General features: G+C 40.1%; 9 protein-coding genes across 16 annotated transcripts; 3 read left to right on the plus strand and 6 right to left on the minus strand.

Annotated features, from left to right (window-relative positions):
* The first annotated feature begins 933 nt into the window (after positions 1 to 933).
* On the plus strand, positions 934 to 2,412 carry LOC307019009 (uncharacterized protein). Of its 2 annotated transcripts, none has more exons than XM_079649608.1 (5): positions 934 to 1,091; positions 1,238 to 1,333; positions 1,599 to 1,620; positions 1,704 to 1,791; positions 1,962 to 2,412. In XM_079649608.1, the coding sequence occupies exons 1-4, from the start codon at positions 972 to 974 to the stop codon at positions 1,769 to 1,771; spliced, it is 306 nt and encodes a 101-aa protein (XP_079505734.1). In that variant the 5' UTR covers positions 934 to 971; the 3' UTR covers positions 1,772 to 1,791; positions 1,962 to 2,412. The 2 variants fall into 2 exon arrangements, with proteins under 2 accessions (XP_079505734.1, XP_079505735.1); XM_079649609.1 differs by having other exon boundaries at positions 1,968 to 2,412.
* Positions 2,413 to 5,035: 2,623 nt separating this feature from the next.
* LOC307019007 (uncharacterized protein) lies at positions 5,036 to 6,543 on the plus strand. 2 transcript variants are annotated; one of them, XM_079649604.1, is made up of 5 exons: positions 5,036 to 5,221; positions 5,365 to 5,460; positions 5,726 to 5,750; positions 5,835 to 5,922; positions 6,099 to 6,543. In XM_079649604.1, the coding sequence occupies exons 1-4, from the start codon at positions 5,102 to 5,104 to the stop codon at positions 5,900 to 5,902; spliced, it is 309 nt and encodes a 102-aa protein (XP_079505730.1). In that variant the 5' UTR covers positions 5,036 to 5,101; the 3' UTR covers positions 5,903 to 5,922; positions 6,099 to 6,543. The 2 variants fall into 2 exon arrangements, with proteins under 2 accessions (XP_079505730.1, XP_079505729.1); XM_079649603.1 differs by having other exon boundaries at positions 5,038 to 5,221; positions 6,093 to 6,543.
* A 3,150-nt stretch (positions 6,544 to 9,693) lies between these two features.
* Positions 9,694 to 14,023, plus strand: ackr4a (atypical chemokine receptor 4a). The gene is made up of 2 exons (XM_079650534.1): positions 9,694 to 9,857; positions 10,884 to 14,023. Exon 2 carries the CDS (start codon positions 10,901 to 10,903, stop codon positions 12,011 to 12,013), a length of 1,113 nt encoding a protein of 370 aa, XP_079506660.1. The 5' UTR covers positions 9,694 to 9,857; positions 10,884 to 10,900; the 3' UTR covers positions 12,014 to 14,023.
* A 350-nt stretch (positions 14,024 to 14,373) lies between these two features.
* Positions 14,374 to 23,268, minus strand: e2f5 (E2F transcription factor 5). 2 transcript variants are annotated; one of them, XM_079650536.1, is made up of 9 exons: positions 23,140 to 23,268; positions 22,887 to 23,022; positions 20,822 to 20,931; positions 20,044 to 20,205; positions 19,517 to 19,625; positions 18,560 to 18,890; positions 17,043 to 17,177; positions 16,875 to 16,913; positions 14,374 to 15,443 (listed from the first exon to the last, which is right to left on the minus strand). In XM_079650536.1, the coding sequence occupies exons 2-9, from the start codon at positions 23,013 to 23,015 to the stop codon at positions 15,367 to 15,369; spliced, it is 1,092 nt and encodes a 363-aa protein (XP_079506662.1). In that variant the 5' UTR covers positions 23,016 to 23,022; positions 23,140 to 23,268; the 3' UTR covers positions 14,374 to 15,366. The 2 variants fall into 2 exon arrangements, with proteins under 2 accessions (XP_079506662.1, XP_079506661.1); XM_079650535.1 differs by lacking the exon at positions 23,140 to 23,268 and having other exon boundaries at positions 22,887 to 23,133.
* Positions 23,269 to 23,680: 412 nt separating this feature from the next.
* lrrcc1 (leucine rich repeat and coiled-coil centrosomal protein 1) lies at positions 23,681 to 42,266 on the minus strand. The gene is made up of 19 exons (XM_079652138.1): positions 41,886 to 42,266; positions 41,207 to 41,412; positions 41,005 to 41,070; positions 40,736 to 40,903; positions 37,691 to 37,857; positions 36,404 to 36,595; positions 35,390 to 35,583; positions 34,281 to 34,455; positions 32,265 to 32,413; positions 29,829 to 30,033; positions 29,154 to 29,293; positions 28,282 to 28,483; positions 27,622 to 27,807; positions 26,600 to 26,774; positions 25,988 to 26,151; positions 25,596 to 25,804; positions 25,375 to 25,512; positions 24,059 to 24,194; positions 23,681 to 23,974 (listed from the first exon to the last, which is right to left on the minus strand). The coding sequence occupies exons 1-19, from the start codon at positions 41,927 to 41,929 to the stop codon at positions 23,864 to 23,866; spliced, it is 3,027 nt and encodes a 1,008-aa protein (XP_079508264.1). The 5' UTR covers positions 41,930 to 42,266; the 3' UTR covers positions 23,681 to 23,863.
* A 1,689-nt stretch (positions 42,267 to 43,955) lies between these two features.
* Positions 43,956 to 89,831, minus strand: LOC307018784 (RNA-binding Raly-like protein). 3 transcript variants are annotated; one of them, XM_079649210.1, is made up of 9 exons: positions 89,709 to 89,831; positions 73,942 to 74,216; positions 51,346 to 51,421; positions 49,759 to 49,806; positions 48,827 to 49,017; positions 47,717 to 47,830; positions 47,386 to 47,525; positions 46,009 to 46,046; positions 43,956 to 45,279 (listed from the first exon to the last, which is right to left on the minus strand). In XM_079649210.1, the coding sequence occupies exons 2-8, from the start codon at positions 74,195 to 74,197 to the stop codon at positions 46,014 to 46,016; spliced, it is 858 nt and encodes a 285-aa protein (XP_079505336.1). In that variant the 5' UTR covers positions 74,198 to 74,216; positions 89,709 to 89,831; the 3' UTR covers positions 43,956 to 45,279; positions 46,009 to 46,013. The 3 variants fall into 3 exon arrangements, with proteins under 3 accessions (XP_079505336.1, XP_079505337.1, XP_079505338.1); XM_079649211.1 differs by having other exon boundaries at positions 73,942 to 74,219; positions 89,709 to 89,824; XM_079649212.1 differs by lacking the exon at positions 46,009 to 46,046.
* A 24,160-nt stretch (positions 89,832 to 113,991) lies between these two features.
* Positions 113,992 to 131,073, minus strand: and2 (actinodin2). 3 transcript variants are annotated; one of them, XM_079649203.1, is made up of 8 exons: positions 130,934 to 131,073; positions 129,745 to 130,534; positions 119,499 to 119,605; positions 118,892 to 118,983; positions 117,411 to 117,455; positions 116,682 to 116,860; positions 115,081 to 115,965; positions 113,992 to 114,859 (listed from the first exon to the last, which is right to left on the minus strand). In XM_079649203.1, the coding sequence occupies exons 4-8, from the start codon at positions 118,962 to 118,964 to the stop codon at positions 114,467 to 114,469; spliced, it is 1,575 nt and encodes a 524-aa protein (XP_079505329.1). In that variant the 5' UTR covers positions 118,965 to 118,983; positions 119,499 to 119,605; positions 129,745 to 130,534; positions 130,934 to 131,073; the 3' UTR covers positions 113,992 to 114,466. The 3 variants fall into 3 exon arrangements, with proteins under 3 accessions (XP_079505329.1, XP_079505330.1, XP_079505331.1); XM_079649204.1 differs by lacking the exons at positions 129,745 to 130,534; positions 130,934 to 131,073 and adding an exon at positions 124,319 to 124,437; XM_079649205.1 differs by lacking the exons at positions 129,745 to 130,534; positions 130,934 to 131,073 and adding an exon at positions 122,691 to 122,760.
* On the minus strand, positions 130,560 to 135,753 carry cops9 (COP9 signalosome subunit 9). Its single transcript, XM_079649216.1, has 3 exons — positions 135,550 to 135,753; positions 134,476 to 134,548; positions 130,560 to 131,193 (listed from the first exon to the last, which is right to left on the minus strand). The coding sequence occupies exons 1-3, from the start codon at positions 135,646 to 135,648 to the stop codon at positions 131,156 to 131,158; spliced, it is 210 nt and encodes a 69-aa protein (XP_079505342.1). The 5' UTR covers positions 135,649 to 135,753; the 3' UTR covers positions 130,560 to 131,155.
* Positions 135,754 to 136,366: 613 nt separating this feature from the next.
* LOC307018786 (apolipoprotein D-like) lies at positions 136,367 to 139,110 on the minus strand. Its single transcript, XM_079649215.1, has 5 exons — positions 138,955 to 139,110; positions 138,304 to 138,436; positions 137,649 to 137,770; positions 137,450 to 137,535; positions 136,367 to 137,049 (listed from the first exon to the last, which is right to left on the minus strand). Exons 2-5 carry the CDS (start codon positions 138,418 to 138,420, stop codon positions 136,814 to 136,816), a joined length of 561 nt encoding a protein of 186 aa, XP_079505341.1. The 5' UTR covers positions 138,421 to 138,436; positions 138,955 to 139,110; the 3' UTR covers positions 136,367 to 136,813.
* Between the last annotated feature and the right edge of the window lie 3,415 nt (positions 139,111 to 142,525).

Consider the following 142,525-nt stretch of genomic DNA (forward strand, 5'->3'; position numbering starts at 1 on the left):
CCAAGTAATTTCCCCCTTTGACGTCTCTTTACATGTGTATGTGATTTAATGTGGCCATACTGTAGGAAACAAGTATCTCATGCTGAAGAGTGTAATCCGGTGTTTATGTTTTCTGAAATAAGTTCATATATACATGTTAAACTTTGTCCAAAAAGTTGTAGAATTGTGAAGTGTATTTCGTTGTAATCTTATAACGTCCTCTTCTACCCCAAACCACTTCAGAAAGCAAAGATGACTAACCCATTCAATTGTGTAGCAGACCTTTTTTATAAAAACAATTCAAATGATCTACTGGAGCCAAACGGACTAAACTAACTCACAATGATTATCTGGATTCGTTTTGTTCAATATTCTCTGTCCAAATTTTTTTCAGTTTAATCATTAAAGTTCTCTTCTTCTACTTCTACTCCACTACACTTCAGAGGGAAAATATTCGAAATACATCTAAAGAAACGTTTCCCTTCTGAACTTCTCAGAGGTAAATATATTCATTATTTTTGTGGGAAAAGAGCAATTATAAGTCCAAACATGTACTCTTCTTTCCTGCCCTCTTAACCATCTCCCAACAGGGAACAAACTTGGAAATAATGTCCTGGAAAATTACAGACTCTTTGCAACCTTTGTCATCATCGACACCTAATCCATCATGAGTACCTTTACATGCAATCATCTCATGTCTAATCTTAATTTATATCATAATGATGCAGTAGGGAATTTGTTCAATACATTTATTTTATCTAAGCATGTAAATGTGTTTCCTGGTATGGGCAGGGATGTCTAGAGATTATAACAACAACGCAGAGATTATTAGAGTCAATACTGTGATGAAACTGGATTTGTGAAATCATTTCAAAACACAGCATGCAACCTCTAAGTTCCCTCTTCATTGTTCACATGGGTGTGATTGGTCAGCAGTGACTATATAAACCCTGTTTGTTTCACAGCATAATCAAACTCTTCATTTCATCATCATGGACAAAGGTGCACTGCTGATGCTCCTGTGTCTGCAGGCTTTCCTGCTCATCACCACCGTACCTTCCTCTGAAGCAGCCGCTCTGCTGAGAGAGGATCTGACTCCACCTGATCGTCGGGTAAGAGCATCCAGGAGCTGCGATATCTCTGTGTTTCTGACAGGACTCTTCTGCTCTAAATGACACTGCACAGATTTATAGCAGGGACTTTTTTTAACTATACAATAAATGATTTCTCACTTGATGACTTCATGATTTTCACGCAGGTGGATTTGACTGCACTTGACAGATTGAAGGTAAGACCACTGAGAAGACGATGGTCCGGCTGCTGGCGGAGGCCAGGTTCATGTTCAGGCTTGAAGGTAAACCAAAATATGCTTTATTTTGTATATATACAGTATATATATTAACACTATCATCTGTGATGTATTTAAAAATGTTTTATGTATTCCAAACTTGATTGTGTTTATTCCCCCCTTCCTTAAATAAGCTCTAACTTGTTGTCCTCTTGTTCTGCTTTAAATGTTCACACTTTAGCAGTTTATTGAAAATCTTAATCAAAAAGGATTTTCCATAAATCGCAGTGATGATATAACTTAATTATTATTTGTGTTTGTCCCGTTACAGCCTGCCCCGGACAAACCTGAAGGTATTTACTTTTTTTTAGTAAAAAAAAATGATAAAAGCAAATAAGTAATTAGATTTAACAGCCAATATTTTAAACCCCTGCAGACGGAAAGAAGAAGATGCGTACAGACGCCATCCCTCCACTGCTGTTCCCTTTGGGCCAACAGATGTAAATGTGCTTCATATTTTGAGGGTAAATACAAAGGATTTATTTATTTGTATTTCCAATAATTTGCAATAAAGTCAAATAAAAAAAGAGATTGTGTAGGTAAACGATTGATTTCAAATTCTGGTGATGTAATATTTCTACAATGATCATACTGATGTGTTTTCTTGCTCTATACTTTTCTCCTTTTATCTCAACATCAGTCATAAGAAGAAAGTGGACCTGGCCAGTCTCCAGCAATGCAGACGGACATGAACTCCTGCAGCTTCTCTACAGCTGTTCTGTTTTTGCTTAACTATTAGCATTTTTGGACACAATAATCAATCATTGTATTAGCTTAGCATGTGAATACCAAATCTTTATTCTCAATGCTAATGCTGTAGCTGCCAAGGCTAAATAGGGTCAATCGTAAATGCTACAAATAACGCTACATTTCATTTAATATTCAGTTTATTTATTTACGAAAACTGTTACATTTCATTTTCATTATTTTGTGCCTGGCCTCTAGACATATTATTATTTTCATTATATTTGTAATCATATTTAAGGATCATTGTTGGAGGGAGCCTATAACTTAAAATGTTCATTGCCAATGACCTTTGCTATGTAACTGTTGCTAATATGATTATTAAAGAACCTTAAGATGAACTTTATGTGTTTGTTTTTGTATCAGTGTGGCGTTCAGCTGGCTCAGTAAATACTGAACATTTCTATATTCTAATTATAAAATCAAAGCATCTGATCTGTGTTGAAGGGTCACACACTACACATATTGTAAACTGTATTACAACATCATCGATACAAAACTGTTCAACTAGGACTTTGTAAAGTTCAGCAAAGTTTAGCCGCCATAACTTCATGCTCTCACTAAACGTTTTCAGATGTGATGGAAAGAAATGTTTTAGGATGGACTTCAGGGAGAGGAAGCGGATTATAATGTCAAATACACATGAGAGCCTAATGGAAATTAGTTAAATTAAACTTGTGGTAAAACAAACCATTTCAGGAAAGGGTATGCATGTAGAGTGGATGTTTTGATATCTGCATACACCTTCTCAATTGAACCCTCTTGTTTTTCCACATCAAACTAACTGTTGTGTACAAAGATGTTTGGTAATCAACCTCTAGTCTCGTGGTCTGGTAAAAAGGATTAGTTTCTGGTCACTGACTGCAAAAGCTTTTTATATCCATGATTAAAAAAGGATGTGTCTTAATAAATCATGTTTTCACTGACAGACTCATGACACCATAATTGTGTTTTGTTTGAATTTGTAGTATTGGGTCACGTTTTGGGGACTTTTAGTAACACTTAACTTTAAGTGAACCTATTAAGAAAGAGTTAATATATTCATATTTACTTTAATGTATCGCACAGTTTCTATTTCGTAGTGTAAATTCCACCATGTACTACTTAACCAACATTGCACTGTTTGGGTCAATTTGTCTTGTTTCTTCTATTGGAATAAAGCTAAATCATTTGTATTTGACAGCTGTTATTACCACGATGACAATTAAAAATAAATCACATCTGTTGTGTGGACAAACATAAGGACTCTCACCTGTGCGCTCAGGATCGATGATGCCGCCCTCCTCCTCAGTGACGTTTGACCGGAGAATTCATTATAAAATATGACTTTCTCCGTACCATTTGGTATTTTGTTGACGAAAGCAATTAATTGAAAATATAATTTGAGGAACATGCTCGTAAAACATACATTCTTCGCTATTTGTTTATTATCTGGACCTCTACTTTCAACGTATCATTACGTCCCATATCTCCATTATATTGTATTTAGACTGTTTCTGAATACATTGAATTGAATTTGATGGAAATGAGTGTCTGGATACTGAGTGTGTACTTTTAACCACATGCAGTGCCCTCAAACTTTTCCACAATGAGACAAAAAAGGGTAGTGTCTTTCAGCAACAACCCACAATGCAGTCTGTTGCAATGTGAAAATAGCGGTTGTACGTCGAAACACCTGTCAGTGATGACGCCCATGTTATGAGGATATTAGAATAATGGGGAAAGGGAGTGACTTCGGGGCACTTTGGTGACACTGGCATGTTTAACAGCTACAGTGTGCATCAGCTGTTAGCGTGTCAGATCCAAAAGCAGTCCTGCAGTCCCTGGGTCACAACGTTTATAGATTTCCTTGTATTTTAGTAAAACTCTAATTTCTAAAACACAGAGCTTCCTTTCATGGTGTCTGTTATAATAACAGGGTGTAAACCACCTAACCGCAGAACAAGTTATTTCTCTAACAAAACAATCATATAAACCTTACATTTTACCAGCTGTCTGAATTTAAACTATAATATGTTTGTGATCACTCATTGACAACAGAAGAATAATACAAGACAAAATACTTCCAAGTAATTTCCCCCTTTGACGTCTCTTTACATGTGTATGTGATTTAATGTGGCCATAGGAAACAAGTATCTCATGCTGAAGAGTGTAATCCGGTGTTTCTGTTTTCTGAAATAAGTTCATATATACGTGTTAAACTTTGTCCAAAAAGTTGTAGAATTGTGAAGTGTATTTCATTGTAATCTTATAACGTCCTCTTCTACCCCAAACCACTTCAGAAAGCAAAGATGACTAACCCATTCAATTGTGTAGCAGAACTTTTTTATAAAAACAATTCAAATGATCTACTGGAGCCAAATGGACTAAACTAACTCACAATGATTATCTGGATTCGTTTTGTTCAATATTCTCTGTCCAAAGTGTTTTCAGTTTAATCATTAAAGTTCTCTTCTTCTACTTCTACTCCACTACACTTCAGAAGGAAAATATTCGAAATACATCTAAAGAAATGTTTCCCTCTGAACTTCTCAGAGGTAAATATATTCATTATTTTTGTGGAAAAAGAGCAATTATAAGTCCAAATATGTACTCTTCTTTCCTGCCCTCTTAACCATCTCCCAACAGGGAACAAACTTGGAAATAACGTCCTGGAAAATTACAGACTCTTTGCAACCCTTGTCATCATCGACACCTAATCCATCATGAGTACCTTTACATGCAATCATCTCATGTCTAATCTTAATTTATATCATATTCAGATGCAGTAGGGAATTTGTTCAATACATTTATTTTATCTAAGCATGTAAATGTGTTTCCTGGTATGGGCAGGGATGTCTAGAGATTATAACAACAACGCAGAGATTATTAGAGTCAATGCTGTGATGAAACTGGATTTGTGAAATCATTTCAAAACACAGCATGCAACCTCTAAGTTCCCTCTTCATTGTTCTCGTGGGCGTGATTGGTCAGCAGTGACTATAAACCCTGTTTGTTTCAAAGCATAATCAAACTCTTCATTTCATCATCATGGACAAAGGTGCACTGCTGATGCTCCTGTGTCTGCAGGCTTTCCTGCTCATCACCACCGTACCTTCCTCTGAAGCAGCCGCTCTGCTGAGAGAGGATCTGACTCCACCTGATCGTCGGGTAAGAGCATCCAGGAGCTGCGATATCTCTGTGTTTCTGACAGGACTCTTCTGCTCTAAATGACACTGCACAGATTTATAGCAGGGATTTTTAACTATACAACAAATGATTTCTCACTTGATGACTTCATGATTTTCACGCAGGTGGATTTGACTGCACTTCAGAGATTGAAGGTTAGACCACTGAGAAGACGATGGTCCGGCTGCTGGCAGAGGCCAGGTTCATGTTCAGGCTTGAAGGTAAACCAAAATGTGCTTTATTTTGTATATATACAGTATATATATTAACACTATCATCTGTGATGTATTTAAAAATGTTGTATGTATTCCAAACTTGATTGTGTTTATTCCCCCCTTCCTTAAATAAGCTCTAACTTGTTGTTCTCTTGTTCTGCTTTAAATGTTCACACTTTAGAAGTTTATTGAAAATCTTAATCAAAAAGGATTTTCCATAAATCGCAGCGATGATATAACTTAATTATTATTTGTGTTTGTCCCGTTACAGCCTCCTCCCCCGAACAAACCTGAAGGTATTTACTTTTCTTTAGTGAAAAGAAATGATAAAAGCAAATAAGTATTTAGATTTAACAGCCAATATTTTAAAACCCCTGCAGACGGAAAGAAGAAGATGCGTACAGATGCCATCCCTCCACTGCTGTTCCCTTTGGGCCAACAGATGTAAATTTGCTTCATATTTTGAGGGTAAATACAAAGGATTTATTTATTTGTATTTCCAATAATTTGCAATAAAGTCAAATAAAAAAAGAGATTGTGTAGGTAAACGATTGATTTCAAATTCTGGTGATGTAATATTTCTACAATGATCATACTGATGTGTTTTCTTGCTCTAAACTTTTCTCCTTTTATCTCAGCATCAGTCATAAGAAGAAAGTGGACCTGGCCAGTCTCCAGCAATGAAGACGGACATGAACTCATGCAGCTTCTCTACAGCTGTTCTGTTTTTGCTTAACTATTAGCATTTTTGGACCCAATAATCAATCATTGTATTAGCTTAGCATGTGAATACCAAATCTTTATTCTCAATGCTAATGCTGTAGCTGCCAAGGCTAAATAGGGTCAATCCTAAATGCTACAAATAATGCTACATTTAATTTAATATTCAGTTTATTCATTTACGAAAACTGTTACATTTCATTTTCATTATTTTGTGCCTGGCCTCTAGACATATTATTAATTTCATTATATTTGTAATCGTATTTAAGGATCATTGTTGGAGGGAGCCTATAAATTAAAATGTTCATTGCCAATGACCTTTGCTATGTAACTGTTGCTAATATGATTATTAAAGAACCTTAAGATGAACTTTATGTGTTTGTTTTTGTATCAGTGTGGCGTTCAGCTGGCTCAGTAAATACTGAACATTTCTGTATATTCTAATTATAAAATCAAAGCATCTGATCTGTGTTGAAGGGTCACACACTACACATATTGTAAACTGTATTACAACATCATCGATACAAAACTGTTCAACTAGGACTTTGTAAAGTTCAGCAAAGTTTAGCCGCCATAACTTCATGCTCTCACTAAACGTTTTCAGATGTGATGGAAAGAAATGTTTTAGGATGGACTTCAGGGAGAGGAAGCGGATTATAATGTCAAATACACATGAGAGCCTAATGGAAATTATTTAAATTAAACTTGTGGTAAAACAAACCATTTCAGGAAAGGGTATGCATGTAGAGTGGATGTTTTGATATCTGCATACACCTTCTCAATTGCACCCTCTTGTTTGTCCACATCAAACTAACTGTTGTGTACAAAGATGTTTGGTAATCAACCTCTAGTCTCGTGGTCTGGTAAAAAGGATTAGTTTCTGGTCACTGACTGCAAAAGCTTTCTATATCCATGATTAAAAAAGGATGTGTCTTAATAAATCATGTTTTCACTGACAGACTCATGACACCATAATTGTGTTTTGTTTGAATTTGTAGTATTGGGTCACGTTTTGGGGACTTTTAGTCACATTTAACTTTAAGTGAACCTATTAAGAAAGAGTTAATATATTTATATTTACTTTAATGTATCGCACAGTTTCTATTTCGTAGTGTAAATTCCACCATGTACTACTTAACCAACATTGCACTGTTTGGGTCAATTTGTCTTGTTTCTTCTATTGGAATAAAGCTAAATCATTTGTATTTGACAGCTGTTATTACCACAATGACAATTAAAAATAAATCACATCTGTTGTGTGGACAAACATAAGGACTCTCACCTGTGCGCTCAGGATCGATGATGCCGCCCTCCTCCTCAGTGACGTTTGACCGGAGAATTCATTATAAAATATGACTTTCTCCGTACCATTTGGTATTTTGTTGACGAAAGCAATTAATTGAAAATATAATTTGAGGAACATGCTCGTAAAACATACATTCTTCGCTATTTGTTTATTATCTGGACCTCTACTTTCAACGTATCATTACGTCCCATATCTCCATTATATTGTATTTAGACTGTTTCTGAATACATTGAATTGAATTTGATGGAAATGAGTGTCTGGATTCTGAGTGTGTACTTTTAGCCACATGCAGTGCCCTCAAACTCTTCCACAATGAGACAAAAAAGGGTAGTGTCTTTCAGCAACAACCCACAATGCAGTCTGTTGCAATGTGAAAATAGCGGTTGTACGTCGAAACACCTGTCAGTGATGACGCCCATGTTATGAGGATATTAGAATAATGGGGAAAGGGAGTGACTTCGGGGCACTTTGGTGACACTGGCATGTTTAACAGCTACAGTGTGCATCAGCTGTTAGCGTGTCAGATCCAAAAGCAGTCCTGCAGTCCCTGGGTCACAACGTTTATAGATTTCCTTGTATTTTAGTAAAACTCTAATTTCTAAAACACAGAGCTTCCTTTCATGGTGTCTGTTATGATAACAGGGTGTAAACCACCTAACCGCAGAACAAGTTATTTCTCTAACAAAACAATCATATAAACCTTACATTTTACCAGCTGTCTGAATTTAAACTATAATATGTTTGTGATCACTCATTGACAACAGCAGAATAATACAAGACAAAATACTTCCAAGTAATTTCCCCCTTTGACGTCTCTTTACATGTGTATGTGATTTAATGTGGCCATACTGTAGGAAACAAGTATCTCATGCTGAAGAGCGTAATCCGGTGTTTCTGTTTTCTGTAACTGGGCGGTGAAGCTGATTGAACACAAAAAAGGAGAAGGAAGCATTGATTTAAAAAAAGAAAATAGGCTAGCGTGCCAAATCTTGATGGATTCAAACGGAAAGTTAATCTTGCACATTCCTGATCGTTGTGTGTGTAAAATGAGATACAGCCAAATGACACCCTCAGTATGCTTTTTCAGTAGCAGTTTTCACATTTTGCAAGTCTGCACATCATTGTATTTCTACACTTTATTCTTTACTTTATTTAACTATCTTATTATATTTTAGCGTGTGCTTGTTGTGCTACAGTTATCCTGTTTTCCAGTGACCATTTTTATATTGTATCTAACTGCCTCTTATGTGCTTCTTTTGCACTTTGTCCTAATGTTTTATGAAAAATTGAATTGCCATGGAAATGTGCTATAAACCTTGTTTGCCTTTACTGCTGGAATAAACCTCTTCAATGTCGTTAAAGCTGACCAAACTGTAATTATCTTCAAAATATATCTTTCAAAATCTGTCTCATTTCTTTGCCTTTATGTTTGTGTTGTTCCTTTTTTGTTTAGATGTTGTTAACACATCTGCTTTTGTCTCAGTTTTAACATGTTTATAACACAGAAATGGTTTCCTCATAAACAGTCAAATGATTTGGTTTCTGTCTCCTGTCACTTGACCTGTTTCCCTCCCTCTCTGACTCATCTTTCTCAGAAGTGTGTTTGTGTTTCTACAAGACTCGGCTGGATTTGATGCTGAACTGTTTCCCGGCTCTTTGGCAGTAATTGGTGGAAAGACTGGATCTGCACTGATTTCTGGGCGTGTCAAATCCTGCGTGTACTGTAATAATGTCATTGGTGACATTAATAGTTTTGGATACGCTTGCCAAGCTATTTGTAGATTAAAATGTCAATGACAGATTGTGATTTCTAGTGTGCTGTAAATTGCTTTATATTGTAGCATAAAATACAACTAACAGGACATTGTGTAAAGAGGTTGGCATCATTTGATCTGTTTTTAAATCCATTTCTGTTGTTTTGGGGTTTATTATTTTACTGATATCTTCTATTGTTAGCCTGCCACTATTAGTCCAGATGATGTTTAATATTACAAATATGTGTATACACATGTCAACACCAGTTATACATGCAGCTCAAATAAATAATCTTAAATTAATGAGGAATAGTATTAACTATGCCATCAATCATCTCATCCCCCCTTGTATTTATCCTGTGACCACTTGACAAAACAAACTGTATAAAGCCTTAAGATTAGACTTTTACACATTAATGCATTAATACAACCAAATAAAGTAATGCAGAGGTTGCAGCTCACAGTTTGTTTTTTACATCGCTGTGCTTTGTGACTTGTCGCCTCCCACCCTCATGTGCTGCGCTGGTGGAAAATCAAACAACCCTAGTTTTCTGCAGAAGAGCTCATAGTCTGAGATCTTCCATGGCGAACACAGACGGGACAGATAGGTGAATAAAGACACCGTGAGTATCTATCTATCATTTCTTACATGTTTAACTTTGATCTGTATCGTTACATCCTTCTCTATCACGGTTTAAAGCTTCACCCGAGCTTACACTAACATTTCGGTTTACAATATGCAGCTGAAGTGTCATTGTCTCTTTAATCACGGCTTTATCATGCTGTATGCACATGCTTTCTTTCAGTAATTGATAGCCAACATGTAAATAGATGTGAAAACTATTTATTCAAACATTCCTAAAAGTATCCTTAAAGTATCAAAAGTGCTCATTATGCAGTATCCCTTTGAGATTTCTATAAATAACATCATTCATATTATTACTGATGCATTAGGCAGCATTTAATGTTGGCGGAGCCAATTTAAGTGTCTATAACATTTTTATAATACAGTCAAAAGTACTGAAGGCCTACTTTAGTATATGTTTTAGTTACTTTCACTTTGTACAAAACTCTTTGGATCCGATAAGCTGAAAGTACAACAAGTTAAACTACTCATAATGCAGAATAATGTATATTAAAGTATGAATTTACTATTGATGCAATAATAATACTACTAATAATAATATTGCAGTAAATATCACTTTAATGTTCCACCTGGTTCATGCAAAGTGTATTTTAACTAGCATATGTATTTATCTGATGGTACATTGTAAAAATGTTCTCCCTTGCGATCAATGAAATTGTATATTATTCTTTAATGTCACACTATTATGCATGTGTTGATTGTTTTGTAATAATCTGAATCTGCAAATAATCTAAAGTTATCTCAAATAAAACTCTTCATCCCAGCAGTGGTATAACTGGGGGATTTGATCGTTTATACAACCAGCACTTGTAAAATGGATATCATTTATATTCCTCTGCTCTTTGCTCTTTGCTCTCTGCCAGAGGCTGGATAACTCACAGTGTTTATATCTGTAAAGGTACAACAGGGAGGAACCGTTTACATTTCTCACATTTCAAAGTCTAACTGAGATCTAATTTCCCCTTTGATTGATTCGAAACGTTTCTATTTCCCTCCCTCACAGCTCTTTATCTGACTATCATGGGTGTCTCCGAGGAAGGCGACTACTTCTACCATGAAAACATCAGCTTCAACTTCAGCTACGACGACTACCCGGCCCTCTGTGAGAAGGCTGACGTCCGCTCCTTCGCCGCCCTCTTCCTCCCCGTCGTGTACGCAGTGTGCCTGGTGTTGGGGCTGGCAGGAAACGGCTTAGTCGTGGCGGTCTACGCCTACCACAAACGCCTAAAGACCATGACAGATGCCTTCCTGACCCACCTGGCCGTCGCTGACCTGCTGCTGCTCTTCACGCTGCCTTTCTGGGCTGCTGATGCGGCGAGGGGCTGGGAGCTGGGCGAGTTCTTCTGTAAGATGGTGTCGGCCTGCTACACGGTCAACTTCACCTGCTGCATGATGCTGCTTGCCTGCATCAGCCTGGACCGATACTTGTCGTTGGCCAGGGCGCAGGGCAGAGGGCAGAGTGGGCGTCTGCAGAGGACATTCTCCAGGAGACACAGCTGGAAGATTTGTTTTGTGGTTTGGATGACAGCTTTTTTACTCGGACTTCCTGATTTGATCCTCTCCGAAGTGAGATGGTCGTCCGACAGGAGCGTCTGTCTGGCCATCTACCCTGCCTCCATGGCTCGAGAGGGGAAGGCGGCTCTGGAGATGGCCGAGGTGCTGCTGGGTTTCCTGCTTCCTCTCCTGGTGATGGTGGTGTGTTACTGCAGTGTGGGCCGGGCACTGAAAGACCTTCCCACGGAGAGCAGAGGCAAGAAGTGGAAAGCTCTGCGCGTCCTCCTCACAGTGGTGGGGGTCTTCGTGGTCACTCAGCTGCCTTACAACGTGTTGAAGGTCTACCGAGCGATGGACTCCGTCTACGTCCTGGTGACCCACTGCGGGACCAGTAAAGTGCTGGATCAGGCGGCTCAGCTGACGGAGAGCTTGGCCCTCACTCACTGCTGCCTCAACCCCCTCCTCTACGCCTTCGTGGGCTCGTCCTTCAGGCAGCACATGGGGAAAGTGGTCAAAAAGTTTGGCGAGAAGAGAAGACAGAGGAGGAAGAGGAGAGAAAACCCTGTAGAGGAAGTAGAGATGGAGATGTCATTTAACTCCCACAATGCATCTCAAGAGACAAACACATTCTCAATATGATTCAACGTGGGGTAACAATCACTCTTTATCACTCATTTAGTAAAGTAGAAGAAAGGTATGTGTTCAAATCGTTGAGATGATTCCCTCAACAACAACAAAAGGAAGCTGTTATGTTAATATTTTAGCTTTAGGCAAAGTAACCAAATAATTGTATGTTTTTTCTGATGCGAGTGATGTTTTGAGTATTTTAAATGTACCATTTGAACTTTGATTTAAATGTTTTAGAGAATTTTAAAAAAGCACTCATTGCAGGATTACTTACAAGCTTAAATTTGATTGTTTCCTTCTTTCTCCAGAACGATGAGATAACACGCATTCCTCCTGGATTTCACAAGACACATTTACTGTTTTTCTAGCTGCGCTCACAGTAAAAAAGCAGAACAAAGATAAACACTGACTTACTTCTCTTCATCACACACTTAACAAATGAACTGGAACTCGGCTGTTTCAGAGAACTACTTTGTAACTGCAACTTGTTTGAAATCATGATTGTTTTAATTGTTATCAACTTAAGTAAACATGCCTTCTACACTCGATGTTAAACATCTGCACAGCCTGAACCAGATGTACTGGCATGACTTAGAAACTCTAATAATGTCCTTTCTGATCATGAGTTGTACTTCTTAGCTGTAGTTCCTGAAATCACATATCAGCTTTGTGTCACTCAGGGTGCTGCTTGCAGAGCCTTGTCCCAAATCTACGTCCAGTGGGATTTAACTTCCCTTCATGCGGGACAACCACAGATTAGTTTCCTGAATTCCTCAGAACATCTGAAGCACATTTACTGCACACGTACGTCTTAGTTTCGCAGCACGACACACTGAAAAACAACTCCTAGTAACTTCTTTACGAGGAGATGGGCGTCCTTCGAAATCGCTGCAAGCTGCTATTACTTCATTACAGATGTTTCTCTTCTGGACTGATCAACCTTGCAAGATGACTTGAAGAGGCATAGAGAAGGAGGGTTGCACAGATTTAAGCATTGAGTAATGGACTTGTTAAGCGTCCGGTAGTAAAAGCACACTGTGTACCTCTTTAGATACAGTCTGTGGTAATTACCAGGAGGTCCAACTCTTAAATGTGCCGGTAACGTTCATTTGTTATTGATCAGGATTATCTTTCCCTTATGTTGTGTTCGGGTCTCCCGTGACCCGTTTCTAGTTCAAATGATATAATAACTACGCTTTAGTTTGTTTTATTGGAACAAGGCTTCATGATGTCCTCCACAGCAGCTACTGTATATAAACACTACAAAACAGATTTTGACCATTTTTGCCAAGTCTGAAGGTCTCTAAAAAAAAAAAGTGTATCATTTGGTGTTCAGGTCTGGGGAGACCCGGCAGAATTGTTTCGGGTGACTCGAGGTCAAATTTGGCCCAATCAAGATTCATCTTTGACTTTAGGACACCCCCCCTCTCCCACCCCCTTCATCAACTGTAACAATAATTTTTCGCAACATGCACCTGGTCTCCCCTCCTTCTGCCCCCCCTCCCCCCACGGGAACTCGACCTTTCTCAAAGAATATGCACACTAACACTTGAATCTGAACACACATATGCACGTGTGCAATATGTTGTGTAATGTGTTTTGGGCCATAACATTAAATTACAACAGGATTGTACGGTTATGAATGCATAAGAAGTTAGTTATGATGTAGTTCAAACAATATTGTATGATAGTCATTTTGTTGTGTGTTTTGGACTGAGATAAATCATGGGTCAAAATTGACCCGCGATCACCATGAACAGTAACAGCTTTTGAACACAACAAGGGTTAAGAGAAAAGCCGCAGCTGAAGGATGTCAGATATTACAAAATGTTCCAATCTGTTTATAGCTGATGGGATCACATGTTGTTGTGCTAACAGATTTTTTTTAAAGCGGATAATATAAACTTTGTGTCAATAAAAATGAAGCAAATAAATTGCACGTCTAAGTGTATAAAAGTGCAGGGCTTATTGTTTGTGAGCAAATTAAAACTGTGAATCAGACATAAACACAGCACTTGGAAATGTCCCCTGTGGTTTGTCATTAATCCGTCAGACAAAATGTCAACATATTGAGTGTTAGAGTTTCACAAGTTCTCCAAAAATGAGATTAGAAAAAAACATTTCCATTTAATCTTTTTTTCTTCCCGTTGTCCAGCTGGTATAAATCAAGTGATGCTGCAGGTCAGGCTCTGGCACACATGCTTTCCATCAGGTTTGCCGTCTGCAAGTGCTAAACATTTCACTCAGCCAAACAACAAAGTGTTGCAGGAAGCGTTCAGATAGCATGAAACCTTGAATACTCCCAGACAAACCAGTCTCACATAACGAAGGTGCAGTAAGTTCAAATCAAATTATAATAACTAGTTGTCAGCAACTTTGTAAATGGAGATTTATTGAAAAAACGTCATAAATGTGCAAATAAAAAACAATACGTCACAAAAACATGACTTCTGTAATCAAAGAAAACGATAAATATACAAAATATTTAACATCTCAACAATTAGACCTTTCAGATCAGATATCTGGCTAATTCACGAATCACAATTAAGGCAGTCAAACAGCTTCATTTTCAACAAACTAGAACCAAGAATATATTCTTTTAATTAAATAATAAAAAAAACATTAGTTATTTAAATATATAACTAATTACGCAAAATGTAAAAAACAAAACTTTAGAGGCCTAAAATGGCAGTCTCAATAATTTAGAAAATAAATCTTTCTGGCATTTTCACGTGAGAACAAGGTTACAAAATGTAACCACAACATTCACTCATTAAATACAAAATGCCCTTTTATCAAAAATAACTAACTTTTACAAATGATGCTTTTCATTTATAGTTACTTACATGCCCTGAACTCGATCATAAACCCTGTATCAAATGTAAGAAAGAAGCCAATACTGAATTTACAAGTTACTGTGAGTATCAACTAAAGAGAACGCTCACAGTCTGAACGGTCCATGAACAGAGAGAGGGTGAAGAAGCAAAGAGGGTTTTCACATTTCTGGATGTAGAAAAGTACAAAAATAGAAAAATACATAGACGCAAAAGTGCAGTAAGGCTGAAGATTGTCCTGGCTCACTTCCACCAACTCTGAATGATCTTTAACTAGGAAACGATTAAATTGGACACATAATGACTCATTGGTGAGTATTTCAGGCACTTCCGTGTTGCGTGGCAAACTCAAGTTGCCTGGCAGACAAACAGTAACACGTCTGATGTGTATGTTTTTTTTCAGATGACAGCGGTATGTTTAAGTATCAGCTGTGCAATTATAACAAAAATGGGGAAAGGCATCTTTAGAGCGTCTTTAGAGAGAGGCGAAACGTGCCTGCTGAGATTATACAAGTGTCCAGATGAGAGCCATCAGTAATTTAGGATCTGCACGTCAAAAAGGTCACACACTCCCTCGTTGTCGTCCAGGTTAAAGCTGTAGTCTATTACTGTGTGAGAAGAGAGGAGCGTTAACAACCAAACATCCTGTAAACATGAACAGAGAAGAGAATAAACACTACTTATGGACATTAAGTTATGCTAGCAGAATAGCTCAGGGTTTCCCCACACACAGACTTTACTTGAGCGGGCCGCCCAGGTATATTAACGGCCGCCTAAGTATATTTCGCGACCTATTTAGTTTTTTTTTTAATAATGATTTTTCCCCTCGCTCTACGCCTCCTGTACCCAGTCCCGGACTGGCCATCAGGAGGACCGGGGGGTTTCCCGATGGCCTGGCCTGTTAAGTGGCCTGCCTCACACAGGGTGACTGGCTGTCTACATGATGTGGCTTGCCGACATGGCCACTGTCATACAGATCATAAATCAAAGCCCTTGATTGGTCAGAGTGTGTCAGTCAAGCTCAGGATAACCTCAGCTCAGGCGAGGTAAAGGACTCTCTGAGTGTTTAGATAGTTAACTTAGTCTAAGTTCTCAGTGGGTCTCAAACGGTTTGGTCACCATTTATGTAAACAAATATTTCCATTTGAGAGGGGAGTGATTAGTCAAATATGCATGAATAAAAGAAAAATATGTTAACTAGGTGAAAAAAGGTAAGATACACTTTTAAAACTGGTTGAGAGCTAAAACTAGTCTTTGCTGCTGCCTCAAAGAGGAGCAGGGGGGAGAGGAGGGAGAGGAGGGAGAGGAGGGAGAGGAGAGAGAGGAGAGAGAGGAGAGAGAGGAGGGAGAGGAGGGAGAGGAGGGAGAGGAGGGAGACAGGAGAGGCTGATTCAGGAGCCCAGAAACACTCACAACTATAAATGAACCAAAAATAAATAAACAAGTTTCAGTGTTTTTTCATATTGGAAATGGGATGTTATTGGTTATGGCCATAATTGTATGATTATTGAAATGTATACAGTTCTGTTTCATATAGGTGTTTCCATAGATCTAGTCTCTTTATTTGCCCCTCAAAATGCACCAGATTGCTGCATTTAACTAAAAAAAATAAAATAAAAATCTTACCGGGGGAGCATGCCCGTGGACCCCCCTAGAGGATTTGAGGTCCACCCCCACTCAAAATCAAATGGATAGGTTCCTAAATACACTTATATTTTTTTTAAAATAGTAACCCATGTCCATATGTTTATTTGTGGGTAGTAGATTTTAACTATAGGGCTGTCACTATGGGCCCTGCCTGTACCTGTTCGCTCTGCCATGGCGTGAAGGGTCTGCTAACAAGCGACCAACAGAAAGGTTCATGTTAATGTTGTTGCACGTCACAAAGGCACGTCACCTCATCTGCGATCTGAAATAGCTGCTAGCATAGCTGTAGACTCTTGGTTGAGTTAATTACATGTGTCTATATACTGTAAATGCAGACATGTTGTTGACACAGTTTTTCATTTATAACATTAGTTAAGGTTTTGAGTACTTACCCTCTGCAGACATTAGCTCATCAATAAGGTCCACAGCATCTACAAGAGAATGAAAAACTCTGAGTAAAAGCAAATTTGAATCTAAAAGCCTTGATTGAAACAAATGTGTAGCAAACATTAAATGCCCCTGAGTTTCATGCCTGTATGTAAATATGGAGCGTCACATACCATCTCTGTCGTCCTTCAGGTGGTCTCCGGCTGGGCTGAGCTTCAGCAGGCTGCCCACGTCCAGCACCGACTGAAACTCTGAGCCCAGGTCCATCTGCTGCTGCCCCAACATCACCGCTGACTGAACGTGACACTCTGCAGGGAGCAGCGGGGGGGCAAAACTTAGCTATACTTTACAGCCTATTTTGGACAATTAAACTTTACAGGGCTCAATTATCTGGACCTAGAATTATTAAAGAGTACACGACACACTGGGACAGAGACCCTTCTACAGTCAGCTGTGGTGGGAGTCATTTCAAGTCCATGTTGGTTGGGGGCAGCATTATGTAACATTTGATCCTCATATCAAAGTGTTTCTCTTTAACGGTATCTGAGGACTCTCACTGAAGAAAACAAGCTTAACCTCTATAGTTTTACTAAACATAATGTTCATACACCTTTGGCTGCTGCATTTGTATCCATATAGAATTTAGTATTGGGATGTTTTGTAATGCAAGTACTATAGCAACTAGAATGATCTTGTTCTCGCATCTTGGCTCCAACATCAAATATCAGCAGACTTTTAAAGCTGTAATGAACCAAATGCACACATGACGCGTTTCATTCATCAAAGTGTTTTCTTACTGCTCAATCGTTCAGTCATTGGATTTGGGGAACGTCTCTGAATGCAAAACGGAGAATGTGTGTCCGCCAATATTTAGTGCTCCATAATTGTAGTCAAAACATATTACTCTCAGTGCAAGCCACCATAGTTAAACAACAAGGAGATGATTACTAATTGAGTAACAGAGTTGCACTAAAAAAAGGATGGCAGCACATGATGCTGAAAGAACTGGGTGTTGAAAGTTCACTTTTACAGTAAAAATGAGTAATCACTTCCTATTTCACACACACACACACACACACACACACACACACACACACACACACACACACACACACACACACACACACACACACACACACACACACACACACACACACACACACACACACACACACACACACACACACACACACACACACACACACACACACACACACACACACACACACACACACACACACACACACACACACACACACACACACACACACACACACACACACACACACACACACACAGGGGATGAAACCCTCTTTAATGGTCACACATGCAGAGCACACAGTGACATTTGTTCTCTGCTTTTAACCCATCCTAGTACCAGGAGTCTAGTACTAGGAGCAGTGGGCAGCTATTGTACAGCGCCCGGGGAGCAATGGGAGTGGGGGGGGGGGGGTGTCCGGTGCCTTGCTCAAGGGCATCACGGCAGGGCAGGAGGTGTCCACACTCCATATTTAGGTCTGGTCGGGGACTTGAACCGGCGACCCTATGGCTCACAGTCCAAGCCCCTACTGACTGAGCCACTGTCGGACTGATGCGACTGTTTGTATAAACTGTGTCCCTGAACACATCAAATAAATCCTTTCATGTGGTGTTTTCTTTTTTTATAGAAGAACTTAATAAGCTTGCTTACCCATCTGCATGTCAGGAGGGGTGGAGGTGGGCGTCAGCGCCTCGTCGTAGTCGGGCAGCACCATCTGGTGGTCTGAGCAGAAGGAGCCCTGGCTGCAGTAGGAGGAGGAGGAGGTGGTGTTGGAGGAGGAGAAGCTGGACGTGGTGAGAGGAAACCTCTGCAGGGTGGCGGGGGTGCTGGGGGGAGTTGGCATTGGACAGATGTCGTCAATGGGCGGCACGGAGAAGACCACCGGTATTGAGGAGTCTGAATCCCTGTTGATGAGCATCACCTGGATGGGAGCCGAGTGGCTGCGCAGGTTCACCTGATACCTCTTCTGACCACTCTGACCCTGCGTGGAGAGGGAGAGCTTTATCCTTACAGCAGATATAATCAACCTTCAAACATATTACTTATATACTGCAAGGGATCGCACGACTACTTGGATGTGAAAGGGGTCTCTTTCATTGTCAAACCAACAGACAAATACATCATGTTGGAGTTTGACTCAACGGGCATTTCAGGATCCTTCAACTCACTTTTTGGCAGCATCTCCAAATGAATGCCAATGTACCAACTGGATGTTTAAATGGGCTATCGTTTTCTAACAAATGCGCCAAAACAACTGAAGTGTAGTGTTCACTGTGCGTTTCAGTTTCCCCCAAGTAGCCACAGAAATAATTTATTTACAAATAAGGAGAGTTATTTAAACTAGGGTGTTTGTTAATCTGAGCTAAACGTTTAGATTCCCAATATGTGCTCAGCTTAGTCTTTGGAGCTGGTCGGACTGGCTGTGTGAAGTCACGGGACTCTCTTGCTTGAGAGGACTTCAGTGGGAACGTCTGTTGGTAACGCGATGCTTAATCGTTCATTTAGCAGGCAGTAAATACTTAGCATTTGGGTATGTAGGAGGCAGCACTTTTCAAACACAGCCCATCTATTCTAATCAATAAAAACAGATTTTAGGAAGTCACCAACCGTTTCTGGCAGAGGTACCTCCAGCTGCGTCCCAGCAGGAGCCATTACAGCAAGAAGAGTGTCTCGACTGAAGGCATTGCAGATGTCTTCATGCGTGACAAATTTATAAGTGGAGAGGTGTTAAGTAAACAGAAGCAGGATTACTTACGGGAGGAAAATAGAGACAATAAAGTAGAAAAACCAGACTGTGAGCATTGTGCACGTCAGGATTAGCCTAACTCTGAATTCACAAGAGACTGACAATAGCAAATATCTTGACAGTCCTCCGTTTATAAAATGTTCTTAACAAGCAAACTATGGTAAAACAGATCAAGTAAAAGTGTGTTTTCCTCTCAAATAAATAAATGTGGCCTCAGGAGGGCTAGCTTTGGGAACTACAGAGAGACACACATATTCAAGATCACAAAGAAAAAGTCTCATTTACACTTAATATGTTCAGTCCAATCGTAAGGTGCATTTTAAAGTAACTGATGTAAATACATGTACAAGTACAAGCAAAGAAACTTCCAGATGGCATAAAAGGATATGTGCTGGTGATGGGATCGTGGTTGAGATGTGTCATGTTCTCCTCGAGCCATGCCTTCTGGAGGTCCAGCTCTTTCTCTTGGGCCTCCAGCTCAGAGATTTGGGCCTTCAAAACCTTCAGCTGCTCTAACACCTCCTGAGTTTGGCTGCCTGAGTTCTCTCCCCTGGATGTAGAGAAGAAATCATGTGGTAGCAAAGCACAAGCAGAGCAACGAGTCATATGTTAGTGATGGTTTTCTCCATATATTAAGGCTTAAGTGGCTTGGAGTGTGAGCCGTAGGGTCGCTGGTTCAAGTCCCCGAACAGACCTAAATATGGAGTGTGGACTGCTACTTGGAGAGGTCCCAGTTCACCTCCTGCCCTGCCGTGGTGCCCTTGAGCAAGGCACCGGACACCCCACCTCACTCTCATTGCTCCCCGGGCGCTATGCAATAGCTGCCCACTGCTCCTAGTACTAGACTCCTGGTACTAGGATGGGTTGAATGCAGAGAACACATTTCACCGTGTGCTGTGTGCTCTCTGCATGTGTGACCATTAAAGAGGGTTTCATCCCTCCCATTCCATTCTAATTTTATAATTAGATTTGCTTTCTAAAAACACAGATGTCAATGTAATGCCTAAAGGTGGAAGATGATACTTTTCATGCACAGTAGCATAGAAGTGCAATAAAATGTTTCACTTTGACAACATTCATTTATGAAAACATATCGAAGGCAATTGCTTATCAGTAAGAAAGTGAATATTTGACAGATTTGAACATAAAAAATAGTTTTCTCAAACCTCCACTGGATTATGTTCTTGTTTTTCTTCTCAATCAACCCGACTCCTTCCAGTACGTTGGTAATGTCGTATATCCTCCTCTTCTGTTTCACTGCCAAGCTGTCTGCAGCCTGTCAATTCAGACATTTCAATAAAGAGTCTTACAGAGTGGCAGCTTAATATTGTTGACAAGATACATCACAGATACATTTACCAGGCTTTAACAGGACACCCACAATCTGGGTGGTAAACATGTATTGATTTGAAAAGAGAGAGACTCAAACAACGGCGGCAAATGAATGATTTGGCAAATTAAGCTGCACAAACAGAAATAAAACCACTTGGCAGAAGAGGACAGTTATACAATAGCAGAGGAGGAAGGAGGAGGGAAAGGGTCTGAGGAGCCCGCTGTGTAAACATTACACAGCTTTGGCGCGCAAGAAGGAGGGAAAACTACCTATTTGTGTGATGGTAAGAAAGTAGATATGTGGAAGATACTTCAGTGGGGTCTCGCAAAGATTCATCCACAAGGCCTATCACAAACTTTATGTTTTAGTGGAAGGGTTTTCTAGCTGATAGCAGACTGCCATGAGAAAACCGAACATTTTAAGAGATGTTAGGAAGGATACTTTCAGAACAATATGTAACTGCAACTACTGTATCAACTTTTCTCCACCTCAATTAATCTTCTGATCATCTTTCCAATGACTGTTTAGTGTATAAACTGGTTTCTTTGAGTGCAAGGCGACAAACATACATTTACTAATGTCACATGCTGTATCAGATTTGTACATTCAAAGAGAAGAAAAAAGGTTGAGTTTTAAGGTGTTCCAAAAACTTTGGGAACCAGTTCAGACTTGTGTCCAACTGTTGTCTGTGACACCAAAGATGGTGTAATCTAACATTAGAGTCACAGTCAAAAGCTGTTATTTTCAGTAGAGTCGGATTAAAAATAAGCAAAAAGACATTTCACACTGATTAGATTAGACTTATTCCATTCAGGTTATACTAAAAGAGGATCCATATTAAATGTAGTTAAATGGATATGCCTACTTCAGAGTGGAGATTTAAGCAGTGGTGGAAGAAGTACTCAGATCTTATACTTAGGTAGAAGTACTAATACTGCAGTGTATACATACTCAGTTGCAAGTAAAAGTCCTGCATTCAAAATGTTACTTCAGTAAATGTACAAAAGTTATGCAGCCAAAAATACTTAAGTGCCAAAAGTAAAAGTACTCATTATCCAAAGTGGGCTTTTTCCGAATAATACATATATTATCACGGGTTTATAATAAGTGATGCATTAATGACTTTCTGTACTGCCAGGTATATCCATCCATAATAGTACATCAAAGTGTATCAGGTCATTTAACTTTTGTATTAATATCATAAACTTGCTAAAGTAACTCGTAACTAATGTTGTGAAAAATGTGTAGTTATTAAACATTACAAGATTTATTTCCAAAATGTAGTGGAGTATTAGTATAAAGTAGCATAAAATGAAAATACTCAAGTAAAGTAGTACAAGTACCTCAAACATGTACCTAAGTACTTGAATAAATGTACTTAGTTACTTTACACCACTGAATGACACATTAAAGTATTACAAAAAATGAATTAAAATTAGCACAAAATACACCTTTAAGACTCAATTCAAAAGAGGATCTATATTTAAATATAGTTTAATGAGACTGCCTCCCGATTTAAAGTTTGTTTTCTTTGAAGTTAGATAGGCCTATAAGTCATCCGAGAAATAAATAATATTCAGACCCCTAGCCCTACTTTAACTTAAAAAGTGACAGTATTAAGATGGTTTATCTTAATAAACGTTAATAATGTAACTCTAAACTAGCTTCACAGAAACCCTATGTAAACAATTGTTCCTGCGTGTGAGTTTGTGTTACTGAACCCACCAACAAGGAGCTAATGGCGGCTAGCCAGACCACCTGTTAAGTAAATCAATGCACCTGACCAGCCCCGTTTGTGACTGACAGCCCTTTGTTCCCAGGTGGCACACGGGTTAGTCCCCCCGAAAACCACAGAGAAACAGCCACCTTGAGCCTGCTCTCCTCTCCGTTTCACTGACCACTTTCAAATCCAGCACGCCATCCTTCGCTTCTTGAAGCAGACTGACAAACTTCATCGTGAGGAGCCCCAAACTTTTCTCGTGGCGACTCGGTGTCGAGCGAACAGTCTCCGTCACCTCTAACTCCATCTTCCTTCTGTAAAATATTTCGTTTTAAAGTCAAGCGTCTGTTTTTTAACTACCAATAACAACCATTTCTGTCCAAAAAAGCGTCTGTTAAAATAAACTCGACTGGTCGACGGCTGGCCAGTACCTGTTGGATTTATAAATCAACGGACGTTACGTTAGGCTACTGTTGCCATGGCAACCGCTGTCCTGCTCGCGACTCGAAACACCCCTCCTCGACCAGAATTTTGGCCCCACCCCCTCCGACCAATCAATCCTCATCAATGCGTATGGACGCCGAAAAGAGTCAAAAATAAATAATAAAGTAAAGCCAGACATACTAACGCATGGTTAAGTATCTCGTACTTCTTACACTGCAACTTCCATTAAATTTGACACAAGCTGACTTTCAGAACACAAAAGCTATCATTCACAGCATATATTTTGAGTACATTTTAACCTAAAGTTTAGTGTGTTCTCCTGTATGCTTACTGGACTGTTAAAGGGTTTTGCTTTTTATAGATTTATTGTATACACATCTGTCACTTCAACAAAGTAAACCCAGATAAATATGTCCATTCTTAATACTCACACTTTAATTACACACCCTTACCATGATTACAATTCAGGGTTTCTCTAGGTTTGCAATTAGCTGTATATCTATTTAGTTTAATGTAAGTGCACAAAGATTACGTAGTACTAGCGGAAATGTTCTTTAATAAAAAGAAAGAATATACTCAAGAGAGAATTTATTAGATAAATCATGATATACTAAAACACATAAATAACTTAACATAAAAAACACTTGTTTAATAAAAAAATTGTTTAAATTCAAAAGCTGCCATGGCGGTAAAGAGGTCACATGTCATGTGTTAAAAGTCTTTAAGTACACTTGTGAGACGTTTCATTTTCTCTTCCATAATTCTTTTGGTGGTTTCCGTCTCTTCCAGGAGCTGACGCATCTCCTCCTCTACATCATATACCTGAGGAGGACACAGATATACAACTTTTCTTAAATTGTTCAACATGAGGTTCTCATACAAACTATCCTACTGTCTATATTTTACCTTCTGATTGGCTTGTTCAATCTTCTTCTGCTTATCATTTGCAAGTCGTAGCAGCTCAGCTTGATGAGAGGCTTGACCAGACTCTAGCTGTCGACGAAATGCATCATCCACACAGTGTAATTTATCTACTGCAGCTCTGCAAGACAGACATCAGATAAAACATGTTACAAAAGGAACTAAGAGGACTTTGTCCTAACTGCCTTGTCAGGATATTTTAGGATGGACGGTACCAGAAAAGAAACACTGACAAACAAACATATGTTTTATTTTAAATGACATAAGTTACATGCTCTTTATCAAAGGCACTAAGACACCCTGATCATAATGTCCCTTTATGCCTAACATGTGAATACAATGAATAGTCTTCAGAGTTCTCTATCTTTGGGTTTTAGGAGAATGATGGAAGAGCCATGTATTTAAGAAATACTGCTAACTGGCCCAGAAATGTCCAAGTGAGATAAAGTATGGTCCTTTAAGGCAGGGGTATCAAGCTAAATTTCATCGCGGGCCACATCAGTATTATGGTTGCACTCAAAGGGCCGGTTGTAACTATATAAATATACATATATCAATATATAATATACATAAAATAATGTATTATATTACATTATTGACTCTGCATGGGATCACTATCGGATAGGGTAATAACTTCATGATTAATTACGTCTGAAAGTTTTATTTATTTTTATTTAACCTTTATTTAACCAGATAAAACGCATTGAGATAAAATCTAATTTACAATGCTGACCTGGCCAAGAAGGCAGCAACGTTGAAAGCAGAAGTCCAAGTCTCTTCAGTGTGCATGTCACAAAATGAGATGCATTGTGGGACATGTAGTTTATGGGCAACCTGCTTCTGTAAAGTGGCATGTGACCATATAATAAACATATTATATTCTTTGCAAGCTCTTGCGGGGGCCACATAAAAGGAAGTTGCGGGCCGGATTTGGCCCCCGGGCCTTGAGTTTGACACCCCTGCTTTAAGGCTTTAGATGAAAGCAATTAAACTGCTTTCTTGACAGTGTGAATGACTTCCCTCTCCTCCAGGATTAAAGAAAGCAGAATGGCTGTCCTTACTTGTCCACAGCAGGTGGATTGGACCAACATGTGCACATCGTACATATGGAAATACAGAGTCAAAACTGTATTATAAGTTTTGACTGCTTTTAAAATTATTCTTGTGACTGATTTCATGCAGACTAATGGTATTTCTACAAAAGAGATGCAAATACAGCTAAAATAAGCTCATTTGATCAAATATAATGAACTTTTACTTGATAAATACACGTCATATTTCTCTCATGTAATCGATCATACTTTTGTGCTTCGATTGCTCTATCTCTTTCTTCCAGCAGCAAGCGTTCCTTGGAATCAAAGCTCTCCTTCATGCTCTTCACCTGGCTCTCCAACCGAGTCAGCAGGTCGGCCTTCGCCTGCCACTTCTTACTGGAATCACTAATGAAAGAATAGATACACATATATCCATGTCAGTATATTGTACATAAAGTGTCTTAATATGTGCGTGATGGGATGCTTGCCTGTAAACTCTTTTGATCTCCTCAAGCTTTGCGTCCTTGTCCTCCAGCTGCTGTTTGAGCTCCTCCTTGCGCAGGCTCAAATGCTCGATCCGCTCCTTCAGCTCCGCCTGCTCAGATGTCTCCTCCTCCAGCTGCTTCTGGAACCTCTTCTGGGCCTGGATCGCCTCATCGCGCAGCCTGCGGGTCTGATCATCGCGCTCCTGCAGAGACTAGATAGCAGGAAGGCAGAGGAGGAAGAGAAAGGGCTTAAGCGTGTCTCAAGAAAACTAATACGGCAGATAAGTATACACAAATGCACACACGAGCTCACGTCTATGGATGTTCCAGGTTCTCATGTGATTGACCAAGGTTTTGGTTTTAGAACAACTCAGTGATTTCAATATTAAAAGTACCTCTTTGAGTCTGCGGATGGTCTCTGTCTGGTCATCAATGATTTTGGTTTTGATTTTTAGGGCATCAGTGTCTCTCTCGTTCACTTTCTTCTGACTCTCCAGCTCAGCGCCCAGCACCTCTAACCTGGCCTCCAGGCGTCCACGATCCTGAGACAAGGATGCTCCTAGTATAGAGAAACACATACAATTGTAAATCAGATCTCATCTATAAAACTTTACTTTAACATCTATTATCATTATGTATCTTTTAGATCCCTTTTCTTTTCCTTATTTGAGTGCATTTTATTGCCTATTTGAAGAATTATTTTCTGTCGTAGCATTTTCTACAGTGTACATTTACCATGCCCTGCCTGAGTGTGTTTCTCCCACATAACCACTAGATGACAGACTTTACTTGATACAGATGAAATAAAACATCAGCACATGTAGTATTTAACCAAACAGCTCAAATGTCCTTCATACTGACTCTTAAGTTAACATTTAGGAGTGACTCACTCTGCCTATGACCAATTGGAGAGAGTTGGACTCAAGTGACCTGTACTCATGTTTGAATGTGTGCCATGCACTATAAGGCTCATTTAGAGTCACCATCATGTGCTGGACGTCTCCCACCTTGCTGAGCGAGCTCCTGGCCCCAGATCCTCCTCTCGGCCCTGAGGCCGTCGATCACAGACTCCTGAGCTGTGAGCTGAGACAACAGTCGTCCCTTGTCTTTCTTAAGCAGCTCGAGCTGCAGGCTGAGACGCCGGTCCTGCTCTGCCTCTGCTTCTAAGGAATGCAGACGGCTCTGGCAGAGGGACGGACAGAGACGGACAGTATTAATGATCAACGGCCATCTGTCATGGCTGACAGATGGAAAGGCAGCTGGACGCTCCAGTATTCATGCTGAAGGCTCCTGAGGGCTCAGGCTGGACAATCTGTGGCCAGGCAATGACTGATGACCATAACAGGACATCTCTATTTTAAATGATTCATTTCTGAAAAACCTGATCAGATAATGAATTCCTTTTTTAACATTAATATACTTTCTTACAGTCAGAAATATAACAAACAACAAATTCAAATATTAACAAAAAACAGAAACAAAAAAGGTCATGGTTATATGTGTTCATTATTGAAGAAGGGTATAATATCTTGAGATGTATATATCAGTTAGTCCACTAGCATGTGCACTGTGTCATAAATCATCCATTTGTTCAATTTCACTAAAACAACTGTCTCTCTCACTAAATGCTTTTTTCCATTGTATAAATCTCTCTATATCATTTATTTGCTATATATTGGCTCATTCAGTCTTATATTAATGTATTCTCATTGTGTTCTTACTTGTAAACATTACTATGTTGATCAAATATCGATCATTATAAGTGACATTTATAACTTCAAGGTACCTGATGTTGCATTCCATAGGTAATGCATATCCCAGAATACCTTGTGAAATGTGCATTTTACCCATAATGAGTATAATTGATGTTATTTTTACTTTACTTCTCTATTACTACATATCACATCAACATGATTGTTGTTGACCAGTGTTTTTAACGATGTATATAAGGTGTAATGAAGTAGTAGGTTAAATGATCCTTTTCTTATCCCCGGATGTATCTGTCTGTATCTTTACTTCAGCGCAGTACCTTCAGAGCAGTGACAGCTTCTCTCTTGGCTTTGATGAGATCAGTGATGCGGTTCTTCTGTTCTTTGACCATGGCTGTGAGCTCCTGCACCAGAGAGGCTGATTTCTTCTCCCTCTGCTGGGACTGGGCCAGGGTCGCCTTGAGCCCCAGCAGCTCTGCAGTCATCTGATCACAAGCGTCCTTTACCTGCAGAAGCAGAGCGAGGAAGGGGGACAGAATGTGAGTGAGAAGTCTAGGAGTTCAACAGATTGAAGCATTATCTGACTCTACATTTGTTTCAATCAATACCACATTCGGACAGAAAAGGTTCTTTAAAGAAAGCTATTTCGTTTTTAAAGTAGGAGTTTCAATTTAGCTGGCAATCTGTATCTCATTCAGACTTTTCTAAAGGTCAAATATAGTACACTTTAAGATCAGATTTTCTGCAGAATGTATGAATGAGACCTGTAACCATAACGAGAACATTGATTAATATCCAATCCTTTTGTACAGCTTTCTTCCTTTGGCAATCATAGTCTACTTGTCCAGATTCACATGACCCTAATTCAATCTCAGCTTTCATCATTGGGCTGAAATTCCAGGGGGTAAATTCCAGTTCAGTCGTTTTACTTTTACTAGACCCAGTAATCATTGATCAGCTAAGTCTGTATTTTGGCAGACCTCAGAGAAGCGAGCAGCCTCGATGGTCAGCGCCATGCGAAACTCGTCCTCCAGAGCTGCGTACAGTTTCCTCCCCTCTTCTAGTTTCCCCTGCAGCTCCAGCACCCTGTGGCCATGCCTCTCTTCCACTGGTGCAACCTCTTTAGCCACCGCCTCTCGGAAATCTCCCCCGCCGGGCTGCAACCGTAAATCCAGTTGTTTTCTGTGAGAAAAACGTGAAAAAGGATTGTACAGTTGATAAGACCTCTTTTTATAAAGGTTAGGAGGGCCTTAAGACAAACAGGAAAGCCTGCACTTTGAAATGTGTGTAATTTAAATTGTGTACGTAAAATAAATGTAATAATATTCTGAAATACAGAAGGTTGAGCACTCAACAATTTGGAAAGAGAAAAGTTTCAATGATCAATGTAACTGACATGTGCCGACACTCTTGGCGTTAGGTGTATATCCACTGGTTAATATTTAAATGTGTTGTTATTAAAAATCTTTAATTTAGGTTTAACACATTTCTTTAGTACCGTTATTAAAACAAATCCCCTCTTTAATACCCCAACAACTTGATTCTTAAAGAATAAATTCACTGTTTCCAAGTCTATCGTACAAAACACTGTTCTTTTATGGTAAAACTATTTGTACTCAAAAGGCTGTAAATTTGAAAGATGTCCTTTTGATTTGTCTCGTTAAATATTCATGTTAAAATTGAAAAGGCATTTTATTGAAACACAGATTTGTATATTGGCAGGAAATGTGGTATTCATACACTTACAGGAAGAAGTTGATTAAGAATATTGATTTTCATCCCATAACACTGTTGATATTAAGCAACACATGACCCCGTCCATGTGTTTCAGAGTAAGGTCCTCCAGGTGTACCTGTGCTCCTGCTCCCTGGCCGCCAGCAGCTCATGCAGCTGCTGCAGTTTGTCTTTGTGCTGACGCACTGCCGCTCTCAGAATGTCCGACTCTCTCTTCAGAGCTCCTGCCTTGTTCTCCAGCTCCTGGTGCCGCTTCATCTGAGGAGGGTCAGCAAGTTTTAAATCAATGCTGTCAGAGCTCTACTGAAGCCTTACTCTTACTATTGAGTGATCACAGATCAGAGGGAGTTACCGTAGTAACCATGTTCAGGGATAGGGAACAGAAATAGCATGATATCACAAACCTGCCAGCTCAAAGCACAATTTGACAATCAGGTACTATTTAAAACTTAGCCAAGACTGTAACCGCAACAACAGATATAATTAGTATTTTGAATGCTTCAGAGAACTAAAACAAGGGTTTTGTGTGCTGTTTTGTTTGTTTCATGTATCTATGACATTTTGGGGTGTTGTCATGGCGATTTTTTTTATATAAAAAATTGTTATTTTTAAGTGAGTAAAGTATTATTGTACGTCGAGGTACTGCTGTTTGAAATGTAGCCATAAACAATGTACAGTATATTGGACTCTCCACCTGCAACAGCCAATGCTCCACTCTGCTTGCTCCAGAGTGAATTTGCACTATACTGTAAGTTTCAAAAGTTTGGGGGTTTCTTCGACCCACTTCCTGTACCTCCTCAGCCTGCTGGCGAGCCCTGAGAGCGTCTCCCTGGGAGATGCTCTCCTCCAGTCTGCGCAGTGCAGTCTTGTGCTGCTCTTCACTGCTGCGGGCCTGCTCCAGCTGCCGGCTCTGGGACTGACTCCTCCCCTCCAGCTCCTCCACACGAGCCTGCAGTTCAGATCGCCCCGATCGCTCCTTCAGCAACAATTCTTTCAGTCTATTCGGGGAGAAAACAAGACAAGAGTGTACAAAAGCAGCAGGTGAACTATGTTTTTACTGCATATAGAGACTGATATAGGCAACCGCAAAATGTTGTGATGCGCTTGATTGTCCCTAGTGTTTTATCGCCTGCTGTTAAAATGTGATAGCCTTTGAAATTGAAGAAATCTGCCAGAACAGCATAGTCAAAAATGTTAGGGAGAGAAAACTGAAAAATAGTGTAAATGAGAAAAGAAAGAAATATAAATACAAAAGGGCAGTCTGTTGAAAAGGAAAAAGAATGGAGAGAACTAGCTTGGCTTAGTATTCAGGACACCTATGAAGACTGCACAAGCACCTACAGTTGCTCCGTCTTTAAATTAGCCTTGATGAGTCATTTCACTGTAATCTGTCTCCTGATGAGAAAGGGAGTAAACAGTATCAGGCGTGTTCACTGTCATTACAAAGTGACAGTGAAGATTGATTCATGTAATAGAGCTGACATACGCTTGTCAACAGGCCTCTAATTACAACCATAAAGCAGATTTATCTAGGCAGGGTGGGACGCAAGCAAGAACAGTGCATAGACTAGTTACACCAGGCTCTCACATGTAGGAGTTTTCATTATAGATACAGGGTTCATACACTTTATCACCGATGATTTTCAATGACCTTTACCTAATTTTCCAAGACCAAAATAATTACTCTTTCTCAGCGGTACCACTGAAAATTGTTTATTTAAACATGGAACAGGAAAAGCTTCAGGCTAAAGCAACTGTAGACTAGAGGGCATGATTGTAAAAATCTCTCACCAGCAAAATACCTCGAGAGTTGAATGCCATTTTACGTTTCATTACTATACGATACAGTATGTATTATCATTATAGTATTACTATTTTGGAGATTAGCTAAAATATAAATGATATTTGATGCAACTTTAGTTACATTTCCATGACTTTTCCAAAACATTGGGAAAAATATTGTTTTCCATAACTTTTCCAGGGCCTGGAATTTGCATTTTGATTTTCCATGACTTTTCCAGGTTTTTAATAACCGTAAGAACCCTGTAGACAACTGTACCTTCTGGAATGTAAGTATATCTAGGTGGGGAAAGGATCTTTATTCTCAATAGCTTCATTGTTGCAGACACCTGCAGGCATACTAAGGAATAGCAGGGAGTACCAAAGCATTGTACTGCTGCAGTGCTGTTTAAGCAACCTAAAGTCCAACCTTAAAAAAAATCTATATCCGTTGCAGTTTATGCTAAATGTAGAATATTTTGACCACAGTTCTTTCTGATGCGTACTGAAGCTGTTATCTATGCTCTCTGAAAAACAGTCATTACTACTAGCACAAAACGAGTTGGCTTGTCTATCACTCAATCAGTTATTCTGGTACGCCCAGGAGGTCATGTTTTTGTCTTAGTTTGTCTTCATCAGTAAAACCTTTAACCTGATTTTCCTGAAACTTGGAAGAAGGGTATAGACTGGGCCACGGAAGATCCTATTTCATTTTAAGAGCAGGGCTTATTCAAGGGGCGAATACAGAAAATTCCCTTTTGTTAACATTGGAAAATAGGGCAAAGGTTTTAAAAAGGGTGAGGCGGGCCTCCAGGGGGCTTCATACAGCTTCAAGTGGGGCCTATTAAATGGATTCGAAGTTCTAACATTGATTTTCAAAAGAAAGATCACATAAAATAGCTTAAACGCGTTTGGTCTGACAAAAAGGTGAAAAGGGTCCATTTTCTATAAATAATGAACCCTCAAACTGATCGTGAACTGAGATGTCTCTTTAGGTGGCTAACATAGATTTTGCTGCAGTGCTTAGTTCCTGTGCTGGTACGGTCTGGTTCTCCGAATGATTGCCGTGATGATTACCTTCTACCTTAGGAAATATGGTTAAGTACCTCATTCAACTTCAAAACATCTAAACTATCCCTTTAAGATTTTTGGAATAATGGAGTGCAAATTGTGTGCTTGATTTCGTAAGAGGCTACGGGACAATGAGAGAGAGGATATTAAGTGGTGGGATGGATACTCATTGTTCAAGAATGAGACAGGCAGCGGGCATTGGTCTCAGGAGAGACAATAGAAAAGATGAAGAGGGCGGAAATAGATGAGAATCCATTATGCGTGACAACTCAAATCCACAGAGACACGTTTAATTATCCCTTTCATCATGATATCTGCTTTAGAGCTGCTGCACCGTTTGTTTGCAAACATCTGTGCGCCCATCCAGTTTCCCTCTTACCTGTCGGTGGTGTGCAGGGCCATGCTCTGCAGGTCTTTTTCCTCGCTGACTTTTGTCTGCAGGCACTTTAGATCCTCGGTGAGTTTCCTCGCAGCCTGCTCAGCCTTCCAACGCCTCTCCCTTTCCTGGTCACGCTCTTCCACAATAGTCTGACCAATGGACATAAACAAAAACACACATAGGTTAAATTCAGAGGTCAAATTTCATGCATTTGTGCGGTTTGCATGTATGTGTGATAGGGCTGCACGATTTGGGGAAATATTCGAATTGCGATTTTTCTGACAGATATTGCGATTCGATTTGCGATATTTGTTTTTAAGCGACCCAATGGAAGTTTATTGTAAAATGCGACCATATCTCCGGCTAGGAAGGTTGTATCAGCGTGCTCCCGTCTCTAGCACCCCCGCAGCCTGAGCTACGAGTGAAAGAACTAAACTTACATGAAACTTCCTTTGGGTTGCTTTAAAGTCAAGCTTTAGTTTAAGATTCACCCTGTAACATTACTAACCTGACTCAGATGCTTTGTTTCACCAAATCATCAAGGAAAGCTTAATTGGAAGCCATTTGGAAAAGGGCAGGCACTTTCAAAAATACTTTGCAGGTGATTGGATCAATCTGTCTATCACCTTCTATCATGAGCCACTTCTGATTGGTTAACAATGGCTGGTAAATGTGGAGCACAGCACTTCTGATTGGTTAACAATGGCTGGGACATGTGGAGCACAGCACTTCTGATTGGTTAACAATGGCTGGTACATGTGGAGCACAGCACTTCTGATTGGTTAACAATGGCTGGTACATGTGGAGCACAGCACTTCTGATTGGTGTGGATGACTGACACACAAGAAGAAAATAATAATTGATAATGATTTCATAATCGATTAATCGTTCAGCCCTAATGTGTGACAATTAAAGAGGGTTTCATCCCTTCGATTCTATATCAAGGGTATGAGCAATAAATGTCAATGTTATCAGTACGTTGCTATGGACAATACTGATAAGAAGAAAGAAGAACTCCACTCCAAGTCTGTTTACAGGTGTACTCAAATTGATTTCAGTGATCTAGTTTTTATTTCACGCTGTTTTACTACTACGTTTTTTATAGCTTCGAAAGCTTTCTAATTTATCTTTAATTTCTTGCATGAATTGGTCTCAGTGTGTTAAATAGTTTTAGTCTTTTTGGATGTTTTCATGGTCTGTACTTTTTCTGTCTTATTTTCACTCGTCAGTCTTCTGTCGAGCACTTTGAACTGCACTTACCAGTAAGAGCGGTGCCATAAAGTGAGTTTGATTGATTGAAACTACATATGTGTTTTATTAAACATCTGTAGATCGACGAGCCACAGCGGGAAATCTGATAAATTGCCTCAATAGATGTAACTTGGAGTTAAAGCATTTTTTTTTGATCAGATCTCTGTAGCCCACTCCTCATCTCTGCTTGAGGCTAGCATTAGCGGCTACTAGCATAACACACTAAAAAATCTGACATAACAGTTGGCGGTCAAGCTGCATTGTGGGTAATGTAGTCCTCAGGTTTTAACATAAAAGAAGAATGTGTGGAAAACTGAATATGTTTGCTTACTATCTATCCTATCTATTGCATAAATGGTTTGATTTTCATCCAGACAGTTGTTGGACTCCGGGAGTGATAAGTATGCGTTAAATAATATATCATGGACGTATCCTTGGAAACACTGGGATGTAGTTTTCTAAAATGAATAAATAGAATTACCTTTGAAAGGGCAAAAAGTTGAAGAAAGATGTTAATGTTATTTTGTTATGTCTTTGTTTCGTTTTTTGAATTCTTTTATTATGTTCCTGAATGTGCATGTTATTGTGTAATAACTTTCTGTCAAGAAAAAAGAAACCGAAAACAAGTATTCTTTCACAGCGGTGCGGGTACAAACACCCAGAGGATGTTTACATCCCTATTCTGCGAAGTCATAACCTTTTCCACATTACATTCATCCAATAAGAAATAAACTGCCTTCAGACGGCAGCATCTCCGTGCCGTACCCTGTAGGTTTCCTCCTCTTCAGTGGACTTGGTCTTCACATCGCCTGAGGCCTTCGCAGCTCTCACAGCTCCCTTCCTTATCGGCCCTGCTGCGTCTTTCCCTCCTGTGCCACCAGTCTTCCTTCTGAGACCCTCTGCAGACTTTGAACTCCTCTGTTTATGATTCTCCTGATCGCTACACATAAAACAAATCACAGATATTGTAAAATGGATTATAAAAAGCCCTCAAGCTAATGTCTGGCTCAATAAAGGTCAAAGCAGACAACCTTCTCACTTTTATAGGAAGGTAAAGTTTGAACAACTTTGAATTTAATCTGGTGATAACATTTTAAAATCACCTTGCCCTTAAGGACAGTTGGGCACTTACTTAAGTGAAATAACTGAATACTGAGCACGTGTCAGCAGCGGCTGATGAAGCAAGATGAGGGGGTAGACCATAAAAGCATGGCCGTTAATCATGGTAGTGAGATGACAGTTGTAATTTCTACCAGAGAGGAAGAAGTTTACCACAGCGCTTAGAGAAGAAAAGGTATCAGCACCATCCAGCTTAAAAAGGAAATTCTAAATCCTAAGATACCTGGTGATATGTGATACAAGAATTTAATTGATTATCTTTAATCAAAGGTTATTGTCCAATAGAGCTTAAAATTAAGTTTTGATGATAAATGTAGTTAACTGAAGCAATTCATTACTTGCTATACTGAGCGAGAAAGCTGAGTTCTTGTGTTTTTGAGCACTACCTCCAGTCTACTGAGAGTAAAACCTAAGGTCTTCCTTGCATCCAACTACGTCAAACGATTCTGCTGGAAGTATAAAGAACACTTTGCAGCAGGAGAACTCAGCTTTCTCACACAATACATGTATGCCCCGCACTGATATAAGTATTGTTCAATGGACTACCATAACCATGCACTGATTGGACATCAACATAAAAGTGTTCCTTTTAACAAAGAGATCTTAGTAATTCTGGGCTTTGTGTGGATGACAGTAAACCACTATTAAAGAATCAGGGAGTACATGTCAACCAGGCCACAAAACAAATGATTTTCATTACAGAGTAATGAAGCTGAAAGCTGAAACATCTGTTTTGTAAGCAGCTGCAGAATCACCTGTCTGATCTTCGGCCCTTGTTTTCTTTGGAGGTCGTTCTTGATGTAATGCTGCTTCGATGTTTGGGGATCCTGGTGCGCCTCCTGTTTTCCTTCCCGCTGTCACACTCACTCTCTGAAGTGCGATCTGTGTCCCTCTTGGCTTTTCGTGCTGTCGCCACAGTACAGCTACTAGATTTGCCACCTGTAGGGACCTGAGTAAACATCACACAAATACTCATTATATGTGTCTGGATGAAAACAAACATCGTCTACATCAGGGGTGTCAAACTCAATTCCATCGCGGGCCACATTAGCATTATAGTTGCACTCAACGGGCCGGTTGTAACTTTAAGACTATATAAAAATACATATATACATATTTAATATATTTAAAATAATGTATTCTATTACATTATTGCCTCTGCATTGGATTATTATCAGATAGGGTAATAACTACATAATTAACTACGTCTGAAAGCAGAAGTCTAGGGCAAATAATTGCAAATCTCTTCACTGCACATGTCACAAAATGATTTAAAAAGAAAAGCCAAATTATGGAAAAAAAGTCAAACTCCAAAAAAGGAAGTGACATTTTGAAAAAAATCAAATTCTAAGAAAAAAGTCTAATTTGAGATGCATTGTGGGACATGTAGTTTATGGGCAACGTGCTTCTGTAAATCGGCATGTAACCATATCATAAATATATTATATTCTTTGCAAGCTCTTGTGGGACCACAGAAAATGAAGTCACGGGCCGGATTTGGCCCCCGGGCCTTGAGTTTGACACCCCTGGTCTACATGCTAATAAACATTGATTCAATCATTATTCAAATTCAAGAACTCCTCACTAAAGATATAATAAATGTGGTGACAACACAAATACTTAACCGTTCATGTCATTTATATCCTGTTTGGAAAAAAAGCCCTATAAGATTTTCAGAAATACTTCTTTGACTTGTCTCACCTCGCTGTATGCCTCACACAAATGCTTCTTAATCATTGACTTATATTTCAGCAGTGTTAAATGAGCACCTTCTGGATGAGCTGGGACACCTGGTGCTCCAGTGTCCTGATGCGTTGTTCATTAGCTGGGTCTACTGGATCGGCCACAGACGAGGGAACCTGTGCAACTGGATCTGTGATTACTTCGGAGGCAATCCGTTGACGAAACTGGTTCAGCACCTCATCGATACGGGGCGTGGTGAGATGGACGTCCTCTCTAACCTGCAACGGGAACTTAAATGAGCTTTTTTTTTTTCCTTTAGAGGTTATGCACTGTGGCTTTCTTCTAGGAGACTGATTTCCATAATGTTCACTACCCTGGATTTAAGACACTAAATCACACATTATTCCAGCAATTCATTGACCATTGGGAAGCTGCTATTAACAACAACTACCTGGGCTGCAGAGTGATACTGCACACTATGACCAGCACTATCACTTCACAGCACGATGGTCCTATGTAATCAAGTCACCCAAACACCTTGAATAATACAACAATCTTTTTCTGTTAGCACAACTTCTTATTCGCAAAAATACAGATGTGGAATAAAACTCAGTCAAATTTGAATTGTGGATCTTTGTTTGATACAAATGCCACATCGATTCATTTTTCTGATGTCTTCACAATGTAAAGGGTTGAATTATTTTTAACAGGTAGCTTCTTTAGTATTAAGAAGTAAATGTATATGTACAGTAGACACGGAGTTTGTTCTAAATGTGGCAAATTTCATTTTGTACTCTGCACTTGGTGCTTTTGTCCATTTGTATTGTAAAATATAAAAAAACGTTGGTTGGAAGGATCATAAATACAGAACTCACAGATAAATTGTTCTCTGCTTTTCATTAGGCAAAACCAATGCATTTCAGTTTTGCCCACAATAAATAAGAAGACTGTTTATCTGTCAGAGTGGGTGCTCTCTCTCTTTGATCCTTGACACTACCAGACAATTCATAATTTTAAGCTTTTTCACAAAACTTAATTTAAAAAGTGACCTTCATATCTACTATTCAAAAGCCACATTCAAAATCCAAATTGAGGAATTTATCCGTTTTGAGGTTCTCTCTCTCTCTCTCTCTCTCTCTCTCTCTCTCTCTCTCTCTCTCTCTCTCTCTCTCTCTCTCTCTCTCTCTCTCTCTCTCTCTCTCTCTCTCTCTCTCTCTCTCTCTCTCTCTCTCTCTCTCTCTCAATTGCGGGTGAGTTCTGCTGCGACTGTGTGTTGATACTAGTATATTACCATGTTGGCCTATGGTCATTATAATAACATACAAAGTTGTTAATATAACGGCTAATAACGGTAGTATGGCATCATAAATTACCGCTTCGTTGTGACTGGTATCTGAGGACATTAAGAGGTCCACATAGTCTTCCAGACCGGGGATATCAAAGGGACTTCCGAGACCTCCAGCTGATGCGTTTCCAAACCTGTCCAGACCATCCAGAGAAGAGATCTGTGGCAAGGACTGAATAACAATCTCCCTGTAACCTGCAGACAGACACACAGACACTATACATTAAACAAACCTGACCAGACTAGAGCAGCAAGGCTGTCCAAAAATACACCATTATTAAGTATTGTAACACCAGGCTTGGTTAAAACATCAGGTGTTATGCTGCACACAATCAAATAATCTATATCCAACAAATAACCTGTGCTATCCTCACATGCACTATTGATGCGCCTCACTAAATGAGAACTGAGCACCTCTAATATGAGTGAACCATCGCTGTCAATATGACAGCAAGGGTTGTAAAAATGCTTTAAGTGTGCCCTCATGGATTTAAACACGTACTTCCAAACGCTGCTGCCATGCATTACTTATGAGCAGGAAGACAAGAATAATGGGTGCACAGCATAACTTATAGGAAAACACTGGAACGATTTTTGAATTGATATATCTTCAGTCAAGATGAAATGAAAAGACACAGGCATAAGAGGCATGGGGAGATAAATACGTCTCAGTCATTATTAGCAGGAGCTGTCAATGTGTCTACCACTGATTTTCATTGTGCTTTCATTACTGGCAATACAAGGGGAGATTTATGCGTTGTTAATAAAAACAATTATCCTGTACGACTCGTCGGAGACGCATCAAAAACAACAGAGAGAGATGTAAAAGGGTTGTTTATAGCAAAAACTGTGAAGATGTCCGTTATTACATTTATTCATTGTCTTAGGCGTAACATGTCATTTTAAATATTATAATTAATTTAATAGCATAAATAAACAAATCTACCGTCACAATGGTGTTCAAACTGATCTGGAGTTTGTAATGGAGGTGGTTGTTTTTCATGCTGATCGATTGAGAGGTGTTTCTAGTCTTAATCTGCCATGATTGATAAGTGGCAAACAGAATAGCAAAACACAAAGCTACAAAAGGACCATAGAGTTCAATCTGCACGTCGTTAACAGGAAACTCAGCTTTATTGCCTTTAGAAAGGTCATATTTTATGCAGGGTTGTTAATCTTTTGACATGATATTACATTATTTGGCTCATGCAGTTCTCCTAAGCAATTTATAACAAGAGTATTCAGAATTAGATGCCTTTAAACAACAACAAAACAACCTGCAAGCTTGTTCAGTGCTGTTTTTTTCAAAATGGGAATGAATATATGCGATATGGGCTGCTGAAGAGCAATCTACAAAGGAGGGTTATTAGCCTGCAGCAGAAATCTAGACTCCATTTTTTGTTTTAACTAGGTAAACAAAATGACTGGAGAGTAATATATATAATCATGTATAATATATAAACACATGTCATTTTGCTTGGATGACCATGAGAGTCTTAGCATATCAATTAACAATTACTTATACAGTTTATCTGTAAAAGGCCAATCATCATTAAAAGTTAAGTAAAATAACAGTCCCAAGTAGGGTTGGGATCCGAAACTTGGTTCCAGATGAGAACCGATAAGAAAATGCCGAGTACCGGGGCTCAACGATATACCGTGTCATGGCGATAACCGCGATATGCACATGCGCGATATTCACATCGCAGGGGCATGCGATTTTTTTACATTTATTTTTTACATTTTTTTAATTTATTTTTTAGGGTGTTCGATATTAAGTAGGTAAATTAACTCAAACACGTCATGTTACAATTATTTTGCTGCTTTCTACAAAAGGAAAGCTTGCGCGGCTCTCATGTCAGGGGTACTTGAGTGGAGTGACATGCAGGCTCTGAGTCTGCATGCGCAGCAAACAACTATTTCAGGTTCCTTTGCCGGTGTTACACCATATCAGAAAGGTTCAAAACGGCATAAAGGAGCTGGTGTATAGCTGTTCTTAATTTTATTTTTATAATGTTGTATAAAAGATTTCCACTACTTTGCTGCTATTTGCACAAAAAAGGTTTTAATTGTGGAATAAAAAGTTAAATGACCTATTTGGTCACGCATGTTAATTCCCTAATGTGATAATGAAGCTTCCTATAGTTTAATGTAATACGTTGAATCTCTTGGATCCCTTCTAGACACCACTCTTCTTCATTCACATATGAACCCCCTTATTTGAGGGTAATCAACATGCATTATCATGACATGTTAGATCATGACTTAAGGTATGATGAGTCAACCAGTTAAGATCCATACGTCCGTGACTAAAATCCTTCATCCGGTTAAATATAGTTTAAAAAAACGTAATATATATCGCAGGGGAAAAGAATATTGCAATGTCCGTTTTTTTTCAATATCGTGCAGCCCTACCGGGTACCCATACAAAATAAACAATTTTGGTTCTGCTTAACGCTTCCTAAACGCGGTAGACCCTGTATTCCACCGGGTCCGTCTGCACCGCGGTGACCCGGTGGAATACAGGGTAAGGGCGGACTGGCCATCTGTGTGTTCTGGAGAATCACAGAACGGCCGGTCGTCAGCACCGCCCTTAATTGTTTTAAACAGCACCATGTAAGTTGCGCTGACAGGCGACAGAGGTCCACAGTTGCCCCGCAGCGAAGCTCCCCCCGACCTTCCTCTAGACAGTTCACGAGCTCAGTCACTTCATAACACCAAAGATGGGTTGCGGTAATCGCTCTAAAGTGAGGCTCCACTACACTAAAGAAGAAAAAGACAAGGCACAGTCTAATGCCTCTTAATAGCTTGCCATGAGCATAGCTCAGTTAAAATAAAGCACACAACCATATTTTTTATTTGTAAAAATGTCAGTTAAAGCTTAAAAGAATAAAGATATTTTTGTTATCTAAACGTTTGACCTCTTTCTTTTACAATTTTGGAATCGAAACGGGGAATCGATAAGAACCGGAATCGATAAGCAGGACCGGAATCGAAATCTATACATTTCAAACGATACCCATCCCTAGTCCCCAAGTACTAATTACTCCAAAATAAGCTCCTCATATCTTACCTGGCAACCTACACACAGCGTTGTCTCTGCCATCCTGGCTCAAAGTGACCTCTCTTAAACTTTGCGATCCCAGCAGGCACTGCAGGACGTGATCGATGTTGTCCAGGTTGTTGCTATGGAGACTGAGGTGTTTCAGCTTGTATCCCGTTCCATGAAGATAGAGTAACCCTAATGAAGACATCAACAGCATTGACATGTCACTTACAGGTAAGTGTGTTTTTATTTGAGGGTAGAAAAAGAAAAGTCTGTTCAGCTCTTTTTAAACTCACCAGTGAGGTTGTTTATCTGATTGTAGGACACGTTTAATCTTGTTAGGTTCACGAGGCCATTCAGTCCTGAGATAAAAGGGAGGGGATATTAATAACTGAGTGATTATACACCTCATACAGTTTATAATTAAGAGTTATTACTTGGAGAAGAACATCCATAAAACATTAATCGTCAGAGAAAAATGTGTGACTAAAGACTCACCTTCAACCTTCGTGATTAAGTTACAGGATAAATTTAAAGTCCTCAGGGAAGTAAGGGAGTTTAGACCCTCAATCTTAGAAATGCAATTGGAGGAAAGGTCTAAGTGGCGCAGGTGCCATGCTGAGGTCAGGCCCTCGATCCCTGGGATGTGATTACAGTGCAGATTCAGCGAAGTTACAGTGGGACTCAGGGGGACATCCAGCAAGCTACAAAGTAAGAAACAAGAGGAAACAACAGATTTACCATAAAAGAAAAACACTTTTGCTTTGTGACCTGACCTCATGCTCTTCAGAAAAGGTTTTCCAATATTTGCAGCAAAATGATGACAATCATTCCAATTGTTGTCCCATAAAGTGTAAAAAAAATACCTTCCACACACTTTGAAAGCTCAAGGGGAGATATTCAAATGTCTTGACACAAAAGGCATCCAGTTCACTTATATAGACACAGAAAAAACGGCCTTTCCACACATTTAACAAGAACATTGCAAGTAGTTGGCATTTCTGTTTGCTTCAGTGATTATGATTTTTGCAGATTAGCTTCCCGTCTTCTCATCTATTGCTACTTTTACTGATTATTATGGACTTTTATTTGGCTAACTTATGATGAATAAAGGGAGCACGTTTTCATTAAAACGAGTTTTAAAAGAATAGCAGTGATGAGACGTCAATAACGTTACCTTATTATATTTTTGTCAATAAGACTCAGCTCCTTGTCTCCCATGACGACGACATGCAGCGTTAACCGTTATTATGCCGTTTGTACTGAAGATAGCATAACCGTCAAATGTGACGTATGGAAGCTAGAACAATTATCATCATGTTATCAAATCTAGAGCTAATTTTTCCTAGCAGCCTAGCACAAGTTTACAGCGATAGAGCTAAGTAGACAACCTGTTTACAAAGCACAGTTGTACAAGCTGGGACAATCAGCAGGTGTTGTCTTTTTAACTATATCTATAATTATTATATTGTATCAAATAAGCACTTGTGAGCTCGTTAAAACATGTGTTGTTGTTGTTAGCCTCTCTTCTGTCGAGTTGAACTAGCCGCTTCTGGTGTCGTACTTCCGGTGACATAGTCAACGGACACATCCGGGTTTTTTACTCTTTTACTTTAGTTTTAGTTTCGTTTTTTTTTCGTTTTTTCTTTCTTTTTTCTAACACTTTCTCGAATACAAAGACGAAAATAATTATAATACAATTAGGATCATGTTTATTAAAAAAGTATATATTATATATTTTATTTTATGTCAAACCTTTATTTAAACAGGTTCCAATTTATCTATTTTTCAAGGGAGACCTGCAGCAAGTAGGCTACACATGAAACATAAAACAACATAAAACAATAAAGGACATCATGCATCATATTTACAGGGCTACATTTACATACCTATCAACATTTACAAGTAGGCTACCAACAGTATCAAAGAGCATTTCAACTATCCGAGCTTTAAAAACATGCAGTGGAACCAAATTGCTCAGTTTCAATTATTTTTGGAGAGCAAGAGGAGCTGCGCACATAAAAGCTTGTGTACCTAAGTCAGTTCTTGCACTTGGCACATGTAACAAGACCACATCATGTGATCTCAGGCAATGGCTACCTGCAACTCGGTGTGATCAGAGAGCAGATAAGATGGGAGTTTACCCAACATGGCTTTATATATGAACATGTAAATGACTGAGCCTTATTATTATAATACATTTTTAAAAAGCACTATGTACTAAAAGTAGCATTACCACAGTGTATAAATTATGTGACTTATTCTGTTCAGTAAATATTGGGAATGGAAAAAAGTCAAATAAAATTTGACCGCCAAATAGCTGATGACCGAAGATTTAGCCATTTTGGAATTATTCATAAAGGAATAAATTAAATATAAATGGCTCCTTTTATGTCTGCTTTCTCTAAGATATAATTCACCAAACCTCCCACATTAGCTTTATCTTTGACTTATAGGCCTGTGAAACAAAGCTTGCTGCAAGTTGTGCATCCTTGCTCAAGTAATCACAGATATATTATAAAGATCCCGCCCCCTATTATACTCATAATTCCTGCAGCAGCTACAAGCCGGTGAATGATTCACTTCATCACACACTGAACATTGTCCATATTTGAGGAGCTGCATGACTGATCATTGCACTCACTGGCTTCTAGCCAGCAATGATAGAACCAATTATACCTGCAGCCCAGCCAATGGGCCTCCTTAACCTGTGAAAATGATGATCTGGTGCTAATGAAGTGAGTGAAATAGAAATGCCATCTGCCGCTTCCTCATCACCACTTACCACTCATTAAATCTAGTTTTCAAGGGCACTGGATAAAAAGAGACAAACTAAGACGAACATTCTTGTAGCCAATTACAGAACAAAGCTAATGTAAAGGAAGGATTCAATTAGACTAGAGTGGGGAATTTGTAAGTTTAGCATCACTATGTGCCTTTATTTTCACCCCACTACTCCCATTCGTTTTACAAAAAAAGAGTTTGAATGTGGAGAGAAAAGTTAATGTAATAAAGCCTCCATCTAGTAGCACTGTGATATTACTGCAACAATGACAATGTAACATACATCATTTGCTGGAACTACACACAAAGCAGCTAAATGTGTAAAAGTGTACTCTTTATATTAATATGGAGGCAGCATTTAAATGTTGTTGCAACTTGTTTATTTTAACTATAGATTATTATACTTATCATTGGCTTGGCGACTCGATAAATTGTTTAATTGGAGAAAAAAGCAAGAAAGGCACACTGTTCACAATGCTTGTTTAATCAAATTGTGAAAATAATGACATGGTAAAAGCGTCAAAGCATCACATATAAAAACCAGTTGCCATGAAATGACTGATAAAAAGAATAGTTGCCAATTAAATTCCTTCAATCTACAAGCTATATTTATATCACCCAACAGAATTTCATAGCAATCAAATCAGATTTCCTAAAACATTTTCATCAAATACAGAAGTCAAATTCATGATTTTGCTGAGGTGGATCGACAAAGTCAGCAGGATTCATCTTTTCGGGAACATAAATATCTAAACAAATGTTCATGACAAACCTCAAACCATCATATTTTAATTTAAACTAAAGTGGTGACACTTTACGGACAAACAGATGGACCAACAGCCATGTTGCTAATGAGGATAAATATGTTTGGAGGCTGGTTTAAACTTGTGAGTGCTTCTCATGTCATACACTGTTAATAAAAGATTCTTGAAGTTGTTCTGCAAGCCATGAAGTGAAAATAACTTTTTTGTACCGAGCATAAAACCCTCACAGTGCACGTTTTCTCCTTCACGATTGAAGCCACAACACTCAGGCCGGCTGTTTTTTTTCTTTTTGTTGAGAGGAACGGGTTTACTTCAAAAACGTCTTTAATCCATAGCTGCACAACAGATACAATGAATACAAATAATCCATAATAGCCACATTTAAAACATGCAGACAGTAAACAATACAGAATGCAAAATTAATTTAAAATGCATTTCATCATGTGTAACAAATGGCAAAAATGATATGCATACACAACACTGTGTGGAGACATTGTGAATAAATTACATACTGTCTACATTTCAGCAAAATGTACAAATTAAGCAAAATCACATAATTATCAAGTGTTTTTCCTGCATTCAATTTAGCTTCCTGCCTGCGCCGAGGCTAGCAAGTTTTGAAAGCACAAAAACAGGAAAAAAGTAACAAAAGAGGGCATGTCATGGTTCATCTCATTGAACACTGTGTTTTATGCACAATACAGACCAAAATATAGTAAGCACACAATATATTGTCCTTAATTTTTTCAGATATGCAATCAGCTTGAAGGTAAATTATTGATTGCTCTTTGCGGTTGATCTCGCAGTATTCTGGAGGATATTCACTACCAGCATTTTCATGAAGTACACATCAGGAGTGTCATGTTATAATGAGGCAAAGAAGCAAAAAAAACGAGTTCCTCTGCTGTCAGTCACTCCCGTCATTGCTTTCCTTTAATTTCAAATGCACCTTCTTGATCAAGAAGGTTTTGCTGGTATCTCTTCTCCCAGCTTCTTCAACTATACGCTTCCTTTTTCCCCTGGCTTGAAGAAAAGATGAAAAACAAGACGGAAAGAGGGAACATTTATCATTATCTGCAGTTTTTCACAGGAAATCGAGAAAATAGTTACATTTCAAGGGTGCTTTGATTGCAAGGTTTCCCTGTGAGGTGAAAAACAGAGGAGATGTATGGGGCTGCGAGTATATTAAAAATAAACGAGTGCTTCTGATTTTACCTGCAACCACTAAGATAACCACCTGAGGAAAGAGTTCATTGTACCATCATCTTAATGACCCATCATGTTCAGAGCTCCGAAAGAGATTTCTGTTATCGGGCACTCGAGGACAGCAGGGAGGAAATGTCAGCCCAGAGGCAAATTAAATCTGAAAGCTATTTGTTCATACAAAGAAAATCAGGGGATTTAAATGTCGTCTGATGGAAAGTAGGGATGAAATGGAGTTGTATGTCAGCGGCCGTTCAGACATCATCAGCGATAACTGCAGAGAAGCTGTCCCTTCCGCTCGTAGACGGAGAGAACGACAGGCCATTAAGAAGAAGAGATGAGCAGCGTTTCTCATTCTGCCTAAAAGTGGAATATAAACTGAGCTTTTGAGTTGCTGTTGATGATTAACTACCAAGTTGATGGGCGCTGAAAAGGGGTTTGGGTCATTTTTTATCCCTTCACTGCTAAAAGTCCATTCACAAAAGGAAATGACAGTTGCTTTCATGTCAATAAGAATGATTCCCTTTTAAGAAGGGATTAAATACTGACCTTTCTCAGTTGTCAATGTCTGATATGTGGTTCTCAATCTGCAAATTAAACACAAAGACATCAGTGAGATTGACAGCTGCTGTTATAAACGCTCCTTCTTTAATCCTTAATGAATTTGGGTTTGTATATTCTTTAAAACATTTTTTTTTTTAAATAGACATGGATGGGTTTTCATGACATACCAACGGCAAAATATATCAGAATATACAAAATCTGCTTCTAAAGCTATTCAGTATTGTTATATATTGGTCAGTTTTCATATTTTCCACAATAAATAACAACACAAAAACCATTAACCGGCTAAGCCTCTCCATTCAGATATTTCATTGAAATACCTTTTTTTCTTAAAAAACCTTGAACTCACTTATTTAAAGATGTTGCAGAGATTTGAGTGTGCAGAGGATTTCTCATTAAGTTTCATAGTCTCTAGCTTCAGCACCCCCAGCTAAATCTGATACCAGGTAATCTCAAAATCTTTTATAATAAATATTGTAATCCAATATTAAAAGAACTGAAGTATTTTGACTGTAGGACATAAAGGTAGTTTGACCTCAGATGTATTTGTTCTTATCATCAGGAAAGGAGTCCCAAGATGCAAAGACATAGTGGTAATTTTGCAGAAATAATATCAGATACAGTCTGTATATAATTGCCCAGAAAATGTGCATCTACTGGCACTTATTTTACTTTGAAGTGGTGTAAGAATAGAAGTTGTTTGTTCAGCTTATACAAAATTATATTTATTGGTAGGAGCAGAATATGGTAATGATGATCAGTGGTTTTGTTTTCCTGTATTTTTTGGGTACATTTCCTTGAGCCCAGAATTTCGATAACTATAAGGAAGTCTTATTAGTCTCTATATTAATATTATATTCTCTTTAACACAAATGTTAACATATTTATTTGGAGGCTTCAAATTGGCCCAATGGCTTTTCTGCCTCTTTCTGCACTGTAATTGTTTATCTTCGTGTTTTTTAAAATGTGCAAGTAAACTTAAAATCAATGCACAATCAACCCAATAGTGTCTAGCTGTTTCTGCTTATTCCATTATTTATGCTAAGTGTCTGCTGGTTGTAGCTTCTTATTCCAGTTACAGACATGAGTAGTATCAATCATTTTGTCTAACTCTCAGCCAAAAAGAGAATGAATGTGTTCCCAAAAATCTCAATCTACTACTTTAACAATAAGACTTCAATCCTTCAAATCGAACATGTTCAGTAGAGCAAGCACACATCAGGTGACTTTTATTTTATAGAGAAACCCACACACAGAGATCCTGTCGAACACGCCTCCTATACATCACAGCATTTCCTTCAGACAGGAGGAACTCGCTCGCTCTTTTTACTGAGACTGTAAATGTCTACTTGACCTACTCACCATATCCCCGGTTCCTTCATCTTCAAAGTCGTCTTCACCGCCGTCCGTCATTTCCCCCGCCTCCACCTCGGCCGCCTCCTCCGCACTCGAGTGGTCACCATGGAGACGCTCACAAACCTCCTCCTGGTTTCTCTGCATGTCTGGGGAAAGAGAGAGCGGCAATTAACACCTGAGCGGTTCAGATTTATTTAACATCTTATTTTTTACCAGTAGTATAGTCTCCAGCGTTAATATTTTCTGTATCACTCCGCCCCGTGTTTGTCTTTCATCTCCACATGTATAAATTAATGCTTCTCACGCAGACACGTCCTCCCCCTCTGTCAAATCTCACCGCCGTCAGAGCGATGTTGCCTCTCAATCTTCTCCAGCCGGCCCAGCAGAGAGTCGATCTTGTTCTTGATCTGTGACAGCTCCTTCTTGATTATTAGGAGCTGGTCTGTCTTCACTGTGTGCATACATGAATGGAGTTAAAAATCATAATTAATGTGAAGTTTGACAAGGAGGCCCATGGTTATAACACTTAGACAAGGTTATTGTGAGAAATGTTGCTGAGGTACAATTACTAAAGTGTGTATGAAGGCGTATGAAGACAGACTTTATGATAAAAATGGACTGATAAATAACAAATCTAACTGCACAATATTTTTGACTGAATAATTCAATATCAATTGTGTGACCTTATTGTAGGGTTGACTATTGGCGCTTTTACAAAATATTACCACAGTGAAATCTTTGTTAAATAATCATCAGTAATGTGGATCTGATGAAAAAATAATGCAAAGTATTAAAGTAAATGCAAATACCAGTAAAGCTAGAATGGTGTGGCACATTGGAGAAAATCCCATCACTTTACTGTAATGTTTCTTTTACCAGGAGAAGACAAAACTCTTGCCATATTCTGATATCCAAAACTATGATCAAAATGATTTAATATCAACATATCGCCCAGTCCTATGATATATTTGACTGAATCGCATGATGTGGACAATACGTGAAGGAGCAGTACAAAGGCATTTTTTAACAATTAGAAAACTTTAAGGTTTCATAAAATCTAGATATTAATTTAGCAGTCTTGGTCATCATTCTTGTCAGTGTCAATACGCTCATCTCAACTTAAAAGGATTATTTTGACTTTTTTCAAATGTACTATTTTTTCACTTAATGGTTGAAAGCGTTGTAGGTAATTTGGATCCGACAGACCCAAGATAGCTGTTTCTAGTATTAGTCCTTGACTAGTTTGATATTGATGTCTAAATGCTCATGTTATTAAGCCTGACACTGAAGAGATTTATTTATTTCCACATCTAATCAATCACTTAGTTGAGTACAATCTAATCACAACCAATACAAATGATCCAAAGTAGTAATAAACAAAAACGTTCTTTATAACAGAGCGGGGAAAAGTGAATTAGAGGAACAAATGGGGAAAAAGAGAACATACGCTTAGGGACTGTGATGGAAGAGCCGGCATTGAGTGCTCGGGAGGAGGAAGAGGAGGAGGAGGAGGGAGAACAGGCCCTGACTGGAAAAGAGGATTTGGCTCTGCGTTTGGACTGGACGACTAGCCGCGAACGTTTGATGGGGATCACTGCACGGGTCGGGGGCACGACACGACCGTGGTACTCAAAGAGTCTGAAGAAGACACATTAAACATAAAGTAAACATGCAGCAAACTTAGCAAGAAGAGAATTCTTAGAAAACAGTAATACAGTGCCGCAAAAGTATTTCTGGATATATTACTGGAATTGATCAGTAAAGTGGTGTTTTTCAAGCTGTCACTCCCAAGATCCCTACATTTTGTTTTTCAACCAACAAGCAACGCTTACAAAAGACTGAATAGACATTTTGCACAAGTTGTTTGAATGATAGAGCTACATATTGAACAACACGGGGGCCAATCCAATACAAATCTTGTTCCCGGTTGCTTATGACATATCAAATTGCCCAAATAGCAATAATGACTCAAAGCGGAAGGATTCCACTCCCAGGGATATTGCAAAGTACAGGAAATAAATAACAAACCAATGAAAATGTCAGAAGCAAGAAACATTTGCTGCCTTGCCAGCGCAAATGACCAGCCGGGGGACTATCTGACATTCAGTCCTTGCATTATGTGGATAAAAGCATCATTAGTGAGACCAACGGAGAGGAAATAAAACCTCCCCAATATGACATCCATTATGCCTATGATAATGTGGTTACTTTGCCTCAGATTGAAATGGGGCTATTTTGCCCCAAACTCATCTGTATCTAAGAAGCTGACTCGGGAAATGGGGAGGAAGAAGGGTGAAAGCTGAAGGGCAAAATATCAGGAGGAAAGTTACTTGAAAATACTATATTGAGAGTTAAAAAGGAAGAAGTGCTTCTGCATACCTGCTGTAGAAATCGTCTCTGTAGTAGTCATAGTCAAACTCGTAGCCGCTGTGAAGATAATACGGACTGTTTCATTCTTCTGTATACTGTTTAATGCATACATTTTGCAAGAAAAATAACTAAATCCTAACACAAGACTGAAGACACTACTCTCATAGCTGTAGTGTAAGCATAAGACTACATCCAGTTGCCAGTTAGCTTAGCTAAGCATAACAACTGAAATATTTCCCTACCAGCAGATTTAGTTTAGTTTATTCAGTTTTTGTAAAGATGTCATGGACATAGCCGTAAAGTGTTCATTAGTGATCTGTAAAGAGGCTATTGTAGAGCTGATTTTTGTCCAGATAGCTGTTCCCCCCCCCCCTGTTTCAAGGTCTTTGGGCTAAGCTAACTAGCTGCTAAATGTTGCTTCAGCTTCATATTTGCAGACATGAGAGCAGTATCATTTCATTTAAGTATAATAAGCTTATTTCCTTTAAAAAACAAAACAATTGACAGCCACTAGGGGTGTAACGGTTCACAAACATTTCGGTTTGGCACGTACCTCGGTTTTTAGGTCACGGTTCGGTACGTTTCCGGTACAGCGGAAAAACTATCACAAAACATAACATATTTTTTGTTTTTTTGTAATTATTATTAAACTGTGAATAACGTATTCACTCAAATCAATACAAAATATAATAAAATAAATATTAAGGTGCAGCATTTCGATGAACTGAAGTAATCTGTATTTGAACTGTACTGTACTCGTACCTAAGCAGCCAGTTTGAAATATGACTCGCTTGTCATTGTATTTTTTTTGTATGATTTTTTAAAGAAAAATTAACTTGTCCACATTGCTTGCCGAAAGGGAAGATCTGCTGGCACTAATAATGTCTCCTGCTGTGGAGAACACCCTCTCTCTAGGGACAGAGGTAGCAGATACAGCCAGGTAGCGCTTTGCTAACATGGCAGCATAAGGATATTTGGCGTTTGTAATAGCTTTGGCTCGGTCTGAACTTTTTGCGAGTGGTGGAGGCTTAACTGCTAGTGGGAGTTGGGTTTGCACTTCAGTGTTTTTTCTTTTAGTACCGGTGATATTCACGTTCGGGTGATGCCTTTTCAAATGAATGTGCAAGTTTGATGTATTGCCAGCCGCGTAACCAATTTTAGTTGAACAATGCCGACAAACAGCTTGAACCCGTTGAACCCACGCAACGTGAGCAAATTAGTCTGAATGCTGCGACGCAGCACCTGAGATTACTTCCAAAAAGTTGTTCACGTTCTCAATTTTTTACGTTCAACGTTATATTTGTTCGGTACACTTCGGCACACACGTGTCGTGCACCGAACCGAAGGGCCTGTATACCGTTACACCCCTAACAGCCACCTGTTTTGTGTTTTCTTTTTTTACGTCTGCCATTTCACTTCTTGTGCACAGTTCAAGAAGGAGTGAATGTGTGATAACAACAATCATTGATATCACAGTTAGGAAATTGACTGTTCCTCCAGAACTACCCAAGATGACAGCAGAATATGAGAACGGTTGGAAAACTAGGTCACAAAAGCAATAACCGACAGACATAAAAAAAAGTTTTTTACACAGACCTGTAGAGGGACGAGAGAGGCCTCTTGGAGGCCATCTTAGGCCTGTACGGTTTGGGCTCTCCTGCCATGTTGATATCTGAAAGCAAAATGAAAAATCGACAAAGGAATCACAGTTACACATTTTATAATAACGATCAACAGAAAAGTATACCATGGAATAACCAGCTATGGTCAATAAAATCTACAACCCTTACAACAATCAGGATGATAACTCTCCATTTCGAAGTTGCATTACTTTTTAACTGAGAAATACATCTGCACAGAGCTTTCAGGATCTCAACTTTCCGAGACAAGAGACATGGTTAATTAGCGGATTGACTTTTGATAAGAGAAAGAGTTAAGGGGTAAGATAAGAGCGCCAATGATTCCCGCTAAAATTCTTTCTCAGACGCGGACACATCAGACTATTTTCTTACTGGCCTCTGAATTTTGTGTATTGGATAAACTCGCCATATCTCTACCCGTCTCAGAGAGAAGGCTAAATCTTTGCAGTTAACAACGCAAGCAGAGGCATAATTAGATTTTAACTGCATATAACACGTTCATTGCAACTACTGTAACATAATAAAAAGCATATTATACAAATGGCACCCACAACAGTTCTCCAACCACTTGAACGACTCCCTAATGAGAAAATTATACAACACAAAGTGGAAGAGGATTATAATACAACAAGGTCAATATCAAATCAAAGCACCAAACAATCTTGATCAAAAAAGGGTTGAAAAGGTTATAGGCGTTTTAATGCCTTAGAAATGATGTACAGTTGCCATTGGTTGTGATAAGAAAACATCTTATGGTCCTTAGACATGAACACAATGGCATTCATTGGATGAAGCACATAAACATTGTAGAGTCTAAACTGCCTTGACATCTATACTTGAAGTATCTGTTTTTTTTTCAATATGTACTTTGTTAATAGAGTTTTAATGTAGTTCAGTCTGGTCCCTTGAAGGTAGGGTAGGTAAGAATGGAGAAACCAGCTTGAGTGCGCTAGAATTTGAAAGTACACAACCAAAAAAGATCTGCCACTTCCTTCAGACTTCCTCACAGAGCCCCTCCTCCCACACACACGAACGCGCACATGACCAATGAGGGCACAAGATAAGTTTGTGCACAGATGGAAGGCTGACAGGCAGGTAGGCCATCCAGTTATTTTAGCCGGGCCGGCTCAGATGATTGGTCGTGCTTTTTACAGCGCCACGGCTTCCACAGATGACATTTTTTGATGTATTTATTGTCAAAGCATTTAATGTATTCATTGCTATCGGAATGTTAAGAGAGCATTCCATGGAATATAACAAAAAGTGTTTCTGAGGTGAATTACATTACCCACCTTTAAGTTGAACAAATGCAAAGACACTATTACACAGAGCTTTTGAAAGAGTTGAAAGACACTGTGTGAAGTAAAAGAGTACGTACTGGTGCTTGAGAACAGAAAGTTGGAGGCAAGTAAGGCACCAAGCTGCTCTTTCTCTCAGTCAAATGTGAACTTACATACATGATACATGTCATTTAGATTCCACATGTCCGAGATTTGATTACATCTGATATGATGTCCATAATTAATAAAGGCCAATCATTTATTTGGAAATCATAGAAAAAACTCCTTACATCTCTTTAAGTTTCTTTTAGTACAAAAATAATCCATTGTAATGAAACAAGAAACCCACCATAATTTCCTTTTTTGATGTCGGAACTTTTTATAATCTTTTCTCAAATGTATAATTAATCAATAAAGTTCGATTTACTCAGATGTTGATCAAAGTATACATGTCTGATATAACTGTAGTAATAAAGTTTGATTATGGCAACTTTTTAGACAAATCTATACATTTTCCAAACTGCAGATTTACATGTATAAAAAGAAAACGGAAAGTTGTATACAGTAACTATTAAGTAATAACTATTTGTTATCAGAGTTGTGTGCTCCCTGAGCTCCCGTCTGGCTTTGTGTGATGAGACTATCCAGGCAAACTTAGGTAGAACGCATTGATTAATTTAGTGATTTAACTTCAGTCCGCTGTAGCTTACACATAGACCATCAAAGAGGCTGTACACCTTTCAAAAAAGTTTTCGGGGACATTGACTGTGCAAAAACACAATAAAATCCCCTTAAAATGTATTAGCAGACTACTATGACTCATCCACTCTCTTGTTTGGATTGACAGCCCCTTCTAGCTGCCAAGAGCTCTACTGCGCTAAAGCAGGCTGGTATCACTTCGTTTAGTCTGTCAGCTTGATGTCCCTGTGTCTGCTCAATCAGCCTCGAGTGCTGCTCAAGGTCATACACAAAAAAACACAAACAAATATCAAACATCGCCTTCCCACATACGAACAGAGGCTCCCACCGACAAGAGTCTGACGGATGAGTCAGCCGGGAGAGGTTAAAAAAAGTTGCTCAGATAAAACATCAGCTCTGGATCTACTGCCTCTGGGATCATGCACCAAAACATGTCATGACAGGAGCTGAAGTCAAACAACAGGGGGAGAAGATTACAATATCCCGGGCTGGATGAATTCAATAATGCAAGATACATCAAGACAAGAGTATATACTGTAAGACCTCACACACACACACACACACACACACACACACACACACACACACACACACACACACACACACACACACACACACACACACACACACACACACACACACACACACACACACACACACACACACACACACACACACACACACACACACACACACACACACACACACACACACACACACACACACACACACACACACACACACACACACACACACACACACACACACACACACACACACACACACACCTTTCAATACATTGTCTGCAGATTAACTATGGTGCTGTTTGGCGTCCATACTTCCCACTCCCTCTTTCTTTCTCTTTATTCCCTCCTCACTCTCACTAATGGACTAATGGATCCGGGATGTATCGGTGGGTCTCAGGTACACGGGGACGGCTGTATCATTATCATTAGGGCTACATGAAGACGTGAGGAATGGTTCTCATTGTAAAGTCTGCTCTCTGGTCCCCTGCTGGGGTCATTATGAGAGAGCGAAGCACTAAAAAGCACTCTTAAACGAACACCATCCCCCCTCCACACGCCCGCAGTCAGCGCCTGATTAATAAGAGTCATTTTATTAATCATATACAAAAGATAGAACAAGTGTGTGTGCGTGCGTGTGTGTGTGGCTTGTTTGGTGTATCCATAAAAAGGTTGAGGCTTGAGAGGGAAGAGATAGAGACTGTGTTGCTAAGCAATAGCCAGTTAGTATTTGATTGATACTGTAAACTGTATGCAGAATCAGATTGAGGGGGAATATGAAAAGTTAGTTTGATGCTTTATGCTGTCGCCATTATGAGTGTGCTCACTGCAGTAGAATAACAAATAAAAGGTCAGAGACAGAAACTGAAGCCCTCTGGTCATCCTCTCAACTCATGAGAGGCTTTTCTGTAAAAAGTACTGCTTTTTGATAATGTTGTGAACGTGGCTTAAATAAAACATTGTTATTGGGGCTGATACTCAGAGTGTGTTTACTATACTGTATGTGAATAAGGCGGAATATAATAATGCAGTATTAAAATAATCAGTGCTAATGATTTTTTTTTATTATTGTTCTACACATTTTGTGTGGTATAATTAAAAGCTCAATTCAAGCTATAATCATTGAGGCATGATTTTTAAGGGACCCCTGTGGTTACTGGTCATCATGTCAAGTGCATTTGTTGTTACAGATCTGTTAGGAAAATATCACTCGTCGTCACCGGCTTGATTTTCAATAATCAGGATACATGTATTTATTATCCTTTCAAGAATGGAAGTAGTCATCACATACAGAGCATTTGGGACAACTCGTTCCCAGAACAGTGTCCTTCACATGCTTATAAACAAGAGAGGGTGTTACACAGTCACAAGATGGAGGAATTCCGGTTCAAAGCAGTATTCAATGTTTAGTTTAGCTACACGTCAGAAATTATCATGCTTGTCATATGTCTATCTCCATAGAGGCTGAATCATCATGTTAATCACATAGCTATCATATGCCTAAAACAGTCCTGATGCTCCTCTAGTTATCACACATCCTGTTACGTACACAGCTACGTAGGGTCTTTGTTATCATGTGCTACTCTGATATTGGAAGAGTACATTCAGTATTTTCCCAACAACATGCAATGCACAGTTCTGTGTTAAAGTACATTTTTATGGGTGACTGGGGGAAACATGGCTGCTCCTCAGTCTTTTTAAGCAGCTGTGGGCAGAGGGGAATCAGTGCGTCACACTGATTTAATAAAAAATATGACAAAAAATAAAAACACAACAACAAGCTCTTCTCTGCCTTTAACTCTGCTACAGACAGACTTAATACACAGATGCAAATGCATTACTGTAAATATATTCTGATGAAAACGCAGTAGGAAATAATTGGCAATGGTAGACATGGTATCAACTTATAAACATTGCAAGACAGTTGCCTATTTGCATTGAGCAGACATGTGAAACTCATGTTTAAGATTTCCTTACAAATGTAGGTCCAGTGTTTGATTTCCTTTCTTCCACTCTGTTCAGCTGGTTGATAACTTTGGTACTTTAGGGATTATTATCCATTAGTTCAACCTCTTTTGCATCACACCAAGATATCTGATCAATGGTTAATGTTAAAACATTTATAATTTCAGCGTTAAGGATGATGCCTATTGTAATTTTAAGTTTAAAAAAAGTTACAAAGTACTTCAAACTAATAGAAAATATGATGAAAAGCATTAAAAAACATAATTACATCAAAGACAATGAATAAATTATAAATAAATTATAACTAATTGTTGCAAAGTAGCTAATTTGACACTAAATAAAGCCCTAGCATTTGATTCACAATACAGATTGTGCTTCCTATTTTATGTTATAATAACAGAAAAATATGATTTTACATGCAATGTGAAATCTTATTTTAACTAATTCAGAGGTTTCATCTTGCCATTCTAGTTTGTAATTCACATTCTGTGGTGAAAGAGGTGTTTTCACTCCGCTTCCCCTCACCGGTGGAAAAGATGAAAGCATGACTTCATGGGCCAGACTTCATTTTAATTAAACCTCTTCTACGGCAAAGAAGTGTCTGAGTTCAGTAACAGTTTTATTAATCAACAGCGGATCCCTCAAGAATACAATCATCAGCAGCACCTCAGGGCTCCTCTGACTCAGTTTGGGTTCTTTCATATTAATGACGCTCCGCTAAATTACCTGCGAGTGTCTATTTTAGTTAGATATAGACCCTTCAGCTCAGCGTGCCCTTGAGCTCTCTGGAGGTGCGGGCGAGTCATTATCGCCCCAACAGTGTAGACACACACACTGACGAAAAGTGATGAGTCCACTGGGCTTATAGTTTGAAAAGAAAACATAGTAAAAATAACGGTATAGCCTTTGTGCTGCTTTCATTTAGACAAGCGCTGCACTGAATTATAGATTATGAGCAATTTTCCTCTTGGCTGGCATTATTCTGCTGGGCAACAAAACATTTGAAGAAACTTTACAAAGCAACTTTTAAGTGTGAGGATAGTGACAAGCCCCCATTTTGGAGAAACAGATGGGATTTATAGCCCTGGGGCAGCAGCAATACGTTTGGCCACCTTAAAAACTAAGGCTGTTATATCAATATATGCTATCTTTACCAGACTTGCCTTAATCGGTTAGTTTGTTACAGCAAAGTCACACAATAACACAAGATAAATAACTAGGCAGAAGTAGACCAGCAACTTCTGTGTTTAGAGGTAAAATGACTGTTTTCATCAGACTATGACATACATGACATAATGACATCACTATGTAATCATGTCAGAAGTAAACAAACAAGTATAGTGGAGGCGTTTCAGGCAGGTGGGGAGTGTGTGGGAGAGAGGATTTTAGTCTTTGGAGACCATTTATATGCACACAAACCTATATAAAAAGACCCCAAAAAAGCATAGCAGGGCCCCTTTGAAAGGAGCATAGATCAATACAATGGCTTCAGTTTCCATTGAGCATCTGACTGCAAGGTAAAGTGGTGGAAGTATTCTTAATATAAAGTACACTTCAACTGATATTGATTTATTAGGTATCCAGGATAACATTTGTTGTTTCCCTCATCCGCTATCCATTTAAACTAACGCTCTCTGGAAAATAACGGCAGAGGGGGTATGCAACATGGTTACACAACCTGAGTAAACTAATGAGAGCATGCATTTCCTCCCTTCTCTAATGCCTAAACACATTTTTTGGCAGGCAGAGCATCACTCCTGGCTCAGAACAATCTCCATCTCTGCTGTAACATTTATCCTGAGAGCAGGTGAGCAGTATTTGATTAAGAGATTATCCAGGAACCTGTGTGAATACAAATGTGCGACTCAGAGACATCCTGCGTGACAGGGGTCGCAGATTCAATCTACGCTGTGTTCTCGTGCCCTGTAAATCTGACAGGAAGGACTTGACTAATCTCTGATCGCAGCTCAAGGGCACAGGCAGCTTTGGCTTTTTTATTACACCTGAGAGTGTGTTTCTTCAAGCAGGGCAGGATGAGTGACAGGGTGGGGAGGCGCACATTGTGAGTGGGTATAAACACACGTATTAGCATTAGTGTATGGGGGCATAATGACCTTTTACTCACATGATCTTGAAATGTTTTTCTAACTAGTGAGAATGTAACTGCTGTGTGTCAGTATTTTTATTTTTATTGGACTCCTTTGTTTACTTCTGTAACTATGTAACACTCACACTTCTATTGGCTAGCGTTCCAACATATTGTATGAAAGGCTAAGAGGCGGGACATCTCTTAAGTGGTTGACCGATCACAACCGAGCTGACCAGCTAACCAATCAGAGCAGACTGGGCTCTGGTTTCAGACAGAGGGTGAAAAGAGGTGCTGCAGCTCAGGCAGTATGAGACAAATAAAGAGCTTTTTGAACATTAAAGCATGGAGACATGTCACAGGAGAGGCTTAAAATGCAAATATGAAACCCGGGAATTAAGCATAACAGGGCCCCTTTAAACAAAAGTTAAAACTCTAAAGCTTAAACTGTCACTGGCAGCGTGGTTTCAGTTGAACCATCTGTTGCCATAGAGACCACTATTACCTCCCGGACATAATTGACGTCTATTTAAATTACTCTTCAACTCTGTGAGCTACATGCTCTGATGTACAGAGTATTACGTCCAAACTGATTCCAATCAGGACGAGGACCTCGAGGCTTTTACAGGTTTTGTTATGGTTGGAAGGTGACACATGGATTAATTGCTGTCCTTCCTAAATGAATTTCTTGTACTTTGCTCTTTCGCCCTCTTAAGGAAAATGGTTACTTGGCAGTGGAAAGATTTGGCAGCATGCCCTTGAGCTCAGTGGATCTAATAACATTATTTCCTTCAGACGCTTCTGAGGTCCATTGAAGAGAGAGTTATGTGGGGTTGCTAGATTTTCAAGTACACTGTACTAAATGGGAATACTTATCTAAGTTGGTAAATGCTAGTCAGACCAGCAGTACAGGAGGTAAAGTGTTTTTGCAGCTTTGGTACATTTCAACAGCATTTTGTGTTGACTTTTACAATAACTCATAATGAGCATTATGCTGTAGCCTGAGGTAAACATAATTTAGTCTCTCATCTTTCCTGAGCTGTTAATGCACTTTTCCTCCTTTTTCATATTGGCTTTATTTCGTTATGATGTAACAGTGTGGCTCTTAAGTGCAACACTTTGAAACATATTCTAAACCCCGGAGCTGGTCCATCACTTCCCCCTCACCACACGCTCATGAATCTGTGCGAGCAGCTGGAAAATACCCCGACAGCTGCTAGAAGCTTCCTGTTCATCCGCTCTGAAAACTTGGCCTCCCACTGCAGGAGTTGACTGTTGAAATCTTGAGCGGCATACATGATTAGGCTTCAGCTTAATACAATGATTGATGTGATTAATCTTTTAGATTGACCAAGAAAAAATGTATACGCAACATTTGGAGATTTTGATTGATCATTTTAGTCTGCAATGGCATGCACCCCACACAATAGATTTGAGATCTTGTGATTATTAGAACAAAAACTAATGTTCCCAAAATGTTTTTTTAGATGCTCATCTTATCTTGGCTTTTTATTTTATTGGGATAAAGAATATTAAAATGTTGCGTACCAGTGTTTTGTTGAACTGGTCCAATGGGATAACAAGCCATCAAAATGTTGTCACTGACTAGTTTAACTTCAGGAAATATATCAGATATTCAAAGATTTTTGCTCCACGGTGAAGTTATGATTCAGATCTTTGTATTGTGTTATCTTTAAAGTTCATTGTGGAACGACAAAACAACCTTGAGCACATGGGATATTTTAATGAATGTCCGAATTCAGGCTGTTAAGCTATTTAAATGTTTAGGCGTCTGAGTAAATACTAAAAATGCTTTTCCAACCATTACCTTTATGGAATTATTGTTTGGTGATTCAACGAGATAAGCAGTAGGTGGCAAACATTCTTCAGTTGGAAAAAAATATTCAATGCAGAACAAGAGGGTGCAACAACATGACGTTATTAAAATAACTAGTTGGATCTCAAGCAAGTAGGTTTCAGGTGCAGTCTCACAAACTTCACACTTCACTGTTACATCCCCGCCCGACACCTTTTTCTAATCCTTTCCATCAAACCATAGCCACTTTGCCTTGAACTGTAACAGATAACAATGTGGAAAACTGAATGGAGGAAAATGTTTAATTTTCTGCGATATTACAAAAGGATTAAAACGGGTGAATGGAAACACGCCTTTTAATGGCTTACAGGGACCCACATAAGATAAAACACTATTGACCTTATTAGTAACACCTGTGTTTTATTTTATTTTGTGACGAAGGAAATATGGCAGACATAATGTCTGTGTGCTGACATAATGTCTGCTGTGAAAAAGCCTATTCAGAAGAAAAAGAGTATTAGTAGCAGTATACTTAATTTACATATTTTAATAAACATTAACGAGGACTAAAAGGACTGTATGCATAATTCATTCTGACCATGAATCAGTAAACATATACGAGATTCATTAATATTATAAAATAGTAATTTACCCAAAGATATGCTTACAGTGCAGAAAATATCTCCATCAGCCTCTTATGTGCACAGGTGCACGCAATACCTGGAGCTGTGAAACAAACACTGAACACAGCTGCAGTAGCTCAAAGGCACTTCTGCAATGAACATCACATCAACACCACTATCCTTATTTAGAATGCAGTCACTAAACAGAAACAAATAAATTAAAAACTATTTATGCAGCAATCTCCTGCCTATGATCAAGTCACTGAACATAATTGCTTTAACACAATTCATTGCTTTAACACAATTCATGTGAAAAGCAGAACAAAATAAATAACATGATAAAAGGATTATGGTCTAAATTGCTAAATGATTTCCACATTAGCCTTTCATGTGAATCATTATCAAGTAATTAGTACGTTAATGCCATGCGTGATGAAAGCTAATCCAGTTCTTTTACGATGCATTTTAAGATAAAAGGATTCATTTTCCTTCCTGGGAATGTTACATTTACATGCAAATGCTGACACATGCAGAGCAACAGAAAGAGGCACAATGCAGTGAATACAGATTTCAATAAAGAGAACCACTCCAATGCAAAGTAGACTGCACAAAGTAGCCTACATGCACTTTAACAATTAATATAAGCAAGTTCATCAAGAAATCATCCCTCTTTGGCACTGGTGGAATAGGGACCACATTATTTATAAAGTAACTAATTCCACAATTTAAAAACGTAAGACTAATATTAGCAGCAGATTGTAGTTAGTAGGCTATCGAAAGTGAGAAAAGGACTTGGTTCAAAATGTCTATCACTGTCCAACCAGCAATTTAATGGTGCCATATCAGTTCAACAACAAAATAATCTCAAATAATGCATATTTCTTTAATGTATCGTGTTTCATGAATAAATCTATCTCGTAGCTATGTGTCTATTAAATGTAGAGGAGATAAAATAACAATATTCATGTCCTGGAGTAGAAGTGTATAGGAGCCTTGAATAAATTGGAAATAATCTAGTAAAGTATCTCAAATGTACTTCACCACTACTCTTAGGGCTTTAAGAAATTAGACATTGTAGTCAAACAATTTCAATTGAAAGTTAGTGATACTGACAAGAAACACCTGAATTAATAAAAACACACCGCGGAAATGTCCAAACTATCATCATTAACTTCAACGACACTTCACTAACTCCTTCTTCATGAGCCTCATACTCACATCTCTGGTTGCGACGCCTGCCTTTGTACATGGTCATGTCAAAGTGGGAAACAAGAGCGATGTCTCTGCTGTCGTCTATCCGACTTTTGCTTCCTTTTCTCTGCCTAAAAACAGCCGGACTGCCGGTGAGCTCCTACAGCTGCAGACCCACAGCAGAGCCGCTGCAGACCGTACCATCTGCTAAACTATCCCGGGGGGAACCGGCGCCTAAAAATACTCCTGTCTGCTTCAAATGAAGGAGTTCAACTAATAATCCCGAGTTTGTTTCTGTGTCACAAAGATTAGACACTGGGGACATTATAAGAAGTTTAATAATGATGGTTTTGGAGATTATCATTGGAGGTTATGTGATTTAAAAAAAGTCTAACTCTCCCAAAAATTGCCACATGTATGTTACCGTAAGAAATCAACTGAAGTGAAGCACCGAGCAAAACTTTGCCATTGCTTGTTTGAACAATTAGTTATGTCTGCATCTAACGATATTAGTTTTGGATTAATCCATTGGTCATATACTATTTCAGTTTCTCAAAGTCAAAGTTTATGCCTGAAATTGTTCCCAGTCCATTGGCTATAAAACCGAGAAAAGCAGGAAATCACCATAGTTGAAAAGCTGAAAACAGTATTTTTGCAATAAAAATGTGGCTACTTTAACATCAGAATAGTTTGCAATTTTTCGCTCAATTTACATTTGTTCAATTTAAGTTGCATGAGCATGCATACATGCATGATCACATGCACAGTCTGTATACTGTTTTAATCAAGAATCTGTTTAATCCATGTTTTGTCACTCAGTTGTATTACAAGTGATAGAGAAGTGTATACATTACATGTATTTTTCCTATTCATAATGTTTACAAGTAGTTTCCTTGTTGAAATGTTTAACTGTATGAGGCTGTGGCTCAGTGGATAGTGTGCTGGACTTCAAATCAGGGGTTTAGCAAGTTCGAGTCCCACTGCAGTCAGGATGTCGTTGGGCAAGACACTTCACCCCAAATTGCTCCTGTGGGGATTGCCCACAGTACTGAATGTTTGTAAGTCCCTTTGGATAAAAGCGTCTAACAAATGACATGAAATGTAATGTATGATTATATGGAAAACTAAATATATAACAACTAACATTTCCTTACTGAAAATACAATTCAAGTGAGAAATGCTCAGAAGCAAAAAAGTAAGAAAGATGTTAAATTCTGCGTATCAAATAATAAACTAAAGCATGTCCTGCTTTATGATTCACATAACGCTAACCTTGACCCAGGAGGTCACACAATTCAAAACACATTTGCATTGAAATAACAACAAAAGACAATTATAAGTCTCCTGTTTGAAATTCAACGTCTGGCTTCACTATAGTCAAATAGTTAGCTTTCATCCATTGTCTCCCATCATCCTTTTCTAAATGTAATTTAAAGTGGATGGGCTGTGGAAGTGAGACAAAGATGAAAAAGAGGAGTGGGGGGGGTGCATACTGATTCCCCAGCTGTTGCAGCATTTGGGCTTTGCTGTAGACAAAGCCTTGTAATTGTAATATGTAATTACACTGACATGGGGTTTGCAGCTGTCTCGCACACAGCCTGACATCTTAATGGTCCCCCAGCTTCTTTGTTCTCACTTAGAACAGACAAGAAAGTAAAAGCACATGAAAGATGGAGGCAACGGATTCAAGGACAATGCAATCAAACAACAAATCCTCAACTGTCTTTGTCATATATCGTAGAAATATTGAAAATACATCTTTGATTATTTCATGTGGGGACTAAAACATGCTCTTTGTCTCTGGGGGTTTATTCAAGATGATTTGAAACACATCAGAGGTAGCAGAGATATTTTAAAACACTTTGATTCACACTACTATGGAAACAGTGGAGATGATCAATAAAATATGCTGCTTCGATCTGCATAAAATCCCTCATACATGTTAAGATGAATATTATGCAGAGCTGATAGGCATGTGTTTGACTACTGAGGATGAACAATGACTCATTCATGCTGAGGAAAGGAATAAGATGTCCCAGTTTTTGTGGCGTCGCACTCAATGATATTCTCTCAGCACCATCTAGTGTTCAAGCAGATGGAAACGTCACGAATGCATACAAAGTAAAGCCTACTGCATGGTACACAAGCACCAAGTCATACTTTTAAACAAATGGAGGAACGTTTAAAGGCAGCAAAAACAGATTATTTTTTATTGTCGATTGATTTGGTAAATATTGTCTGGATATATTGATTGGTTTATGGGAAAAATGTCCATTCCAGTTTCTTAAAATCCATGCTAATGTCTTTGAATGTCTTGATTTTGCCATCCCAAAACTCTTTTTTTTCAGAGGAAAACGGAAAATCTCAAACTTTTGACACATTTTTAGGTTGAATATGCTCTGCTCTGTTCTGTATCTGTAATATAGAGTGGGAGATTTCCATATTTGAGAGGCTAGAAACACAATTCTCTACAATTTTTACCAGAAAATGAATTGACAATGACGATTTGCTGATGAACAAAATATTTGGCTAGTATTTTGCAGTGGATCGTATAATCCATTCATCAACTCAATTGAAATGTATCATACTCAATTTCAGGGTTGATTTTACATTACATCACATTGCATTTAGCTGACGCTTTTATCCAAAGCCACTTACAATAAGTGCGTTCGACGAACAAAATACAACCTTGAAGAAAACAGAATCATATAAGTACATCAGGTTTCATAGAGCCAAACATTTCAAGTGCTACTCAACTGGCTTTAGATAAGCCAGTCCTTTATTAGTATATAAGTGCTTTGTTAGTAATTCTATCACTCGAAGTGGAGTCGAAAGAGATGAGTTTTCAGTCTGCGCCGGAAGATGTGTAAGCTTTCTGCTGTCCTGATTTCAATGGGGAGCTCATTCAACCATTTTGGAGCCAGGATAGCAAACCCACGTGTTTTTGCAGATGGGAACTTGGGTCCCCCTCGCAGTGCGGGTGCAGCGAGCTGTTTGGCTGATGCAGAGCGGAGTGCACATGCTGGGGTGTACGGTTTAACCATGTCCTGGAGGAAGGGCCAGATCCATTCGCAGCATGGTGCGCAAGTACCAGTGTCTTGAAGTTGATTCTAGCAGTTACTGGAAGCCAGTGAAGGGAGCGGAGGAGCGGTGTGGGAGAATTTTGGAAGGTTGAAGACCAGACGAGCCGCTGTATTCTGGATGAGCTGCAGAGGTCGGATGGCACATGCAGGTAGACCAGCCAGGAGGGAGTTGCAGTAGTCTAGGCGTGAGATGATGAGAGCCTGGGCCAGAACCTGCGTCGCTTTCTGGGTCAGCTGGGGACGTATCCTCCTGATGTTGTAATTTGACATCCTTATTGTTGTGTTTTTTATTGCATATATCTTAGTTTTTTTTGACAAACACAAGTCAAAAAAGGAAAGCGATTTTCAGATGCTGATTTTTACATTCAACTTTTCCAAAAAGAGATTGTTTTTATTTATAAATCATTTTCAAATTTGATTGCTTGCTGCAAATATTTGAAATCATCTTCCTTTTGTGTTGTGTGTTTATTCATCTCTAAATCAAATTTCCCCTCGAGAGACATAAAGATCTTATCTGGGTTAAAGAGAAAACAAACATTTATTTTTTAATTCCTCAACTTTACCTTTAACTATTCTTCGAAGAATGTATCTCATTATGAATCAGCTTTATCTACATCAAATGTGTCAAACTCAAGGCCCGGGGGCCAAATCAGGCTCTTGGTGGATTTAATTTCGGCCCGCAGGATAATTTCTAATTATTATTAGATCTGGCCCACCGGTATATTGCACACACACCTTCACTCCATCCTGAGGGTCTCCTCAGCTCAGAGCCTGACCCCAAACATTGATGAACTTGCACCCAAGATGAGATGCCAAGTATCTGGCTTGAACTAGCATCACAGAGCAGCACACTGAGTTTACATGGATGTTTCCTTCTGCACTTTGTTTCTTGCGACGACAGGGCATCTTTGGTTTTTTCTTGGAGGGAAATTGTTTTTTTTTAAGCTGCTGTTGGCCTGTGGAAAAATGTAATCATAAGAAATGACTCCGGAAAAGCTGCAGATATAAGAAATGAATGCAGCTGATTATTTAATGTTATTTTTATAGGCAATCATTTAAGCTTTGTTAGTTCCAGGTTTAATATGTGCAATAAGTTCATTTCAATAAACATTGAACCAGTCCGGCCCTCGACTAGTACCAATTTTTAAATTCTGGCCCACTGTGTATTTGAGTTTGACACCCCTGCTCTACATTCTCTGAATATAATAAAAAACTACCTTCAGATATGATGTTGTTCTGCAGTGAGCTTTTCAACCACAAAGAGGCGCTCTAAGACTTCCAGATAGCACTCTCACTTTAAAGCTATTACACACACATATTCTGGGAAGCAGTTATGATTACAGCGAGCTCTGATTATAACAAATGAACCTAAACTTATTGATACATCTATGTCAAGATTTTATCCACAAAAGCAGAGAGCAGGAATGCTGAGTGTGTGGAAAAAAGACTGAAAGCCTCCCCTGCCTCTTCATCACCAGCTGACAACTTCATCAGGATCTAAGTAGCTGCTGCCCGAAGTCAAGCAGCGCTGTGATTGAACGTCACTTTTATTTTCATTAACCACTTAAAGTCATTGTGTCGGCAACACCGTCTTGTCCAAAGGAATTAAAGTGAGTGAGCAATCGCTGGAGCTTCAGTATCCTGCGTTAATAAATCTACAACAGCAAGTATGGGACTTTCTGGTGAATGCTGTGTACTCAGGACATTACTGTAATATGACCCCTGACTATAGAGACATTGGAGTCTCATAAACAGGAAGGCAGACACTAAATACATGAACAAGAACAGAAAGTTAAAAAAGGAAAACTTTTTTAAAATTATATTATTAAGAAATGATAAAAAATAGAGTTATAATTATATTTAAATACATTTCTAAATATATAATTTTCAAAGAATAGGAAAATAAATACAAAATAAATAAGTTACCTGGTTGAATGAGAGCTTGGTGCTTAGGGAAATAGGTAAATAGGGAAAAATGATCAAAATGAAAAATAAAAATGGAAAAATAAATGGAATTGAAAACCTTTTTTTTCACTAAATATAGCAAATTATTGAAATTGAAAATGTATTTATTATTTTATTTCTTTATATTTCTATATTTTCCCATTTGCGGTTTCATATTCTTATTTTTTCAATTTTTTTGAATTAACTTATTTATTTGTCAATGTATTCCTATTTATATTCCCACATTTATTGATTTGCAGTTTCTTGCTTATGTACGTCTTAAGACTCCATACTTGACCCCTCTCTGCCACTTGTCATGCCTTTACATTGCTTCCAACTTTCTTTGTATTATTTAATAAAAAACTGAGAAAACATCAAGAATTCATATCTCCTGCAGGCTGCGCCCACCTCTTGGCAATATATCTCCGACGACTAATCAAATACAAAGTTCATGTTTAAAAGATGATGACTGTAAGGGTTGGATTTCACGGGGGCAGCAGAATAAAGGCAGGAAAGATGATTTCCAAAGCAGAGGGAAACGTTATTGTAGGCACCTTCAGTATACCTCTGACACTTAAGGTGCATTACTAATATACTGCATTTACATATAGTGTGTGCGTGTGTGTGTGTGTGTGTGTGTGTGTGTGTGTGTGTGTGTGTGTGTGTGTGTGTGTGTGTGTGTGTGTGTGTGTGTGTGTGGCCTAGCATTACTATAATTGTGGGGAATCTGTCTACACAGTCACGTGTGGGGACTCGCCTCCCTTATGGGGACACAATGGAGGTATGTCAATGTAATGTCCCCTGCAGTGATGTATACATGTATGTGTGTGTGTGTGTGTGTGTGTGTGTGTGTGTGTGTGTGTGTGTGTGTGTGTGTGTGTGTGTGTGTGCCCACAGACCCTCAGGTTTTTACGTTAGACAGGTTCAGGTTCTTTATTTGTACCCGTAGGTAGATTTAGTTTGCAGAGAAAAAGACAAGGGATCCATCCTGACACACTCTAAAAACAAACACAAACAACAGACACACAGGAAACCATGTAAATGGTAAATGGACTGTACTTATATAGCGCTTTATCCAGTCTTTAAGACCCCTCAAAGCGCTTTACATACTACATGTCATTCACCCATTCATACAGAGCAGTGTACCTTACTCTAGGACCTAACATTCACACACATTCACACACCGTTGGCCATGCCGTCGGGAGCAACTCAGGTTTAAGTATCTTGCCCAAGGATACATCCACATGTTGACTGCATGGGCTGGTATCGAACCCACAACCTTCTGGTTGAAAGACGACCACACTCCCTCACAGCCACAGTCGCCTTGTATGTAGGTTTCTCGCTCCCTCTACTCATCCTCTGCTGGTCTGCTTACCTCCCCCCCACACGCCTCGTCACCATGGGTGCTCGGGCTTTTAGCTGCACTCCTCCCTGACTCTGAAACCACCTACCCCAACACATCCGACAGTCTGACACACACACCACAGTCAAATCCCTCCTGAAAACCCGCCTGTTCAGCCTACTCACTGTAATGCTACATGTCCTCTGTTTCCCTACATGTTCCCTGTTAATGTCCTTTTGTACCTTTTTCCTTTTCTGAATTGTAAGGAGTCGTTTGTTGCTTTGAAAGGCGCCTCTAAATAAAATGTATTATTATTATTATTATGTGTTTCTCAGAAAACATATAACAGTGTTGAGGTGGTATCGGCATAACAATGAGAGGAGCTTCTTTTAAGTGGATGCAATGATGCAGACAGGACAACACAGACGAGACGTGGATTTGTGTTGACAGCAGGGTGAATATTCCTGTGTTGCGGTGACACTGAGGTATCTAGAAATGTGTCTGATGTTCCTTGCCTGTACTCATGTTTGATGAATGAACATACAGTTGTTGTTTTTTAATCAATGGTCCTTTTATAACTGATCAATTATAACTGCACGGTGTATTGACACTGATACAATGTGAAAAGCATGACATTCCTCAATTTATTGTGCAAAATGAAATAAAGCAGTTTATCCTGTTTTCAGAATCTACCCATGAAACTAAAATAAATAAGAAATAAGACTTTATGACTTAGTATTCGGGACAATGGATACCACTCATTAAGGAATATAGTTTTGCAAAAGGACTTGAAACTATCATGTTATATATTATATTTTTTAACTGAAATGAAATGCCAGTTTGTGGATTCAAGGGGGATTCTTTTTATATCTTGGCACATAGCGGCGGGATTTTACTTCCTGGAGTCTCCACTGTCTGCCAAGACTAAATATGGGAGCATACACCTACATTTTCTTCTTTATGCTAAGCTTAGCTAATTGCCTCTTGGCTCTAGGTTTGATATCTACCCTTCACACATAAGAGTGGTATTGATTCTCTCATTTTACTGCCTTGACAGGAAAGAAAATGTTGGTTTGTCATCAAAATAAGTTTTGTGTAATCACGTTGGTTTCCAAATCAATAAGCAAGCAACTCGAATGTTTAGCCTTGAATATTGAAGTGGCAAAGGGTCAACAGGCCATGGTTGTGGGCTGTTACAGACCCGCCTCAGCAGTCAAGGAGTCTCTTTCGTCGTTGGCAATCCTTTTAACTCAACTTGACTACAAGGACATAGTGCTACTTGGCGATCTAAACTGGGACTGGTTAACTACAGTGTCAGAGGATCTTAAAAACCTTTGTATCTCTTTAAATGTTACTCAGATTGTAAACAGTATACTCGGCCTAAGTCCCCTAATAAATCCTCCTTAATTGATCTCATTGTAACTAATGTTCCCTATAAATACTCACCTGTGGGAGTATTTGCAAATTATGTGAGTGACCACTGTGCTGTAACCACAATTAGGGACACTAAGGTCCAAAAGGGTAAACCTCGCATTATTATTAAGAGAGACACAAAACATTTTGTGGAGCAGGGTTTTGTACATGATCTGTTTGGGTTTGATTGGGGATAAATCGATCTGTGTGAGGATGTTGAAACTGCATGGTCTTATTTTTATCTCGGTTTTATGGAAATTATTGATAGACATGCACCCCTGCATACATTTAGAGTGAAGGGACGAGACACTCCTTGGTTCTCTGCTGAATTGTCGAGTCTCCTACATGAGAGAAACAATGCCTGGGCAAAGGCTAGGCAATCAGACTCAGAGGTAGAATGGCTTCGTTTTAGGCAGCTAAGGAATAGCTTCACATCTCAAATCAAAAGTGATAAGTCTCAGTATTACCTTACCACAAAAAAACCTGAATAATCCTAGAAAATGTTGGAAAACCATTAAATCGATATCCACCGGTGAAATCCGTAATGAGCTACCTCCTTGCCTCACCACAGCATCTGGCACTACATCGGACAGGGCCACATGTTAAATTGTTTTAATGAGCATTTTGTGTCCTGTGGCTCTCTGTTTGATTCTGTTTCTAACTCTGCTTCTGTGAACACCACAGTCTGTGACTCTGAACAATGTGGTCTGGAAAACCCCTTCAGTTTTTCTCCTTTTACTATTGAAGTGGTTCATGATGCATTAACCAAGTTAGATCCTAAGAAACCGGCTGGCCCGGACAACGTAGAACCTTTCTTTTTAAAGATAGCTGCAGATTGTATTGCACCACCTCTTAAAGAAGCACCACCTCTCACTTCTCTTTTTAACCTCTCCCTCAGCACGAAGACAATTCCTCTACTAAAAGGAGAGGAGGCCACTTTATTAAATAATTATAGGCCCTCTAAATTGTCAGTTCTGGCAAAGGTTCTTGAACGCCTTGTGAGTGAACAGGTAAAGGTGTTTTTAAGTAACAATGACCTCCTATGTAAACATCCGTCAGGCTTCAGAAAGCAACATAGCACCATCACTGCGACAATGGAAGTGGTGAATGATATTGCGGATATCTTAGACAAAAAGCAGAGTTGTGCAGCTCTGTTTATGGATCTTTCCAAAGCATTTCTTTTTCCCTTTGGTTCCTCTACCCAGGTGTGCTGCATTGCTGTAACGAGGTTCAGACGAGGTGCACCTGGAGAAGGAAGTGCTTAAAAGCTCCAGTGCAGCAGCAGAAGGGAGAGGCCTCTGGTGTGGGGACTGCCGTGTCTCTGCCGTGTCTCTGCCGTGTCTCTGCCGTGTCTCTGCCGTGTCTCTGCCGTGTCTCTGCCTCTCATCCTAGGAGAAACATTTGATGTGTTGTCTATAATAAATCCTATGGATTCGAAGATTTTAAAAGGTGTCTTTCGTGTTATATTTGGGTCAGTGGTGGAATTTTGTTAGCTCCATAGGGCCATTTTGGTGGGGCGTAACAGATACTGTCGATCATCGCATTTTGAAGCAGAGGCTGGTCAGTATTGGCATATATCCAGCCATCCAGTGGGATGGTTTCTCTGAAAGGTCCCAATGTGTTCATTTTGATGGGCTGTCTTCTGAGTGGTTAAACATTACAAATGGTGTACCACAAGGTTCTGTTTTAGGTCCACTTTTATTCTCCATCTACATCAACAGTTTAGGTCAAAATGTCGATGGAGCAACTTTACATTTTTATGCGGACAATAACGTGATGTATTGAGCAGGTCCCTCCATTAAGAAGGCTGTTGTTAAATTACAGGCTGTTTTTAATATTATCCAGACTCATGTTCATATATAAAGCCATGTTGGGTAAACTCCCATCTTATATCTGCTCTCTGATCACACGGAGAGTTGCAAGTAGCTATTGCCTGAGATCACATGATGTAGTCTTGTTACATGTGCCAAGTGCAAGGACTGACTTAGGTACGAAAGCTTTTATGTGCGCAGCTCCTCTTGCTTGGAACAGTCTTCACAAATAATTGAAACTGAGCAATTTGGTTCCACTGCATGTTTTTAAAGCTCGGATAGCTGAAATGCTCTTTGATACTGTTGGTATTTGTAAATGTCGATAGGTATGTAAATGTAGCCCTGTAAATATCATGTATGATGTCCTTTATTGTTTTATGTTGTTTTATGTTTCATGTGTAACCTACTTGCTGCAGGTCTCCCTTGAAAAATAGATCAATGATCTCAACGGGACCTACCTGGTTAAATAAAGTTTTTGAAATGAAATGAAAATGTTGAATTATTCCTTTCATGAATTTATTTCAACTTGGGTCTCATTATTAAAAATGTTCAAGGTTAGAATGATCGATTAAACAATCCAACAGTTCAACCAGTATATCCTAAAGTTGGCACACCTGAAATGTGCGCACAATCTGTTATTTAACAATAAAACTGTGTGAGCAGAACTATGTCAAATAATGTCAAAGTGTCAAACTGTGATAGATGTTTATAATGGCAGGTTTGGGTCATAATTAGCTTCTGCCCTTCATTTGTTCTTTAAAAAGTTTGATTTAACATTTAGTTTCTAACCTGTCTGATTTTCTGACTCCAGAATATTTCCTGAGTCACATAATTATACAGTAAATCAGTGTGAATATAACTCCACCTCACACTTTTACCACTGCCATATGTCATTTCAAAGCCAAAAATGCATGAAACTGTGCAAACACAGGGTGGGATTACAGATGTGACCCCGCAGCGCTTTTATTCATATTTAATGAGAGTGCAGGGCTCGGGAGGACTTTTATTTTCCGTGGAGGAGGCTGCAAACGAATCAATAAGTCATATAAGGAAGATTTACAGGGATCCACTCAAATACCCAGGAGGGCTTCGAACCTATCGTTGTGTGTGTGTGTGTGTGTGTGTGTGTGTGTGTGTGTGTGTGTGTGTGTGTGTGTGTGTGTGTGTGTGTGTGTGTGTCTGTCTGTCTGTCTGTCTGTCTGTCTGTCTGTCTGTCTGTCTGTCTGTCTGTCTGTCTGTCTGTCTGTCTGTCTGTCTGTCTGATGGACAGAAACACAAATCCAATGTGTTTCAAAGTAAATAGGGGAATGTTTTAAGGCGAAAAATGTTCATCACAGGTTAATGTTCACAGTTGATGTCTTTGAATGTCTTGTTTTGTCACAAAACTCGTTTTTTTAAGAGAAAATGGAAAATCTCAATCTTTGATGGTCTATAAATGGATTATCTTACCGTCCTCACACCGGCTGTACCCCTTCATTTCAGAATGATTTAAAAGTTGTATTGATCAAATTTAAGCTCGCCATCAAGATCTATCGCAGAACTTTTATCCAAACACCAGGAACCAGATGGCAGCTTTAGGTCTTCAAGCAAAAGTGATTCAAAATAAGAGTTGAATTTGAAATAACAGGCTAGAAGGAAGCTTGAACTCGACTGAATCTGTACCATATTTCCAACCTTAAACCTCTTTTTATATGGACGTGCTTTTACGAAATTAGGAATCTCTTTTACAACTACAACCAGGACAGGACAGTAGCAAAACACGTTGCGCACAACAACAATTACCCCAAGAAAACATAGAAGAACATACGAATATACCCAGTGACATTGATAGATTCACCATTTTGCTGATAAGAGCTTAAAAGTCAGGCAGACAGACAAATTCACTGAGTTTCAAGTCTTTTTGAAGCTTTCTTTCCCACTTCACTCATTAGGAACATACACCTAGACTAAAGCATGCATCCAGACAAAGACCTCAACACAACCTGCGAACGAGTGCATCGTCTACATGGGTCTGATGTTGAGCTGTTGTTCTCCCTCTGTTACATTATTATTTATAAATGTGCTCAGTTTAAACGTGCCACTGCGTCACTTGAGAGCTCAACACATAAATCATCCAGCAGATTAGTTATGTGCATGTTTTAAAAAAGATAATAAAATGCTGGGGATCAGTAATGTACGCTTGGGATCCATCTTCAAACTGGAGAACATTCGTCTTGTACCTTTATATTTAAACGATAGTATATGTGGTAGAAAGGTCTCTTAATACCTCAGGTCAATTTGTTTTGTTTAGCTGTCAGCAGGATTACAAGGAAACTAAAAGCTCGATGTTCATGAAACTTGGTGAAAGGGTGTGATTGTGTGCCAAATATGAACTCATGAAAACTTGGAGCAGAACCAAATCCTGGGGCTGGAGTCCATGGAATAAAGCACCCTTTTTACTGAGTTAGTAAAGCATAATTCTCTCTTATTAAAAAATGTAAGATTCAAAGTCTTCATTGTTACACGCAACAAAAGCTAAGTGTATTTTTGGCAGTGAAAATCGAAGAGAAAATTGAAAAATAAATTGTGCAAGAGGGACTTATGTGCAAGTTAATGCAGGAATAAGTAACCTAAAAACAGGATGCCAAATGAAATTGTGTACAGTGGATTCAAATGCTGCTTATTGTGAAGATAATTGAATATGTGAGCTGTAAACAGATGTATGCTATAAACATCTGAAGGTGAAAGCATACACGGTATAATCAGAATTAATGTATGCACATTTTAAAGCGTTACCTAGTGATTGTCCTGCGATGACCCTGGAGTTCTCACCGATTACGGCCGCCCTGGCGTTCCTCTCGCTGGCGTACTGGACGAAGGCGTAGCCCTTGTGCACGGAGCAGCCCACGATCTTGCCGTATTTGGCGAAGATGGCCTCGATGTCGCCCTTGGTCACTACGGCCGTGTTCAGGTTGCCGATAAAGCAGCGGGAGTTGAGTGAGCGAGGGTCATTCTTGTTGGTCACGTTGCTGGTCTGGGTCTTCCCAGTCATCCTAGTCCTGCAGCAATGCCTGCTGGGAAACACAGGTGCACACTGCTCAGAGGAGGAAGGTTAGACTGTGGAGGTTACACACAGAGAGCAGCATGTTAACTCTGGTCAGAGCAGAAAGCATGTGGCAAATCTCGTATTAGGCTTTATGGAGTTTTCTCTTTCATGTTCTATAGGTCTTTGTGAATGTAAATGGTCTGCAAAGGCGGAAAGTTCCCTCATAGGGGAATAAGATTGCCATTAAAAATGCACATTTGAGAAGAAAGCACATTGAATAAAGGACATTTTGTGTGCAGGAAAGTAGGAAGAAAACCTGCTGATTATTTAATGGTTAAAATTATTGAAAGAAATGTCCATTATTTGTTAACAGCTGATTACTTAATTGACCATCGGCTACACAATATTCTCCAGCTGTATTCTACATCCTGAGATCATATCTCTGTGAGCAAAGAGGCTGAGACAGAAATCTTTCCGCAAGAGGTGAGAAGAATTCTGACAGGGCAGCTGTGATTCAAACGTGTTAATTGATAAATCTCATCTAAGAACTGTGTTCCCACGATTGAAAACAGCACTTGAAGTCACTAGAGTCCTTTCTCACTGTTTTACCTCTTTTTCCATTTCATGCTACTATACCAACAGCTGAAGTTTGATTTTACATACCAAAAATGTATGATGATTAAAAATGGCACATTGTTAAAAATGAAACCTGTCATCTTATTTTACAACCTTCTTAATAACCCATTATTCGCCATAGCAAAATTATAAACCTTCTTGGCAACCAACCTGATTCTATTCCTTTGTATAACAAACACACACAAGGACAGCTTCATTACTGTCACATAGAAACCAGGTCACATAAAATACAAATAAATGACACCTCCTTTGCAGGCTTCACTGTTTGTTCCCATAATGCAACAGTCCTCAGGGGGATCAGGATGTGACTTCTTGGAGTTCCCCGTTGGTAATGAGTTTTCAGTGTGTTTGTGTATCTTCCCACAATGAGGCTTTTAGATCCAGAATCCACATACTGTGCAAACAATATTATCCCGGGAGAAGCTCTCTTTAGGCTGGAAGGGCAGGAGAAATGGAGAGAAACTCGTAAATGTTGCATTTGCAGACCATTTACAAGCAAACAAACCTTTATAACAGGAAAGAGAAAACTAAAAGGGCACCTTTAATGTTCGCCCTACTATCTCAACGGATTGAGTGATGCGGATATTTTTAGTTAATCTGTTTATTATTTTATTTATTGTTTAGTCAGTAATATATATATATATTCAGTCTTTAATAATGAATAAAGAAAGCAGCAAATACCCATTATTAAAAAGCTTGAATACATTCGCATTTGCTTTTGTAAAAAAACACTGGAACAGTAATTTGATGATCTGATTTACTTTCCTATTCATTTGTAATTAGACTGTTTAATTGACAAGTAATGATATATTTTCTGGCTTCCTCCTATGACCCAAAGCGATGCAGCGCAGGTGAACGGCAGACGTGTGACCGTGTTTTTATCTGAAAATGTTTTATGGCTCCAGCAAAACCCTGTCAGGGGCCTGAATACAAATTAGTTAGTATGGGGAAAGGACGGAAAAGATGTGATGATATGTATGGGTATTTTTCTAAAAATGTATCTCACACATCCTCACACACACACATTTCAGTAACACACTGCAGTCGACACACTTCCTGTCCCAATTTTCCTCATTGTACCTTTTAACTTCTTTTATAACCCACATCATGTTTTCTAAATCTCTTTAAATCTCACAAAATTAAGGATAATTTACTTTTGGACCCATAATGTGACAACGCCGCCATTGGGTTTCCTGTAGTTGATTAACTTAATTATCAACAGAGTAGGAGGTCTAAGAAAAAGCCCATCAATCAACCAATCCAATCAAAACCCATTCAGTCCGTCTCTACCTTTGAATGAACCCCACAGCTCCTGAGTGACTGATGGATGTGAAGTGTGCACTCAATAGCCTCTTTCAAAGCAGAAGCACAGGGGTGAAGCCATTAGAAGGTAGATTAGAGAAGCAAAAGCACATTTTTAAGCAGATTTAATATCAGAAAGTGTGGTTTCACTCATTTAAGCGCATGCTGAGCTAGGAAATAGTGCCAAATGAAAGCATCAGATTTTTGCTCACAAGTTGAAATGTTTGAAAGAACAGCATTTGGTTAGAAATACTGAGCAGTTAGGAAGAAGTGAATAAAATATGATTAGGCTATTCAAATATTCATATTGAAATAGTTGAAATCAGAGAAATGTCAGTGATATCGTCTGCGGGCGTAAAACAAGCAGATAGACGCCCTTATACAATCATCTATTATATTAAAGGTCCCATGTCATGCTTTTCCGGTTATTACCCATCCCCTTGTGTGTTATGAAGGTTGTTCTGCATGTAAACGGTCTGCAGAGTAAAAACCCCTCAAAGTACACCCTGTAGCGAGTAAAACTCTAACATAGAAAATACCTGTCTATGCTGCCCCAGAACGCCTCGTTGGAGATTTCTCTTTTTCCATTTGTTTCTTCCAAAAATGAACCAAAATGGACCAATCCGCTCCTCACACACCAGGGACCTTTAGCGTAAAAGTTCAACTAACAGGGAGTCCCATTGACTTGCATAGAGCTCCCTGAACGCTGGTAATAGACGAGTTGGGATCGCGGAGAAATGCTCTCCGCAGACCCATTCTCACAGCATTAAACCTTTTTCTTACTCAACATCAAGCCACACTTATGGTTTTTACTTCGGCTGTGAGTGTTTGTGTGTGCTCAGGATGAGTTTCGCGCTGACTCGCTGTATTGTCGACCCGGAAACCACACCAGTAAGCCAGCTCACTGAGCAGCGAGCCTCGCAACGTTCCGACCAATCAGAGCACACTGGGCCCACAGGGAGGGGGGGGCAGGATCTCCAACAAGCCGTTTAGGACAGAGACTGAATACCTGGTGAATACACATACTATACAGAGATGCTGTATGAGAAATCAATGTGAGTTTGGAAAATTGCACAATATAAATCTATTCTATTAGACCTCAACAATGGAATTATGATCAGTAGAAATGGCATGGGCCAAAAAACAGTCAGTTAAATAAAAAACTTGTTGAAGTATTATTTATTTAGAGTTTAAAACTCATAAAAGGGCTGTGTGTCTGTTGTGTGATCTGATTTAAGTAGAAATCAGTCATGTGAAATAAACAAAATTATAGAGTAAGTATAAAGCTACTGCAAACAGCCATAGCTTAGCTTAGCTTAGCATTGTGTCAGATAGTTTTTGGCAACTTGGTCTCCTCTCAAGGATACAGAGAAACGTTGTGTTTGATTAATAAGCCTTTTCTTGCACCAGCACATCACTCCAGAGCACTTCTTTTAGTGCACTTCTCCGCTCTGGATCCTCACAATGTGCATGTGTGCATATCTAACTGTGAATATTTGTATGTATAACAAAAAAATGCATGTTCATTTATATAAAAAAAATAAGCTCTAAGACGCATTAGAGGATAACTTATAGTCTTAATCAGTCATATATGTTCTGCACGTTGTTGTTCTTAAATCATGTAGTGCCTATTATATCTATTGTATATTCCTACCTATTTAGATAGATAACAACATCTAACTGAAGTTTATTTGATAAAAATAACATTGCTCTTTTCACGACATGCCGGTAGATCCAGTTTGCCTGTTTTGTAATGGCTTATTAATTATAATGGTTTTTACTGAACAACAACCATTTCATAGCCTGATGGACACTACTTCCAGACTGTTACCCTCACTGATCTCCTGCAGCTGGTATAACATTCAATCTACAGGCAATCTTTATTTGCATAAGCAGCTTATCGTCTCTATGTCTCCACATGAGTCACCTAACATTAACACTGCAGAGACACACTAGTTTGCCAATTACATGTTTTTAATAAAATGACAATAAAGAGTTTTACATTATTCCTCTAGCTCAAAATATGAAGAAACAAGACTCCAAAGACGATTCTTTTACAATATTCATGAGTATCTAACATCCTCAAAGTCTTTTAAGAGGAACATGTGGAATAACTGCTGGCACAAGTTGGTGGAAACATCCCAGGCCAGAAAACACACTCACACTGAATTCATATCAGCCTGATAGGCAAGAGAGGAGAGAGAGAGTAGTTTGGATTCATCTTGGCTTGCTTCATGCTCCAGAAATTAATGCTAAATAACATCTTCATGCATCAGTGAAGCAGTGAACGCATCCCCAACTCATAACTGACATGTTTTTCCACGCATAGACGTGTTGTTTGTCTGGTGAAAGTCTTTCTTATATCAGCAAAGTGAGTGCTTGACAGTGATGTTTTTTCTTCGGGGCTTCTACAGCATCCTCCCGTGTTGCGGAGGTTCCAAGCATTTCATGGATCCTCTTTGGTCCTTTCACACCGACTGTCAGGGGCTTCAGAGTCTGAATTCTCTGGAGATAAAGAAGCGAGGAACTGGTGAAAGTAATCATTTTAGCACTTCCTGTCTCCCTGATCTCTCCTCACTGACTCACGCTCCCTCCCGTCAGAGAAGAAAAAGATGAAACCTCCGCCTTCAATCTGACAAATACATATGGGATGTGATGGATGCATTCAGGCCACACTCACTCTCCGCCGCTTGAATGTTGCAATGCAGCATTTTATCTCAACAGCGTAGCATCTCACCTCAACTGTTGCCAACAGAGGAAAATAAGTTTTATTTAATCGCGTCACCTTCTGCTATCATACTCGGGAGACAGACGACTCGCAAACTAACTCTCAACTTTTAGTGACTCCCTGGAAAAATATATATGTCTGCATGCAGAGAATGAAATATGGGTCTATAATAAGCCTGTTTTTATTCTTTTTGCCTCGATCTTTTTTGAATGACAGCCAAACGTATTACAAGGGAATAAATGTGGACTGAAATCTAATTACATTTTTATACAGTCTACATTTACGAACTACGCTGCAGTGCAGGTGCGGGTTATTTTCCCTCTGTCTACTGTTGTGAGAACACATGCAGCATAAAATGTGGGGATTTATCAAAATGATGCTGTGAATAATATAAAAGCGGGAAATAGTGGTAAAATCACTCAATAACAAATACGCTGGGAAGTGTTATAGCCAGGAAAATAATTGTGGGTGACCTGACTGCTGCAGTTTACCATGTGTCAGATTTAGGTAAAGAAAGAACAAAAGTGGAACTTAAACACAAAGACAAAATAAGATGTTTAAAGTTGGAGGAGGAAGATTATTTTAGCTGTATATATACCCTTATATAATATATAATAATAACCTTTCAGTATATTATAATTCAAGTGGTGAAAAGGTATGCAGTTTTCTGGAAGAGGCAAAAATACTTTTAAAATTAGACCCTCATCCTGCAGCTTCCCCTCCGCTGCACACCTCCCACAGAATACGCATACAGTATTCTGCAACTAGTTACTTATTTTAAACTTCATCCCAATAGTGATAAAAATCCCAATGCTCTTGTTGAAAATAACTCCCTGTTATTGTTGCAAACGTGGAGGCCTGTAAAGCCTTTTGGGGATACATATTGTATCTCAAGTCTCAAGCAAGCTACAACATCAAAGAAGTGTTTCACAGATGGAGAGAACATGTTGCTAATGGTTTAGCCTACTAATAGCTGTAGCTGTGAATCTTTTGCTGTCTCAATTTGCGTACTTCTGCACCAACACTTGCTACTTTGAGTGCATAGGTATGTTAACAATGAGAGGTATTAGCAAACTCTAGTGCACTATGAGTACCTGGATGGTGCACTCATAATGTCAAAAGGACTCTTCTTACCCTCACTTTCGCAATCTTGTAAAGTATTTACTAATCTTACCACTATACTGTTGTCAAAAATGTGTTTGTTTTATTGGGTAATTGAGCTGATTGTAACTATTTTGTAGCACAAATGCTAGCCGAGATTTCACCCGCTACGCAAATATTCACAGTGTGGTAATGGAAGTATCCAAATTGAGCATTGGTCTAGAGCAGGGGTGTCAAACTCAAGGCCCCGGGGCCAAATCCGGCCCACTACTTCATTTAATGTGGCCCCACAAGAGCTTGCAAAGAATATAATATGTTTATTATACGGTTACATGCCGCTTTACATATGCACATTGCCCATAAACCACATGTCCCACAATGAATCTCAAATTTGACTTTTTTCTCGGAATTTGACTTTTTTTTTCAAAATGTCACTTATTTTTTTGAGTTTTTCCAGAATTTTGCTTTTCTTTTTAAATCATTTTGTGACATGCGCACTGAAGAGACTTGCAATTGTTTGCCCTAGACTTCTGCTTTCAGACGTAGTTAATTATGAAGTTATTACCCTATCCGATAATAATCCAATGCAGAGGCAATAATGTTATATAATACATTATTTTATATATATTAAATATTTATATATTTGTTCTTATATAGTCTTATACTGTATATAAGACTGGCCTTTTGAGTGCAAGCATGATGCTAATGTGGCCCGAGTTGAAATTGAGTTTGACACCCCTGGTCTAGAGCTAGCAGCAGAAGGCAAACTTTTAGCTACATTTCCCCTACAACTCTGAAATGCTCGCCAATGTTGTCCAACTTTCTACAGTATGAGATAAGTCCGTCTTCCTTCATTGGGTTTCTTTGCAGTGTAGGCAGTTTTTGTCAATGCTGGAATAGCAACTCCTCCCGCAAGATTTCCAGCTGCTGAATCAAGCTTTCCCTATCTGAGGGGTTGTGCACGAACATCTGAATTCAAAGAAGAACCAGTTAGGAAAGCCTCTATCTAAAATGACCTCTAATTTGGCAGAGTCTTCCTTTACAAGCTATATTTAGCTAAAGTATAGCATACAGAGCCCAGAGGAGTTTCAGGAGGTACATTTTCTTAATATGCTGTTAAGTTATTAAGGACCTTTTGTCTAATTTGCCAAAAGAAACCTACTCCAGCTAATTTAAAACTAGAAGTGAAGAGTCAAACCACAGCCAAACACATCACAATTTATAAAAAAAAGTGGACAGAAATCTAATTAGATTTTTTTTAAACAGTCTAAAAACTCTAAAAACTACCCTGCTTCTGCTGTTATGTGAGAACATGAGGATTTATCAAAAATGCTGCTGTGGATAATATGAAAGCTGCCAAATGAAATGGCATATCCACATTATGCCTAATCACGGGAAATTAAATTAAAATTGAGGGAAAATGAGGGTCTGGAGGGTCAAACTGTATTATGGCTAAGTTAATTTTAATCACAGGGCATAATCAGACAAATCAGCTATGAAAAAAGAACATACGTACGTTTTCTAGTTAACATAAGGTGGCTGTGTAATAACATCACTGTCAGGGCACTGATGTCCTTTTTCATAACACTTACTTGCCCTTGCTCATTTTTTCCCTGCTCCCTGGCAGCCATAAATTACTCAGCTAATGCCCGAACAGCGGTGGCTATTGCTGAATCATTCAAAGACCTCAATTAGCAATTAAGGGCTAATGAATAGAGGTCCATTCTGCAGCCCAGAGGAGCCCAGCGCAGTCTAATCTCTCCTCCAGGACTTGTACAGTAAATACTGGCTAACGGTGCAGAGCAGAGAGAGAATAGTGTGCGTTAGAGTCCACATATAATGAGCGACTTGCCTTGCAGTTTCGAGGCCTATTTACTGTATGCACCAGGAATTTTCTAAGCTGTGGATCTTAACCAGGACGGATGACTGTCAAGCACTCTTCTTATTGTTCTCCTCGTTGTTCCCACACCCCATTACCTCCTGCATAACACCTGCCTTGAGTTGAATTGAAGGAGGGCGGAAAATTGAAGAAAAGAGATGGAGAAGCAGGGAATAAAAGAAGGAGAGACAGAGAGAAGTAAAAAAAAAGGGGGGAGGGGTGAACATTCGCAATGCTAATCATCTTAAACATCGGAGGCCTCGGACCAGAATATCAAAGATGTCAAACGCACATCATGCAGTAGGTGTGTAGCTTTTCAATTATTACTGTGACTCCATCCTTTCATATTTCTATTCTATCAGCCTTTTATCATGTATCCATTTTTAATATAATGTAAGGCTGTGCTTTACATGTGAAACCCCCACAGGAAAATGAACTCCTGTAAAGAAAATACAATCCAATTTCCATCAGCTTTATCTATCCTATGAAAATGTATCAGGGGGCAGCGAAGCATAGCGACTGAAGGTAGATGATCACGCTGCTAAAATTAGTTGTACCATAATCTGATTTGAGCAACCTATAGCCTCGACCAGCAAGACAGCAAGGAGATAAAAGCACAATGTGACCTATGCGGTGAGATGGGACGAAGCCGTATCTCCAGCAGACTTTTTATCTGGCATCTCACAATAATGATGATTATCTTTGTAAATCCGGGCATATGTGTGCGCTTTTAGTATGTATCACACAACCTGATCTTTGAGGTCATGTGTGTATCATTTGACAACTTTAGACTATTTGCACTCTCAGCTTTTGTAAACAGTTATGAAGATGATACACAGAGAAAGTTATCGGATGACTTTGAAGACAAACAGCTACTCAGATGTTGCTCATTGTTAATTAATGCTGGAAGAACATAGCAACTGATTTCAAACAAAGCAAAGAAACCAATATCATCACTGATTCTGTTTGACAATGCAAAAGTTAAAAGGGGATATAAAATAAACAACTCACTTTCACATTGCTTATGCACATACGTTTGAGTGTTTGGAGTGCGTTCCAAGATTTAAAAGAATAACCTAAAAAAATGATCTTACACTGAGCTGGAGTCGTCTGTTTTCCAAAGCCAGTCAAAGGGAAAAGTCCATTTTGGCCCCATGGCATCACACGACTGACACGAAAGTTGTATTATTATAGTAGTATTAGGGCTCCTCAATTAATCGTATTTTGATCGCATTTACGATTTTGGCTTCCAACGATTATGAAAACAACATAATCGAAATAAAACGATTTTTTTATTTATTTATTTAAAGAAAATAAAAATTATTGTTTTTTTTTCCAGTTGAATTATACTTAAAGTTCAGGGTAATCAACTGTTCAAAACATACTGTTCACATTTTTTTTTCAATAAATTGGTGTTTTCAAAGTAAATCGTTTTTAATAATCGTGATATCAATTATTGACCCAAATATCTGGATTATGATTTTTGCCATGATCGAGCAGCCCTAAGTAGTATTATTACATTTCCATCATTTGGTCACTAAGAACATTTGTGCTTGAATGCCCAGCATTCTTCCTGGGGTTTTGATCTCCACCCACAGCTTCAGAGCTGCCAGTGCAACTTTTCATGTATGCCAATAAGAGCAGACTGGCTTATTCTAAAGGGCAAGAGTCTTTCATATAGGAACAAATAGGCATCTAAAGACAGCATGGACAGAATAATGTCTTATTGGAACATTAAAGCATAATAATTAGTCTGGTTTAACTATTGTAAATGTTTTTTGTTCTTCTATGTATTTATTTGTTATTTTTTAATTAAGCTCAATTTGGGTTAGTCTTGTGTTTTTGAAATCTGCCTGATATCCTCATCTCTGTCTGGTATGGCACTTGACTTTAGTAAATGGAAAGCAGCTGATCTGGATTGTAAAGACAGCAGGGAAGATAGTAGCTGCCAACAAAAGCCATTCGACACTCTCCTGCTGCACAGAGGAGAGCCAATCATCAGTGACAAGACACATCACCTCCGCCCGCAGATTGAGATGCTCCCATCAGGGCGACGCTCTGGCACAGAAAAAAGTTCTATAGGTTTCCTTTTATCCCAAAATACAATGAATGTGCTCAACAGGCTGTTCACTGTGGATATTGCGTCAATGACTGTTGCACGCTTAAGAGATTTTTGTTGTGCTCATCTGATATTTTGATCATGTTGTTTTTGTTCAGACCAAAGACAATTCATCTGCCTCAGTTAGATATTAAGGTGTATCTTGAATTTGTATTCTATTCATTGATTCCAGGGAGCCTTGTTGTTTAAAGGCAACATCGTTCCATGTTGTTGTTGTTGTTGTTACCGGCTTTGCAAACTGTTTTTGCTTCAGAAATTCTCTATTGCATCCCCGTACCACTCTGCTGCCTCCTGAGTGCTCTTAAAGTTGATGTTGTTCTTCATTGGAGACCTTTTCATTGTCACACTGTGGTAATGGAGGATTTACTCCAACATAAATAAGTGTATTTGGTGGAAAGAAGCAGAAAGAGACTCCATTTGTGTGTGTAGTCCACAGCTGCCCTGCAGGGCATTTGAACATATGCCATGCTTTCACATATCTCTTGGCACGGACATGTTTCTCTTTTTCCTTAATTCTCCTCTTGTGTGACTGCCAAATAGCTTCTGCTCCACCAGGCTAAAGTAACTGGGTTACTGGAGCTGTGAGTAATTAGCTGATTCCTGCTTTATGGCAACAGAGAGACTTAAAGTGAGGTGGGGATTTAAGGCAGGACTCACAATGAGGGTGAAACGTGAAAGGTAGAGTGGGAAAGAGGCGTGTGGTGCAGTGGGTTGTGCGTTGGTGTTGGGATAAGGGGGATCACAGGTTCAAACCCCACTGCAGTCAGCATGTCGTTGTGTCCCTTGGCAAGACACTTCACCCCAAATTGCTCCTGTGGGCATTGCCCAAAGTATTGAGTATGTGAGTCGCTTTGGATAAAAGCGTCTAACAAGTGACATGTAATGTAATGAAAGAGGCCACATGTGAGGGGAGGGGCTTTCACACATCTGAAGGTTTGATCCAATCATCATCTGTATGCATGAAGCCAAGCTGCATATGAATAATATCCAGTTTGCTCGCTGTGAATGCTAAAACAACGTCACTAAAAGTGATTCAGGAGCAATTTGCAATTTAAATGGCAACATTTGGCTCTGGTCTGCTATTGAACACCGCAAGCTGGCAATGTTTTCAGTTTATTGAAAAGTGGATGAAAACAGATTTGAGTGGAAACGTGCTACACCGAACTGGTAAACACTATATAATGTGCATTTAAATGCACATTAACATCCAATGTGAGAGGACCGAGAAAGATCCGGAGGCTGATTTTCTGTTCAGATTATCCAATGGCTTCATAGTTTATATATTTGTTAAACATGACAGCACAACAGAATCAAATATAATATTAAAATAAGTTGTACATTGGCAAAGCTCACAGTGGCTTATTGCAAAAAGAGATGTGAATGCAACTCTGTGACAGATTTGGGGCGATATGTTTGTTTGCAGTTGACAAAACAAAACAAATACCTATACTTTACACCGTCCTCACTATAAAGGTCACTATCCACTTGTTGTTTACCAAGGATGTATTTAAAGGATATGGGAGGTGTTTCTTTTCTGATAAATCCAAGGAAAAGATCAAACGTACAAAGCACAAATCCCTTTCTTGATCATTTACAAACACCCACAGTCTGTGACCTATTGGTTTCCAAAAGGACGTTAATCTTCAAAAACAGGTTTTCTAAAAGAGGAATTTGAAGGGGATTATTTTCAACGGTGGATAAGTACATAATTGTTGCTCTCATGAGTATTACCAACAGCAGCACGGTGTATGTGGGACTGGCCTCATTTAACTAACTAAGTGCCAGGTTCTTCAGAATGAAAGGGCAAGAGGGACTCTGATGTTTTCACCAGGTTTTAAACAACAGTAGAAGTCTGTGGTAGCGGTTTACAACTTTTCTCTTCTAACGAGCCCCTCAGTCCTATCCTCAGTGGTTGATTCTTGGGCTTTGGTCTCTGTTGTACTCCTCTGCTCACCTGTTTACTGTTTTCCTCATCTTAATCGCAGCAGGTGGTGTTAAAGTATCACAGCTGGCTCAGCTTATTGGAAAACAGTCGGTCTATCAGAGCTGCTCAGCTTTCTTAAAACTACGTTCCCATACAATGAAACTGGTCTGTTACGCTTGGACAGGGGAAATGTCTTCTCCTGGATTGCTTTGTTTTTGGATTTGTTTCGTATATTTAAAGTACAATAACAAATGGAGAGAAGAGTTGAAGACAGATATGAACACATGCAGTAAATGGTCACCCACATTTGAAAAATATTCAGCCTTAGATTTTGACTGATTACAAATGTGTTTCTAATCAAAGGTCTGCTAAAGGAGACAGCTGTTCATGTCCAAATAAAAGTTATTGTTATTTTTCTTAGATAAACAACATCATGATTTAACAGATGAGTGTAGAAATGTGGACAGAGGGAGGTGTGGCTTGCAAAGGTCCCAAGCTAGTATGGAAAAGGGCTTTGCTGTTTCTTGGTCTGCGGTAACCAGCTGTCTACCAAGTTGCTCTAATTTTGTATTTGTGGCAAACCCTTGATTTTTTAAATAAACTCAAACAAATCATTTTGTTGTTTTGTGTATTTCGGTCCTATTCACAGTTTTTAAACTAAAACCTGGAAAATATTAAGGTCCCTTGAAACGTAATGCAGTGTATTTTATGTATAGGAGAAGGGGTTTGGCTAACAGCAAACATATAACAATTCCTTCCACAATATTTCCATGGACCCCCCTTGAGTACATATTGATAGGGAATTATTCATAGGACCCTTTGGTTTATGTTCTGATCATTTTAGCTTGAACCTCTCCTCTCACTCCTCTCTTCATGAGACGTGTTTGGCACTGAGGAGTAAGCTACAGCAGGATGTGGCTTCAGACAATACAGAAGGAACAATTGTTGTTTTTCTAGGACTAGATATTGAATATCTCCAAACTTATCATTTGCATTTTTTTTGTAAAAAAGGATTTGGGGAAATTACAGGACAGAGATTCATAAAAGTGGAAAGGTATTATCATGGGTCAAGGGAGAAGCCATTTCATTTTGGAGTGGGTCTGAATCACTGTTTGGATAAACACATTATTGTTCACTTGTGTAAACGGCCTTGGCTGATGTGCTCTTTAAATTGTTTTCTTTATTTAAGTGTTGTTTTGATATCCTATTGAATGGAAATAAACCTGACAATACAACCCAATACAATATTGGTTTAATAGAAATCACATTCAGAGAGCTCAAAGTCTGAAGTAAACATGGCAGCAGTGTTTAGTGTCTCTTCCTGTTATTTGCAGAATAACAACATAAACACCTGTTTTGCACCAGCATATCCGTCCTTATACTATAAGGTTCTGGTTTGAAAAAAACTAAATTAAGCTTTTTCAACATATTCAAATGACGTAGGAAATCATTCTAATCTAGGGTGAAACCACTTTTTGTAGCCTTTAAAATGTGGGTACAGAGCTTGAAATATCTCAGACGGAGATGTGTGTGTGGCGCGGAGGGCAGGGGTTAGTGAGTGGAGACACTCCAGACTTCCAGGCAGGAATCAGCCCGCTCCAGCTGTCGGAGCAATAAAGTGTTGGCATCTGTCCATGGTTCTGAAATCAACCACAATCTCTTTGAACGGAGAATAAAAAGAGCTGGCCGTGGTTCTGAGATACTGACGCTAATGCCACATCTCACAACAGAGCTGAGCAGGTGCAGGCGTACACTGGTGTTTATCCAAACTGCTGGCTAGAAACACGGACTGTGCATTGACAGAAAACTAGTTGAACATGAAGAATGCAGTAGTGGAACAAGGCGTGCAGATCATCCCAGAATAGAAGATCTAGTGAGCGGTGGGTATTACCACATGCATAATACAACTTTAAACTGCGCTATGTGAAGAGTAGATAGCATTACACAAGTGTGTGTGAATTCAAACACTTTTTCAAATATGCCATCATCTTTCTTTTTGTTTGTCTGAATTTCCTCATCTGTTTTTCTCTCTTATCTTTCACATGAAGGCATATAAAAAGAGACGGAGAGAAGCAGGCGCCCAAATCTGTTCTTTGACCTGCAGTCTGAAAGCTGGAGCAGCTCTAAAATGTTTTTTTATCTGAAAGAAGATGGACTCTGTGGTGCCTGGCTTGGAGGCAGCCCACATCGTGCACCTGCTAAGGGTCAATGATCATCCCAGCCCACGGGTGCAGAAACGTAAAGACAGGCCTCGACTGGACAGAGACAGATTAGAGAAACGTTATTCCTTCCTTACTGCTCTCCTCTCTTAGTGATTCAGTGCATGCTTATATAGGCTGGCTATTCCTGCCTCAGCCTCCCACCTCATCCCTAGCGAGCGATAAGTATTGTTTGCGTAGCAGCACATTTCATGCTCGGCTTCCCCCACCTGTTCCCTGACCTGCGAAGTCTAACGGCTGGAATAGCTGTCAAATACCTTCACCCGTATCTCTCCAGGATGATTGAAAGGAGATGTTGTCTTATAAAAGGTTTGAGAAGCGTTTTCTGTTTAGCAGAGCACAAAAACAAACTTTGGTCAAGGATTTTAAAGCAGTGACTCCAGAAGGCAGTTAAAAAAAATAAAAGGTTAACCTCACTTTACCTTTTTGTGTGCTAATTGCCGGATAATGTTTTGTGTCTTTTAATTTGTCGCCTGCAGGTTTGTGTGTGAGTTCTGGCTGCATGTCAAGGTCAAACTATTAATCAAATCTATCAGCCTGATTTGCATAATGAACCGCTGCAAAATGTCCCTGGGCCTCAAAGGGCCCCCCCCCCCCCCCCCCCCTCACCATCTCCTCACGCTTCTCTGTGTGTGATGTCTAATGCCAGTTATCACACTCAACGCAACACGGTGTGTGTGTGTGCGTGTGTGTGTGTGTGTGTGTGTGTGTGTGTGTGTGTGTGTGTGTGTGTGCGTGCTGCGTGCGTGCGTGCGTGTGTGTGTGTGTGTGTGTGTGTGTGTGTCACAGCTGTGTCTGCTTCAATTGGCAGGGATCTCCTGTTTGTTTTGCACAGCAGTGATTTGCATTAGTAAACTTGCTTGAAATTTTCCAAATTGAAAAGCAACTTTGAAGGACATAAATCCTTCATTTTGTGACACATTTCATCGCTTTTCATTACTCCTCTGAAGAAACAGATCAGGAACATGGATTCAAGATCAGACATGTCTTAGATTGTGGCATGCTGTTTGACTTCTGATGAGTTTTGGAATCATAATTATATTAAAAGATCTAAAAAACTATTGGATGGTTCAAAACGAATCCAGCTCTGTCCCGAGAAATCCGTTTTTTCGCAAAACAAAAAAGTTCCCATTTTCTCGTTAAGGAAGCATATAGTACCGGGAAAACACCAAAACAAACTCCGGCAAAGTGAAATTCCTCACCTATTAGAAAAGTAAAATCCTCAAGAATGAAAATCAAAACTGTTATTTTTGCGCCCTCGGAGACGTACAGCCTCCAACACCAGAGAAACACTGCAAGATCAGAGGAAAGCAAAAGCAAAACCACACCGAAACAAGCCATGATGGAGAGGGAAAAAAGGCTGAAAATAAGCGAAAGGTGGAGATTATAACAAGAAGCTGCCTCGGGAAGAGAGAGAGAGGAAAAATATCAAGAGCGTCCGCAAAGCACGTATTTCTCAGTGGATGTCGCCGGAGCAACAACACTCAGCATCCAAGACTGAAATCATTGCATGCAGAAAACATTTTCCCCATGTCGGAACACCAAGACAAGAAAGAAAGCAAGAAAAAGAGGATCAAAATAAGAAAATGGCAGTGGAAAATGTACTCACCGAGCGGGAGTAAAAGGGGTTCAATTAAAAAGAAATTGGGCGGATAGCGGTGGCGGATGGGTGCTGTGCAGACTCGTGAACACCGAGGCTCTGCGTCCCTTTCGCGCGCTCTATTGCTGCCGGTGGCTCAGTCACGTGACTCGGGATTGGCCAGAGTTTTTGAATCACACACACACACACACACACACACACACACACACACACACACACACACACACACACACACACACACACACACACACACACACACAGAGAGAGAAGCACACAGATGCTTTCTTTGATTTGTAAACATGTTTTTATTGGTATGTTTAATTAATTGCCTCATATAGCGTTAAAATGTTTGTTCTGTGTGTAGGCTACTTTGTGTTTGTAACGCCTTGTTCATCATGCTTTGGCAATACGTTTTTGATATCGTCATGCCAATCTTTGAGTCAGTCAGTTTTTGTTTCTTCTTGTAGCTACATTTGAAAGCATGCAGTGGTGTAATGGAGGAGCTTTTTCTGTTACTGGCATTGATTTTTATGCCCAGGGCCATTTGCTTCCTAAAACACTGTCCAGGTGCGAGGGCACATATACTGTAAGCAGGACATATTCAAATCTGATCTAACTCTTTAATAATTAGCCTATATTGCTTATATTTATTTTTAGTTGCATCACACTATCTCACAAGTAACATAAATCACTTACAATAATGAGACTCTAATTTCAAGCAAATCTGAATGATCTATTATTATACAAACACGCCATTAAAGGAAATAAGTTGTTGCAATTACTTCCATCTGCATTTTTTACTACATCGCTCCTTGTGGATCATTGTGTTGTTTACATAAATTAATAAACTAATAAACAAATGATCATGATTGCTGAAGGCTGTTATTGTCCACTGAACGTCTGAAAAAGGTTTCGATGTATCATCACAACTCCAACCTCTCTCTGCTCTCTCATTAAAAAGTACTCAACGGATTAATCAGCTGGTTTATATTGAGCCTCATTAGAATATTGATCATCAATGAGAGGGTCAACGCTCAGGGCATTCCTTAACAGAGTCTAAAGCTTAGTTAATATCCGGCTGTAAGTCCCCCATAGATCTCAATTGAGGAGCAATATTGATTGAACTCCTTCCAAACATTCTAGGCAACTATACTGCCGGCAAAATACCTCTTTTATTAACTGGTTCATTTTGAGACTTTGGGGTATTTTGCCTCCAAAACATGTTTTCTTTCAGACTGAAAAATACAATTTTGAGTGTCCATTTTACTGCACTTCTTCTCATCATTCTACAGATGTTATTATATAATGCCTCATTTGCATATCAAAAAAAAATGTCAATGTAATCAATGAACTGTGAGGTTTCATTGTTATATGTTTTATTTTTTTACTATATCTTTCTGTAATGTCTTGCTAAATGTACAGAATACAACATATCTTTAAAGTCAGTGTTCTCAAAATAGACGAAGATGATGACGAGTGTTTTCTTCATCTCTGAGCTGCAAATCTCTATTTGTATGCTGAAGGTTTTCACAGAGGGCTTTGATCATTACATATCATTTTGCAGACGATTTTATCCAAAGCGGCTTCAAGTGCCATCAACAAATGGGTACAAACTCGAATCAAAAGTACCTCAGCTTTCAAAAAGCAAAACTTTTGTAAGTGCTACAAACAGTTATGATTCCTCTTCTCTTCATTTGCTAAAATGCAGTCAAAATCCGTGAGGGTTTCAGTATGTGGCACACAGATATATCGTTCATATATATATTACCTTTTTTCTTTAAACATGGTTAAAAAATATATATTTGTAATGGTGTTGGCTGATGTTCTGAATAACGTAGTGTTACAAAGAGACCAAATTAAATCTGTGAAAAGTTTAGACTTTTCTTTTTTTGCATTATCCAATATTCAGATTTTCTATTAGGAAAAAATATGTAAATGAGCCAATACTTAATTAAATAATGTCACATTTGCATATTCAAGCCAACGTTTAAAAAAGAGCACTTCTCAAAATTCAAGTTATCAACTGGGGAAGTGTTACATCAGTTATTTACTCTGTCTCTCAGTATCTTGGTCAGGAAAACTTTAGACTGCAGTTTCTCATCTCATTTAATTTGATCCCTCCCTGCACGGTTGACAGCTCCAGGGTTCATACTGATTCTTGAAGGAAACACGAGTGGGCTTGCCGTCGGGGGGGGGACAGAAGTGTTTGTTTCTGCAGCCGGTGGTATGAGCCGAGGGTCCGCACGGATCAATGGCTCCTCGAGGGGCTGATCAGCAGAGACAGACAGATGTCAGGGCAGCGGGCTTCCTGCCGCGCCACTTTGTTTTCCCCTGCAGCGATGAAGCTGTTGATAGATTGTGTCAAACATCACAGGAGCTGTATCAGACATGATTCTGTTCTGCTGTGATTTCATGAAACATGATGAGGGATGGTAGGGATTGATTCACATTGGGCTGGATGCATTTGGTACTCGTAAGCTCAAAGCTTAGTGGAGATGTACAGGTCTAGTTTTATGATTTGTGAGTGAGGCTTCAAACTAGTGCTTGCGCTTTTATTGGCTAGCACTCCAACGCATTGTATGTGAAGGCTAAGGGGTGGGACATCTCTAAGCGGTTGACTTATCACAACAGAGCTGACCAGCTAACCAATCAGAGCAGACTGGGCTCTGGTTTCAGACAGAAGGTGAAAAGAGGTGCTGCAGCACAGGCAGAATGAGAAAAAAAGAGCTTTTTTAACATTAAAGCATAGAGACATGTCCCAGTAGAGACACTAAATACAAATATGAACCTAAAGAATGAGCATAAAATGGACCATTTAAGTAATCGCAGTTGGATTTTCACTTCACATGGGACTAAAACAGCCCCGCAAAAAGATGACTCCTGAAGTCTGGAACCTTTGGTCTTAGGGTCTTCTATTGAAACACAAAAATCATAATATTTGGAGCGAAAACACGCAGAAATTGCATTTTTTGGGACCAGTCTCCCCTGTTGTGGGAATGTGATGCCTGTCATTCCTCCAGCAACACATCCCAGTTTTCTGAGAGTTCAGTTCAGTCAAAAAAATTAATAAATAAAAAAAGTCAGACTCTCTTCTCTGCTCAGTGTCACACACAAGTCTCTGAGCAGCTGCCACTTCAGCGCAGTGGGACCGAGGCTTTCTGTATCTGCTCATCTCTATCCACCTTCCTCCACCCCAGCACACATGATGATCCTCTGGCTGGGGTCCAAAGCTCCGTGTGCAACACTGTCTGGCATGCAGCTCATCTGACACTCCCAGCTCTGAGCCATACAGCCTGAAAGAGGTGGAAAAGGTGTGTGTTTCTTTGTGTTTCTTTGTGTGTGTGTGTGTGTGTGTGTGTGAGTGTGTGTGTGTGTGTGTGTGTGTGTGTGTGTGTGTGTGTGTGTGTGTGTGTGTGTGTGTGTGTGCGTGTGTGTGTGTGTGTGTGTGTGTGTGTGTGTGTGCGTGTGCGTGTGCGTGTGCGTGTGCATGTGTGTGTGCGCGCGTGCGTGCGTGCGTGCGTGCGTGCGTGCGTGTGTGTGTGTGTGTGTGTGTGTGTGTGTGTGTGTGTGTGGGTGTCAGGCAGAAGTCTTTTAAGCCTCAGGTCGAGTCATGTGTCTGCACTCAGCTGTAATTGCTGTGTGGAACAGAACATGTAATGCAACGTTAATGGCAAAGGGACTGATGCTTCGCCCACAATGTTCCCTTTTCAAACATGAATAGTGCATTAACAGCAGGGATTCACTATCCCCACACTGATTGGAGCTATTAAATCAATTTAGGACATGTGGAAAGGGAAGTGAAAGTGGGCGAGTGAGTGGGGTATGTATGTATGTAAACCATGAAGCTTTGTCCTGGTAAAAAAATGACCGTATTATTTTGTCCTGTGAAAAGAAGCACATTTTAATGGTGTCTAAGTTACAGGTTGGATTAGATTTTGAGTACTTGTCCTCCTTTTCTCCTTTGTTGCCTTTTTCTGTTTTGTTCTTTTGCACTTTGCCCCATTTTTCCAGGCATTTCTTTGCATACACACTGCCATTTTTCACAGAAATTACTACAGAAAGAAAAGTAATTTCAGTGTCTGAGAGATTCATGAAAACGCCATTTGTGCTGCTTACTCAAAAATAATGATCAAACAAAAGGTCATTTTCAGATGCTGTCACTGTGTGTGTGTGTGTGTGTGTGTGTGTGTGTGTGTGTGTGTGTGTGTGTGTGTGTGTGTGTGTGTGTGTGTGTGTGTGTGTGTGTGTGTGTGTGTGTGTGTGTGTGTGTGTGTGTGTGTGTGTGTGTGTGTGTGTGTGTGTGTGTGTGTGTGTGTGTGTGTGTGTGTGTGTGTGTGTGTGTGTGTGTGTGTGTGTGTGTGTGTGTGTGTGTGTGTGGATGTCTGTCTGTCTGAGAGTGAGAGCCTGTGCATGTTTGTCTGTACACATTGACATTTCCTGAGATCTGTTGTGATCCTATGTGAAACTAAAACCCTTGACATTCTTGAAGATCACATTTCCCTGCTGCTTGTCCTGTCAGCTTTCATACCAGGCGAAAGCCGGCATAACAACACAATTACTTCAGCTGCACTACCTCATCTGTTCCAACCGCTGTCAAATATGAATTTAAACGAAAGTTTTTGCTTTAAAACAAACTGGCTGTGTGTGACGTCATAACGACATCCCATGATCTTGATACGTCCTTGAGGGAGGAATAGTTAATATCCTTGTCATCTTGTCCGCTCATGACTTTGAAAAATACTCCCTTTAGATTGTTCAACATACAATGGCTATGGGTTTACTCTTTGCATCCATCAAAGTTCAGCGAATCTAATTAAAAACCAACACTGCCTTTTTAAAATCGAACATCCAGCCTATGATACTGTTTTTTAAATAAGCCCTGACACCTCATGAATGTGAGGGCGTTTTAGTCCATCTGTTCATTTGGCTTCTCATTATTGCCGCCCATATGTTGTGGGTCTCTGTGTCATACTGTGAATTAACCTGGCGCAGGCAGTGATTCACCTCATGATCTTATTATTCTGAACAAACAGACCAAACGTGGAGCTTTAACCATTTGAATGATTGTACTGTACACATGTTGATGAAGATTTTAAAGATGGCACTCTATATATTTAACAATGGATCAATTCACTGTGTAACTCATAACATGTTGCCTGTAATGATAACAGGAAGTATCTTTCAGGTCATTGTTTTGTTTTTTTGGCCTATATCTTCACGGTGTTCGTTCACAATCAACGCTCATATCCTCCTATTTCCCAGAAGCAGCAGGCAGCTGTTTTCAGCAGCTCTAAACTCTAAAGACACCAACTATCTAGCATCAAACGGCCGACAGGCACAGTTAAAGACTAGCTGGAGAACACATCAGAGCGTTTAGCAGCTAACGAGACAGATATATCACTCAGGAGTTGGAGGAGAACAAAACTGAACAGCAAGAGAGAAGTATTGGACTTACTTTCATAAGGTCGACACAAGCATAAATGCAAATTATGCTCAGTTTCTGTTAGATATGCAAATATCAAACAACTCATTAAGACGGTATAAGGTAACAATGTGACAGTGTTGTGTTTACGGCTTGTTTTGCTGCACCAAAGTGGCCAAAATGAAGAAAACAAACCTTTTTTAAATCGCCTCTCCTTTATCCTTATAGAAAGGTCCAAATACATGTTTTACTTTCTGATCAAACATTTGTTTTAACATGCGAGCCCAAAGATATTTTATCTCGATGTTCAGTATTTTTTATGGCTAGTTAAAAGAACTAAAACCATCATATTAAAACAATAAATAAAGTGAATAGAACATTTTAAAGCTCAAAACGAACCTTGGATAAATGTCTTCATGTCTACTCAAAAGTCTCCTCATAATGTAAACTGAATGTCTTTTGCTTCTTCTAAACCAAACTATTTTTAAATGATCCTCGAAACCTGAGTACACACTCTGGTTAAAGTGACCACTGAAGGAAAAAGCCAGAAAAGCAGCAAAGTCAGCTTTCTACCACAGCCTGTAAATGTCAGCGTTTACCTTCCCAGCTGTCTGTTTGCAGAGCGAAGTGTCCCTTGTGTTTCCAATTTGGAAAACATGCTTACTTTCATTTGGACCCCTGTGCTCTTGTCAATGTAAATCAGGTAGGACTCTTGGGCCGATCGATGCAGACGTGAGAAAGGATTTCACTCTGCACACCCGGGGGACTCATCAATGACGGGAGTCTATTACTCCATGGAGCAGGCGTGTGGGGGCAGCTGCTATGAATTGCAAATGTGAAACTACTGACTTGCCTGCTATGCAAACTCCGTGATGTATTATAGCGCACTTGGGAATATGGGCTCATTGCAAAAAGCAAGGTCTTACTGCACGATGAGTACTCTGAAAATGCCCGTTCAGTAAGAATAGACTCTGCATCCGCTCTAAAAACAGGCCTGACCTGCAGACCCGAGGATTCATCGTGACTCTCGTTCCTGTGGAAATCTGTGTTTGCACGTTTCCACCCGAGAGGGAGCTTGTATCTTTATATCCCATCAAGAATTTAACCTTGCTTTCCCGCTGCTGTGTAAAGTGCAATGGGAACACAGTGTTATTTTTCTCCGCCGCGCCTTGTGTTTCTCTGAGGCTGAAAGTTCAATTACGGACACGCTGTGCTCGAACTCTGAGTCATTAGACTTGAAGCTTTCCCGCTCTGTGAAGAGTTCTTCTCACACTCTTAATTAATTCAGCTTATGGAGAAGTTTGATGCTCTCTCTCTCATTGCACTCCTCAGTTAAAGCTCAAGGGTGATTATTAAGCTTCCAGTAGGGATTTAATAGGCTCACCAGTTGTCAAAGCCTTTCAATGAGTCCTTTGCTCACTCGTTGCAAACGCTGCCAGTAAAGGTTCTGACTTCATGAGATCAGTGATGTTGCTCAAAAGCAATATAAGGGGGCTTGGCATGCTGCTCGCAGGTCATTACTGTAAATGAAACAAGATGAAACAGGTGAATTAAAAGTGTGTTTATTCTATTAAAAATGAAGCTATGTGAGCAGCCAGTTAGCTTAGCTTGGTTCCAAAATCTGAACTCATCTGCTTTCGGTTAAACGACTATTGAGCCACTTGGAGCAACGGATAATGTTTGGATACCTGGCGCGCCCCGTCTTTTTTCTTTACTTTCTGATAACTAATGAAGTTTCTGTTAGGAGAAAAATGTCTACAGCCAGAAGTGGCTAATATACACTCAGTTTATAGTTTATTTTGTAACTTGTGAAAAGACTCAATCGTCGTGAGATAATAGCTGTTGAGTTCCACAAAATTCATTTATTTGCTCGACGAAGATTGTTTACTTGCATGCAAACAAACCTGCCTGCTCAGACATAATAATTCATTACCTCTGTAACCAAAAAGGAAACCACAACGCTTTGAAACACAAATAGTGTTCTGTTAATTCTCATTTATAGGCTGTTGACAATGTTTATGACAATATACAAGGAAACACATGTAACATAACATCACGATCACTGAAGAGAAACATGCTCAAGACCTTCTAAAGTACACAGCGAAGTCCATAGGGACTTGGCTTGGCAACTGGAAGGTCACCAGTACAAGGCCCGGCAAGACCGCGTGCTACCGAGGTGTCCCTGAGCAAGCCACTGTTCCCTACACTGCTCCCCGGGTACCGTACATAATAATGGCAGCCCACCGCTCCTATTAGGTTGGGTCAAATGCAGAGAAACCGTTTACTAGTACCTGTACTATGTAATGACAAAAAAAACAGTAGGTGCCGTAATACTCTTGTTTAACTCAATTATGTTTTTGGTCCAACCATAAAATAGTCTGGCACATAACCCCCTGTAATAGTTGTAGACACTCGTAGAGCACCGACCTTCAACAAGGCTATTTCCATAAGTGAAAAATAATTATTCTAACCGCCCAGTTATTCAGATTTGCTCCGAATGTAATGGTTTCTTTCTCGGCACACGCTTCAACCTTTCAACAAGTTTCATGAAAATCAGTCCAGCGATTGATGTGTAATCCAGCTGATAAACACAAACAAACCGACCCGCTGCAGGGTATAACTACTGAGCTTCGGAGATGCTTGTTTCCAGATTGTGTTACCTTTAGACAGAACCAGGTTAGCTCTTTCCTTTTTCTCCTCATCCAACTCAAAAAATCTAATAATCAAACTCTCACACATAACTTTTCCCGGGGCTTTTTATAAACCTTAATTGAGGATGAAGTTAGCATCTTAAGCCTGGATATCCACTGTGCATGCTCTTCAGTGGCACAGCACTTAATGTATCTCTCTCTGCTCATGTCAGGTCATTTGGGTTCATTACCCGTCGGCGGCTGATGATGAGCTTTGAGTGCCTGGCTGGAGTTTAGTGCCGTGTGCATCCTCATAGCGTGTGACATGAGGGTCCCTGCCCCGCGGTCCAGCGCTTGAATCATTGAACAGGTTTGGTTGGAGTGACCTGACGTTGACCTGAAGCGAAGGCAGAGAGTGAGTGGTGACTTCATCCTTCTCCCTGCAGGCCGCACGGTGCAGGGCATGATTGGAGGGTATTAGTGAGAACAGATTAATACATCATCAGTAACAACTAGTAGCTGGAGCAGGGTTAGCTGAGGATAAAACTGGAGAGTGATCTACAGCTATATTTATTGCATGCGATGTGCACTCAAGAGGCACACGGATCTATGGCTGCTTGTCTCCCATTCTGATTGTTGCTGCAGCTGATTATCAAATAGTGAAAGAGCAAAGTGGGTGTGTGAATGTGTTTGTGTTTGTGTTTGTGTTTGTGTTTGTGTGTGCGTGCGTACTGCAAGCATCAGGTGGGTAATTTCGCAGTATCATGCCCCCTCCTGCTGCCTCTCCATAACAAAGACTGCTCATTTTTAGAAAGTCTGTTTGTTCAATGTCAAGCAGAACAACAACAAAATAAAAGATAAATGTATAAAAACTACGCAATTCGTCCAGCATAAAGACGTGAGGTTGCAACGAAAAGAGACAAATGAGCTCTGAAGACCAGTGTGTGGATGCAGCTGGGAGGTAATGGTAGTCCTTGCACTAATGGGAGGGCTGTGCTGCTGAAAACTAGTTACTGTCAGAGATGAAAAAGTATCCAAAGCCTCCTCTCTGTCTCTACGGTGCCATAAATCTCGAAACGTCAATCAGCATTCTCCCAAAGAGGTAGTTTCCACCAAACAGATGAAACTGTGTCCATATAATTACACTGCATACAGCTTGGCCTCCTTTCATGGCACATGTTCAGCAAAATTAGAGAAAATCAGTAATGTATTCAAATATGGTCTACAGCAGGGGTGCCCACACTTTTTTGGCTGGTGAGCTACTTTTGAAATGACCAGCTAACCGAGGTCTACCAACCAAAAATAAAAACCCAAATTGCAAGGGTTGCTGAATAACACGTTTTATTTTTACATGGGATAACTACAATAGGGCTGCAACAAACGACTAATTGGATTATCGATTAATCTATAGATTAATGAAACGATTAATCGACTATTCGGACTACTACTGTGTGCCTTGCACAATTTCTCAAACGCTCTTATTTAGCCATCAACTTTTAGATTTAGCTTGAGGTTGTTTTAGGCATGTGGAAACTAACAATGAAGACAATAAAGATGAATACTTGATTCAAAAATACATATATTATTAAATTAACTTAACAAATTGTGAACAAAATTAACATTGCTTTTTATTTGAATTAAATAAATAATATTTCACATCAAAAGAAACAACAATGTTTTAACAAATCATATTAAATAATCTGATGACAGAACTGTAAACAGAATAGCTGAAACTTTAACAAAATAAATAACTCAGTTACCTCTAATCATTAACCCATGTTTGTATAATGTAGTTAACTCCGTGTGTTGCTGCTAGCATACATAACACCTGACGTGGAAACGTTACTCGTGGATGGGGCTACAGAGCTACTCGAAAGACAGTCGAACCCGGTGCATTCCTCCGTCTGAATGTGGTGCACTTTTGCTAAATGTTTAGACAAATTGCTCGTGTTACCGCCCTTACATGCTAAACTCTTTTGGTGACGAGCATTGTCCACCTCAAGACGGGTAACATGTAACCACACCTTGGAGCGCTTCTCTCCACCATCTCCTCCGTGTGTTGCTGCATGTAGCAGCTGCGTGTGTGTAAACTGCCCCGCCCCCTTGCAAACAGACGGGGGAGAGAGAGATCTCTTCTGGATTGGAAAGGTCGAAAATACACCGACCATAGACGCATTTGTTTGTCTTTTTGCATGTTAGAAACGAGTTGGCGACACTAAGACTAAGAGATAATGTTTGTGTAGCAATAATACATGACCTTTCTCTTTCTCAACTCGCTACTCGGAGGGAAGTCGCTGTCATATGCCTTGTGAACACTCCGATAATGCCTCTCCACGTTACCTTTCTTTGGCAGAGCGACGCTTGCTTTACAAATAAGGCAAATAACCTTTGAATGTGACATCACAAACAAAGATTCTCCCTCCCATTCTGTGTGGAAGTGGTATGTCTTTAGCTTTTTGCTCGTTCCCGCACTCATTTTGTTGTTTGTCTCTCCCGGCACTTGACTGATTTTGTATCGCTTTGCATTCTGTGTTAACAGACTGGAAAGCAATAGGTCGCTTTTTCTGTCAATCAAGTCAACTCCTGAATTAAGTGGCAGGGAGGCCAAAGGAGGAGGGATCAAAACCTGTTTTGTCTATTTTAACGGAGCTGGATTTTTTTTAATTTATGAATGACTCGCGATCTACCAGCATTGCCCCCGCGGTCGACCGGTCGACCGCGGTCGACGTACTGGGCACCTCTGGTCTACAGTATATGTGTCAAACTTCCTTTGAAACAAAGCAGCAGGGAAAGCATAACTTTCAATGAAAAAAGCCCACAAGGGTTTTTTCGTGTGGCGTTGACGGCTTCAGACAAGATATCTACTTTTTCTACATTCCCTCTTGGTGCTTCTCTCCCACGTGTTGTTTCTGAAAAGACGAGAGCTGGTATTATTATACGTTTCAAAAAGATAGCACGCCTCCATCTTAAGTCGAATCTTGAAAATGATCATCTTCTTGGCTGGCAGCTGCCTTCAATCTAAAACACTAGAGAGCAGAGTCATCTAAATTCACGAATGTGTGCTTTGTCGTTGTTCCCTCCTGAACTGGGGTTTCTTTCCTATCCCACCTCAAAACCCAAAAGAAAGAGAGCTTTGATGCCAACACATACAATACATGGAAAAGTTAAGAGTGTCAAAAGCCCTTTTGCTAATTCCTTGAAATCCACCTGAAAACACACAACTGTCATGGTGTAATGTCCCCTTCTGCAGGCCACAGCTAAAAGGCATGTTTTCACTGGGCATGTTGAACAGAAAGTGAATTCTTTCAAGCACGTTTTAACCTTGACACCTGCCGAGCATCTGTTTCATTACGTCCGCAGACTGGTCAGCTCTGAATGCTTCAAAGACTGAGCGAATTCCAAGATTTAAAAACAGCTACAGTTATGCAATATCCCAAGGTTTCTAACATCGCTGGATACCCTTAGACGCAGCGGTGCATTGATTTGAAAAAAGGGTAAATAATAAACTACAACGAAAGATAAAAAGTTTGTGAAAGAAAATCAAGTCTACAAATGTCTGCAGAGAGAACATAAAAGGAGCTGTCAAAGTGTTTCTCTGTCGCAGAGGAATGAAGACTAACAGTCATGTCATCTCCTGTTCCCAGTGGACTCATAAAGACACAGTTTTGGAAATGCTCTTTCCACTTCTCTGAAAAGTAAGATAAGTGCAGCTCTAAAGATCACTGACTAACACATTGTGAATTGTTTGTTTATCGGCACAAAAACAATGTAAAAAACAGTATAGGAGTTTTTAAAGGGTCCCTGTTATTCTCTCTCAGCTTCATATTTGTATCTTTGTGCTTCTACTTTAATGTTCCAAAACTGCTTTACTTTTCTCATACTGCATCACCTCTTTCCACCCTCTGTCTGAAACCAGAGCTCAGTCTGCTCTGATTGGTTAGCTGGTCGGCTCTGTTGTGGTCAACCGCTTAGAGATTTCCCGCTGTTGGAGTGTTAGCCAATAGAAGCGCGAGTGTAGCATAGTGATGTCATTATGTTATGGAAATAAAACAAAGGATTCCAATGGAGGGGGGGGGGGGGGGGTCGGTGCATGGGAGAGAAACTCCATCTGGAAGGAACTCTGGGAATTTAGCCTTTGAAAACCATTACGAACAAAAGCCTAAGACACTACAGGAAATGAAAACCCCCCAAAGCACAATAGGACCCCTTTAACCAGGGGTGTCAAACTCAATTTCACCGTGGGCCACATTAGCATTATGGTTGCACTCAAAGGGCCGGTTGTAACTATCTAAATATACATATATAAATACAACATATATATGAAATAATGTATTATATTATTGCCTCTGCATTGGATTATTATCAGATAGGGTAATAACTTCATAATTAACTACGTCTGAAAGCAGAAGTCTAGGGCAAATAATTGCAAGTCTCTTCAGTGTGCATGTCACAAAATGAGATGCATTGTGGGACATATAGTTTATGGGCAACATGCTTCTGTAAAATAAGAAGGAGCTTTATTAATCCCCGTGGGGAAATTCAGTGGTTTAACAGCAACAGGGTAAGATTGAAAAACAGCACAGCACAGATTCACACAGATTAATACAAATAAGGATAAATCAAAGATAAACATGTAAAATGATAAATAACTATAAAAAAAGAAATTAATTCAAATGAACATATATAGATATACTGTAAAGTAGCATGTAACCGTATAATAAACGTATTATATTCTTTGCAAGCTCTTGCGGGCCACATAAAATAAAGTCGCGGGCCGGATTTGGCCCCCGGTCCTTGAGTTTGGCACCCCTGTAACTGTTAAGCTTTAGAGGTGATGATACAGGTAATTGTTTACCTAAAATGAACCATCTCCTTGTACACTTGTTTTTTTTTTACCAGTACAAAAGTCTCATTCTCATCAAGAAAGCATAAAAGTTTCTCCAATATATCAGACTTTTCCTGTTAGGCTCAGAACTATTCACCATAAACTCCAAACTATTTCTTAGTTGTGTGTGGGCGTACCACAGGGGCATCCATCTGCAACTAAAATAGAAAGAAGATAAAGAAATCATGAAGTTTTCCAAGGTTGCTGTCATGGAAATGAAGATTACCACGTCATATAGCTCTGCCAGTCACCCTTTGTCTCACAGAGACGACGGTGTGTTGCTTTCACAGACAAAAGGATGTCATGTTGCCTTTCTCTTCCACTCCGCTGCAGCCAATGGACCGTCAGTTAATGTCTTGTGAGCTTCATGGACTGCAGTATGCTTCCTGCAGTAGAAGCACATAATTATTATGACGTAATAGGGCCATTGTTGGTTATATCATATTAAAAACACAAAGCCGCGTCATATTCAGACCTTTGTTTACACCTGCGACATAGTGACATCACTACATAACACTAGCGTTTCCTTTGTCAAGCGCTGTACCACATTGTACGTACGTGAAAGGGATGGGCATCTCCAAGCGGTTGACCAATCACAACAGAGCCGGACAGCTAACCAAGCAGAGCAAACTGGGCTCTGGTTTCAAACAGAGGGTGAAATGAGGTGCTGCAACTCAGGCAGTGTGATAAAAATAAAGCCTCTTTTGAACATTAACGCATGTAGAAGTACAAAATACACATATGAAGCCTAGAAATCGGCATTAAAAGGCCCCTTTAAATTGAATTGTTTACCTAAATGAACCAGGAGAACATGACAAAACACAAGGAGCAAACTCCACAGGTAACACAGACAGGAAACATGCAGGAACCTTGACGAGAAGAACCAGATCAAGACAGACAACTGACAGAGAACATTTGGATAGATAGACACAGGACTAACTCAACAAGACACAGCTTGAGAGGGCAGGTAAAGACACCAGGGCAGCAAAGAATCAGGGCAATAACAAAGTCGGGTTTACATTTATGAATGTCAGTGGATATCAAGTTTCTTTTACTGAAAAATGCAACTTTTTTGGCAATACCACCCCCTCCTCCGGCTCCATTATTTATTCATCGTATTTACTTTAACCTACATTGGCCCTTACTGTATATGCCATCACACATAATTCTTCTAGAAAAGCTCCACCCGGGGAAAATACCATCTCCACATGCAGAATCAGCCATGCTTGATATTACTAGAGGTATGTTGTTTTGCCTTGAAGATGTTTCCACAACACAAAATCTGTGTTCAGCATAAACGTGTGGCTTGTTGGAGCGCAGAAATCTGAGAGTATTTGGGTCAAAAGATGTAGAGAGACTGACATGTGAAGTCTACTTCCATCTAACATCAAGAGCACAAGAGTAAAAGATTCAGCAACTATAAGAAATTCATCATGACAGAAATTTTCTGGGCAGCAGATGCTTCAAAGCAAGTGCCCAGCAGTGTGTACGGTGTGTGTGTGTGTGTGTGTGTGTGCGTGCGTTCGTGCGTGCGTGCGTGTGCGTGTGTGTGTGTGTGTGTGTGTGTGTGTGTGTGTGTGTGTGTGTGTGTGTGTGTGTGTGTGTGTGTGTGTGTGTGTGTGTGTGTGAGATTCAGTATCCCCACACTGATTGGAGCTATTAAATCAATTTAGGACATGTGGAAAGGGAAGTGAAAGTGGGCGAGTGAGTGGGGTATGTATGTAAACCATGAAGCTTTGTCCTGGTAAAAAAGATGACCATATTATTTAGTCCTGTGAAAAGAAGCACATTTTAATGGTGTCTAAGTTACAGCTCTGAGGAGATTTTGAGTACTCCTTTTCTCCTTTGTCGCCTTTTTCTGTTTTGTTCTTTTGCGCTTTGCACCATTTTTTCAGGCTTTTCTTTGCATACACACTGCCATTTTTCACAGAAATTACTAATTTCAGTGTCTGAGAGATTCATGAAAACGCCATTTGTGCTGCTTACTCAAAAATAATGATCAGACAAAAGGTCATTTTCAGATGCAGTCGCTGTGTGTGTGTGTGTGTGTGTGTGTGTGTGTGTGTGTGTGTGTGTGTGTGTGTGTGTGTGTAAACAAAATATTTTTTGTATACATATTTCTTGTAATCCAATTCAAATGATATCGTTAGTAAAACTTGGTCCCATTCGTTTGTAAAAAGTAGGAATACTTTAAATTATGCATGAACCCCGAGGCTAGGAAGCACTTTGATATCATCACTCCCTGTGAACACAAAACACTTTTTTTTTATCCAAAGGATGACAAGAAAAGAAAAGAAATACACACACTTAGAGGCCGATTTAAATATGCCATCTGATATTTATATTGGCTTTGTTTTCAATTTGAAATGACTGGTTGCATGTCTTTGAACTGATGAAATATTCCCATCCTCTAAAAAATATATATCATCAACCACTCTCCTGAGAGAAACCTTTCTTCTTGTTTTTACTTGAAATGTATTTAGTTGCATGCATTAAGATCAACTTTCTGAATTCACAAGCAGTAGAATCTCTTCTTTTCCAACCCCTGTCTGCCTGCAAACAATCTCCCTCTGCTGAGCACTGTATCTCCCTCAACAAGCAGCACATCAAATGAAACGGTAATACACTGCAGAGTCTGTTTGCTGCTGCGTGATGAATACCATTTTTTTTCATTTCAGATCTTATCTGCTGGGATTCTTGTTTAAACAACGTAAAAACACAGTCAATTCCCTAAGTTACATAGAGCCGATTAATATATGAAAACTTTGAACTTTGAAGAGCTCTTATTGAAATACTTTTCATTTTTTACTTTTGATGAACAGACTTCAGACGCGTGCTGAATCTAAAACGTGGTGCGCAGACACCGGCAGTCGCACTGGGTGTAATGAATGTATACCGACGAGCTAATTTCAGTTAGCTTCTGTGTTTTTTTTCTCTCCGCCTCATTGCCATTCATATACTGCAGGTTTGATTGGAGGTAATGATATTCCCCTGCTCTCTGGAGGAGCAGAGGCCTCGCCGTCAGCACAATCCTCGCCTCATGCTGACTCAAGCAGCCAAGAAAACTCCCGCAGCGGCGGGAATCCCTCGCAACCTCCGAGGGCCAAGAATTAGCGAGGAGCTGAGTTTGTAGCAAAGTCAGCTAAAATGGTTGTCCACAGGAACGGGGATGACTGCCAGCTGAATAACAATTATGTGTTGGTTTGTATCATTGCTATCCAGCACCGCCTCAGGGCTTTGTCTGACTCCTTCGTCAACACAGGTTGTAACTGTCAGTGTGTCAATTTCCTTCACTCAGTCTTTCTCCAAGTCTCCATCTGCAGCTTTATCTTTCAGCAAATATCGAACATAAACCTCAGCTTTCCTCTTGCCCTCCTCCTCCTCCCTTCGTCGTGCTGTGAGTCAACGCTGACGAATGACAGGCATCTCCAGGTTTACCCATTGGTCTGATCTCCGCTGGCAGAGCCGCTGAGCAGCGACAGATCGATGGCAAAGCCTGTCAGAACAGCTCACGGTTATTCAAGGCTAGATTGCATCTGAAAGGCCATGCACCATGCGGTTAGTGATTTGAAGAAGTGGCCAGCCATCATCAGCTCACACGCGTCAATATCTTTCTTTTTTATGGCGCCTTACAGGAGGAACGGTAGAGTGATGTCACCAATCCCTGCTAGTTTGGCTCACAGGGTGCAGTCAAAGAGTCAAATATATTACATCTTATGTCTTTAACCACTTCTCCTTGACCTCATTGGAGAACGGCATGAGGTCAAGGAAAGATGTGAAGGAGAATTGATCATGACTTATGAAAAGAAAACCGCTGAGCTAAGAGAATCATTTAAGTAACATGGGACCTTTAATATAGGTGCATTCACACCGCAGTACTTTTCCCAAAAAGGTTCATGAGAAATTAATTTATGAGAACTCTTTAGTTCTCATGAACTAAGTACAGATCGCGTTCACACCGGAATAAGTTCCTGGGGGTGGATTAGGCAAATGAAGCCGCTGACGTCACTTCTTCTTCTTCTGCTTTGGGTTTACTGGCAGGCCGCGAACAACTTCACGGCGTATACTGCCACCCGAAGTCCCCGGAGTTAGGGACTGGCAACCGCTCCACCGCTCCCATGTTTTCTTTTGTGTTGCCATAAGTTGGTCTCTCTGCGTTTGTGCGCTGGGCTAATGCTAATGCTAATAATGCTAATGCGAGGATAATAAAATGGCGGCTTCACAAAACTTTTGGGGAGTTTTACGGGGCGTGGTTTGCACTCCGCCCAGCCAATCCGAAATAGGAACCTTTTTCTCCCACGAAAGTCCCTGCTCTCTAGCAGGGACGGAAAAGGGGGTAAAAAAGGTTCTGATTAACTCATTTTAGTCCCGGCTCTTTTTGGTGTGAATGCGACATTTCGGAACTATATCAGAACTAAAGTGGGAAAAGTACTGCGGTGTGAATGCGGCTATTGGATGGTTTTTAGTTTTTTTTAAAGAACGTTTTGGGGAAAAGAGTACTACAGTGGCAAACTCAATGCTGCTCTATTAAAAGATGCATGGCCAAAACACAATCACATCTCCTAAGAAGGATGTTTGAAATGTATCCATAGTGTTCTATTAGATAGTGACTGCAGGTGTTATTGACGAGACTTCACTTAAAATGTTGCTTCTACAGGGAATCATGGGACATCTGTTTCACCTTTCCTTCCCTGGAGAATGGTTTGGTGTTTCCTATCCTAAAGTAGATACGAAAGGAAGCATCAAAGCCCCCTTAGTATAGATACTTTCCTGATATTGTATGGAGATACAAACCGAAAACACCATTGGACTACTGCCTGTTTATCTAACTAAAAAGAACTGTAAGGTTTATGTGAACACTGTGGTATGTTGAGAGGAAACCCTCTTTTGACATGCTGGGCACAACTTGCTCTGCACATCAGAGAAGGCCGCCCTCAGGGACTTCTGCCAGAAAGGGTCTATTGTGACACCATGATCCCGTCCTCGCTTGCTGCATTCAGGAACAGATGAAGAAAGAGTTGTTGCACACTCAAACGCTTCAAGAACCACACAAAATGTTTCAGCAAGTAGCCTCGTGCCTAATTGCTAGCTGTGAGAAAATCTGTGTAACTAAATATGCAAACTTTGGGAGGTGATGCAACTATGTCACGTTGTGTTTATTGTTGAGGACCCATTGTGAGTGTGAAGTTGTGTGGCTGAACAGTGAAGTATCGCTAACAACAATACTGACGAGCAGTTAGCTCCAAAGCTATGAAACAGAGATTAACTTAAAGAGAGACTTTGTAACTTTTAACCTTGCTTGAACATTCATTCCTTAAGTTGAAAGTAAAGTGAGAGATCTCAATTTGAATGACTGTTCTGTGTAGAACATTTGTTTGCCAGCAACTTTTGCAAAACAGCAATTTTGGTGGCTAAATTGGAAAATGACAGGATATGTAAAATAAATTGAGACCCTCTTCATTTTCTAAATGTCTCTTGAAAGCCTAGTCGGATTCAGGCTTATCCACTCTTTTGGTGGAGGAAGAAGCTCTTAAAATGTTTCAGTGCAATAACTTCCCTACAAAGCTGCAGGCTGTTCTTCTGAATATAGAAGGCCATATTTGTAAGGGAGGATGTGAGTGCAGGAAAACAGATTTTAGGAACAAACGCAGCACTGTTCCATCTCTGTGGGGTTTCTCTCATGTTTGTGGTCTTGCTGTGACTTACCGCTGACTTGAAACACAATGAATGCTTAAAGGACAACAAGGTGATACCAGGGGGGCACTGCAGCAAAACACCACTATCACTGCCACGTGAAACGATTTATTTGAAAGAAACTCAGCCTCGTTTTACAAAACTAAAATGTTGAAGTACATGAGCTAAGCAAAAGAAAAAAACAAAGAAAAAACCCTGAGCCACCTTTGTCCTGAATCAGCCACAGCTGAAAATACATCTATATGCGAAATGTTCATTATATCACTTAATTCAGAAACACACTGAGAGGGAACACGGTGCCGTGACCTTTTTAAATGATTCACTCTCGCTGCCTGTCGCACTCACTTTCCTCACACACAACTTTTAGTCTCCCACTCTACTAATTATTTGCATTTTCCATCATCGCACTGAAATGGCAAAAAATAATAATACAGAGACCGGTGCACAAAACAGAATTAGCATTTGTAGCACAAGTGCAGGACTCCCTACAGATTGCTAGATACAAGCCCATGTTATGGCTCTTGTTAAGAGCACCTTTTTCCCTGTAATGCCTCACTCATACAAAGCATTTCAGATAACAAGGCAAAGAAAATGAGCTTTTCATATTGCTACTTTAGACTGGAGAATTTTGACGTGACCACAGACCTCAAACACAGCAAACCACTCTCAGCTTTTGCTCCATTCCTGAACCACAGAAAAGCGTATTCACTAGTGACTTATAATACATGCTGTGTCCATTAGTTTTAACAGCCATGCCTCCATATAAAGAATAGATTCAGCGTATAAATGATGGCTCACTCTGCAGCAAACCTCATGCTTGTTTATGACAAGAAAAACCTTTCTTGGAGCTCTTTTTTTCATCAAACCGTGTCCCCAAAGAGCAGCAGCTGACCATGGACTATTCATGCATAATGTAATGCATGTAGGTCTGTTAATATGAAAGTACTGACGTGAATAATTCACCTACCTACCTACCTGTCTGTCTGTCTGTCTATCTGTCTATCTATCTGTCTGTCTATCTGTCTGTCTGTCTATCTGTCTATCTATCTGTCTGTCTGTCTGTCTGTCTGCCTGTCTTTCTGTCTGTCTGTCTGTCTGTCTGTCTGTCTGTCTGTCTGTCTGTCTGTCTGTCTGTCTGTCTATCTATCTGTCTATCTATCTGTCTGTCTATCTATCTGTCTGTCTGTCTGTCTGTCTGTCTGTCTGTCTGTCTGTCTGTCTGTCTAGTTTGCCAAGATAATCCATTGACATGTGTGATTACAGATTAAACATAATTATTTCAGATGTATGATGAAAGGCGACATTTATTCTGAACTATGGATTTCACAAGACTAATTCTGCAGATATGCATTCTTTGGTATAGTATTAATCTGTGAAGAGAGCATTTCTCCAAAGAGACGACACCATCGGAGAGTGAAATTTGTGCATATAAGTTGTTTACGCCAATGGACTGAAGTCAGGTGAAGACCCTCCTGTTTGTCGAGCATACATCCCTTAGACAGTTTCACTTTAAGTCCCCCCTTAACCTAGGAAGGTTAAAATACTGGGAAGAAAACCATTGGGTGAGACCAGTAACCAATTGGCCCAGACTCCCTTCATTTAACAGGGAAGTCATCACTCTCTCTTTCCTGCGTTTCCAATCTGTATCTCTTGTCAGGTTTCAGCAAGAGTGCGGGCCCAACAGCAGTGCAACCAGGGAGGCAGGTATGGGGATGTAAACAAAAGGCGAGCTTTTATTAAATTAAAAGCTGGTACAACACAATAAACGGCAGGAGCAGGCGAGGTGGAACAAAAGGAAAAGTAACAAACAAAACAAGAACAAACTCGGGTCACAGGAGGGCAGACCAGGGAAATCCAGATCATGACATCCGAGTCAAAACACACGAAAAATGATGACGAACTGACAAGGAACGCAAGGGAAAGCAAGACTAAATACACAAGACAAGACACAGAGGCTGGAGGGGAGGTGAAACACCAGGGCAACAGGTGAACAGTCAGACAATCAGACACAGACAGGAAGCAAATAGACATGACAGACAGGGGGTGAACACTTTCAAAGTAAAACAGGAAAACTGTGACAATTCAAAATAAAACACAAAATGAACAGATATCTCTATTTCTCCTCTGTCTAATAAAGACAAATTATGTTTTTTCTTTTAAAAAAAAAACCTTGTCATATTGCATGTGCAGTTCAGTAGTAGTATGTTAGTGTGATGCGATATCATGCAAAACACATATTGTAAACATGCTATCATGATGGCTGGTCTCTTACGATCTTCAGGTGAAGAAGTCTGATGTAGAAGCCCTGTGCTGGATTGGTAACATGTGGGCAACGATGTGAGGCGACTTGAATGCCCTGCCAAATTCACGAAAAGTCATAGAAGGCTCAGCACCAATTATTAAATGGGCAACAGTTCTGGTTGCACTCATGCCAAAGGACATTTCCTCAAAACTAGTGATATCTGTTGCAGTGTGATAAAAGACTTTAAATGTGACCAGCCCAAGGTACACCTGTAATGATGACGTGTTTTAATAATCACCTTGATATGCAACACCTGTCAGGTGGATGGATTATCTTGGCATAGAAAAAGTGGTCACACTACATGGATTTTAACTAAATGAGTGAAAAACATTTGAGAGAAAAAAATACTTTTGTGTGCATGGATCTTTTATTTAATCTCATTAAAAATAGATTTATAAACAAGCTTTGCAATATCATTTTTGTTGGATATCTGTCTGTATTTCTGTCACAGAGGTGTGGAAAGGTTTTTCACGTTAGATAAATTCATCAGTTATTTAGTAATTAACACAGAAACAGGCAGCCGTGATAAAACCAGTAGACTAAATTCGTTCCACTGAGACAAGCTGAAAGGCGCTTATCTTAATATCATAATGTTTAAAATCCACAGCAATTATTCTTCACAGAGGCGTGAAATTGATTCCAAACATTTTCTCTTTCTCCTCCTCACACTGTTTGATCTCTGCTCCCCCGATACGACCTTTGATGAAATTAAATTTTTAGCAACGATGCAGCTTTCACAATATCTCACCTAAAGATATAAAACTATAAAGAGTAAAAGTAAACAAAGGTTATGTTATATCATGAATAGAGGATGAGGTAGTCTAACTGATGTTGGATTAATGGTCTAAGAATGATTATTAATTAATGTTGTACGAGGTTTACATGCTTTGAAGTTTTTCTCATGAGCCCTAGCTGTCATTACAGAACAGCTCTGACACTCAGTCTGATGGAAATAATTGTGACAGCATGACCGACAGGTGACAGCCTCAGTCTCTGCGGATCTGGGAGATCAGCGCTACCTGCTGGAGACTGCAGGTAAATATTAAAGCTCACAACAAGAGTGGAAACACCTCTGCAAGTACCATCATCACATTAAACATTCTACTTGGTTAAAAAACTATATTTATTTGGTTTAGGCAGAGTAAAGACACTTTAACGTTTAAAACTTGAATAGAACGTTTCCTTTAAAAGTTTCTATTTCATTTTAGACCCTGACACAGTAATCAAAAAATATTGTTTTCACAAGTAAAAGTAGCAATACAACAGTGAGGAAATACTCAAGTATGGACTGCTTTCAAACATGTACTTTACTAAAGTATTAGCATTTGCTTGAAGAACTAAGCTTAAAAGTACATATTATGCATAATGCTTACTATATTGCTGTATTATAAGTTGTGCATTACTTATAATTGTATCCCAGGATAAATAAAGTATCATCTGCAACTTTTAACAAAACTATATTTGTTTATTATATTTTGTGTTAGTGATTTGAATCCGCAGTTTAAGTAGCTAATACTGTCAAATACATGCGGTAAAAGCGCCTCACTTTCAATTATTACTTGACTAACAGACTTACTTTCAACAACTGCACTAAAGCACATTTGAATATGGTGAAGGACTCAGGTAGGAATGAACTTGAGTGCGGTTTAAAGTTTGTTTTGCTTCAGAAAGTTTCACTGTTTTGTCAGCGTGACAGGAGAATTCTGCAGTCCAAACTTTACAGGACAGCAGCTACAATTAGGAACATACCTTCATGGTGCTTTTTGAGTGCATGTTGTGTTCAGGTAGTCATTACCGGCCCGGCTGTGTGTTATCTGCCTTTAAAACTGTCAGGTGCAGCAGTGGTGGCGGCGTTTGTCTCCTTGAGGCGACGGCTGTGTGCTGGAGCTGTTGAAAAGTTGGTTATTGAAAAAGACACTGCAGTCCTTGTAGCCCAGGGCTGGAGCTGCTTTATAAAATACACTGTTCAACTGTGGGAGAGAACACACAGCAGTTAATCATTCAGGATTTCTTGAATAAAGGCTGTTCACATTTCAAAGAAATACATTCATTTATCAAAACCCTGAATTTGTGATTGCGTTTTTGTCAGATGTTAAGATTTATTCGTATTTTCCGTACGGTTGGTAGATGCACTATGCATCTGTTGTTACATTGATGTGTGACTGTAAATATGAATCCTCCTGCTCATACACCACCCTACATGCAGAAAAAACATGTTAGTTTTGTACATAACAATATTTATGTTAAACTTTTCAAACAGTCACATTATCAGGACTCAAACATCTGGATTACCATTCATTTTAGGGATAGCACATGCTTTTAAGGTTAGCAGTTTTAGAATCTAGCAAATCAATGTGGGTCAATACAATATCCTCACAATTTACAAAGACAAGTGTGTGTGAGTGTTTCACAGGACAGGTGATGACACTGTTCGGGATTAATTAATCACGTTGCTCGAGGTGTTACTGAATTCCCCATGTCACTGTTAACAATTTAAACAACTGTGGACAGCTGTGACATTGTCAGGAACACACTTTGCTGTTTTAGCCTTGCTATCATGGTTGATCAACTGCTTTTATCCCAATCTGAGAATCCATTGGCTTTTGTTCATATAACTGTTTATAGATACTTTGATCATGATTAAACATCTTATCATAAGACCAAATACCTGCAAGAACACCATAAGCCTCAGCTGCACTATTGTACCACTTATACATCAGCATTGTCATTATGAACACAATGCTAACAGTAGTGATGGGCCCTTTTAACAGCAGCCATCTTTACATTGCACGGTAAACACAGGCTTCCCTCCGTCAGTTACTGGCGCCAAGAGCTCCCCAGGCTGCAGTAACATTGAGAGAAGCAAAAAATGGTTTATTTGCACGTACCACCCACTTTGAAAAGACACAAAGCTGGTTGAACATTGCCAAAGCTTTCCTTTATCTTGCAATAAGGGTGGGAAAACACTGTTTTAATGCATCTCTAATTAGGTAGAAGTTTGACAGTGTAATGTACTACCTTAGAAACACATATTTTTGGAAATTATGTTAAACATGCAGATGTAGCAACAATCAGCTATTTTTATAATGGTGGATAATAAACTGGTGCCAGCTGGCTGTAAGGCTGGACACAGTGCTGCATGTTAGTTGAAACATCTGGGGACTGATGTGATGATGTGAGGAAATGCTGTGTGCAGAGTAAACTTTATTAAATGATGTTAAAACTTTTAAATATTTGTTGGATTCTTGAAACTTTAGCAATGGTGTTTGGCTGCTCATCATCAAGTGATATACTTTCCTCTCATCTCTGTCTGTGACCTCAAAGTGCAGATCTAGAAAGACAATTCAGAAGTTTTTCAACTCATTTTTTATTAAGAACTTCATAAAAACTAAACAGATGAAGCATTACGAGGTTCAGAGTTACAGAAAAATGTGAAACACAACATTAAATAGGGTAACTCAAATGGAAACAGAGAATGTACAGCAGAGAGATATTATGGCCCACTAACACAACTACCCCTAATCTATCAAACATCTATAAATACGACTCTTTCTACAAACATACATACATGAAGTATTTAATACACAAGTTTCACATGATCTATGTTGCTTGGCCCTCTTGAATTATTCCCCTTTTGTAAAGCAGACCAACATTAAGATGCGTTCAGATTTTCTGTGAAAATCAGCTGCAATATTTTCTGATTTATGTTATAGTTTGTTATGGAGCTGGTGGTACTGTGAAAGGTGGTTCATGAAGTCCATAAAGATTAAAGACAACACAGTGAGCTCCATTTCTGCCAGGTAGATTATCTAGAAGGCATTGATGTTGTTATTTCTACTGGTGCTTGCTCATGACGCCCCGCAGGAAGTCTTCAAAGTTTGGCATGGCGGCCTCTCTGGCGGGCTCGTCGGCGGCCGCGGGCTCATCAGCAGCTGCTTCAGCGGGCTGGGCGCGACGCAGGCGGCAGTTGAAGTCCATCTCAGGGTCGCAGTTGGGGTCGGGCAGGATGATGCCATCATTGCTGGGCTTTGGGGCCTCAACGGCCGAGGGTCCTGCAGCAAACTTGCCGCAGTTTGGGTCGAAGGGATGGCAGAAAGGCCTGGCTGGAGCCTTGATGTTGGCCTTCGCCGCGGAGCCATACTTCACGGGGGTGCAGTCTTTGTCGTAGTGCACGTAGCAGTCGTGGCCATCCTTGGTCTTGCCTTCGATGCCGAGCTTGTAGCGGACCTGGTTAATTGATTGATTTGTGTTTTTGGTTCAAAACAGATGCAAAACAGATCATAGAAAGCAAGTGAAAGCATTTTGCAACACCCATTTAATTTCACTAAATCATTTAATAAACTGAATGAAAAGGAAGAGACAATTAGTGGCACCATTCAACAAGCAGTATTTCACTAGATTAGTCAAGACATCCAACTATATCTAGTAGCAGGACTTCAAATTCAGACCTGGTGCTCGGGCATCTGCGGGGAGGGCCTGCGCAGGGCGGCGGCGGCGGCAAGGATGCAGTACGGGTCGTAGCGAGGGTCGCAGGACAGAGGGGCGGGGCCAGAAGCAGCCGCTGCCTTGGGGGCGAACTCCAACACGGGCCTGGTGAGTCCGGACAGCTTGGTGGCGCTCAGCGGGTTGCAGCCGCCGTCAAACAGGGGGTTGCAGTGCTGCTCTTTGGGTTCCTCCTCTGCAGCGAGGGGGGCCGGGGCGGCGGTCACACACAGAGGATCCACTGCTGGGTCACAGCTGGGGTACAGCATGTGGTAGAAGCCGGTGGGGGATTTCTGGACCAGGGGGGGCCTGCAGTACGGGTCCTTGGGGTCGCATTTGAGAGCGGCGTAGGATGGGGCGGGGCCAGCGGCCGGGCGGTAGCCATAGGCTGATCTCAGGTGATACTGCAGACACTCCACATCCTCAGAGTTGCAGATTCTCAGCAGTTCGGCCCTCTGCGGTTCGCTGAGGAAAGGCTCCAGGACGGGGGCGTAGTAGTAGAAGCCGGTGGAGCTCTTCATGGGCATGGGCAGCATGGGTGTGAGGATGGGGGCGGGCAGTTTGACCGGAGCAGGCGCGGGCGCAGCAGCCTTGGGGCCGATGGGGAAGAGGCAGTAGGGGTCCAGGTAAGGGTTGCACATCCTGACGTCGGCAGTCTTGATGGCCTCGGGCATCACCAGCGCGGCCTTGGGCTTGCTGGTGGACTCGGATATGCACTCGGGATCATCGGAGTCGGCACAGGCTTTGTAGATTTCACTGAGGTGCTTCAGGTAGTGGTTGAAGTTCGGGCCCTCCTCTGACCTGTGCTTGTTCTGCAGGAAGTTCATGTACAGACGATCCAGATCCTCAACCTGGAATATTGGGTGGAAACGGAAAATGTATAATTGAATTATTTACGCTTGCACGCAAGAAATAGGAAATGAAATGACACATATTATACTTAATTCCAGATTTGTACTTCTTTTTTGGGTGACTTCCAGTACATGTTAACATGGTTTAATGTTCAAAACACATCCTATTTCTCATAGTGTCTGTCTGCAGATACCTTTATGAAACGCTCTGTTTAGCGCCTGCCACAAAAATTGCTTCCAGAAAATGACTGTATATAGTGAATGAAAAGATGAACCGTTTTGACTTCACAACATTGCAGTAGTCCTGACGACGTGTGAAAGGCTTAAGATATCTGAAAAAGGCTGCGTGTAATTCTCCAAGGACTGAGCGTTTTGATGCTTTCACAGTAATTATATAGCACTAAGAATCACGTGAATACATCTCACTTTTTACACCATGGGACCTTTAAACGAAGTTCTTTATAGATGAACACTTTCACACGAGTCCTCTGTGGAGGAGTTTTTCTTTTTTCAGCTCACTGTGTTGTTTCTCATCTATATACAGCCTCAATCTTAAACTACTGAGCTCTCACTGGTAATAACATGCTGGAACAGGACTTGCATCGCCAATTTATCATATGAAGAATGCTGTTTAATCAGTCTTTTTTGCAAAGAATGAGCACTGTCAATCCTCCCTGTTAGGAACTGATGATTAATGCGAAACAAACTGCACTCACTCCCTCCTGGTTGTGGCTGTTCATGAAGAGCTTGTACCATCCCCAGAAGTCGGGCATGCGTTTGAAATGGGGTATTTGGCCCATTGGGGCCATGACGGGGAAGATGTTCCTTCTGTTGCGAACAAGAGTCCTCGGGTTCTCCATGGCCTCGGCCTTCACATCTTCAGACACTGCAGTCACTGAGGAGAGAGAGGGAAAGAAAGTGTGCTGGATAAATAACTTAAAAATGGTTTAAAGAGTACACATTATGCTCCTTTTCAGGTTCATATTTGTATTTTGTGCCTCTACTTACATGCTTTAACGTTCAAAAAGTGCTCATTTTTTCATTCTGCCTGTGTTGCAGCACCTCTTTTCACCCTCTGTCTAAAACCAGAGCCCAGTCTGTTCTGATTGTTTAGCTGGCTGGCTCTGTTGTAATTGGCTCATTGCTTAGAGAGTTCCCATCCCTTAGCCTATCATGTACAATGTGTCGGAGCATTAGCCAATAGAAGGCTGCAGTGTTACATAGTGATGTCAGAAAAATTTGTTTTAGTTCTGTATTGCACCTCGCCAAATTGTAGCTAATTGTTTTGTCACCAACATCTGTGAGTTACTGACTGTGTGTAACAAAGGAAGAACATTGAAATCATCTCTGTCCATGATTGAGGTTTTTAAAGTCCACCTCCCTAATCCATATTTTAACTGACTAAACTGCCATGGTGTCCCACATGCCACACCACAGATGCTTACCTTCCTCCTCCCTGCGCTGCTCCACTGGCACGGCCCCCAGAAACTCTGTAAAACACAAGCAGCCATATTAGCAGCAGCAGAGACGCTCACTGAATGGGACCAGATGTTGAGCTTTCTCTCAACATCAGGGAAAACGCTGACATGCTAATAAGCCCGTGGGTGAAACACGGCAGGTGCTGGGACTCTGGCGCCCCGAAACATGCAGCATCCTGCAGATTAAACACCCCCCCTCCTGCAGACCCCCACCCAGCCCCACGCTCTGCTGGGCTTTGAGCCAGACCAGTAGAGCTTGTGCAACTATTGGGGGCCTCCTAAAAGTTTACCTGTAAAACTACAAAGACTGGGCCCTCACACAAACCAATTACCAATGCACTGTAAAAGTGAGAGGTTGGAGGGGGGGAACATGTCTGTGTACATCTCGCTCTTCTGCGAAGGGGGGGGGATGGTTCCTTCAGAAGTTAACGAGAAAAAACTAGTGGAGTCAGCTGATTATGAAAACTTCCGGTCCTTTTCATTTATTAATGTGGAAAATCTCCCAGAGGAGAAGGTGTTCATGTTTTTTATGACTCAAGAGAGATGGCTACCATGCACATCAACACAGAATGTTCTTTCTGGTATTGAAGGTAGTTTATGTTTCAATAATAAGCCAATGCTCATGGACGTTATAATTCAAATAATATGTATAATAATATGCATTTCTATATAACTTTTCAAGGGAACCAAGGATGCTTTCCCCTTAAGGAGGGAGAACAAATAACCTAGGAACACAAAAAATGCAAATGGTGCTAAATTCCATTGCTGACAAAAACACAAATTCTTCCACAAAGGAAGAGAGATGGTTAAATGGAAATTAGACAGAAAATTAAGGCCAGAGAAAAACCTTCAAATGAACCAAGCTGAGAAATAACCAAAAAAACATATTTGTGGACTTTTTAAATGAAGGACAAGACCTTTAAAAAGGCATGCAGGTGGTTACTAAACCAGGGAGCTTGGAGACTCTAAATGGTGTTTCAAAGTTGTCTCACTTGTCTCAAACACCTAAATTCAACAAACTTCTATTATTGTTTTTCATTTATTGTATTTTTTACGAAAAACACATTTTGTTTTTGTAAGGCTTACTCGGAAAGACCCATACAACTTTGTCGACTAATCAATTTGTTGGTTGGTAGAGTTTCTCATCAGTGAAACGTAAACAAATATTTACTTTAAACCTTCTGATTACGGGAGATGTTCTAATCGCCAACAGAAGAAACCACAAGTAGTCAAGACAAAAACTATGAACGTGTTTACTATTTGTCTAATAGTGGGCAGCTCTAAATAAGTTTCAAAAATGTAACCTATCAAAGTATCATCGTTAATCAAATCCTTAGCAGGGTGATAAATCCGCCAACATACCTCAGTATCTTCAGTGTGGTTCATCTTAGTTAAAAAAAATCAAAGAAGCATTTTATATCAGTTAAAATATGTACATTAAGTCTCACCTGGAAGTAAAACGATAGCTAACAGGAATCCTGTGTGGATCAGGAAAAGTGATGGTCCTCCAGAACGTGCCATTTTCTGTTTTATATGCTTCCTGAGGGGAAAAGACAGAAACAATAATCAGTGATGATGTTGTAACAGAATTGCATTTGAGGCTACTTAATAAAGTATGAACTTCTGGCATTATACTGTGATATTACAATTCATCTAGACTTGGATTGAATCTGCTGTCTTTTATTTCTGTTGAGAGTTTTGTTAGATATGGAAATGAGAAGACAATGCACTTGGAACAATGAGAAAGCTTTTATGTAACTGGCTGATACCCAGACAATGGAGAGGATTGGGGACATGCTGTAATAGAGATTTCTTTCAGGGATTACTGAGGAAAATAAGACGTAAATTATGAATATCTGAATATCATATAATGCAACTGACATGAACAATCGAACAGGGAAAAAGCCTGAAATGTTCTTTTGTCTGTTAAATAACAGCTGCTGATTTAAAAAACATGAAGACTTTCTCACTTTGGAACCACAGACGATCAAGCAGGCAGTTGCAGTGGCTCGAATAGCTGCAAATATATTTAACATCATGCACAAGAGTCCTTACCTACTAAGGGGCTGAAGTTCAGGCCTCCTGTGATCACCTCGGGATCCAGCGGCTTTCTGGATCGAGCTTCTTGAGGGTGGGCTTGCTGGTTGTCTGAGCTCTCTAACCTAAGGGACAGGCGGAAAGGCAAACATTTTAAAGGAACCCCCTTGATCATTAAAAACAAAAAGGCATGTCAAACTGCCCCTGCATGCTGGTAGGCGCAATGGGATTGGCTCCTGCGTGCCATCCGTCCGACCAATAGGGGTCCTGTAATTAGGAGAGGTGAGCAGCACGACTACTCTCAGTGGAGAAACATTAACAAGGTGCCATTTAACGTCAATTTTTCTCTCCTCACAGCTTTGGAATTTGGGCTCAACAGGCAAGGTGACATTGTATCCAAGCCACCAGTTGATTTAGAGATTTTTAAGTCTACATAATATTGTGGGCGCAAATTCAAAAAACTGTAAGATGCTGAATCCACACAGCTTGAGGCCTCTGTTACAGGAGAGCAGATTTATAAAGGACTGCTGCAGGCTATCGCTGAGGTGGTGCTCATAAAACTTTCAGTGGAAGCAGTAGCCCAAGAGGTAGCGCTGAAGGTACTCAGGAAGAAAAGGATTCATAAAAAGAATCTAGCGGTAAATAACTAGCACTAAATAAAAATAGGCTTTATCTCCGTTAGAATAGTCCCTGTGAAGAAATTGACTTCAAAGAACAAAAATAAATATTTCTGAAATAACTCCTGTGTTGCATCAGCACAGTGATAAATGTTTGAGGAATATTGTCCAGGATGACAGGTACGTGACTTTTTTATTTTCAGTGGAGCAGACGTTGCACCAGCCTTTTTGATTATGTTTCCAAAGTTAACGCGGGCTTAGAAATTTGCAGCCATTTATCCTCCATTTTTGAATAAAGTTACTCAGCTGTTCCATGTTGGAACTACAGTAAGAGGAGTAAGCATCTGTTGGAGAGGTACAAACTGCACTACTACTGTTGTTTTTTATACTTATTTATTGGCAATAGTATGAGACCTTAATGTGAAATATTTAAAAATGTTTGCCTCTCTCACTAATATTTTAAAAAATGTTGGTCGTGCATGGTTTTATTTAACAACATGAAGGAATCTGGAGTCATTATAGAGGTAACTAATGCAGCAGCTGCTGTGGAGCTGCAGAGACATCAGGACCAGCATGCCAACACCATCCTGTTTGTTTGCTACAGGCTCCTGCTGCTCGCTCTCTGCCACGTAGCCTGTACAGCCTCCAGCCAATGCCAGTGGAATATATAAATGTATATACCGTACAGGAGCTATGGAAACCAGAACATTAGCTGGAAAACAGTAAAACAACCCCAAAGGCTATTTGAAAGGCTGCTTAAAGAAAATACTGCATACTTAGATTTTCCAGATGTACAGCCGTGAGATAACTCAAGTATCCCTGAATTCACCGCCACCAGTCATATTCAAAGTGTGTTTTTTTTTGTTAATCTTAAACATTATTACCTTGCTAGTTACACATTGCATTAATTCATCTACCCCAGGCAGAAGTAATGTTTCAACCATTTATCCAGAGTAGGAAAAAATTGTCCGAAAAATAGGCTTAATGTTTTTTAAATAGGTATGGCTTGTCACCTTGCACCTTAGGGAAAATGAGATGCATTTCATGTATTCAATTGGACAAGAAGAAGGTAACACATAGCTTCCAGCATTCATGCATTTCTTTAGCAAATATTTCTAATGAGCCATAACTCTTAACAGACTTTAAAGCTGGGGTAGGCAGCTTTGGAGAACCAAGAGCAAGAGCAAGTTGGATTTTGAAAGCATTAAACAGAAAAAACAGAAGATATCAGCCCCTGCCTTCAGGCCTCCCTCCTCCACTCAATATGTAGACATGTGTTTTTGACCATTCCTCCTGATAATAACCCACTGAGCTATACAGTAAGTACCATGGTTTGGATTCGCTTGAGTTTTTTTTTTTTTTTACTGTATACTGTTTATTTATTAATAGCTATCAGCTCAATTTAGATGTCAACATGTTTTGATTTAAGTTTTTAATTGAATTAGAAAACAAACAAAAATAAATGATTCCAGTTGAGTCATTATTTTCCATCTATTTTTAATTCATTGTTTTCCACTGTCGTACAGTTTGTCCCATAGGACCGTGTCTCTCTTGCATGAGTGATGATGCCTCAGCTTTGGTTATGATCCCTGCAATTTACACATTTCAAAATAAGTGGGGTTGTCACAGAAAAAGACAAATGGTTGTCTTCTTCAGCTTAAAGCAGAACAGCCATCATTGGAGGATAGATGTCTGTCTCTTATGTGATAATACACAACTTAACTAAACATTTGGACTAAAACCTATAAAGCCTCAGCCCATTAAAGCACAGACCCTTGTAAAGATTATGATGCCTGTTGAATGCTTTAATGTTAGCAATTAAATTGTGGTTCAAATTACGAATAAACCAGCAAGAGATTGTTAATAATGAAAAGCTGTTTTTTCAACTTCCTGGTCTGAAAAGTGAAGCCAAAGCAGAAGTGCATTCGTTCTAATGGCCAGCAGTGGGGAAACTCTACTGGTTGCAAAATAAGTCAGATTGTAAAGAAGTCTATGAAAAAATGAACACATGTATCACTTGATTTAGTGCCGCAATAAAAAAACATTTGTGGTTGTTTGTAATAATTTTCAATACAGCATAATGTTCATTTTATAAATGATGGTCCAATCTAGAGTATAAAAGATCAAAAATGCAGGGTAGATAAAGATTGAAGACTGAATACATTTTCATGACAGTACATTAATATAGCCATTACCTTGTTTTGCATCTTAGAACTCAAACCATCTCACAGTTCAGTTAAAGGTGGGGTATGTAATTTTGGAGAAACCAGCTCGAGTGCGCTAGAATTTGAAAGTACAGACTTCCTTTCAGAGCCCCTCCTCCAACACACACGAATGCGCACATGACCAATGAGGGCACGAGATAAGTTTGTGCACGAGATGGAAGGCTGACAGGCAGGTAGGCCATCCAGTTATTTTAGCCGGGCCGGCTCAGATGATTGGTCGTGCTTTTTACAGCGCCACGGCTTCCACAGATGAAATATTTCTATGTGTTTATTATCAAAGCATTTAATATATGCATTGCTTTCGGTATGTTAAGAGCATTCCATGGAATATAATAAAAAGTGTTTCTGAAGTGAATTACCTACCCCACCTTTAATTTCAAAGTTAATTAAAACACTTTGGTCGCCTAAGAATGTCTTGTTCAGTGCGACAAGAGTCGGCCCGGTGTAGTTCCGGCGTATGATCCAGTGATCCCTATCTCCAGTGATCCCTATCTCCGCCACCACGTCTCTGCCATCGATTGGCGGGATTCTCCTGGAACTCCCGGAGATTATCTATAAATCGGCCGCCTGGAGAAATCTCTCCGTTCCCCTAGCTCAGGAGAGCTCGCCTCCGGATGATATGTCCGGGGTGTTCTCCCGGGTTCTCAGGGTCAGGAGTGACCCGATCTGGCCACGCTTCCCGGCCATAAGGAAGTACCAAGAGGGGGCGGCGGCGGACCCGGGGACAATGAAGGCTCCGGTAGGAACATACGTTCCCCTCACGAGAGTGGAGGGGTTCACGGATGTGGGGTTTCTGACCGTGCCTCCTCTAGAGCAGAACCTCACGGCGTTCTTTGGGGCAAAGCAGGCCAGCACGGTTACCGGACGGAAACCTATGTCGGCTGCCCCCAAAGATCGGTTTGTCGCCCGGCAGACCGACCGCATACACCAGTGTGCGTTCCAGGCGTCGGCGGTGGCGAACAATATAGCGTTGCTGTCCAACTCCACGGTGGAAATATCCGAGCAGTCGAAGACCATGTCCTCAGTGGAGGCGGAGGAGATAGGTGAAGCGGCTAGTACTGCACTTACCCAGTGCGCGTCAGTCGCAGTCTCGCAGGCGCGGATTGCGGCGTGGGTGACACAGGTCCACCGGTACCTCTGGCTACAGCAGGGGGCTATATCGGAAGGTGCAGGAAAGGATTTACTAGAGGCTCCAATCAGTCCAGACGGACTGTTCGGTCCCCAGTTTCACACCATGGTGGAGGCTATGAAGTCTGTGGCAGAACAGGCAGACGACATAAGGCGTCACGCTAGCTGGCTTCAGGACAAACGTCCTCAGTGGCAGCGGCGACAGCAACGACAGCACCTGCAGCACCCGCTACAGTCTCAGCAGGGGAATCGCGGGCAGTGGCGAGAACAGCAACGGCGTCAGTATCGCCCTTCGGCAGCTGCAGGGGCTCTGTCCCAGGTCTCCGCTCCTCCGCCACAGAGAAGGGATCTGCAGGCGACGAGTCGGAGGGGAACGAAGAACCCCCGCTCATGGTCTGAGAGAGCCTCCGAGGAAGCAGAACGGAAGATGACTCTTTGGGGGGGTTATGTTTGAAGAGAGAATTATGAATAAAAACGATTCAAATTCCAACAGTGTGTCTGTAGCAAATGTGTCTCACATATCCCCCACACTAGTCAGGCCGGCTGCCATTAATCTATCGATTAATAGGCAGCAGGACTTGTTGCATAATCCTTCTGTTTTTAATTGATCGGTTAACAAACAGAGGGGCTCGCCGTTTGAGCCTGCTGTTTCTAATCTGTCGGTTAGCAAGCAGCAAGGCTCGCTGTATAAGCCCGCGGTATTTAACCAGTCGGTTAAAAGACAGCAGGGCTTGACATTTAAATCGGCTACTTCTATCCTGTCGGGTAGCAAGCAGCGCGGTTTTTCCTCTGTCCCAGTTGTGCCTACACACAGTCGTAATAAACCTAGCGCGGTTATTACACACAAGGTGAATAGCGCTGCACACACCTCCGCGAGTTGGAGCGTGAACACGCCTCAGGGTCCTGTTTATGAGCCTTCTCCTAAACAGAGACAGGATGAGAGCCGGTGTGAGGTGCACAACCCTTTCAGGGGGGGGGCCCCCTTGGGTTGCTTCACAGGCAACGGCGGCAAGGGCTCTGGCATGGCTTGTCACCATGGCTACCACAGCACAGCAAGAACAGCTACGCCCACTCTCAGAGCGGTGCTCAGAGTGGAGGCGGCTATGTTTAATGGACAGATGGATGAGCAGACTGATCAGCAGAGGGTATTCTCTGCAATTTGCCATAAAACACTCCTGTCATCCCAAGAACAGTTCCTTGCGCTCCAGTCAGAGCTGCAGGAACTACTGTTAGAGAGAGCAATATCCAGGGTTCCTCAAGGGGAAGAAAATCGGGGGTTTTACTCCCGTTATTTTCTTATCCCAAAAAAGACCGGGGGGTGAGACCCATCCTAGACCTGTCAGCATTCAACAGGGTGATAATGAAAATACCTTTTCATATGCTGACAATCAAACAGGTAATGGAGTGTGTTCACCAGGGAGATTGGTGCACCTCCATAGACCTGAAGGATGCTTACTTCCACATAACCATCATCCCGAAACACAGGGAATTCCAGCGGTTCTCATTCCAGGGAATAGCGTACCAGTTCAACCGACTGCCGTTCGGATATTCCCTGGCTCCACACACTTTGAAAAAGTGCATGGATGGCGCTGGAGCCGCTACACAGAGGAGGGATGAGAGTGTTATTTTATCTGGACGACCTGCTGTTGCTGGCTCGCTCCAGGGACGAAGCTGCTTTACAGACGGTACAACTCGTCTCGCATCTGTCAAGCCTGGGTTTCATCATCAACTGGAAGAAGAGCTGTCCTATTCCCTCCCAGATTATTATTTATCTGGGAGTGGAATTCAACTCAGTCCGAATGAGAGCACGACTCTCACAGCGGAGAGTGGAGAATCTGACAGCCCTCCTCAGGCGCGTCACACCCTGCAGGGTGGTGACAGCCCTCTCCGTGATGCAGCTGTTGGGCATGATGTCAGCTGGTCACGTGGTGATTCCCCTGGGTCTCCTTCACATGAAGAGACTTCAGAGGTGGTTTATTCGCCTGCGCATCAGATGAGACGCATGGTGTACATTCCTCCGTCCGTAGGTTTAGATCTGACCTCCCCTCGGCAGGGTGACGTCACACACATCGGTTCTCACAGACGCATCTCTCTTAGAGTGGGGAGGAACGTGCATGTCACAGGCAGTGGGGGGACAGTGGCTGCCTCACATATAAACGTGCTGGAATTAATATCCGTATGGAAAGTAATCCAGCACTTCGCCCCGTTGCTGTGGAATCATCATGTGTTGATTCGTACAGACAACAAGGCAGCGGCAGCCTACATAAATCGTCAGGGAGGTGTACGATCAGCGCAGCTGCTGAATACAGGCAGGACACTGTTTTGCTGGGCGCGCACACACTCTCTGTCAGAGCGGAGTGTATTCCCGGCGAGTTGAACAGAGGGGCAGACCTCATGTCCAGAGGAGGTCCTCGACAAGGGGACTGGAGCATCCACCCCGAGCTGGTCTCCCAGGTGTGGAGCAGGTTCGGGAGAGCGGAGGTGGATCTGTTCGCTGCACGCGGGAACGCACAATGTGCTCCCTGAGAATGCAGGATGACCCCCCCCCCCCCCCCCCCCCCTGGGGGTGGACGTGTTCGCACACAGACCTTGGCCCAGGGTGTTATTATACGCTTTCCCACCAGTCCCTCTGATCCCTCGGTTCCTGGACCGAGTGCAGGAGGAGCGACTGATAGCGGTCTTAATAGCCCCGGAGCGCACGGGAGCGTCCTGGTTTCCATGCATACAGCGGATGCTGTCAGGGAGACCGTGGGAAATACCGTGGCGCAGGGATGCTCTCTCCCAGGTGGAGGTAGCGATCAGCGGTCACCCAGTGATAGGCCAACGTTTGTGGGCATGGCCCCTGAACGGGAACACTTAGAGGGGCTGGGCCTCTCTCAAGATGTTGTGAGTACCATTCAGGGATCAAGGGCCGCGTCCACCAGGGCGTCTTACACAGCCAAATGGACAGCGTTCCAGCGTTGGTATGTAGGGGAAAGCCTGGACCCCGTTAGGTGCCCCCTGCCTCAAGTGCTGTCATTCCTCCAGCTGTTGCTGGACAGGAATTTGGCCTATAGCATGGTCAAAACATATGCTTCTGCCATTTCATCTTGCCACGTAGGTTTTGGGATCAGCACGGTGTTTAGTCACCCTCTGACAAAACGGTTTCTACGGGGTGCTCAGAGACTCAGACCGGTGTCACGCGCTTTAGCGCCTCAATGGGATTAGGCTGTAGTGCTGCGCGAACTGAGTAAAGCTTCTTTTGAATCTTTGGACCAGGTTCCCCTGAAGTTTTTGTCAGCCAAAGTAGCTCTGCTCTTGGCTCTGACATCAGCTAAAAGGGTGGGTGATTTGTCTGCTCTCTCTGTGGCTCCGTCATGTCTCCGGATCCAAGGAGATGGCAGCTCAGCTGTTTTGCGCCCTAACCCGGCTCTGTCTGCACAGCGCCTGTCACACTAGCTGTGTGAGGCTGTGGCACAGGCGTATGTTTCCTCTGGGTTGTATCCCCTGGGGAACATCAAAGCACACAGCACCAGAGGAATTTCAACCTCTACGGCGTTGCACCGAGGAATGTCAGTGGAAGACATTTGCAATGCTGCATCTTGGTCTTCCCCCTGTTCTTTTATTCGTTTTTATTTGAGGGATGTCTCCCATTCCTCTCTGACACATTCAGTACTGAATATCCTGCTAGAATGAGTAATGTCGAGGACTCAACTGCGTGCCCTCTCTCCTGCCTGTTGGCACTTCGAGAGCTGCCCTTTTTCCCCCCTTTGATCGTTTTTAATCAAGTGAGATGTTGGTCTCTACTTTTTTTAAACGACAGGTAGCCTATTTCACCTACCTTCGTTCCCTGATGGAGAATATTTATTTTTTAAATGCTATATTCCCTGGGAATGTCATGCTCCATTACGCATGGCGAAATGGACATGGGTTATTAATTGAGTAGGTGTGTGTTTTGTGCTTCTGGTAACGGACGGACCAGTGGGGCGCAGACTACATCCTGCTTCTCCCTTAACCCAATAGCGATAGCCTTAGAGGGCGAAGCCTTATACGATATAGAACTGGGGTTACGTACTGTAACCCAGCTTCTATGAGTATAGGCGCAGTCTTCTAAGGTTCGGGCCTCACTGGCTCCGCGAATAGCTGAAGAAAAGCTGTTTGTGTGGGAGCAGATTGTAGGGCCTACTTCCTATTTATACGGAAGTGAGCCCGGAGGTGGGCGTGGATTAAGTCTGTCAGTACACGTGTAGAGGGATTACCCAATAGCGATAGCCTTAGAGGGCTGCACCTATACTAATAGAAGCTGGGTTACAGTACGTAACCCCAGTTCTCCAATAACACAAATTGTTCCTTGTTGAAAAGTCTGTTGCCAAATGTTGAATAAGCCTTAGCTTTACATTGTGGCTAGTGCTAATTAGCTAATATTAACATGTTAATAATAATATGTTAAACTAAAATGAGGAAAATGGGAAACATTACACTTACTACTTGTTAGCATTTAGCATAGCAATTGTTCCTTGTTAGCATTCTTAGTGAGCATGTTAGAATGGAGAGTATTTAGCTCAAAGCCCTGATGTGCCTGTGCCGCTTCACAGAGCTGCTAGCATGGCTGTAGACAATTAGTCTTGTTAATGTAATTTAAATTATATAAATCATAACCTAATCCTGTTTAATCTCCACATTGTCCTACAAGCCAAGAAACCCAGGGATTCTTGATAAACTGCTTTAAGCTCTACAATTGGCATTTAATTCTGCAGGGAATATTATTTATGTTCCTTTTTACAGAGTGAAAGTTATATCAGTTCATAACTGGACAGGCTAATCAAGATTGATTGAAGAAACTTTGATTATTTATTTCCATTACAGACACTTTTGTTAATTGGCTCTTATCCTTGAGCATGTTCCTGTTTCAGTTTTACAAATCCTCATTCAAATAGAACTTGGTGTGTGCTGCTAAATGCACAATCAAGTGTTTCAGCTAAATTAATAACATTGTTTTGTAAATCAGTAAAATGTCTGACATCACAGTTCCCTGTTTGGCTGATTCTGTATGGTAAGTTTTTAAAAACCTGTAGTTTGCATGTTGTGCTCTTCAAAAGCCTCTCATCAGTCCCAGAAATGCGCTGAATAATAATAAATCCACAAAATGCTGTTCCCAAAAAATATAAACATAAATGACCTTTCTTCCTATTGGTGCTCATATTGAGGGCGTATGTTGTTAGAGTCTATACTTAGGTTTCAGAAATGATAAAACATTATATCTTACTGACAAACTGAGACTGAAAAAATACTTTTTGCTTCATGCGAAAACTAGGCTGGCCATTTATATTTCCTTTCAAGCAGTCTTCTTTTGAATGTGGTTATAGGCAGGAAGCTGCTGCATATTAAAGGAGAGAATTGGTTTTTTTTGTTTATAAAGCTCTTCTCCAAAAGTTTGATTATTTCATTCACCTTGCTGTCTTCAGTATTGGAGTTCACACTCGCTCAGAGACGTGGTTTATCCTTGAGGTTCCTCGGATTTACTTATCTGCACTTCATACTCTTGAGATGAACTGCAATGCAATCTAAAAATGTAAGGGTCTAAGATAATGGGACATTTTACAATTCCTATAACTGACTCCCTCTTGCTTCAGTTTTGACATGAAGGGTTTCTTTTGGTGGTCGTAGTAATGATGATGGGAGTAAAGGAGGTGAACACGTGACGTAGCATAAAGGTCGACAAAGTCTGTGTTTTGCGGATATTGGGGTGCACGAATGGAAACGTAGGACTTTCATCCAGGAGTCTAATGTTCATTCTCTGGGTGAAACCTTTGTTGAATTGAAACAAAAGCAACATAATTAATTTATATGTTACGTTAACTGTACATCACTTAAGTTACAACTTTTTTAAACACAAAAACCAAGACCTTCCTTGAACCAAACCAAAACATTTTGTTGCTGAGATTTAACCAATTTGAAATGCAATTTACTAAACTTAAGTCAGCTACGTGACATTAACCACATGGTTTTTGGACAAACTACCCTTCATATTGAAAAATGAAGCTAAAGGGTTACCCAGTGAGTTTAAAAGTGACGCAAACGGGTCCTCGGGTAGTGCCCATATGCAACTAGTTCTAAAGTCATAACGTGTTGGCAGTGGCGTAGCTGGGGGGTGGCTGAATCCTGGCCACCCTATTGGCCACCCCAGACAACCTCACCAAGGGGGCCCAAACAATTTTAGAACATTCAGAAAAAAATATTTAAGTAACCTTTCATCATTCATCAAGAATTAACATTAATAGGACGTTATATCGATAATGTAATCACTAAACTTACAATTCATTTAACTTCTTTTCTTCCAAAGGTTAATTATCCAAAGCCTCTGTACACCCCCTTCATGTAATGGTTTGGTCCTGCCTCCAAACGCGGTGCAGCACCGCCGGCACTTTCTAGCAGAGTGAGAGCATGTTAGGAGCAGGGATGCTAGTACTTACGTGTGAACGGTGTCTCAACGACTAACAAAGTCAGGCTTTCGAAAGAGAAAAGAAAGGAGAGAAAGACAAGAGAGAGGGACTAATGTGCGACAGTATGTCACCCAGTTTTTCTAAGAAAAGGTGGGTGTGGTCTATGAGTGGTGGAAATGTGTCTGTTAGCTAAGCTTTGTCCATTGTAAATAATAATTATGTTCTTTTTTACTAAGCTGACATTAAGTACTGTTAATATCTATAAAGAAAATGCAGAGGTTTTTAATTTCACTGCTCTTTTAGCTGACATTTAGTAAATGCAGGTACATTTTTAGCAGCTATTCATACTAAATCAGTTGTCCCTCCCCCTGGTGCCAGGACCAACAGATCCATCTCTAGACTTAGCAGCCCTGTCCCCCCATAAGTGTTATTTGTTCACAGCTCAGTGTCAGTAAATATTGTGCAGTTAGTATTGGACTACAAGATAGATGCAAGTCTGTACAGATAGAGTTATTTATTTTTATGTTCATATAATAGTGATTTCAATGCCACCCCAAAATGATCGCTGGTTCCATCCTGGCCACCCCACTGAAAATGTCCTGGCTCCGCCACTGCGTGTTGGTAAATCGAATCTCGTTTACGTAATAATTGGGAAAAGCATTCTGTAAAAAAAGACACACTTTCAGCTTCCTTTAAACAAAATGCTATTTATTGACTTTTAAACACAAAAATACAAGTGTGGAATTATAACTACAGTATACGTGCAAACTATTAATGTAACAGGACACAGGACACACTGCAGATATGAAATCAAAACGCACAGCACACATCCGACTATCACACACACTCATACAAATAATTTAAGCTACTTTTAGCAGACCGTCATTCATCGTATGCCATCTGCAGCATGCTTACAGGCGACAGCACACGGAGCCGGTGCCCATCACATGTGTAATTACGCTCCTAACAGGTGTTCTCCGGCACACTGAAACCTTCAATCCAGTTAAGAAGCAGTGGAAGACATGAGCACGATACATACAAGCTCATAATTTTAAACATACCATATCTGAAGGAATCCTTGGGATCTTAAGAATTTCACAACATCTGGAGCCAGGGACAACTTTTTAAGGATGTTTTTCTTTTAAAGCCTAGAACTAGGAGAACTATGAAAGGAAATTGTATGCCATTAGACAGTAAATGGTTGGTTTGCTTTCCACCAGAAGAAAAGGTGTGGAGCGATGTGAATATAATCCATCATTACTCCAAAGACGTGCTTCTCTCTCTCACTGGATGTCATCATCATCAAACAGATCCTCAAAATCTGTGGAGAAAAGAAACACGATCATTAAACTAAAGTGACATGACACCGTATTTCAAATGTTTCTGCAAGCCAGCCATTTTCTCATAAAGCAGCGTTGTAGGTAGAGAGGGTTGAAGGGTTGCAGGGTGATAAAAGTAAAAGGATCTGGGAATGCTCTTGCTGAGAGTCCTTCCTGCGGGTCTGACTGTTTGTGAGGTCAGAGGTCAGCAGCAGAAATGTATGAACATGCACAGGAATATGTGCCACATCCTCTGTTCCTGCAGGAAACACTCACCACGATCCAGCTTAGTGAAGTTCAATACTACTTCAACCATTACTGTCGTTGTTTGAATCACATTTTTAGATATGGCAATCATCATATTCTCTTCTAGACGTGCAATGAATCATGGATCAACAGAAAATGTATCAGCAAATATTCTGATAATCCATGTTCTCCATATTTGAGTAAAAGTGCCAAACATTGGCAGCTGGTTACAGGTTCACACACATGAGGATGTTATGCTTTTCCTCAACATGAAATAAGTCTTAAAAGGCAGTCATGGTTTTTTTTTTAAATGCTAAAACTCCACTCCGATAATTATTTCATTATAAATTAGTCTTTCTTCTTGAAAAACACAAATATGATTATCAGGACAAATGCTGATTAATTGTTACTGCCAACATACTAATAGATTGATCAACTGATCTCTTCAGAACGGAAAAACAGATGTGGGAAAGAAAGGAATTGGCTGTCAATAAGGTCTCATGAAATGTTAGGTTCAATAAAGAGAAAAAGAAACGTTTAATGATCGGCCGGTGCTTTTATGTCGATTCTAAATTATTTTGTATTGTTGTGTATAAATAAGTACAGTCCACAGTCAGCCTGCGTACAGAACATTTTGTGCAGACTACACTCAAGACGCTGACTTTGTTTTCCACAGGTCCTCCTCGTGCACAGACTGCTGTTTTCAAAGGTGTCATCAAACACTCAGAACATAGAAATCAGACAGAAACACATTTTAGCTCAAATTAAAGACTTCACAAAAAAAGAAAAAACACATTACCTACACTGAAGTGACAGGTGAGAAAATACTTCTGTCATGTTGTCACTCCTGGGACAATAGTTTTCTTCTCGATGTCATGTAGGCTTTATGTCAGAGAATATGTGGATGCTCAAATGTGCACCGGTTCACTGTCGAGTTGAAACAGGAAGAAGCCTTTGCCAAACCGTTGCAACAAAGTTGGAAGCACCTTGTTGTGTAAAATATCAAAGTGTGCATTGTAGCATCTTTCGGTACAATGTCAACCCTTATTTACTGATTAAATAAATAGGTCTAATGAAAAGAAGCACCGTTAAAGTAATACATCATAATAAACTATACTATAAACCATGAAATTGGTAGTTCGTTCAAGTATAAATTAATTTGAAAGTAGTTGACATGCTGTGTTCTAAACATGCCTAGCACCCGGTACTACGCAAACATTTTGAAAAAGATGAATTTAAGTTTTTGATTGTACTGCAGTGTCCTGTTAGCCTAGGAAGTAAAATATGTATTTAAAAAATCCTTTAGAAACAAGAGGACTACACACTACACTACAGAACTGCTGCAGCCTGAATATTTCCTCCTGAAATAACACAAATTACCTCAAACTGTCGCTTTTGTCACTCATTGTTTAAAATAATTAACGTGGAGAATTGTATAATCCCTGTATAAATGAAGGCCAGGGGATTGTGAGCTGCCTCAATGCGCCTGCATACGTTAAGTGGTACACATCTCTCTCACCAGGGAATAAAGCCTGCCAACCTAAATGAGCCTCATACAAAGCACATCCACAGAGCTCCTGCTGAGAAGCCTGCGTGGAATCTGTGTCGTGCATATGGCGAGAATTCGTGGCCGTTTGAAGTAGCTGCGCCTCGGGACAACAGATCACACTACATTATAAAACACAGTTTGTAAAAGGGGGGCGGGGTCTACGAGGAATGTTTTGGGGCCAGTAAAGAGACGTCCTGCTGTGGAACCAGCAGCTCACTGACGCCCAGAGATGAAATAACATCATGTGCTAATAGATTCAATCTGCCTTGAGTGACTACTTCCTATCTGTATATGACTGACTCCTCCTCAGTTTACTTCAGATAACCTAAGCAGAATGTATTTGAGTTGATACATCGATTTGTAAAACTCTGTGAGAGGTTCATTACAGACAAAAGGTTGTTAGGCTCTAGCTATGTTTCCATCGACAAGCAGGGCTTTGAGAGTAGGCAGGGTAGATTCTACAGATGTGTCCCATTATACCATTTCCACTTTGTGCAATATCTCAAGGTGACCACTCAGGTTTTGGTTGCACAAAAGGAAAGTGTTCATAAAAAACGTACCTTGTCTGTTGATAAAGAAACTGTTCAGAAAACCAGCACGAAGTCAGAGATACAGCAATTTTATTTTTGATTAAAATCTAAACAAGATTAAAATTCTGTAAAATGTCATCAAAAATCTACAAAGCCCTTTGAAATCCAACAGAATTCATTAATATTAAGAATATTTTTGTTATATTGGGTTTTCCGTATTTACAACACACCCCTCTCCTGCTTAGTCCAAACACACACCTTCTCAAGACGTAAATCTCCTTTACGACCCAAACAGAAATGTCTCTTTGGTACACAATCTGCAGAGCAGTGTGAAGTCCAAAGTATGGAAGTACTAAAGTTGCGGAAAAATGACGACTCAACCGAGTAGTTCCAGTATTCAGAACACTCAATAGTGCTATAAAATAACCAGTGGTACCACCAACCGCACTACATGTCCCTAACTCCTCCCAGATGAAGGCAATAACTGGAGTTATAAACTTCCTCACCTCCAGGCACATGAAGCGTTGTTGAAACGCTGGACACGCGTCCAGTCTGCAGTATTTCAGTGGAGAATGTATCTGGGGGGACTTCCACAAATGTTGCCCTCTGTACCACCATTATTTAGCAATAGTGATGTGGCAGAATTGTTTTATTTTATTTATCATAAAAACATGTCATATATTCATTTTGATGGATGTTGACTGGATCTCTAATAAGCTATGTTTCAGATTTGTCCACATTTGTCTGTATTTTGTGTAATCAAAATCAACCATGAGATTTTAATTGTCAAGTCCTACTCATACTAAAAAGGGTTGTATAATCTTTTAAAAAGATAACTGTAAAAGAGCAGATAGTGTGGTAGATACAATACATGCACGTACCGTAGATTAGCTCAGTGAGCAGCAACAATTTGAAAGTGTGTTGGGTTTGTAAAGAATGCTATAAAGAAGATTTTTCACCATTGAAGAAGTCTGGGTGAACTGCCTTTTCATTGGCAGCCAAGTCCATCAGCAGTCCTGTGCTTCCCCCAGCCTGCAAGAGAACAAACATGCAGCCAGACACACATTCAACCAGAGAAAGACATCTAGAAATACATCCTATTGCTACAAAATGCATGATTGAGCAAGGAATGTAACTCCAGTTCACAGTCACTCTCAATGTAGTTATAGACAAAATAAATGTACACTAAGACCGAAATAAAAATACAGACAAAAACAGAACAACATAGCAGAAAATAGATCTGAATCAGAATATGGTATATTGTAAAAAGGTTTAATGGATTAATCTAAGAAATTATCAGCAGATGAATCGATGAATAACATGTTAGTTGCAGCCCTGTGAATATTTACCAACACAGACAGCTATATGTAGATAAAAGCCTTGAGTACACATATTTATAATGGCTGCTACAGTATACAGTGTGTAGGCTTAAGATATAGAACATACATAAAACTTATACTTAAGTATAATGTGTCAAAAAGAAAGTCAATCCTTGTTTCTTTCTACCCAAAGAAATTCAGTTTAAAATGATACAAAACAAAGAAAATTAATTTGTGTGCATGAAGAACAATTAACATTTATAGATAATCAAAATACTTGAAAATACTAAATTACTCATACGAATTAGTTAACAGAATAGTCGTCTTATTGCAGGATGCAAGACTTTTGCTTGTAACAGAGTATTCCTATACTGTAGTAGTTCTTACTTACTAAAGATGCGAGTACTTCTTCCCGCTCTGTGTTTGCTAACGCGATACAGACACTACACACGTCGAGGTCAACGTTACCAAGGCAACAAACTAGCGTTGTTATTGACAATAGCGAAATGAGTGAGTGAAATTACTCTATTTATTTTTGTTAATATTCATTCATTTTTAGCACTTAATGTTACATGACCGCTTAACAATGGTGACATCAGGCATTAAAAGCGGAAATAACAGAGGAATAAAGAATTTGTTATAGCCAACTAACGCTAAATGTTTATTATACAATTTGACTAAGCTAATGAGTTAGCTAGCTAGTAAGCTAACAACCTCGTCCAGATCAACGTACGGCCCCGCGCCCTCAGGAAACATCTCATCCACTGCTGGCTTCATGACGACGGTCGAGTTAGATTGATCCTTCAGTGGCATCGATGAAGAAAACCACAAGGTAATATGGATCAAATGATCAGCTAAAAAGGTTCACAGCCAAGCTAGTGCAGTGCAGGATGAAAATAAGTCCGACGTGAAAATCGAGTGAATACACAAAGGTTCCGCAGCACATTTTTAGATAAGCTTTTAATGGATGAAACAGTGTTGTCAATGTGTTTATTTTATTTAACAAATTGTGTTTTATTCATTGCATTACAACAATGTATCAAGCAGGTCAGAACCACATAGAACTTAGCACTTATCTTATTTGTGACATACCAAACATGACCATTAATTAGAAATCTGAAAGGGAAAACATCGAGAGATTAAATTATGTAAGATCAACTCAAATATTATTAAGAATTACTATGATATTAAGGTTTAAATATAATACATTAAATAGTAGACTTGAGTTTAACCTTTTTAGAGAAGTAAAACACGATTTATTTGTATGTGTGTGTGAGTTGGCTGTGGGTGGGTCTCATGCTTTTACATTAGCTTGAGGCACAGAAAGGAATACGAGAGGAATAACCTTAAAACAAGCTTTTATAAAATGATTCTTCCCATGATATAAGTTTAAAAGTTAGTGTTCCTATGTTCCATTTATAAGGGTGATGTCCCAGGGTCTTCAGAAATACTCAAACTATACTCTGATGTATGCAGTATGTTTTCATGAAAAGCATGATGCAAAGAATCAAGAAAGATCTCATGGAATCCATTTCACTGAGTTGTATTGACTTTAATTGGATACTTCATGCTCCGAGTTTGTGGTATGAACATCAGATTTACTCATCATTTGATTTAAATTCTGATTTTTCTATTTTCATGAAAATAAACAGCAGACATTATCATTAGGAAAAGCTTGAATGTTACTCTCAGCTTGACTCTCCCTGGTTGAAATACTACAACCAGGGATCTTGAGTTTAAAAAAAAAAGGTGTTGCAAAACACAATGCTTTTGTACTTACAAACCCCTCATAACAAAAATACTTACTATAAGCATGCAGTAAATGGTTTTATTATCGTCACTGAGTTTATTCTACCCTATACTACATCCCTCACCATAATTATCCAAATATGAGTCAAGTATTTTTCTGGAGGAGATGATAATTTTGCTTCTCTCTTGTCAACCACAGCGCCATCTTGTGATTAATTTCCATCGCTGCTCAGAGGGTTTTGTCACATCCCTGCTGCTTGCTGGGAATCATCCTGCTCACGTCGATGTTGTTCTTTGCGAAGGTATCCATGGCTATCTGGAGGGTGGCCTCTGGCATGCTTCGTGTTCGGCCCAGGATCCAGGCGAAGTCGACGTGGAAGATCCTCAGGATGTCGGTGCAGGAGTACACCAGGACGACGTTCACATAGTCAGTGGACAGGATCCAGTAAGGGGAGTAGGGCAGGACTGTGGTAGGAAGGAGCACAAAACAAAATCAGATCACTTTCAATGTCTCTGATCTAAAACAAAAGTAAAAAGTGGGATGCATTTACATGTTAGAAAGTACTCAAAAAACTCCCTAAAAACACACCATATAGAATTGAATAGGAATACAATAGAAAGCCTTTATTATCACTTCACAAAATACATTATTATTAGTAGTGCTTTTCACTATCAGTTCAGTTAAAACTGGAAACACACGACAAACGTAAAACATCTTAAGCAAACACAGTTTTATTAACAGTAATTAAAATAAATCCGATATGTTTTTGCTCCTCTTTAAGGTTAATGTGGTTATTGCACAAGTTTCAGGTTTGCCCCTAAATTGCAATAAAGTACAATTTACCCTGAAAAATGTCTCTCTCACCGTAGGAATAACTTATTCCCAGTTTAGCCGGATTCTTGATATCCTCTACGACTCCAGTCCCTTCAATTTTCCTCAGCTCTGCTTTTCTGTATTATTCCACATTCAAGTTTCAAGTTAGATTATGGAAATACACACACCGTGCAAATATTACCTCTTGACTTTCCACATTTGCACAAAGAAAATTGCAGATAGGACTCACAGTATTTCAGAGCTGACCACTCGAATGGAGTTGTCTGTTTTCAAAGTGAAATTGGTTTCGATGCACCGACCCTTCTCAAACTGGGCCGGCAGTTTGGCAATTTCAAACCATCTCCCCATGAACTGTGAGGGCAAAGACACACACAAGTTCAAAGACAATCAGAGCGCTGTGACTGGAGAGTATGAATAAATCTGCATGCTTTAGTGGATTGAGTCAAATGTAAAAAAAAAAAACTCTGGTGGAATCGAAGTACTCAATGTACTTTTGACTTTGTATTTTCTTTTTAAGCTACACTTCTCACTTCTCCTCCACTGCATCACAGAAACAATATATGTTAAAGTACGGCTTAGAATAGCTACATGCTTTACCAAATACTTCGATAATCATTACAATTATGTTAAGATGATGATGAGTACCTAGCCATCCATGCTAAAGTATAAATTATAATGGCTACTTTCCAAAAAGAAATTAAATAAGATGTAACACGATACATTTCATTTAGAAAATCACATAGCTTTGGTTTAATGTTGAAAAATAGTTGTTCTCCTTTTCAAATAGCAGAGCACAGCTGTTCATGACACTCCCAATTTACCATGGACCACGGGGCATCAGCCTTCCAAATAATTTTAAATGTTTTGTACAAAGCATTTTTTACCTGTTTGAGGTTGAAGGCCGTCTGAACAGCCGGATCTGGACAAGGTCCCCAATGGGGCACCTGAGCCCTGATGAGTGGGAGGATGAAGGCAAAACCCAGAGCGAGAGAAAACTTCATGGTGGAGCTTTGTTACCTGTGAGAGTTTATCCAAATCACACAGATCAACATGAAACCTCCAGCATACGTTGATAAGGCAAAACATATCAGAAATCCAACATTTAAAAACCAATAAATAGATTTCACTTTTTTTTTTATCATGTGTTTTTAGAAACGCAAATCTGTAAATCTGTATTGAAATGTTTTCTTTAAAGTAAGTAAATGCAAGAGAATCTACCCCATTGTGCAAGTTAAATATATCGGGGGGAAATATGAAGAACAAATCAAATCTAACATAAATGTATATAAACTTTTGGTAGACGCTATTGCAAATGGTTAAACTGAATGCAAACATTTGTGACAGGGTTTTACAGGTAAACTATATAAAAAAATATATCATGAAATGTTAGATGAGAAAAATGTTTTGCGCAGTTCCTTCAAACACAACAATATCAATTTGGGCTAATATAGAACGTTTAACCTCACAAAAAGTTAGAAACCTGATGAGCAACTGAGTTTTTTTAAATGTTATATACTTCACCATATATGTCTTACCTCTTTGGCCTGGTGGGTCAGATATATGTTCTCTCTGTTGGACAAGTCCTGGTATTTGAATGAGAGACGTTGCTCTCTGCGAGGTTTTGCACTCTGTCTTCAATGACTGTCTTTGTTTAGGGCTTTATTTCAGACATGAAGTAAACTATTAGCAAAGTGGAGTCATGTGGAACACACTAGTGACAATGTTATAAAACAATCTGGATGTCCCCTACGGCAGGAATGTGGATTTATTTTTCAATAAAATATCTGAGCATTCCAGTGACTCTCAAGCTGCAAATAGACGCCATTTTTTAAGTGTTGATGAAAATCATTTCCATTTATTATTTTTGTCATGTTCACTTCACAGTAGCTTACTAATTAGATGGCAGGAGTATTTTAGCAACTTGCATAGCTCTTGAGAAAGTAGTTTAGGTCTCCGTACTCTTTCTACCACTTAAAGGTGGGGTAGGTAAGTTTGAGAAACCGGCTCGAGATACACTTTTTGTTATATTCCATGGAATGCTCTTAACATCCCGAAGGCAATGAATATCTGAAGTGCTTTGACAAAAAACCCATTAAAACATTTCATCTGTGGAAGCCGTAGTACTGTGAAATGCTCGACCAATCATTTTAGCCAGCCGGGCTAAAATAACGGGATGGCGTACCTGCCTGTCAGCCTTCCATCTGTGCACAAACTTATCTCGTGCCCTCATTGGTCATGCGTGTTCGTGTGTGTTGGAGGAGGGGCTCTGTAAGGAAGTGGCAGATTATTTCCGGCTGTTTATTTTCAAATTCTAGCCACTCGAGCTGGTTTCTCCATAATTACTTACCCCACCTTTAAGGGTTAAAGTTATTTACTGTTTCACAATGACTCCCCTGACTTTACGTCTACAGCAGGGGTTCCCAACCTTTTTTCCCAAGAGCCCCTCCAAATGACTCCTGTTGGAAGTTGCCCCCCCCCCCCTCACACACATACACACACACACACACACACACACGGGGGGGGGGGGTACAACAGCGGTAATTAAAGTTTAAAAGTCTGAAAAAAGTTACAACTACTTTCACAAACTGGATGAATGTGAAGTATTTTGTTAAAGGAGGATGAAAGTGTAATTAAGGAGCACTATTGGTGTGACTTTGATGGTTATTGGACTCAGGATTAATTCATTTGGATTCCCGCTGTATGAAGAAATTAAAGGACGGCGCAAGTGGAACTATTTCCCAAAGGGATTAAACTGTTTAAAACAAATGCTCAAAGTAAACCGGATTTTGCCGATGTGTTTATGTGGATTCAAAAATCGTAAATAATCTACAAAATGGAGGAGACTGATCTGATCGGAGCAACTGTGACAAATAATCTGAAACCGGCATGGACAATGACTATGTTTTAAAAATGCGCTTATCCGGAAAAGCCTGGTTTAGACAATTTACGGGCAGAAGAAACATTTCTATTAAAGAAAGAATTATACATTTCTGTCTTTTTAGGCCTACACTAGCTACTAACTTGAATTTGTATTCAAATTAATTAATCAATTATTTTTAATATTTTATTGTAATGTAGAGGCAAGGCTTTTAGTGACAATCATGTATTGCGTTACAATTGTATGTAAACAAAAAAAAGAATAAAAATTCTAAATATGTTATTTGGCCTCAAATCATCTGAGGAATTACTTTTTTTAAACTAATAAGCACAATGATCTATAGCAGTAGTGACCTAAAGGTTAAAGTAGTGGGCTTGTGAGCAGAGGGGTGGCTGGTCTGATCCCAGGACCTGCCGGATTCAACTGGATGGGGAACATTTTACCACCACATTACATTACATGTTACTTGTTAGACGCTTTTATCCAAAGCAACTTACATACTCAATACTGTGGACAATCCCCACAGGAGCAATTTGGGGTGAACTGTGTTGCCCAGGGACACAACGACATGCTGACTGCAGTGGGGTTTGAACCTGTGACCGCCTGATCCGAACACCTACGGACAACCCACTACGCCACATGCTCACCACAAAACAGAAGAGCTGTTCATTGGTCAGCAGATAACAAGGGTTGTACAACATGTGTGTGCGTGCGATGAGGGCGTTTCTGAAGAACAAAATTACTCAAATAAGATCAAATCTAATTTAGCTATCTGCATTTATTTTGATTATACAATGAGCCTCACAGCCTCAGACAGACGTCAACGTCCTGTTTCATAAAAACACATGTTATATAATAATAATAAATGGGATTTATATAGCGCTTTTCTAGACCCAAAGACGCTTTACATTATGAGTCAGGTCGAAAAACAAAACAAGAACAAAAACACAAACAAAAACAGAAAAGCAGTCAGGAGGATGTTGGTTCAGAGGGGGGAGGGGCGGGTTTAAGGATAAGCAGAGTTGAAGAGGTGGGTTTTGAGAAGGGACTGGAACAGGGTGAGGGAATCAGACTCACGGAGGTCTTGGGGGAGGGAGTTCCAGAGCTTCGGGGCTGCCACAGAAAAGGCTCTGTCCCCGAAGCTCCGGAGTTTGGCCTTGGGGGTTGAGAGCAAACCGGCTGAGGTGGATCTGAGGGACTGGGGTGGTTGGTAGAGGATGAGGAGGTCAGTGAGGTAGGGGGGGGCCAGATGGTGGAGGGCTTTATAGGTGAGGACCAGGAGTTTGTAGTGAATGCGGTGTGAGATGGGAAGCAAGTGGAGTTCTTTGAGGACCGGGGTGATGTGATGCCATGATTTGGTGGGGGTGAGGAGTCTGGCGGCTGCGTTCTGGACACGCTGGAGTCTGTTGAGGGAGGTTGTGCTGATGCCGAAGAGGAGTGAGTTGCAATAGTCAAGGCGGGAGGAGATGAAGGCGTGAATGAGTCGCTCAGCAGCGGGGCGGGTGAGAGAGGGACGGAGTTTGGCGATATTGCGGAGGTGGAAAAATGAGGTTTTTACAACTTGGCGGATGTTGGGGTCGAGGGAGAGGGTGGGGTCGAATATCACGCCAAGGTTGCGTGCCTGGGTGGAGGGGGAAACAGGGGTGCCATCGATGGTGAGTGTCAGGTTGGGGGTTTTGCTGAGGGTGGATTTGGAGCCGATGAGGAGGAGTTCAGTTTTATTGCTGTTGAGTTTGAGGAAGTTGTGTTGCATCCAGGATTTTATTGCAGTCAGACAGGATTCGATGTGTGTGAAATGGGGGTTGAGGGGGGATTTGGTGCTGAGTTAGATCTGTGTGTCGTCAGCATAGCAGTGAAAGTCCAGGTTGTGATGGCGGAGAATCTGACCAAGGGGGAGGATGTAGATGATGAAGAGGAGGGGGCCGAGTACTGAACCTTGGGGAACACCTTGGGTGACTGAAGCTGTGGTAGAGGAGTGATTGTTGAGGGAGATGAAGTGGGATCTGTCGGAGAGGTAGGACTGGAGCCACCTGAGTGCAGTACCTTCGATACCGATATCCCGGAGTCGGGTAAGCAGGATGGTGTGGCTCACGGTATCGAAGGCTGCACTCAGGTCAAGGAGGATGAGGATGTTGAGGGAACCGGTGTCAGCAGAGGTGAGGAGGGAATTGAGGACTTTGATGAGTGCCGTTTCTGTGCTGTGGTGAGGACGAAAACCAGACTGAAGG

Source organism: Notothenia rossii (genome assembly GCF_949606895.1).
Source record: "Notothenia rossii genome assembly, chromosome: 9".
Taxonomy (NCBI): Eukaryota; Metazoa; Chordata; class Actinopteri; order Perciformes; family Nototheniidae; genus Notothenia; species Notothenia rossii.

What these genes read in the sequence shown, in the direction of transcription:
- cops9 (XM_079649216.1), bottom strand. Translation starts at nt 135,648, where the DNA reads ATGCCACTGAAGGATCAATCTAACTCGACCGTCGTCATGAAGCCAGCA. An exon ending in CGTACGTTGATCTGGACGAG is followed by an intron (nt 134,549 to 135,549) that starts GTTGTTAGCTTA and finishes GTTCTCTTGCAG; the next exon opens with GCTGGGGGAAGCACAGGACT. An exon ending in TCACCCAGACTTCTTCAATG is followed by an intron (nt 131,194 to 134,475) that starts GTGAAAAATCTT and finishes TTTTCTCCACAG; the next exon opens with ATTTTGAGGATCTGTTTGAT.
- LOC307019007 (XM_079649604.1), top strand. Translation starts at nt 5,102, where the DNA reads ATGGACAAAGGTGCACTGCTGATGCTCCTGTGTCTGCAGGCTTTCCTG. An exon ending in TGACTCCACCTGATCGTCGG is followed by an intron (nt 5,222 to 5,364) that starts GTAAGAGCATCC and finishes ATTTTCACGCAG; the next exon opens with GTGGATTTGACTGCACTTCA. An exon ending in TCCCCCGAACAAACCTGAAG is followed by an intron (nt 5,751 to 5,834) that starts GTATTTACTTTT and finishes AAACCCCTGCAG; the next exon opens with ACGGAAAGAAGAAGATGCGT.
- LOC307018786 (XM_079649215.1), bottom strand. Translation starts at nt 138,420, where the DNA reads ATGAAGTTTTCTCTCGCTCTGGGTTTTGCCTTCATCCTCCCACTCATC. An exon ending in CGGCCTTCAACCTCAAACAG is followed by an intron (nt 137,771 to 138,303) that starts GTAAAAAATGCT and finishes TTGCCCTCACAG; the next exon opens with TTCATGGGGAGATGGTTTGA. An exon ending in GGGAATAAGTTATTCCTACG is followed by an intron (nt 137,050 to 137,449) that starts GTGAGAGAGACA and finishes TTCCTACCACAG; the next exon opens with TCCTGCCCTACTCCCCTTAC.
- LOC307019009 (XM_079649608.1), top strand. Translation starts at nt 972, where the DNA reads ATGGACAAAGGTGCACTGCTGATGCTCCTGTGTCTGCAGGCTTTCCTG. An exon ending in TGACTCCACCTGATCGTCGG is followed by an intron (nt 1,092 to 1,237) that starts GTAAGAGCATCC and finishes ATTTTCACGCAG; the next exon opens with GTGGATTTGACTGCACTTGA. An exon ending in GTTCATGTTCAGGCTTGAAG is followed by an intron (nt 1,334 to 1,598) that starts GTAAACCAAAAT and finishes GTCCCGTTACAG; the next exon opens with CCTGCCCCGGACAAACCTGA.
- and2 (XM_079649203.1), bottom strand. Translation starts at nt 118,964, where the DNA reads ATGGCACGTTCTGGAGGACCATCACTTTTCCTGATCCACACAGGATTC. An exon ending in GCAGCGCAGGGAGGAGGAAG is followed by an intron (nt 116,861 to 117,410) that starts GTAAGCATCTGT and finishes CTCTCTCCTCAG; the next exon opens with TGACTGCAGTGTCTGAAGAT. An exon ending in ACAGCCACAACCAGGAGGGA is followed by an intron (nt 115,966 to 116,681) that starts GTGAGTGCAGTT and finishes CCAATATTCCAG; the next exon opens with GTTGAGGATCTGGATCGTCT.
- ackr4a (XM_079650534.1), top strand. Translation starts at nt 10,901, where the DNA reads ATGGGTGTCTCCGAGGAAGGCGACTACTTCTACCATGAAAACATCAGC.
- e2f5 (XM_079650536.1), bottom strand. Translation starts at nt 23,015, where the DNA reads ATGGAGTTAGAGGTGACGGAGACTGTTCGCTCGACACCGAGTCGCCAC. An exon ending in AAGAACATAATCCAGTGGAG is followed by an intron (nt 20,206 to 20,821) that starts GTTTGAGAAAAC and finishes CTCTACATCCAG; the next exon opens with GGGAGAGAACTCAGGCAGCC. An exon ending in CCCTCCTGACATGCAGATGG is followed by an intron (nt 17,178 to 18,559) that starts GTAAGCAAGCTT and finishes TGCTCCCTGCAG; the next exon opens with AGTGTCACGTTCAGTCAGCG.
- LOC307018784 (XM_079649210.1), bottom strand. Translation starts at nt 74,197, where the DNA reads ATGACTGGGAAGACCCAGACCAGCAACGTGACCAACAAGAATGACCCT. An exon ending in CCTCTCTCGTCCCTCTACAG is followed by an intron (nt 49,807 to 51,345) that starts GTCTGTGTAAAA and finishes TTATCTTCACAG; the next exon opens with CGGCTACGAGTTTGACTATG. An exon ending in AGAGACGATTTCTACAGCAG is followed by an intron (nt 49,018 to 49,758) that starts GTATGCAGAAGC and finishes TGTCTTCTTCAG; the next exon opens with ACTCTTTGAGTACCACGGTC.
- lrrcc1 (XM_079652138.1), bottom strand. Translation starts at nt 41,929, where the DNA reads ATGGGAGACAAGGAGCTGAGTCTTATTGACAAAAATATAATAAG. An exon ending in AAGGGCCGAAGATCAGACAG is followed by an intron (nt 34,456 to 35,389) that starts GTGATTCTGCAG and finishes TTTTATGTGTAG; the next exon opens with CGATCAGGAGAATCATAAAC. An exon ending in CTCGCCAGCAGGCTGAGGAG is followed by an intron (nt 29,294 to 29,828) that starts GTACAGGAAGTG and finishes GACCCTCCTCAG; the next exon opens with ATGAAGCGGCACCAGGAGCT.